This window comes from Pleurodeles waltl, chromosome 2_2 (genome assembly GCF_031143425.1).
Source record: "Pleurodeles waltl isolate 20211129_DDA chromosome 2_2, aPleWal1.hap1.20221129, whole genome shotgun sequence".
Taxonomy (NCBI): Eukaryota; Metazoa; Chordata; class Amphibia; order Caudata; family Salamandridae; genus Pleurodeles; species Pleurodeles waltl.
In genome coordinates this window covers 655,321,280-655,465,458 of record NC_090439.1, presented here as the reverse complement: position 1 = coordinate 655,465,458, position 144,179 = coordinate 655,321,280, and positions in this window count along the sequence as shown.

The following is a 144,179-nucleotide window of genomic DNA, read 5'->3' as shown; positions in this document are numbered from 1 at the left end:
AACACACACCCACATAACCCACAAACCCCTACGACCACAATTACAGAGAGAAGGCCAGAGAGAGACACCACCATCAACAAACTAGCATCTACAGGCACACAACACCATCACCCACACAACTTCCACGCACAAAACACCACACACCACTACACATCACCACACACACCACCCCACACATCACCTACACCACCTCATGGCACGGCAAAGATAGCCCAGGTTCTCGGAGGAGGAGCTCAGGGTCATGGTGGAGGAAATTGTCCGGGTAGAGCCACAGCTATTTGGATACCAGGTGCAGCACACCTCAATTGCAAGGAAGATGGAGCTATGGTGAAGAATAGTCGACAGGGTCAACGCAGTGGGACAACACCCAAGAAATCGGGAGGACATCAGGAAGAGGTGGAACGACCTGCGGGGGAAGGTGTGTTCCGTGGTCTCAAGACACCACCAGGCGGTTCAGCGGACTGGCGGCGGACCCCCACCTCCCCACCCACAACTAACAACATGGGAGGAGCAGGTCTTGGCGATCCTGCATCCTGAGGGCCTCGCAGGAGTCGGTGGAGGAATGGACTCTGGCAAGTCAAATCTTAACTATTGCATCCCCCACCCTACCTGCATGCTATCACATACCCCCACCCTCGCCCCCACCCCTATCACTCTAACTCCTCACAAATGTACCAATATCACAAACCACACATCCCAGCACCAAGCCCTGCATGCAACAACAATGCATGGACACCCATCACTAAAGCATGCCCACTGCACATACCCATACACCCCCCTAAACCATCATCACACCAGCTCACACACAGGAATGCCTGCACTGGGGTACACGGTCACCCACCCATTGCACACCATGACACACACAGATGCAATAATCATGCCTTTCCACCCCTGCAGGACCACTACCCAATGTCACCAGACAGGAGGGTCCAGACATGTCCACTCCACCCACAGAAGAGGCCCACAGTGATGACAGCACCTCTGTCCACCTAGATCTAGATGACCAGCCCGGACCATCGGGGGCCTCGGGACAGTCGGTTCCCCTCACACAGGCACAGGCCACCACAGACCTTCCCTCCTCAGGAAACACCAGCACAGCACCCACCCAGCGGGCCCATACCTCCGTCCCCAGGACACATCAATGAGCTGTGTGTCCCCCACTACAGGGAACCCAGGATAACCCACCACCCCAACAACAACAGGGACCTGGGGGCAGTGGCAGTGGGCACACGGTCCAGGGAACGGAGGCCCAGGAACACAGGGGAACTAGGAGGGCTGCTGTGCGACAGGGGGCGGACAGGCCAAGGGAACCCACTGTTCATGAGGCCCTCTTCTCCATCATGGGAGGCTACCACCACTCCCAGGAGACGATGGCAACGGTACTGGCCAAGTTTCAGGAGACCCAGCAGATGCAGGAGGAACAGTATTTGGGGTTCAGGGAGGAACTCAGAACCATCAACTCCGCCCTGGGCACCATCGTGGGGGTGCTGAAGGAAGTACTCAACACCAGGAGGGACACTGTGGCACTACAAGGGGCCCCTGACACTAGCATGGACGATGAACTGCCCACCACCTCCGCCGGCGCTAGTGGACAGGAGGCACCGCCACAGGACCACCACACCAGCACCCCACCCCCTGCAGACGGAGAACCACCCCGCAAACGGTCCCTGAGATCCAGGAACAAGACAGAGCACGATGCCAAAACCTCCACCAAGAAATGAGACCACCATGATTGTCACCCCTCTGTCCCACTTTGTCACCCTGTCCATATTTAAACTGCCCGAGCTCCACTTCCTGAGCCCATATGGGCAATGCACCTGTGAGACTAATAGACTGGACTCTGCTATGGACATTCCTCCGCCATCAACCCTCACCATTTAACTTCCCCCTCCAATATTTTATATTTAAATAAACACACCTAAAGCACCAAAAGATCTGGAGTCTGTCTGTGATTTTGAAATAGTGTATTTGCAATTACAGTGACAAAATGTTCTTGAAATAGTAATGTCAACATACCTATGTCACACAGCTCTAGTCAATGAGGAATCTAAGCAGATGAGACACGTTGGGACCCACACCTGTGAAACCGTAAGGGAAAGTGACAACTCAGTGACCATACACTGGGTGAAAACGACAGACAGGATAGAGGTAGAAGTGTAAAAGTACATGTAGTAGGCAGGAATGTATTCTCACCTGTATTTCAGTGGAAATATTGCTGGATTACTGAGTCCCTGTTCTGCATGTCTTCTTCCTCTGCTTCCTCCTCATCACTGTCCACAGGCTCCACAGCTGCCACAACACCGCATATCTGGACCATCCTCCTGCAGAAAAGGCACCTGGCGTCACAAAGACAAGTTGTGAAGCATACAGCAGGCCACGATGATCTACCACACCTTCTTTGGTGAGTAGAATAGGGATCCACCTGTCATATGCAGACACCTGAACCTGGCCTTCAGGAGGCCGAAGGTCCACTCAATCACCCTCCTAGTTCGCCCATGGGCCTCATTGTAGTGTTCCTTTGCCCTTGTCCTGGGATTCCTCACTGGGGTCAGTAGCCATGACAGGTTGGAGTAACCAGAGTCACCTAATAGCCACACAAGGTGCCTCTGGAGTTGACCCATCACATAAGGGATGCTGCTATTCCGCAGGATGTAGGCGTCATGCACTGAGCTAGGGAACATGGCATTCACATGGGAGATTAACTGGTCTGCCAAACACACCATCTGTACATTCATGGAATGATAACTCTTCCGGTTCCTGTACACCTGATCACTCCTGTGGTGGGGGGACCAAAGCCACATGGGTCCCATCAATGGCACCTATAATGTTGGGGATGTGTCCAAGGGCATAGAAGTCACCTTTCACTGTAGGCAAATCCTCCACCTGAGGGAAAATGATGTAGCTCTGCATGTGTTTCAGCAGGGCAGACAACACTCTGGCCACAGTTGTTTGAAAAGACCCGCTTGCAAGGAAATGGAGCACTGATAGCACCTGCACTTGAAGGGGGATTCCTGTGGGATGGCGGATTGCTGACATCAGGTCAGGCTCCAACTGTGTACACAGTTCCTGGATTGTGGCACAGTCAAACCTGTAGGTGATGATCAAATTTCTTTCCTCCATTATCGACAGGTCAACCAGCAGTTGGTAAACCGGAGGATTCCGCCATCTCCTCACATGTCCCAGCGGACAGTGCCTATGAAGGACAACAGTGAGCACAGAGTCAAACAACTCAGAGGTATGTACCCACAGTCTACACAGAACACCATTCATACACAAAATGTGGCCTGTATGTGTGTTGAGATTAGGTCTAGGTATGTGTGACGCAGTTGGTAATTAGGCCATGTGGGCCCCTGAAATGGTGGCTGCCTGACCTGTAAAGTGGGACAATGGGATGTAAGGTAACTGCGCTGGCGTTGTACACCGTCGTGGTAGGCGGTCGAAGACTGCGGCGCAATGCTGCATTGGTTAACATTGGACCCTATGGGTCCCAGGAGCCAATGACGATGTACGCCGGCGGTGATGGTACGCACCGCCGCGGACATGACCGCCGCGGACGTGACCGCCATTTTCTATCTGTTGAATCACTCGATACCTGATCTTCGACAGGAGAGGACCTACACTGCAATTGCAGCTGTGACCTCGGTCTGGAAGAGACAATGGCTCGTGCATCTGGGGAAGGGCCCCTGCCTTCATATCGGAGGAGTTGAAGAGGCTCCTCGATGGCGTCCTCCCCCAGTACACACAACTCTACGGTCCTCCACACCAACAGGTAAGTACAATGGGAGCATGTTGTATGGGCTATGCCTGTGTGGAGAGGGCTGGTTGTAAGAAGGAAGGGGGCAGAGTTCTGCGTGCATGAAAGACAGTGGGTGCATGTGCCACATGGCAAGGGTAGGGATGGGGGCCACTCACTTTGACGGCGCAGTTGGTAATGACTTCTCTTCTTCCCCTGTACATTTCATGTAGGTCAGCGCCCACCAGAAGAAGGATATTTGGCGTGCCATCGCTAAGGACGTCCGGACCCTGGGGGTCCACCACAGACGGGGGCACCTACTGCTGGAAAAGATGGGAGGTCATTCGCCGCTTGTAGGAGGCTGGACTGGCTTGTAGTGAGTACCAAGGGGTACTTACACCTTGCACCAGGCCCAGGTATCCCTTATTAGTGTATAGGGGTGTCTAGCAGCTTAGGCTGATAGAAAATGGTAGCTTAGCAGAGCAGCTTAGGCTGAACTAGGAGACGAGTGAAGCTCCTACAGTACCACTAGTGTCACTTGCACAATATCATAAGAAAACACAATACACCGATATACTAAAAATAAAGGTACTTTATTTTTATAACAATATGCCAAAGTATCTCAGTGAGTACCCTCAGTATGAGGATCGCAAATCTACACAAGATATATGTACACAATACCAAAATATGCAGTAATAGCAATAGACAACAGTGCAAACAATGTATAGTCACAATAGAATGCAATGGGGGCACATAGGGATAGGGGCAACACAAACCATATACTCTAGAAGTGGAATGCGAACCACGAGTGGACCCCAAACCTATGTGACCTTCTAGAGGGTCGCTGGGACTGTCAGAAAACAGTGAGGGTTAGAAAAATAGCCCACCCCAAGACCCTGAAAAGTGGGTGCAAATTGCACCTAAGTTCCCCTAAGAGCACAGAAGTCGTGATAGGGGAATTCTGCAGGAAAGACCAACACCAGCAATGCAACAACGATGGATTTCCAGATGAGAGTACCTGTGGAACAAGGGGACTAAGTCCAAAAGTCATGATCAAGTCGAGAGTGGGCAGATGCCCAGGAAATGCCAGCTGTGGGTGCAAAGAAGCTGCCACCGGATGGTAGAAACTGAGGATTCTGCAAGAACGACAAGGGCTAGAAACTTCCCCTTTGGAGGATGGATGTCCCACGTCGTGAAGAGTTGTGCAGAAGTGTTTTCCTGCAGAAAGACCTCAAACAAGCCTTGCTAGCTGCAAAGCTCACGGTTAGGGTTTTTTGATGCAGCTGTAGCCCAGGAGGGACCAGGATGTCACCAATTGCGTGAGGAGACATAGGGGGTGTCCAGCAAGACAAGGAGCCCAATCAGAAGCAAGCAGCACCCACAGAAGTGCCGGAACAGGCACTACGAAGAGGAGTGAAACAGTGCTCACCCGAAGTTACACAAGAGAGTCCCACGCCGCCGGAGGACAACTCAGGAGGTTGTGCAATGCAGGTTAGAGTGCCGTGGACCCAGGCTTGGCTGTGCACCAAGGAAAGCTTTGTGGAGTGCACAGGAGCCGGAGTAGCTGCAAAACACGCGGTTCCCAGCAATGCAGTCTAGCGTGGGGAGGCAAGGACTTACCTCCACCAAACTTGGACTGAAGAGTCACTGGACTGTGAGAGTCACTTGGACAGAGTTGCTGAGTTCAAGGGACCTCGCTCGTCGTGCTGAGAGGAGACCCAGAGGACCGGTGATGCAGTTCTTTGGTGCCTGCGGTTGCAGGGGGAAGATTCCATCGACCCACGGGAGATTTCTTCGGAGGTTCTAGTGCAGAGAGGAGGCAGACTACCCCCACAGCATGCACCACCAGGAAAACAGTCGAGAAGGCGGCAGGATCAGCGTTACAAGGTCGTAGTAGTCGTCTTTGCTACTTTGTTGCAGTTTTGCAGGCTTCCAGCGCGGTCAGCAGTCGATTCCTTGGCAGAAGGTGAAGAGAGAGATGCAGAGGAACTCTGATGAGCTCTTGCATTCGTTATTTAACGAATTCCCCAAAGCAGAGACCCTAAATAGCCAGAAAAGAGGGCTTGGCTACTTAGGAGAGAGGATAGGCTAGCAACACCTGAAGGAGCCTATTAGAAGGAGTCTCTGACGTCACCTGCTGGCACTGGCCACTCAGAGCAGTCCAGTGTGCCAGCAGCACCTCTGTTTTCAAGATGGCAGAGGTCTGGAGCACACTGGAGGAGCTCTGGGCACCTCCCAGGGGAGGTGCAGGTCAGGGGAGTGGTCACTCCCCTTTCCTTTGTCCAGTTTCACGCCAGAGCAGGGCTGGGGGATCCCTGAACCGTTGTAGACTGGCTTATGCAGAAATGGGCACCATCTGTGCCCATGAAAGCATTTCCAGAGGCTGGAGGAGGCTACTCCTCCCAAGCCCTAACACCTTTTTTTCCAAAGGGATAGGGTGTAACACCCTCTCTCTGAGGAAGTCCTTTGTTCTGCCTTCCTGGGCCAAGCCTGGCTGGACCCCAGGAGGGCAGAAACCTGTCTGAGGGATTGGCAGCAGCTGCAGTGAAACCCCGGGAAAGGCAGTTTGGCAGTACCTGGGTCTGTGCTAGAGACTCGGGGGATCATGGAATTGTCTCCCCAATGCCAAAATGGCATTGGGGTGACAATTCCATGATCTTAGACATGTTACATGGCCATGTTCGGAGTTACCATTGTGACGCTATACATATGTCGTGACATATGTATAGTGCACACGTGTAATGGTGTCCCCGCACTCACAAAGTCCGGGGAATTTGCCCTGAACAATGTGGGGGCACCTTGGCTAGTGCCAGGGTGCCCACACATTAAGTAACTTAGCACCCAACCTTTACCAGGTAAAGGTTAGACATATAGGTGACTTATAAGTTACTTAAGTGCAGTGGTAAATGGCTGTGAAATAACGTGGACGTTATTTCACTCAGGCTGCACTGGCAGGCCTGTGTAAGAATTGTCAGATCTCCCTATGTGTGGCACAAGAAATGCTGCAGCCCATAGGGATCTCCTGGAACCCCAATACCCTGTGTACCTCAGTACCATATACTAGGGAATTATAAGGGTGTTCCAGTATGCCAATTTGAATTGGTGAAATGGTCACTAGCCTGTTAGTGACAATTTGTAAAGAGAGAGCATAACCACTGAGGTTCTGGTTAGCAGAGCCTCAGTGAGACAGTTAAGCATCACACAGGGAACACATACATATAGGTTACAAACGTATGAGCACTGGGGTCCTGGCTAGCAGGGTCCCAGTGACACATGACAAACATACTGAAAACATAGGGTTTTCACTATGAGCACTGGGTCCTGGCTGGCAGGATCCCAGTGAGACAGTGAAAACACCCTGACACACACTCACAAACAGGCCAAAAGTGGGGGTATCAAGGCTAGAAAGAGGCTACTTTCTCACACCGCTGGAGCAAGGAGACGGCGGAGGCTCAGCTGGGGATGGCCTCCCAACATGGGAGGGGTGCCCGTTGAATCGTGAACCCCCTGATGTTCTGGATCCTGGCAGTGGCCTACCCGGAGTTGGATGGGCGCTTGAGGGCATCACAGCAGACACAAGGGGGTGAGTACACTCTCATTCAGTTGACTTTGCGCACAGTGGAGGTTTCTGGGTGGGGGAGGAGGGCTGTGGGTTTCCCTAGGCCAGGGCGAGTTCCGTAGGCTAGGCCCCTCTGTAAGGCATGGCCCTGTGGCCCCCCTCCCCACCTCTGTAGAGTGCCAAGTACAGCTATTCATGCACCTGTGTCATCTATGTGTGCAGATGTCATCCATAGCCATGTAGGCCATTTCCCAGAAATTGCACTGTAGAGCCTGTGTCTGTCTTGTCCGCCAACGGTAGCTGTAATCCATGCACTCAACATGTCTTTCTTCTGTTCCACCCTCCTTTTTTGTGGTCTCCCTGTTCTTGTGTGCATTAGCATCATCGGGCAGAGGAGCAGTGGCACCGGAGCACGAGGGAACTGCATCCCACATGGCTATGGAGGGCCACACTACGGACTCAGAATACACCAGTGGGACGGAGGGTGAGGGGAGCACCACGGCGGGGACAGGAGCTGAAACCAGCGACACGGACTCGTCCTCCGATGGGAGCTTCCTTGTGGTGGTGGCAACATCTGTGCCCCCAGGTACAGCCGCCACCCCCCCTACCAGTACCACCCTCCCAGCAGCCCCTCAGCCTTCGCCCCGTGCCCGCTCACCCAGGAGGGTGGGCATCACCTTCGCCCCAGACACCTCAGCCCCTGCCCCTGTCACCCCTGCTGCCCTCAGTGAGGAGGCCATTGACCTCCTCAGGTCCCTCACTGTTGGACAGTCTACCATTTTGAATGCCATCCATGGTGTAGAAAGGCAGTTGCAACAAACCAATGCATTCCTGGAGGGCATTCATTCTGGTCAGGAGGCCCTTCACCGAGCCTTTCAAACTCTGGCCTCAGCACTGATGGCAGCCATTGTCCCTGTGTCTAGCCTCCCCCCTCCAACTTCCTCCACCCAGACCCAATCCCCTCTACCTCTGCCTCTCCCAAGCAAACCATCAGACCAGCCTGCACACACCTCACCACACAAGGGAAGCTCAGGCAAACATAAGCACCACACATCCCACAGGCACTCACGCAAGCATAACACACATAAAGACACACCAACATCCACTGCCTCCACTGTGTCCCCCTCCTCATCGTCTCCCTCCTCCCTCCCAGTCTCGTCTACACTCACACCTGCGTGCAATACCTCTACAGCCACTACGTCCCGCACCAGCACACCCATCACCACACCCTGCTCACGTGCAGTCACCACCCCCACTACCAAACACACGTCCCCTGTGTCCTCTCCCAGTGTATCTGTGACGGCCCCTCCGAAGATACACAATCGCAGGCACACACCCACCCAACAGACATCCACCTCACGACAGCCTCCAACGCATGCACCTGCACCCAAAGCCACAAAACGTACACCTCCTACAACCACCACCTCTTCCTCCACTCCCAAACCCCCTCCAGCTACCAGTCCCAGCGTGTCCAAACAACTTTTCCTGTCCAGCCTTAACCTATTTCCCACCCCCCGTCCAACTCATAGGTCCCGAACTTGCACCTCAGCCCCAACATCTCCGAGACCAGTGGTCATATGTATGTGGAGTGCACCGGCCACCAGGACAGCCAGTGTGTCACGGAGCCACAGCACAGCCAGTCCCCTCCCTGTGAAGCACCAGAAGTTGGCCAGTGCCCGGCGGGAGAGGGGGAAGACTCCAGCCACCCAAGCCACTCCCAGGGGTCCCGGTGGGAGTGTTGACTCAGCTATGACTCCTCCCAAGGTGAGGAAGAGCCAGAAGAAACCCAGCAAGTCTGGGAGGAGCAGCACGGCGGAGAAGACCGCCATCATCCCCGCTGCCCAGCAGGGCCCCGCCAGCCCCATCCTCGCTACCCAAGAGGGCCCCGCCAGCCACAGCCCAGCTGCCCAGAAGGCCACCGCCAGCCCCATCCTCGCTGCACAGGAGGCCAGCACCAGCCCCATCCTCGCTGCCCAGGAGGGCCCCGCCAGCCACAGCCCAGCTGCCCCGAAGGGCCCCGCCAGCCACGGCCCAGCTGCCCAGGAGGGCCCTGCCAGTCACAGCCCAGCTGCCCAGGAGGGCCCCGCCAGCCACAGCCCAGCTGCCCAATGAAGGACCGCCAGCCCCAGCCCAGCTGGGCAAAGAAGGACCACCAACTCAGGCGCCACTGAACAGGGTACCGCCAACTCAAGCACCGCTGAACAGGGCACCACCAACTCAAGCACCGCTGAACAGGGCACCGCCCACTCAAGCACCGCTGAACAGGGTACCGCCAACTCAAGCACCGCTGAACAGGTCACCGCCAACTCATGCACCGCTAGCCCATGAGCGGCAGGGGCACCAACGCAACTGGGACCGTCACGGGGTGCGTGAAGCACTCTGGGCACCAGTCCCCATTAAGAACCAGTGGAGACATGCATCCACTACCTCTGTCTTTCACAGGATGAAGCACTCTGGGCACCAGTCCCTCTCCAGAACCAGTGGAGACAGGCATCCACTACCTCTGTCCTTCACAGGATGAAGCACCCTGGGCACCAGTCCCCCTCCAGAACCAGTGGAGACATGCATCCACTACCTCTGTCCTTCACAGGATGAAGATCTCTGGGCACCAGTCCCCCTCCAGAACCAGTGGAGACATGCATCCACTCTGTCTGTCCTTCACAGGATGAAGCACTCTGGGCACCAGTCCCCCTCCAGAACCAGTGGAAAATGTTATCCACTTGAGAGACTGTGGCTTTGCACTCCCCAGGATTGCACAGTGGGCAAACCACCCACTGTAGAGACTTGAGAGACTGTGGCTTTGCACTCCCCAGGATTGAACAGTCGGCAACCCACCCACTGTAGAGACTTGAGAGACTGTGGCTTTGCACTCCCCAGGATGGCACAGTGGGCAAACCACCCACTGTAGAGACTTGAGAGACTGTGGCTTTGTACTCCCCAGGATTGAACAGTGGGCAAATGACCCACTGTAGAGACTTGAGAGACTGTGGCTTTGCACTCCCCAGGATTGAACAGTGGGCAAACCACCCACTGTAGAGACTTGAGAGACTGTGGCTTTGCACTCCCCAGGATTGAACAGTGGGCAAACCACCCACTGTATGGACTTGAGAGACTGTGGCTTTGCACTCCCCAGGATACATCATTGGGCATGGAGCCCCCTCGTGGATCTGGCGTTGTGCACTCATCTGGCTGAGGTGCCCCCCCCCCTTCCCTTCCCCCTGAGGTGCCTGTTGTATTTCTATCTGATGCCCCTGCAGTGTTCTCTCTGTTTTGATCTGGTATCGTGTGTCGGCCTCGCCCATGCATTTTGGGCCCAGAGGTCCACGGACTATAAATGGTGCAATACCAGGACTACTATTCTTGGTGTATATTTTGTAAATAGTGTTTATATGTATGTTTTTGCGTACTGCATTTTAATATATTCCAATGGTTACACTCATTTCCTTTTGTCTTTGCATTCTTCCGGGGGGTTGGGGGATGTTACTATAATGTATAGATATGTATTAGTGTGTGTGTTGTAGTTGGTGAGGGTGGGGGTGTTGCGTGTGTGTGTCCCTGTTTTTTGCCTCCCCCCTCCCCTGTGTCGTAGGTGCAGTACTCACCGTGGTCTTCGCGGCCGGCCTTGGTGCTCCTGGTACAGGAGTAGGAAGAGTATTGCGGGTAGGATTTGCAATTCCGGGTCCATGGTGTCGTCGTTCCTCATGGAGTGTATAGAGGTGAGCGTTTTCCCTTCAAAATTCCTGTTTCCGACGTGTTTTTATCCGCGGTAAATCCGCCCCGGGAAAGGTGGCGGATTGGCCTGTTGTGATACTGTGGACGATACTTTGTCTTACGCCTGTCTGTTTGCGGTGACCGCCAAGCTATTTGTCTGTACCGCCGTGGCGGTCGGAGTGTTAAAGGGGCTGTCTTTGTTGGCGGTTTCCTCCACGGTCGTAATTCCAAATTTTTTACTGCCGGCCTGTTGGGGGTCTTACCGCCGCTTTAACACCGACCGCCAGGGTTGTAATTACCCACTTAGTCTTGTCTTCCAAAATGGATATGATGACTTATTTCCCACTAAAAACATGCACAACGTGCTGATTTTGCATTTCACATATATACATGTAATTTAGCATAATTTTTCTGAAATTTTGCATAACTACATCAAAGTAAATTAATGAGAATTCAGCACATACTTTTCAGGTGTGGCATAGCCAAGATCTTTTAGTATGAACAAAGAGCCTGGGAGAGGATTTTAAGATGGCTCTGCCCAACCAGTCTTCGATTGAAGTGTCCTTCAAGTTTTACCTCAGCCCAAGGCATTTTATGATATTTTTATTTTGCTGTATTGATTGAAAAAGTACTCCATTGTCTTGACATTTTTATCAGTGCAATGGCTTCAGTTTAGTTAATTGCAGAACATGTACCATAAGGAGGAGAGGAATCGCACTGCCCGCTACTGTACTTGTGTGGTGTCTACAGTGTGACACTATTCTTCTGCTGCTTTTGGTGAGACTTATGTAGCTGCAGGTTCCTCCAAAGCCAGATGGAGGTGGTGGGGTTTGCTGGCTGTTCCTTGTCACTCTCCAGCCCAACTGTATGTGTTGTCACTGAAGTCGAGCTCAGTGCTCGGGCTGCGGTAGGGCTGAGAATAGTAGTGATTTGATGAACCCGGAAAAGGAGGAGGAGCAGGGGTTTCCTATATTTAGCTGTAGTTTGGTATAAACACCCCGCTGTGTTCTACGTGAACCGCACTATTAAAAACTGGCCACCAGCGCTGAATAATTGTTCGCATCCTCTCATGCAATATTAGAATAAGATAATCTGAGGCTTTGTCTGCCTGCCCTCTTTTCATGGCTATGGATCGAAGTCTTTCAGATATTATAAATCTATCCTCACAATCACTGCAGCATACGTAATCTACTTCTGCTCATTAATTTTTCTCCAGAATATACAAAAAAGAAGGCTTTGTGTGAAAAATATCGTTTCAAGAAATTTGAGAAGATTACATTTTGATTGAAATGTCTATAATGTTCATTCCTTTTAACTGAATGATTAAATTGTGCACACAACTATGTAACAAAGGAATGAGGGAAAATACAGATAGATGATTACTGCCATAGAAATGGCTTTTCATGATTAGATTTAATAAAGGCTGTAGATAATGTGTATAGTTCACATTGGGTATGAACTTGATGGCATTTTGAGCATTGCCTGCCACATAGAATACCGTTATCCACGTGTTGATCCAAAACTTCACCAAATTAGTGGTTTTGCTTTGCAATATAATTGTCATTGTTAACATTAAGAACGTAAGAGCGAACAGCAAGTTATACATATACTAAAACTACCCGTTGGCGTTCTAACTCCAAAGTCCACCAGGGGATATCTGTGACGTATCACATAACGTGAGCATTTCAAGTTCTGATTTAAGATAAGGTTCTTCCACTTTTTATTGGCGAGCGCAAAGTGCTCTGTCTATTCTGTAATCTCTCTCTGGGCTTCAAACCACGCCCATGTCAAGTCAGTCCCTTACATTGGTTCGTGGGCTTGCCTTTTAAAATCTGCTTGCTTTCATGTGAAAGGCATGCATACGTTATGCCTTTTCTGGTGTTTAGCCCACCTACACACCACTGGTAAACTACTGAAAACATACGAGGTTCAATGTTTTCAGCCTGGGGTCTGGACTACTTTATGTGTTTATTTCCACGCAGCGCAAACGCGCTGTATTTTACATAGTGTGATCGCGCTGCTTTTTGTTTTTCTTTACAGCGCTAATAGCTCTAACTCGAGCAAATGCGAGACCCGTTGCATTGAAAATGCTTGATAGGGCTTTCTGGTGTATTCAAAATGGAACAGTTGTAGCAACAGTATGTTACTGCCATAGACAGTGATAACTGTTTGGTAAGTGCAACTGTAAAGGAATGTGCTGCTTTGAAGTGGAAATGTAGTAGCATTTGTAGACATGACAAAAGTAAACACCAGAACATATCACAACCACCCAAAACAACATAATAATACAACTGAACATTAGAGAGCAAACCAAAAATACAGAGCTCAAAAACAACCACAGTACAACACAAGAATAAAAATGCAATAACGTAGCACAAAGTCACAACAGCCCAAAACACAACTTAAAACTTCCTCAAAACGTCAAATTGCAACCTAAAAAAATTTCCCAATTCTCGTTACACATTGTCACCCCCAGAAATGTGCTTTCCTATTACAGTCGGAAGAGGGTATTTGGACAAAGCACTGCCTTACCACTATTGCCATCAATTGTCCCCAGTCAATATGTTTTGTGATCCTGACATGAAATCCACTAGTTTCTGTCGTTTTTCAGCTGGTTTCATCCTGCAGCTGAAGTCGCTGATCTACTGGATTGATTCACTTAGTACTGGACATACACACTGTTAATTTGATTGTGCAAATTATGTCGATTTAAAATGTTAAAATTGCTCAATCAGGAAGGTGAATAGTAAAAACTGTGAAGCACAAAGTGCTTGCATGTTGCGGAATATGACTGTAGAAAATGGCGCTCTATTGTTAAGATGTATTGGCCTAATGACTTACCTTTCTCAAAACACATTTCTTTGCACAACCTTTTCAAAACCATTCTAGGAAATGTTTTGCATATGTGATATGTGTTTCTAGCTCTTTGCTAGTTTTATACTAAGTTATAAGGTGTAAAGTGTAATGACACCATGACAATGGAAACGACAATAAATACATAAATAAATACATATAAATAAATAAAATAATGTTTTGTTTAGGTCACTTTCCATTGAAACAACATTTTTGCTTTGCTAATAACGTTGACACTGTTCGACAAATCTGAACCTTTACATGATTTATCTAACCTTCATTCGACATAGCAAGTTTTGTGAAGATACGTCTGGAGGGGGTGGAATAAAAGTAGGGTGAAAACAGTGTTTCACATTTTAAGTCAAAGAAGAATCTTTTCTGTCTGCCACAGAAAAAAAGCTGAACAGAATCACACCAAACTTCGCCTAAATCTAAAACTGTAGTCAAAGAAGTGTCTTTACTTGGTTTGGTGTAATTCTGTTCAGTAGGAATACAAAGTGTCTCAGGTGGACTTCCAAAGGGTTAAAAGTTATAGCTGCTTGGACCAGTAGTCCATGAGCCACCTGCAAATCCGAGCTTGAGGACAGTTGATGGACCCAAATTGAAAAAACTGATTCTTATGTTTGTGAACTGGAAGGCCCTTATTGTGTGAATTTTCCTCTTGCATTCAAAGTTATTGGATGCATGGGCTAATTTGGATGTCCTGACAAATGTCAAAATGCCATATAGAGAGGCACAATGGACACTCCCTGATCTCTAGGCCCCCTACAGAACGGTATAAATAAATGGACAATGGTTTGATAGGCGGCGTCTATGAATTCAATGTAGGGTTTGTAAGCCTCAGCAGACATAAAAAACAGTGCATTTGCATTCTGAAAATCACCAAACTGTTACAGAGTCCTCCGTTTATCAAATGTTTTCCTTGCAGAAATTCAAGCACTCTGGGCTAGAATTTGAACACTGTAATACTTGTGGACTCATGTTAGACCTCCCCCCGCCATAGTTTGCAAGCTCTGTGCTTTGTGACCTTGAACCTAGTAGGCTCATGTTGGGTCCCCTTCTAAACTATGCAGACTGCCTACTTCATTTGAGCACTATCCATGCCATTTTGTGTGTCTCAAGCCTACTTGATTTTAGGAAAATAACCTGAAGAAGGGGTATTTTAGGAGATAAATGTACAGCATGTGGTGTTCTCACAATATGTCAATTAGCCCTCTAGTGATAAAACTACATAAAAACAAAACTTTGAAAGCACTTAACAAAATCTTATATAATAAGGTCCACAAGTGGCCATATATTCTGAAGTACATCTGTTTTTTTAGACTTTACAGTTCCATAAAGAGCTGATTGATTGGTTGATTAATTGCATAATTTGTAAAGCGCATAGCTACCAACAAGATTTGCTAGCGAGTAGCTGATAAATAAAAAATACAACAAACACATGACAGACATAGCCAACATTAACTTGGAAGAAAATTATCACTTTCTCAAGTTCATAAGACAAATCACAAAGGGCAAAAATAAATAATTCAACTGGATGAAACATGTTATAAACATAATTATTTACACATATTGATACAATATCACATATGTGTACTGAACACTATACACTGGAATACATGTATTCAAATATGCATATTATTAATAGCACATGGGACGCGCATTTTGGAGGGAGGCGGCACCAGCTTCTCAAGGGCAGGAGCCCTTTAAACTGACAACAGCGCTCCCGCCTCGCGGGACGCGCATTTTGGAGGGCGGAGGGAGGCGGCACCAGCTTCTCAAGGGCAGGAGCCCTTTAAACTGACAACAGCGCTCCCGCCTCGCGGGACACGCATTTTGGAGGGCGGAAGGAGGCGGCACCAGCTTCTCAAGGGCAGGAGCCCTTTAAACTGACAACAGCGCTCCCGCCTCGCGGGACGCGCATTTTGGAGGGCGGAAGGAGGCGGCACCAGCTTCTCAAGGGCAGGAGCCCTTTAAACTGACAACAGCGTTCCCGCCTCGCGGGACGCGCGCGCCGGCGGTCCCCGGGCAAAGCCCGGGCCAAGGGCGGGCCCGTCCTGTGCCCGTCAGCGACCGGAGGAGGCCGGGCTGGGCCACACTATTTTCATACTGATATTGAGGCCGGTGACCAGCGGACGAATATACTCCAGTCATCCGGACACCACACCAACATAGGTGAGCAGTATTCTAGGCCCTTCTGTTGTTTCAGCCTCCTTAACAAGGCCCTAGCGGGGCAAATTTAGGGTGGGAACAGGGGAGGAAAAGCACCTATAGAAAAAGACTGACAAACTTTGGGCTGGATTAAAAGTGTTTTACTAAGTCAAGATGGGTAGACGGAAGGGGGGGGGTGCTTCTGGAAAAGGCTGGCAACAATAAGACTCTAGACGGTTTTCTCCAAAAAGCGGTTGGGGCATTAGAAAAGGAAATTTAATTGGTGGAGCGCTGTCTAACTACCCCCCATTGATGGAGGCTCCACCGAAAACCCCAGCACAATTCCTTCACCCACCCGCTTCTCAGCCTGCCCCGGCAATTCCACCTCCAACCACCCAAGTGTCTGCTGCAGAGACCCTGGAAAATGTTATACAGCCTCTAGAATCTCCACACCCTCTTCCAGATAGGTCTGTATCCACCTCAGAGCACAGCTGAAAGGGCAAAAGAAAACGGGGGAGGCAAACCTAAAGAATAAACGGGCCCGTCTTTTGAACTCCCCCAATCTTGCCGTGCCTACTCGGACCAAGGCTTACACACCAGCCCAAGCCCCTAACAGTGACAGTTCAGAAATAGCCTACATAATAGATTATATAAAAGACGAGCTCTCCTCACCAGATTTACAGTATCCCTGCCAAAATTTTCCCCCAAGCCCTCCAGGCAACAGTGCCAGTAGCCTTCCCTTATCACTGAGCACGGTCCATAACCCTCAAACGATCTGCCCTGATTCTTCATATCAAGCAGTGAAGGCTCCAACTGTTAGACTGGACAATGCCTCAAAAGCCAAGTGTTCCAAGACTGCTCCCATCTTCTCAAGGGGGAATGACAAAATTGCTTCTTCCAATAATAGGGGTACAAAACTTCACAAAGATACCCCTGATCAGATCCACCTTTCAGCAGATCGGATGCATAGGGATCAAGGAAGTAATATGAGAACTTTACACCTACCCCCGGAAGCTTACCCTTATGTGCTTGTTATCACGAGTGTTCCCAAACTTTAAACCAACATCTCCGAAACATTTACGGAACTGAAAAATAAGGTAATTCACTGGCTACATAGACACGCTAGATTTGCTTTTCATATGGTACCCTCAATATTAATGGTGAGGAGGGTGGGTTGGGTGGGTCCACTTAAGAATCCCGGCACGGGAGATTGTATTGTTATCAACTTTGATGCACCTTCCCTTGTTCAGCAGCTTTTTTTGAATGTGTGCCAATCTAACCCTCTAGGGGGAGAAATTTCTCTGTGTAGACTACAGGCTTTCTACCCCCACAAAGTTGTACCAGCTACCAAGGGGGCGATAATGTCACTCAGAGGTGCCACTAGTTTGCAGATGCAGCCTGACCCCTAGTTGAGATGTAGCTCCCTCTCGCTTTCTGAAATCGATTGACTAAAAACTAGCACTGTACACAGCTCACTCCAGCCTCAAGGTTTCAAAAACCGGGATAAGAAGTACCCTACAGTTGGAAATACCGATACATATGAAATAGGGTTAGGTAATCCTGAGGCCGACCAGACTCCTACTGCAGATACCAGAGATTCTATGCCAACCCCCGCACCTGCCCAGTTAGATCCTTCTAAGATGGAAAACAGTATCCCTCTTTCCTTCTGTAACCAGAGTTTGGAAACTTGTATTTGGGGAACAAGTAAGGAGGGTAAGGCAAATTAGATCAATTTAGCCCTGGATTTAATAGGCCCCAGTAACAACGGGTATTCACCACCATTTCAGGCACTCGAATTGACCACGCCATGCCCCGATTCAGACGGGGCAAGTAATACTTTGGGTGACACTGTAGTGGGAAACCCAAATGAGGCCGGTACAGTTATGATTGAAAAGGGTATAAAATCTCCTCACGGCACTCCATTTGCAAAAGGGAACTTTACGGTTGAAGTTTTCCAAGACAAAATAGATGGTCTAGACACTGTTCTTAGCTGGAACATTGCAGGGCTGGAGAATAAAATGAGTATTCCTGAATGGGGCAAATTTATAGATGAACATAAAATATGTATTTTCCAAGAAACATGGGCACTGGAGCCCAAATATAGAATTGGTTATAAAAGTTACTGGGTCCCAGCAAGAAAGGTAAACTCAGGGAGACCCTCAGGTGGGCTGCTTATATGGCTCAGTTGCTCCCTTAAATGCCGGATTGAAACAATTGACTTGGGTTGTCCCAATCTGATGGGTTTATCAATACCATCCCTTATTGAGAAACCGCTTCTAATAATTAACATTTATAACAGGAGCTTGGGTAGCAAATATGAGTCGGACACACTGACTATTTTGGATAGCCTCCTCTCTTGAAAATCATCTTCCCATTTTATTCTTATCGCAGGGGATTTTAATGTCACTTTTGAACCCTACTTGTTGGCTCAGGAACTATATAAAGATGAGGATGCCTATTGGGGTATTCCTCAACTGGTGTCAAGCAAAAGACTGAAAACGAATAGACTAACACATCAGGTTGTGGATATTACACTGGCTCATGGCCTCCGGGCCTGCAATGGTCGTTCCCGCTCGGACCCCGATCTTCACCCTACATTTAGGCGTGGAACACAGAAGAGCAAGATAGACTATATTTTGCTTGATATCCAGCTGTGAGGTCATATGGTTGACATGAATATTGTAGAACATGAGGAAAGTGATCACGAGCCATTGATTTTATCTCTCAGGAGTTTATTACCCCTACTTGAAATTCCTTGCCCCAAGATTCATGAGCAACAGCTCGCACTGACCAACAACAGACGAAACGTTAAATGGGAATCTATGAGTGCTGACACATCCATAATGACATCTGTGTACCGACAGCTGGCCGATCATATGGAATGCATACCCCAGCTTTTAGAAGATAGTGAAGGGCTCATAGTAGCCCACACACAACTATTTAATTCTCTAAAACATCTTTTTACTAAAGAGGCTGCCAAAAAAGTCAAAAAGAAGTGCAACGCAAGGTGGTTCAATGTTGCATGTAGGGAAGCACAGCACAAACTATTGAGAGCTTTAAGAGGGGGCCAGTCAGACCATATAAGGAAAGCTAGGAAAGACTACAAACAGGAACTAAGTAGAGCCCATAGGAGATGGGATGAATTTAGATGGGTCTCTCTCCTGGAGTCTGCTAAAATAAATGACATCTCGAAATTTTGGAAACTGGTGGCTGATGCTAGTGAAGAATTTAATCGTTCGCCTGGTGCTTCAATACTCCCCGTAGAGTGGACAGATCACTTTTCCCGATTATATTCTGGGACCTCAGGTGTTACTAGCAGGGAACTGAACCATATAATGATCTTTGAGACCCCCCCAATTGAATTTACCCTGGCAGAAACCAAGGCTGCGATTGTGTTGACTGAAATGGGGAAAGGCCCCTGGCCTTGATAAAATTCCAGGCGATTTGTACAAGACAAGCCCAGATATATGGGCCCCATACCTGAATCTGATTTCCAATTCAGTAGCTGCAGGAGCGCCTGTCCCGAGCTCCTGGATGGGAGCGGAGATAGTCCCCATCTTTAAGAAAGGCAGCCCCTCCGACCCTGCCAACTACCGTCCAATCTCCTTACTTGATAATTTTCAAAAACTTTTTGCTAAACAAATCTTGTCCCGCCTAGAAGAATGGATTCTGGAAACTAACGCTATTTCCGACCTGCAAGCAGGGTTTAGGCCAGCAGTCAGTACCATAGATCAAGTTTTAAGATTTTTAACAATCAAATGGAAGACTGTGGAAGTAGGAGGGGGTAACCTTTTTGTAGTTTTTATTGATCTTAGAGCCGCATTTGATCTGGTCCACAGAAACCAGTTATGGCTGACATTAGCCAACATGGGCATCCCATATGATCTTTTGAAACTCATCGTCCGATTACACGACAACACCTACGCACAAATCAGGAGCGGTAAGGATGGTGATTTAACAGATCCAGTGGCTATTGAGAGAGGAGTCAGACAGGGCTGTGTTCTGGCTCCTACCCTTTTCCTTTTATACATAAATAATTGTATTAATTATTTAGTAAATTGCACTAATGACTCCCCAAAGTTGGCCAGGATTAAAGTGCCATGTTTACTCTACGTGGATGACACTATCCTGTTGGCCAAAACATCCATGGGAATCCAAAACCTGGTTAACCAGTTCTGTGCATTATACAGAGATTACGGGTTAGATATCAATGTTAAGAAAACTAAACTCATGATATATAGCGCCCCGAACAAGAAGCTTAGTGCAAATATAAAGATGGATTCTGTCCGCTTGGAGAGGGTAATGGAATACGATTACCTGGGCATTAGATTATCTGAAATGGGTAGCTGGGATGCAGCTATAAGGAAAGGGGCACTTACCATCAGCCAAAGATGTGGAGCGCTAGAACGGAAGGCTAGTACTGCAGCAAGCCCCCCTTTAACTCTTATCTCTGAAATTTACAAAGTCCAAATCCGTGCCGCTGCCCTACATGGAGCGGAACTCTGGGGTTCACATAGACAACTGGACACCCTTCAAACCAAAGAAAATAATTTCCTTAGGCACATATCTAGACTAGGGAAGGGCACGCCAATGCACCCCTAAGACTAGACTTGGGTTTAAACAGCATCAAAGATACAGCATACCTAAGGCCACTTCTATACTGGGTTCGACTATGGAAAATGGAAGAACTCGAACCCTTTAGGACAGCAGTTAAAGATCTAATATCACCTTGCCATGGATGGGAAAAAGTTCACTGGTTAAGGGAGATGAAAGCAGCCTGGGTCAAATTGGGCTTATTCCATTATTGGGAGAATCCTGAGATGATTCCTGCTAACGCTAGACTGCTGATCAAAGATCGATATTGGGGGAAAATCTATGAGGAATTTCTCGGCTCAAATGGGTCAGGTCGGCTGACAGCAGAGTTCCTGCTGGTCAAGCACGAACCTTTGCCTGAAAGTTTCCTGGATCTCCCTATACCAGCCCGTGCCCGTACTTTACTACTTCAGTTCAGATACGGAACATTGGCGGTCAACAGCTTCACAGCTCGTTGGTCGTCCAATAGCCCTATGTCTGACAAATGTACAAACTGTCATCTATGCAAGGAAACTCCTGAGCATGTCCTATTTTTCTGTCCCTTGTATAAACGCCCTAGAGGAAAGTGGATTATTCCTCTGTGTAAAACACTGGTACTACAAAACCGAACCAGTGTTTACAGATTATGTAAATATGACACTTCCTTGTTGATAGTAAGCTCTGTTTCCAAATATTTGTCAGCAGCATGGACAATCTGTAGTAGGATTATTTCAGATCTCAATCCACTGGCTGAAGAACGGTCTAGTTGTTAGCGGATGTGGACTGTTACAATAGAAAGGGATTTTAAATATAACTGTTAGTGCTGATCTATTGAGGATATCAGATTGTGTCTCCGTGTATGCTTTCTAGTGGGTTACCCCAAACAAAGTGATTCACAGTTCCCTAGTATATATTATTTTGTAAAACGCCAACACCCAATTCATTTGACTAATTTACTTAAGAGAAGAGGCCAACCTAGGGTACCCTTTTTCACTGTTTGGCTCTTTAACTTTTGTAAATAGGAACTATCCCATGAAGTTTTATGATCAATTTTTATGCATAAATCTGTTTTAGAATAAATTTATATGTATTATTAGAAAAGATTTGGTATAATATTCTCTATTCTAAACTGATTTGTATCATCTTAACACATAGCACTTTGCAAATGGTAAGATTTAGGTACCATTTTAAATGTCTTGTTTTAATTATTTATGAAATCTTCTATGAAGCACTATGAACCATTTTTTAAGTATAATTTGCTCTAGAACAGTTTTCCTTAAACACACTTTGAAAGGATTTGGCATATCATTTGTTTCTCCTTGTAACCGTTCTGGTAAATGGCACTTTTTTTTATCTGGGAAGTATAAACCGTGGAATTCTCATTTTACCTCTGGCCTGCTTGGATAAATAGTGTGTTAATTGTTAATGTTCCTTTTTTATGTGATGGTTTACGATTTCTACTTTTTTGTATGTATGGTTATTTCTAATTTTTAAATGGCCTAAACTTAGGCCGAATAAACTATTGAATTGAATAGCACATGGGTCATTGTTATAAAATAGCATCGTAGGATCCCCAAGAACTGCCAAAGTATTCTTAGTTAATTTGACTTAATTATGCAAGGTAGGTTATCTTTTGTAGAGACATGTCACATTTTGTTTTCTCGCATAAAGGCACATACCTATAAAAACTGATAAGCTTTTCTTTACAATTTATTTTATATGTCAAAAATAATCTAACATTGACAAAGCTAGGCATTCTATACAAATAAAAATCATGATCAATTATTTCTTAAGGTTTCTTAATCGATAATAAAAACAATGATGTGTAATGGGGTAAGATACTCAAACTGGAATTATTATCTCACAAAAGATGTAGAACATAACATTCCCTTTCATATTCAGATACCCTAATGCCACAGAAGTTAACATTTTTCAACTCTTAAGGGGACGCCTTATTTGGAGAACCTTACTATGGGGCAGGACTCAAACCCCAGGGATGCCTGCGGCAAAACGGCAGCGTGCCCGGAGGCCCAGAAAAGTTCTTAGAGGGTCCTGCAGTGCAGGACGTGTGTGGGATGCACCCATACGTGTTCTCGGTGAAGACCGGGCCAAGAGCAGGGCGGTCTGCGCCCATCCGCATCTGGGCGTGGCTGGGCCTACCCTCTTTCATCTGTCCAAAAGGTACTGCTTATGTTTTCTTGTTTGGGCCTGCTTGGCTGAGTTTTTACTGATCGGAATGAAAAAGCACAAGACTGTAACCACCCCATCTGTTGCTGCTGTTGGCTCTACCCTTGATGGCTTTCTTTTACGGGCAGTAGGGGTAATTTTGAAGGAAATAGAATTGTCAGAGCTCAGTTTGTTTATCTCTACATCTCCGGGGATGTCCCCCAACTCTGCATCCACATCAGCTGAGTTTTTTCAACTGAACCCTGTGGTGTGACTGGCCTAGCAATGACTCACACTCCAGCACTAGTGGATGTCCCGCCTAAGGTGGTAGTATCAACTAGCGTGGAGAAGGGGGATTTGTTTTTTAAACAGCAGGGAGTTGCAACTAGGGCCTCAGTGGGTGAACTGAAAAAAACCCTTAGCAGCTCTAGATCTGAGAGATCTCGCACTGCTGTTCTACCCCTGAATAATTATCTGGCCCTCCAAGTGAAGAATTTATCCTGGGCAAGATTGCTCTGATATCTGAAGACCTTAAAGCCTCCTTTTCTAGTGCATTGGACTATTTTTATGTTCATTTGGAGGCCACTGAAGCTAAGTTGAATTGTCTCCTGCCCCCAAACAAGTGCTAATCACACTTACAGGGCCAGCCCTGTGGAGGAGGTGGTGGCTGTAGGGGCTGACAATGGCAAGGAGGTAGGGGTCGGGTTTGGTGTAGCTGATGGCATGACCGCCCAGACCTAGTTGATCCACTTGCTGGAGTCTCTCAATATTAATATCCTCATTGTCTTTGTGCTAAAGATGAAGCCCATGTTCAGTCCATCCCCTCGTCTGTACCTCAGCATTTGCAGAGGAGCCCATCCTCAGAGAACCTGAATTTCAGCTGCCCCCCCAATCTGTACTGAGTAAGGAGATCCCAGCCCTTCTGAACCTCTCTGGATGCGACTTACCACCAGTAGCTTGTCTCTATGTGGCCATCTTGGCGGATGTTCCAGTGCTATCATCAGGCACCAAAGAGTCTAGAACCGACCTAATGGACAAGATTGCACATTGGTTGCTTGGGAACATCAGGTGACGGAGCGATCTCTTCCAGGATATAACTATGGACAGGAGAGTGGGATGGGTGGGGAAGATGCAAAAGGAATTTGACGGGGACTGTGTTATTGTCTCCTTTAGTCAATCCACGATCACTGGGGAACTGATTTGGGCCTCCAGAGGAGGGCTGGGGTAAAAATGGAAGGATCAAACTGCTTACCGTGGGGTTTTTCTATCGGGACCTAGTCAGGAGTCTGGTTAGAAGGGTTAGGCCCCCTTGATTAAGAACAGCACAGCATCCCCTCCTAAATTTGCCTATGTACAATCGCTTTACCCCCATTGGGGATCTTTCGAATACTGATTGATTGGTATCTGGTGAGGAGATGGAGTCCTGAATGTCAGAAGTGGTTGGATGTAACAAGCCATTGTTAATCCACGTCTCTAATGAAGTGTGCTCTCCGTCAGTGAAAGAGGGCTTGTCTGAATCCAAACCCCTTGATACCTCTCAGCCCTCTCATTTGTATATTCCTGACTTGCCCGTGCCTCATGCTCAAGCTGTGAAGGCTCTCTTTTTGGAACATGGCAGGACTTGCCAGTAAAATGGATCAGGAGGAATGGATTAATTTTATCTGTGACCATGATTTGATTTTTTTTCAGGAAACATGGGCAATTGATGTCCTGTGCCTGGATGGGTCTTATTCGTATTATGTCCCTGCTATTCCCTCAATATCTGGTCAAGCTAGGGTTGGGCTATCAGCCTGGATAAGGACTACCCTGGACTATAGAGTTTGCATAATTCCTTTTAACTGTTCCTTATTTCAAGTCCTCCTTATTAGGTGGCCAGAGAATCTTAACACTGTTTGTGTTCATTTTCACAATGGCTTATCTGAGTCTGATTGTTTGGTGAATTTTAACTTGGCTTATGGTTTTATTGAAGGCCTGGAGCTCAAGTTAGCTTTTATTCTCAAAAGATATGAAGTCGCCTGAGGTGGGAATAATAATGCCAAATTGGGATTGACACAGGTGGAAGAAGATTCTTGACTAGGTGTCAACACTGGGCCTAAGCCTGTCCTTCTGCACAGAGTCAACAGGGGTAATGCTCTATTGATGTTAATTAATTATTTGTACCTGGTGAATGTTACTGAGGTTTGTGACCCAAATTATCCAGACAAAGCCACATTTGCGAGGGGCTGTCACTACTCAGTTATTGATTATGTTTTTGTAGCCAGGGCCCTGTTACCCAGGGTGAACGGGCTATTGTAGTATCTAGTATTCATAGAAATCACAACCCCATTTGTGTTTCTCTTCACCTAAGTAAGAGGGGGTGCTAGTGTTGGGTCGACTGCTATATCAGCCAAGTCCCAGGGTCTGTGTTTGGCTTTGAGGAATGAATATTTGAACTCTCTGTTCTCCAGTGTGTGTTCCCAGTACTTTTGGTTTTCAACTACCTTAGCCTTACTAATGCCTATAGTGAGTTAGTTGTTTCCTTTGTTCGTTTGAATGCAGAAATTAATAAGTTGCTTCTGAAGACCTGTAACCCCAGTCGGGCGGAACGCAGGTGGTTTGATTGGCCATGTAGGTAGGCCTCAAATTTACTTCATGAGGCTCTAAGGGAATCCCCAGAGGACGTTAGCAAAATTAAAAGCTGCAGATCACAATATAAATTAGCTCTAAGGAATAGAACTAAAAAACTGCCAATTTTTTTTGTGTAATATGATTAAGGCATGTAGGCTGAAGGACACCGGGGCATTTGGCGTGAGTCAAACAGAGCCAGGTCCTTAGTGGTCAAGCCTAGTTTCGGTAATCACATCTATTAGTAAGGAGGCCTGGGTTAACCACTTTAAGCAGGAAGGCTTAACTTCAGAGTGCTAGGTGTAAAGTATTTGTACCAACACACACAGTAACTCAATGAAAACACTACAGAATGACACAACACAGGTTTATCTAAACAAAACAAGACCAAAACGACAAAAATCCACAATACACAAGTCAAGTTATCAATACAAATGCAAAAAGAGAATTCATGTAATTTCAAACACAACGCTGACTCTGTTAGCGTGAAAATGTACCTTGGACACATCAAAATAACCCCAAACAGGTGAGTGTGCTTCAAAAAGGGCTTGCGATGCGTCTATATCACTCATGAGCGAGACCTTGCGTTGTTTCTCCTTCAGTCGGGTCAGCGTGCGTCATTTCTTCTCTCCGCAGGAGAGCGATGCACCGATCTGGTCAGCACTGTTGGGTCCAGGCAGGCCTTGCGTCGTTTTCACACCCCAGCAGTGTTTGCGTCAGAAATCCAGCCGCACAATGATCTGAAAACTATGCAACGCGGGTTGCGATCTCACCAGCCTCCGTCAGCGATGCTGTGTGTCGTTTCTCCAGCCACATGCGTCAATCTCTCAAAACAGGCGAGCGTCGACTTCAGCCACGAAGCCGGCGGCGTGTCCATTTTTCCGTCATGGTTCGGAGTTCCATCGATCTTTTCTGTGCACGGCGGTCTGTGTGTGGATTTCTTACTCTTGTCCTGACAGCTTCTCCTTTCAGGGCCCCAGGAACTGGATGGGCACCCCTTGGCAGAGTAGGAGTCTCAGCAGAGGCACCAGGTGCTGTCAAAGAGAAGTCTTTGCTGTCCCTGAGACTTCAAATAACAGGAGGCAAGCTCTAAATCAAGCTCTTGGAGAGTTCTTCACAAGAAGGAAGGCACATCAAAGTCCAGTCTTTGTCCTCTAGCACAGGCAGAAGCAGCAACTGCAGGAGGGCTCCACAAAGCACAGTCACAGACAGGGCAGATCTTCGTCCTCAGATCTTCTACAGGCAGAGGTTCTTCTTGGTTTCCAGAAGTGTTCTAAAGTCTGTGGTTTTGGGTGCCCTTCTAATACCCATTTTGCCCTTTAAAGTAGGCTTACTTCAAAGCAAAGTCTCTCTTGTTTGTGAAATCCTGTGTTGCCCATGCCAGGGCACCAGGGGGTTGGACACTGTATTGTGTGAGGGCAGGCACAGCACTTTCAGATGTGAGTGACCACTCCTCCCCTCCCTCCTAGCACAGATGGCTCATCAGGAAATGCAGACTACACCCCAGCTCCCTTTGTATCACTGTCTAGTGGGAGGTGCAACCAAACCCAACTGTCAAACTGACCCAGTCAGGGAATTCACAAACAGGCAGAGTCACAGAAATGGTTTAAGCAAGAAAATGCTCACTTTCCAAAAGTGGCATTTTCAAACACACAATTTGAAAAGCAACTTTACTAAAAGATGTATTTTTAAATTGTGAGCTCAGAGACCCCAAACTCCACATGTCTATCCGCTTCCAAAGGGAATCCACACTTTAATCATTTTTAAAGGTAGTCCCCATGTTAACCTATGAGAGGGACAGGCCTTGCAACAGTGAAAAACGAATTTAGCAGTGTTTTATTGTCAGGACATATAAAACACATTACTATGGCCCTCATTACATCCCTGGCGGTCAGTGATAAAGTGGCGGTAATACCGCCAACAGGCTGGCGGTAATTACCACCAAGTTATGACCATGGTGGAAACAGCTCAGTCAGACAGCCACTTTAAAACACCGACCGCCACTTTACTCAATCAACAGGTACCACGGCAGTAACAGCCTAAAGCCAGACAGAAGACAATGTTCCGCCCACCATATTATGAGAGGCCAATCCACCACCTTTTGCAGGGTGGTACCAACGACATCAAAAGCCTGGGGGAAACACTGCACCAAAGTCAAAGGACTCACCTGTGGAGACTCAGGGAACAACCACTCCGCCATGGAGCCCAAACTGCATGTGTTTCCAATGCTCTACTACGTGCTGCTCGACTACGAACACCAACGAGGGAAAAGACGACCAAGGTGAGTACAGCTGCTTAGCACAAAGGAGAGGGAGGGAGGAAAAAGGGAGTGACACACACACACACAACATGCAACACCCCCTCTCCCAGCACCATACACACAAGCAGATGCAGTAACATAACATATTGACCCCGTACCCCTTAGGAATATAATGCAAGGACAACTACAATAGAATAAAAAGAGTGTAATAAGATAAATTAGTAGCACGATGTGCATCCAAATCAAAAAGTACATACATATTTACAAATCAAGGTACACTGCCCAGTCCTCAATGTTCGTGGGCCACAGGGCCACATCACAACGTCCAAGGCCCCACCTCACTCCTGCAAGAACACGGAGGGAACACTGCAGGGGCATCAGGTCGAAAATAGCCAGGCACCTTAGGGGGACAGGGAACGGGGGGCACCTCAGCCAGAAGATTGTACAACACCACTGGTTGTGGAGGGGGCAACATGCCCATTACTCTGTCCTGGGTAGTGCAAGGCCACAGTCTCTCAAATGGGTGACTTGCCCACTGACTCTGGAGGGGGCATCATGCCCATTACTCTGTCCTGGGGAGTGCAAGGCCACAGTCTCTCAAGTGGGTGACTTTGCCACTACCTCTGGAGGGGGCAACATGCCCATTACTTTGTCCTGGGGAGTGCAAGGTCACAGTCTCTCAAGTGGATGGCTTCTCCACTGGTTCTGGAGGGGGCATCGTGCCCAGTGAGCTTCATCCTGGGGAGGATGGGGTGAGTGGATGGCTTCTCCATTGGTTCTGGAGGAGGCATCGTGCCCTGTGATGCAGGTCTTGGGGAGTGCAAGGTCACAGTCTCTCAGCTGGGTGTCATACCCACAGGATTTGCAGGGGCTAGGCCGCACAATAGCCCATGGACGCATGACTACACACTGTCCACCGGCGGTGACGGCTGTTCAGTGGTGGTGCTGCTGCTGGTAGTGGTGGGTGGAGGCTCAAGCCCATCCCCTACAGCCTTGGACGGCGGCCCACTGGTACTGGTGGTGGCGCTGGTGGCAGAGCTGGTAGTGGTGGGGGGGAGGCTCCAGCCCATCCCCTTCAGACTCGGACGGCTGCCCACTGGTGCTGCTGCTGCTGGTGGTGGTGCTGGTGGAGGAGCTGGTAGAGGTGTGGGGAGGCTCCAGCCCATCCACTGCAGCCTCAGACGGCTGCCCGCTGGTGCTGCTGCTGGTGGTGCTGGTGGTGGTGCTGGTGGCAGAGCTGGTATTGGTGGAAGGAGGCTCCAGACCATCCCCTGCAGACTCAGATGGCTGCACCACCATGGTTGGTGGTGGGGTCACTGACTGGGTCCCAGCATCAGGCCCCTTGACCTCACTGTCTGCTGATGCAGGCCCCTTGCCCTTGCTGCCAGCAGCTGGGGCTGGCTTCGTGCCCTTCCTGCCAGCAGCTGGGGCTGGGTCCTTGCCCTTCCTTCCTGCAGTACTTGGGGATGGCTCCTTGACCTTCTTTCCTGCAGCTCTTGGGGATGGCTCTTCTGCGTAGACTCTCATTATCCTAATGAGACTACTGGATTTTTGGGCGGCAAGATCGTTCACAGTGTGGGGAACTAAGTCTAACCCACGGCGAAGGACCCTTGTCACCCCACATCCGGGTTGAGATCCGGCTAACCAGCAGTGCCTTATCTCTCCCAAAGGGAAGAGACAAGTGGGCAGCCAAGCGCATGACATCTTAGTGCTTCCCAGGGAAGTCGGGGTCACTCAGATCCCAACCAGTTCTCTCATAGACAGTGTGGTATCATATATAAATGACAAAGGCAGTTTGAGTTTTAAAGATTGGTTTAATAAAACAACTGCATTTTACATAACAAGGCGTGAGCCGCAATAACCAGAACCATACAACACAGTAGGATTGAAATAGTAACGAGGAGAATGAAACATAAGAATAACACTATCATAGTGCAACTAGATTACGTTCTCTCTTCTAAGTTCTATTTTGAGCACAGCATGTTAAGCTCTAAGCCTGCCTTTCAGGTTCCCCCGGGAGGACATCGACCCTCATACCTGAGCAAAGGCCTGTGATCGGGATCAGCATCTGCTACAGGGCAGTCAGCGTCTAGTTGTAGGTTCCTGGTCAGAATCTCCCTCTTACGTGTACCAGGACTAGGAAGTGTTTTTATAACTAACACGCCGGTGGTCTAAAAAACGTCCCTACGTAAGAATGTGTACTTTCTATGAACCCTAAAGATTAAACTTCTACCATGTCTATCGGCAATGTACCAGACTGTATCCTTGACTGAAGCACAGAGCGAGCAAGAGTGTATTGTTTGAGAACTTCAGTGCTGAAGTAAGTTAAACAACGTGATAGAAGAAAACAAAACAAGACCGTGAAACTGGTTATTGTAAAATAACAGTGCCAGGCTAAATAAAATGCATCTAGGGCAAAGTGCTCAGAGGCCTAATACTTTAAGCAAACGCGCAGAAAGTTACATTAGAAATGGCTACACTACACCCTCCCCTTGTCGGTAGAAAGTGGTTTAAGCTGAAGCTAAAAAATGCCCTAAGTTAAAAGATAATTAAAATCCTACAGAATTTCAACAAGTCAAGAGGACACCAAAGCACATTGATCCTCAATTTATAAATAAGCATGCCATTAAGAGCCAAATTCATGTGACAGTATAAATTTAGACCAGATCCAATTCAAGCAGTGGTCATGGAAAGCAGGAGGTTCTCCACTTCGGCAGATGACAAGACCGGAAAATCCACGCCAAAGACTATCAAGGAGCAGGTGTGTTCCAAAGCCCCAGAGTCAACCAAGGCGGCATCCCGTACAGAGTCCGTGAACGAGTTAATATCAACTTCCTCCAGGTAGGGTATCTCGTAATCAGCCTCACGAAGCAAACGCAGCATTGTCTGGGAATGAACCCTAATCGGGAACATCAACTGATCAGCATCAACCACTGGGGGGCGTTGCTGTGAGAGACAGACGTCTAGTGCATATTTATAAGAGCACCAACGGCACCGAAACACGTGCTGCACACAATCCAAAACCGGTCTGAATGACAGAGACCAGTCACACCCCAAATGTTCCAGGAGTGTTGCTCCAAAGTGCTGCATCATGCGTTCACGACACAGCTGCGCTGATGGGAGCGCCCACATTCGTCCTTGTTGCAGCGGGACAGCCATTGCGGAAAAACAACAGCAACAGCAAAATGCCTGCTAATAAAGCCAAAGTTATCAGAAATCCCCGAAAATGCTTCCGAAAATTGAATGAATAGCCGAAAGTATTAAACCAAATATTGAAGAGAAGGTGTGAATGAAACCAACACCAACGACTTTGAAAACATTTGCTAATCCAGCCGTGCTAGATGCATTAAATATGCGTCCCACGAGTTCACCAAAGTGGCTTCGAAAATTTGTATTCAACCGGGACTGTATTTCTGCTGTTGACCTTGCCACCTGAAGTGTGTAGGTCTAGCATGCAGGTGTAAGGGCCACATGCTTCTGAAACAATAAAGCCTTTAGTCTACTTAACTTATCGAAATTCACCTTGGAAGTAGCAATGTGAGGCCAGATATCCGCTACCTCCCTTAATTTATTGGGGGGAAACAACACATTCCCGCAGCAAGTAACAACCTTGGTGACCGAAACAATGTAAACTATTCCGGCCCACATTCCACAACATTCTTCACTATTGAGGAGGACATAGCTGCCGTTTGAAAGCACCTGGAACGTGCATTTAATCAAGGGGACCGGAACTCCATTCAGATAGCAAGCCAAGTTCGCAACTGAGGCATTACATGCCCCATGCAAGGACAGCTGCTTACAAATCATCTAATGGCTGACTTAAGACTCGCATTCACTACCGTAATGAAAGACCTCTTTCATGCCATTGAGACACTTGTACAAGAAGGGAAGCTCCCACACCTCATGGATATAACTATCCACCAACTTCTCATATCTGCCTACCGGAACATGATTCAAACTGTCGCTTGGGCTCTCATTATCCTAAATGAGACTACTGGATTTCTAGGCAGCAGGATCGATAACGGTGTGGGAGACTGAGTCTGACCCACGTGTAAGGAACTCTGTCACCCTAAATCCGGTTGTTGCTCCGGCTAACTAGCAGTGCCTCATTTCTCCCACAGGGAAGAAATGATTGGGCAGCCGAGCGCATGACATCTTTGGAACTTCTCAGGGAAGTCGTGGTCACTCAGATCCAAACCAACTCTCTCATTCACAATATGGTCTCATATACAAATGACAAAGACAGTATAAGTTTTATATAATGTTTTAATAAAACAACTGTATTTTAGATATTAAGGCGTGAGCCGCAATAACCAGAACAATACAACATAGTAGGATTGATATAGTAACCAGGAGAGTAAAACATAAGAATAACGCTATCATAATTCCTAACCGTTTCTACTCTCCCTCTGCTTGTTCTATTTAGAGCACAGCATGTTAAGCTTCTAGCTTGCCTTTCTGTATCACTAGGGAGACGGACACACTCATACCTGAGCAAAGGCCTGTGATCTGGTTCAGCATCTGCAACGAGGCAGTCAGCGTCTAGTTGTGGTTCCCTGGTCGGAATCTCCCTCTTGCATGTATTGGGACAAGGAAGCGATTTTATAACTAACATGTCATTGTGATCACAAAATGTCCCTACGCAGGAATGGCAAGTCTAAACTCCTACCACGTCTATCGGCAATGTACCAGACTGTATCCTTGACTGAAGTACAGAGTGAATATGTTATGAAGAACTCCAGTGCTGAAGTAGGCAAAACAGTGTGATATGAATAAAAAACAACACCGTAGAACTGGCTATTCTGTAAAATAACAGTACGAAGCCTAATAGAAAGCATTTAGAGTAAAGTGCACAGAGGCTCTAAGCTGGTAGCAAATTAATAAAATATATTTAGGGCAAAGTGCACAGAGGCCTAAAGCCTGAAGCTAATGCGCAAAATATACGTAAAACTGACCACACTACACCCTCCCCTTGTCGGTAGCAAGTGGTTCTAATAACATAAAAAACATAACCTAAATTTAAACACAACATTTCGACAAGATGAGAAGACAATAAAGTCATAAATTTAGGAAACATGTGACGATAGAGCGAATTGCAATATAATGTCAATTTAGTCGGGAGAGAGAAAAAAAATCCAATTGTCAGACAGAAGCAATAGAACGTAGAAGCTCCTCCACTTCGAGATATGTCAATATCGGAAGATCCACGCCACAAAGTTCCATGGAGCAGGTGTGTTCCAAAGCCCCAAAACCATTTAGGGCGGCACCCCATGTAGTGCCAAGGAAAGAGACAAAACCATCTTCCTCCAGGAAGGGAATCTCATAATCCGCTTCACGAAGCAAACGCAACCGTAGTGCACAAGTCTGGGAATGAGCCCTAATCGGGAACATCAACAGATCAAGATCAACCACTGGAGAGCGCTGCAGTGAGAGACAGAAAGCCAGTGCATGTTCAAACGAGCACCAAAGGCATCGAAACACGGGTTGCACACAATCCAAAACCGGCCTGAATGACAAAGACCAGTCACACTCAAAATGAGCCAGGAGTGTAGCTCCAAAATGCTGCATCATGCGTTCACGACACAGCTGCGCTGACGGGAGCAGCAATATAGGACCTCGTCGCAGCGGGACAGCCATTGCGAAAAAATTGTAACAACAGCAAAACTCCAGCCAATAAAGCCAAAGTAATCGGGAAACCCCCAAAAATGCTTCCGAAAATAGAGTGTATAGCCGAGGGTATCAAACCGAATATGGAAGAGAAGGTGTGAACGAAACCAACACCAACGGCTTTGAAAAAATAAGCAATACCAGCAGTGCTGGATGCATTAAATATACGTCCCACAAGTTCACCGAAATGACTCGGAAAGTTAGTATTCAAAAGGGACTGTGGGGGTTATTCTAACTTTGGAGGAGGTGTTAATCCGTCCCAAAAGTGACGGAAAAGTGACGGATTTACCACCAACCGTATTACGAGTCCTTTATATCCTATGGAACTCGTAATACGGCTGGTGGTATATCCGTCACTTTACCGTCACTTTTGGGACGGATTAACACTCCTCCAAAGTTAGAATAACCCCCTGTATCTCCGCCGATGACCTTGCCACTTGAAGTGCGTAGGTCTCGCTAGCAGATGTAAGGGCCACATGCTTTTGAAACAATAAAGCTTTCAGCCGACTCAACTTGTCGAAATCAACCTTGGAAGTAGCAATATGAGGCCAGATGTCCGCTGCCTCCCTAAATTCAGTAGGGGGAAACAACACATTCCCGCAGCACGTAACGGCCTTGTTGACGACAACGACGTAAACTATTCCGGCACGCATGCCACAGCAGCGTTCGCTGTTAAGAACAATGTAACTGCCGTTAGAAAGCACCTGGAAAGTGTTTTTAATTACCGGGACTGGAACTCCCTTCAGATAACAAACTAAGTTAGCAATCGAAGCATTACACGCTCTGTGCAAGGACAGCTGTTTACAAACCATGGAATGGCTAACAGAAGCTTCGCATTCGCTACCGCCAAGAAAAACCTCCCTCAAACCATTAACACATCTGTACTGAAAAGGAAGTTCCCACACCTCGTGTATGTAACTGTCACCCAATAGTTCATATCTACCCACCGGAATGTGCTTCAAACAAGAAGTAAATTGCAGAGTGGAGATAGGCAAATTAATAACCCCATGAATCAACCACTCAGCTGACGGAATCTTAGCCACCGTAAAAGGCAGTTTCTCCAATTTTTCAATATTTAACATAACATACGTCGCTTCCTTTTTAGCCATCAATTGTTATTGACGAGTTAAATTAAAGGAGATAAAGATCTCTCTGGCATGAATGTGCTGCCATGGAACGCGACCCGCCTTCAAGGTCTGAAGAGTCCAACCCAGCTGCATGATAGATCGTGTCTGACTCTGCCCATGATATAAAGAAGACATGTCTGATTTTATAATGTCAATAGCAGAAGAGACAATGCTGTCAATCGTGTAAACACGGTCAGAAAGGGTATGCATGCCATTATCAACAACAGACAAAGAGGGTCATTCTGACCCTGGCGGCCGGTGGCCGCCAGGGCCACCGACCACGGGAGCACCACCAACAGGCTGGCGGTGCTCCAACGAGCATTCTGACCGCGGCAATTCAGCCGCGGTCAGAAGCGGAAAGTCAGCGGTCTCCCGCTGACTTTCCGCTGCTCGTGTGAATCCTCCATGGCTGCGGAGCGCGCTCCGCAGCCATGAGGATTCTGACCCCCCCTACCGCCATCCTGTTCATGGCGGGAAAGCCGCCATGAACAGGATTACGGTAGGGGGGGTTGCGGGGCCCCTGGGGGCCCCTGCCGTGCCCATGCCAATGGCACGGGCACTGCAGGGGCCCCCGTAAGAGGGCCCCGCAAAGTATTTCAGTGTCTGCCTTGCAGACACTGAAATACGCGACGGGTGCCACTGCACCCGTCGCACCTTCCCACTCCGCCGGCTCGATTACGAGCCGGCATCCTCGTGGGAAGGTCGTTTTCCCCTGGGCTGGCGGGCGGTTTTTCAGCAACCGCCCGCCAGCCCAGGGGAAAACTTGTAATACCCGCTGCGGTCTTTTGACCGCGGCGCGGTATTTTGGAGGGCGGCATCCTGGCGGGCGGCCTCCGCCGCCCGCCAAGGTCATAATGAGGCCCAAAGTCTGCAGCAGATTTTCTTGATCAATCTGTCTTAACCGGGCTGCAGCCTCCTGCTGGGAAAGTTTCCAAAACTCATTATACACTTCGTATAAGAACCTTTTTCTCCGGGGCACCTTGGGACCTGATAAGAAATCTTGTAAATCAGTACCATTAGACAGTAACTCGAGGTGTGACTTAACCGCACCCAGCGTGGAGTACTTCAACCATTGTTGACAAAGTTTCCCCACACTGTATGTAGTTATTATATCAGCATGTTCTGGTGAAATGTAACGAGGGTCTGCCCTACTAGTCCTGAACCCCCCAGAAGAGGTAACAAAACGTTGATGACACTGATTAGTGTCTACAGGCCACAATAACCACCCGCCCGGATGTAACGATGAAGCGTTAAGTGTACCATTCTGGACCCAATGCGTAAATTCACTAAAAGTAGCATTTACATAGTGCTGCCAGTTATTTAATTTAGAAGGGACAGGTATACTAGGCAAAGTCAATTCTCTAATCAACGCCAAGCCCAAACAACTAGTCTGTTGTACTGTGTCATTGAGGAAAATCATTTGCACAGGGATAATGCATGCTCGAAATAATGTATCCCTGCCTTGCATCTGCCAATTTTTCGTACCCCAAACACTTTTCAAGTCAACAGTCTTCAACCAGTATTCATATCCTTCGACCGAAAGTTTAGATACAAACGAATTTGAATATAGTAATTTAGTATCGGTCAACAAGATTTGCTTATTAGAATACGGTGCCACTTTAAAATAGTAAGACTTAGCATTTCGCTGATCATGCCCAGAAAAATATGCAAATTTATCATTATACGTTTTCGAACTCCCTTGTGGAGGAGTCGAGCAATGTTCCCAATGTACATAATTAAAGATGGACTTAGGGCTACTCGCTTTGTGAATAAAGTGGTGTCCATAATAGGTGCAGCAAAACATATCACCATGATTATCTCTAAATTGGTAAGCATCTTCATCGTCATAGACAGTATAATATTGCAAATCTTTTAGCATAGAATCTACTGTCTTCACATCCCAATAATCAGAAACAATGCCTGGAATAACAATATCATTCATTGACAACTTAAGGACATACGGTATTTGAATCAATTCAGTGGGACCATATATATCAAACATTACTTTATCCCACACAATCCCATCCGGAATCGGTATTGCAGAAATGTTCACATTGGACAAGTCTCTTCGAACCATATGAGACGAAAAATGTGGTCTCAACACAGTCTCCACGTGCTCAATGTCTGATCGACCAGGAAGAAAATGACCATGTATTACTAGAAAAAAAGTAACCACAAATCCCAACCATAAAAAAAGAGTCATTACAGCCATAAAAAGCCACAAATAGTTCCAAGGAATAACAAAATATGTACGTTGAAGCCAACTGAGTAGCTTACGTGGACCTCGGATTGAAGACAGCGAAGACGAAGAGCTGGATACAGCCGCATCCGCGTCGTTGAAGCAGCCAGAGGCAGTTCTTGCAAAAGGTGCAACAGTGAACAAGGAAGCTGATGGAGGTTCTCTCCTAGGTACGCTATAAATCACATGATCAGAAACATCAGTAGAACGTACAGCAACTTGAGCAAAAGAATCGATGTCAATCGTTGACTGTGGAACAATCGCAAGATCATCTTCCACCCTCCCCAAGCTCGGAGAGGAAACAGGGTCGGTGCAAATCACCTGCAGCGGGACTTCTTCCCCAGTAGTGAGAGGGATGCCGGAACTACTGGGTGTCCCTCTTGGTCTGCTGTGCAGAATCGGCCACATGTTGTAACTTGACATTATCAATGGAAACAAAACGATTTCCTTTGGCCCCTTGCAGCGGCGGCAAAATCACAGTTCTCGTGCCGCTCACCCCCAACACCGGGACAGGTGCTCGATAAGAAGGACCAAATTCTTTCTTTACTGCGACCTTTTCACGCACTAGATCCCCAATCCTGGGTATCCAACCAGTAGGTGTTACTGGCTCATCCTTAATTCCAGAGGAGGCAGCACTCGCAGAAGAGTTATCTTCACAAAATTGTTGTAAATCCTGCAAAACAGCGACACGATCATTTATGTCAAAGGGCGTATCTGCCGCCTCCACACCAGGACCATCTAGATCAGGAACATACATTCGTGTTCCGAACAGGCACTCATATGAAGTACGACCCCCCAGTGACCTTCTAGGCAAGTTATTAAGTGCTCTCTGTACTCCATACAGGTGGGCTAGCCAACTACGACCCGTACCTATAATCTTGGCTGTTAAGGATTGCTTTAAATCACGATTTAAACGCTCCACGACAGAATTTCCCTCGGGATGAAATGGAGACGAGAATTGGAGTTGGACCCCCAACGAAGCCATGGTGTCCCTGAATGCCTTAGAGGCAAAAGCAGGGCCCTGGTCCGAATGAAAAGCCGCAACTGCAAATGTATCGACAAAGATACGCAAATCCTTAATAACAGTCCGAGAGTCAGCCGAGCGCTGTGGCCAGACCCACACAAATCTGGAGCACGAATCTACAGCAACCAATATGTATTTGTATGCACTATCTGGTGTCAGCGGACCACAATGGTCCAAGTACACACACTGTAATGGTCTATTTGAAATCAGAAGAGGCGTCTGCTTCGGGCGTCTAGCCGACGATGCTTTAATTTGTTGACAGACGTCACAACAAAGGACATACTGCTTTGTCTCCTTATAGAGACCAGGCCACCAATAACGGGCCTGTAAAAGTGAAATCGTGGCAGCCACACCAGCATGCGCAGATGCCACCCCTTCATGTGCCGCAGAAATTAATCGAGGTCTTTCAATCTTATTCGGTAATTCACGTACACCAATGCCTGGAATATTAACAACAGCATTTAGTGCACCATTCAAGCAGTAACTATATTTAGAAGGAAAGCCTTTAGGAAATGGCGTGCCATCAGCCGTAGCTTTTATGGCAGCCGAGATCTCTATGTCTGGTTTTGAACTCGAACGAGTCACTGCGGCTACAGTGGCGATAGCCACTGCCGACTTTGCAGCCTCATCAGCCAAAGTATTCCCAGCAACGTGTATTCCAACGCGCTGGTGTCCAAGTGTATGTACAACATGGACTTTAGGAAGCGTTTCTTTCAGACCCGCAACCTTACCGCACAACAATTTATGTTTAATGGTGTTGCCTTTAGAATCTCTGAACCCATTCATTTTCCAATAGTGCAGATATTCATTGAAGGATTGCACACAGTAGTAGGAGTCACAGACCAGCAAGGTCAATATCGCCGGCTCTGCATGCTCCAACGCTAACAAAAGAGCTTTGAGCTCAGCCAGCTGCGCCGTGCAATCTCCCAAGGTTTTAGTATAAGTATGTCGGGGCAGAAGACTTCCCTCTCCATTGTGCCGCTCACCACCGCACATGCAGCAGAATACTGTTGTTTAGTCCCAACCGCTGGTTGCGCAGAGCCATCGGTATACATGACCACTTCATATTGGTCAATAGGCAATGTGCCAGCAGGAACTGGGTACTCTATTTCATATTGAAGAAATTCTTGAGTCTGCAGCTTAGGGTCAAATATGTAATCCACATCAGTGGCCGTCAAAGACGTAGCCCATTGTATCCACCGCGGGTGTAAAGCTTTCGAATTAGGAACACTCGCTTTCGTAACAGCCTCTAAGGCCGGAATCGGGGAAACAACAATAATGCGTTGACCCAGGGCTAGCGGTCTTTCTTTGATCACAGCCATCTGTACTGCAGTGAGAATTTTCTCAGTCTGTGCAAAACGTTGTTCTGCAGCAGAATACAAGTGGGACTTGTATGCTATCGGGACTGTCTCCCCTTCATTAAAGGTGACATACGTAAATCCAACAGCCCCAGGAATCACCCTGATGACCAAATGAGTTTTATTGTCCCGTGTGTGTAAATGTTTAACCGCTAAGAGATCATTCTGCAACTCTCGCAGTATGTGTGTTTGCTCAATCGTCCAAAATCTACTTGAAAAATTTGGGCGAATCAGTTCATATAAAGGTTTTATACGTGTAGCATAATCAGGAATGTAAGTTCTGCCAAAATTCAGAAACCCCAATAATGACTGGAGCTTCCGAACCGTATTAGGAGACTGCAATAAAGCACATTTCTCCAAAAAATGTGGCGCCAGGCTCTTGCCCTCACTCGGTAACTCATATCCCAGGAAAATAACACTGAGGAAGGCAATCTTCGATTTCTTAAAATTAAACTTATAGCCAATATCAGCAAAACCCACAACAATGCGCGATACGCGTCTGAGATGTTGGAGAATCTCATCGTCCGTCAAATAAATGTCATCAACATATGATAACGCCTCAGGGTCCAACTCGTGTAGAAGTTCAGTCACACGAGCCGAAAACAGTCCTGGGCTATTCTTATACCCCTGAGGTAAACGACAAAACTTTTTCTGAGAGCCAAACGCACTGAAACTGGTATAGTCCTGACTTTCGGGTGCTATATTCTGGCAGAAAAATCCATTCGAGATATCCAATGTTGTTTTGTATTTTTTACGCACTATATTATTCATAAGCGCAGCGCTATGTGAATTCTGTATGGCATATGTGCGTGTATGACTATTCAAATGTCTGTAATCCACCACTATCCTATAGGAATGGTCCGGTTTAGCAACCGGAAATAAGGGATTATTCATCGGCGAGACACAAGGCTCAATCACACCTTGGTACTCCAATTGTGTAAGAATTTCCCTAACCGATGCCCTTGCTTCAAATTTAATAGGATATTGCGGCTGTGGCTGAGGTTCGCCTTTAATTGGAATGACATGATAAGATGATTGTTTATCCCACCCTACATTATTCCTATATAGGGCGGGGGCTTGTGCTAGAGCCCATGATTTACAATAGGACTCCGCTAGTTCTCTCGGAACAAGCGGTGAAAAGGAAGGCACAATAACCTCCTCCCCAACCAGACAGTCGCGAACAAAGTCAGGTGGCCAATCTTGTTCAGCCAACAGGACATCATATGATTTCACCACATGGTCCCAAAAGATGGCGTGTACAAAGCAGTCAATGTCCCCTTCTAATCGTAGAGTCACAAGATATACTTGATCAGGATCAGAGACTCGCATATCCGCCGTCTCGACTTGTATGAAGTCATCAGTTGCTTTCGCCTCCAGATGCTCTAGAAGACTCCGGCGAACTATTGTGACCACTGCCGCGCTGTCTAACAGTGCTAACGCACATGTCTTGTTCGTCAAGAGAACTCTCTTCTTGAGCGGCATGTCTAACTGAGACTGCTGCCACTTTCTTCTTTTTAAATTGCTGTTTTTGTTGCAGCGGTTTCTCTTCTTGTTTAATAGAAACCTCCGCTGAGCGTTGTGAATCCTGTCTCGGTTTCACGTACTCCGTCCTCCGCTCTGACCGCCCACCTCTCTCACTTCTTTTCTCCGAGGAGTCCTGAAAGGAACGAGATTGGCGCGTATCAGTATATTGATATCTATCAGGCGTCTTCAAAGTATCCCTATTGCTGAGATTATACTTATTTTGTGGGGTCTCCGGTTGCGGAGACTGCCCACCATCTTTCTTAGGTGTTTGCTGTTTCTTATCCCAGCGCTTTTTCGCACCCTCAGGTTGCTGTTGCTTAGAATTATCCTTATTATTTTTACCCTGCAATTGTGGCTTCTGCGGTCGAGCCCCTAGGCTATCACGACCAATACTAGAATATGTTTCAGCTATTATTCTCGGAAGTTCCCGCTCCTGATTAATCTGCGGAACGTCCCGAAGACGCATTCGCACTGCTAGTGCTACAGCCTCCCCCTTGAGATTACTCAAAATAATAGAAGAAACCGCATCAAAATTACCCATCAATTGCATGCCTAAATCCAAGGCAGGGGCAGCCCCATATTCATCCTGAATTTGTTTAAGCACCTCCGGCAAATTAGCCAAAGTCGGTGTACCGTGTGCTGTAGTATAGAGTGTGGCAAACACCGTGCCTCAAGTATTACAAAGATCCACCGTAGGAACCATCCGATACGGCAAACACATCGTCAAAATTCTATGCTTATCCTGAGGTCCCGTATGGGGAAATACTGCTTCCAGCGTATTAATTTTTTGCGCCAGCCAAAACGGAGTCTCCTCACGTTTAGCCGGTACTTTGCCCATCACTGAGTGTACAGTGGCCGGATTGATCCCCAGTACCACTGCATGTGGGTGTGCTGGAGCAGCACGTGCTGCATTAGTATTTAATGTCTGCATCACAAACTGAACTAATCGTCTGTATGTCGCAGTTAATTCCATATATAAACGACGCACTTCAGCCACTGCCACATTTGCCACTCCAGGATACGGTGTATATGTAGCCAATAAAGGCCAGGTCGGACCATCATTACTCAACGGACCTAACCTTACTGGTGTTACTGAGTGTGGGAGGGCGCCATCAAGCCAATTATGGTGTTCTTGATAAGATAAAGGTATTTCTAAGTATGCATAAGCCCTGTATTGTCCAGGGACATTTGCAACAGTATATTCGTGAAAAGTATTTGTACCCCCATCAGCTGCTGGAAATACGACCCAAGAATAAAAAAGTTCAGTTCTATAGGCTGCATGGGCGTCCACCACAAAAGTGACCGGACCCCCCTGGACCCTCAGTCCATGTGCTATCAGATGACCCGTGAGCAGAAATCGCATATTAAGCGGTATATTTACTACAACTGGATTCGCCGTTAGAATAACAAAAAATAGCTCTAGGACAGAGAAGGCACACCAATATCGGGGTTTTTCCTTTCAAAGTTCAAGCTTGAACAACCAACCACTAAGTATTAGGATGTACCCAACCTGTGGTGGCGGAAACCCTCAGCCCCACGGACGTCTCCGTATACGGAACCGAGGAGTCAAAATATATACGAGACCGAGAGAGTCAGTCGGACCCAAACATTAGAGCCAGACCAAACGTTGGCGGCGCCATGTCGCGTGGGCTCTCATTATCCTAAATGAGACTACTGGATTTCTAGGCAGCAGGATCGATAACGGTGTGGGAGACTGAGTCTGACCCACGTGTAAGGAACTCTGTCACCCTAAATCCGGTTGTTGCTCCACTAGCAGTGCCTCATTTCTCCCACGGGGAAGAAATGATTGGGCAGCCGAGCGCATGACATCTTTGGAACTTCTCAGGGAAGTCGTGGTCACTCAGATCCAAACCAACTCTCTCATTCACAATATGGTCTCATATACAAATGACAAAGACAGTATAAGTTTTATATAATGTTTTAATAAAACGACTGTATTTTAGATATTAAGGCGTGAGCCGCAATAACCAGAACAATACAACATAGTAGGATTGATATAGTAACCAGGAGAGTAAAACATAAGAATAACGCTATCATAATTCCTAACCGTTTCTACTCTCCCTCTGCTTGTTCTATTTAGAGCACAGCATGTTAAGCTTCTAGCTTGCCTTTCTGTATCACTAGGGAGACGGACACACTCATACCTGAGCAAAGGCCTGTGATCTGGTTCAGCATCTGCAACGAGGCAGTCAGCGTCTAGTTGTGGTTCCCTGGTCGGAATCTCCCTCTTGCATGTATTGGGACAAGGAAGCGATTTTATAACTAACATGTCATCGTGATCACAAAATGTCCCTACGCAGGAATGGCAAGTCTAAACTCCTACCACGTCTATCGGCAATGTACCAGACTGTATCCTTGACTGAAGTACAGAGTGAATATGTTATGAAGAACTCCAGTGCTGAAGTAGGCAAAACAGTGTGATATGAATAAAAAACAACACCGTAGAACTGGCTATTCTGTAAAATAACAGTACGAAGCCTAATAGAAAGCATTTAGAGAAAAGTGCACAGAGGCTCTAAGCTGGTAGCAAATGAATAAAATATATTTAGGGCAAAGTGCACAGAGGCCTAAAGCCTGAAGCTAATGCGCAAAATATACGTAAAACTGACCACACTACAAAACAAGAAGTGAATTGTAACGTAGAGATAGGCAGCTTAATAACCCTGTATATCAACCACTCAGCAGACGGTATCTCGGCCACGGTAAAAGGCAATCTTTCTGATTTCTCAGTGTTGAGCATGACATAAGTCGCCTCCTTCTTAGCCATTAGTTGTTGTTGTTGCATCAAATTAAAGGAAAAAATTATCTCCCTGGCACTGATGTGCTGCCATGGAACACGACCCGCCTTCAATGTCTGAAGTGTCCAACCCAACTGCATAATGGACCGAGTCTGACTTTGTCCATGATATAAAGAAGACATATCAGATCGTATAATGTCTATAGCAGATGAAACAATGTTGTTAATCGTATATATTCGGTCGGACAAGGTGTGAATTCCATTATCCACAACAGCTAATGCCTTTTTCAAATTTTCGTAATCTATTTGCCTTAACCGGGCTGCAGCCTCCTGTTGGGAAAGTTTCTATATGTCTTTGTACCCTTTGTACAAGAAACGCTTCCTACGTGGTGTCTTCCGGCCTGACAAAAAATCTTGCAAGTCAGTGTTATTAGACAGGAGAGTGAGATGTGTCTTGACTGCATCTAGTGAGGATGATTTTAACCATTGTTGGCACAATTTTCCCACACTATATGTAGTAATTATTTCAGCATGTTCTGGTGATATATAGCGAGGGTCTGCCCTACTCGCCCTGAAACCCCCCGATGAGGTGACAAAACGTTGATGACACCCGTTGGTGTCTATAGGCCACAATACCCGCCCGCCCGGACGTGTCAATGAAGTGTTAAACGTACCATTCTGGACCCAGTCTGTAAGCTCACTAAAGGTGGCATTTATGTATTTCTGCCAGTTATTAATTTTTGCAGGGACAGGTATGCTAGGCATGTTCAAATCTCTAATCGTTGCTAAGCCCAAACAGCTAGTCTGTTGTACTGTTTCATTTAAAAAAATCATTTGGACTGGTATGAGACATGCTCTAAACAATGTTTCTCTACCCTTTGTCTGCCAATGTTTTGTTCCCCAAACACGTTTCAAATCAACATTATTTGACCAATATTCATAACCTTCAATTGACAGTCGGGAAACAAAGGAATCTGAGTATATGAATTTCGTATTAGTCAACAACATTTGCTTATCTTTAGACGGAGTTAACTCAAAATAATATGACTTAGCATTCATTTGATGATGCCCAGAAAAATACGTAAAATTTGTCAGAATAAGTTTTGGAATTCCCTTGCGGGGGAGTTGGGCAATGCTCCCATTGCGTATAGTCAAATATCGTTTTTGGACTACTTGCTTTATGTATAAAATGGTGGCCATAATAACTATAGCAAAACATGTCACCATAATTGTCTCTAAACTGGAAAACATCTTCATTTTCATAGACAGTATAATATTGAAATTCAGTCATCATGGAATCAACTGTCTTCACATTCTAATCATCAGATACAATGCCTGGTATTACGATATCATTCATAGATAACTTTAGGACATACGGTATTTGAATTATCTCAGTGGGACCGTATATATCAAACATTACTTTATCCACACAATCCAATCTGGAATCAGCACTGCAGAAATGATCACAAAGGACAAGTCTCTTCGAACCTTATTTGATGAAAAATGTGGCTTCAACACCTCCTCCACCTGTTCAACCGCTGATCTCTCAGGAAGAAAATGACCATGTATCAACAGAATAAAGGTAATGACAAACCCTATCCAGAGAAAAAATGCTGACATAGTCAATAAGAGCCACAGATAGTTCCAAGGAAAAACAAAATACCTATCTTTAAGCCAACACATCAGCTTACATGGACCTGGGTCAGTAGTTGAAGAGGCAAGTGAGTCTGATAGACCATCGTTGTTGTTGGTAAAGTACCCAGAGGCAGTTCGTGCAAAAGGTGTCTCCGTATTCATTGGAGGTGATGGTGTTTATCGCGGTGGTACACTGTAGATAGCACCATCCGCAACGTCAGTAGTCATGGTGACTCGATCAAATGTTTCCAAGTTATTTGTTGTCAGTGGAACTAAAGCGAGATCATCATCCACCCTCCCCAAGTTCGGAGAGGCAACAGTGTTAGTATAAATAACTTGGAGAGGAACATCTTCCCCAGTAGTGAGAGCGATTTGGGAACTACTGGATGTTCCTCTTGGTCTGCTGTGCAAAATCGGCCACATGTTGTAACTTGACATTGTCAATAGAAACAAAGCGATTTTCTTTGGCACCCGGCAACAATGGTAAAATAACAGTCCTCGTTCCGTGTATCCCCAACACAGGGACTGGTGCTCGATAGGAAGGGCCAAATTATTTTTTCACTGCGACCTTTTCACGCACAAGATCCCCAACTCTGGGAATCCAACCAGTAGGTGTTACTGGCACATCCTTAATTCCTGTGGAGGCAGCACCTTTAGAAGAGTTATCTTCACGGAACTGTTGTAATTCCTGCAAAACAGTGACACGATCATTTATGTCAAAAGGCGTTTCCGCTGCCTCCACACCAGTACCATCAAGATCCGGAACAAACATTTGTGTTCCGAACAGGCACTCATATGAAGTACAACCCCCCCAGGGACCTTCTAGGCAAGTTATTTAGTGCTCTCTGAACTCCATACAGGTGGGTTAGCCAACTACGACCCGTACCTAAGACTCTGGCTGTTAAGGATTGCTTTAAATCACGGTTTAATAGCTCCATGACAGAATTTCCCTCAGGATGAAATGGAGACGAGAACTAGAGCTGGACTCCCAACGAAGCCATGGTGTCCCTGAATGCCCTTGAGGCAAAAGCAGGGCCCTGGTCCGAATGGAATGCAGCAACTGCATATGTACCGACAAAGACACGCAAATCTTTAATAACAGTTCAAGCGTCAGCTGAGCGCTGTGGCCACACCCACACAAATCTGGAGCAAGAATCAACAGCGACTAGTATATAGTTGTATGCACTATCCGGTGTTAGCAGACCGCAATGATCCAAGTACACACATTGTAATGGTCTGTTGGATATTAAGAGGGGTGTCTGCGGCGGGCGCTTGGCAGTTGAAACTATAATTTGTTGACAGATGTCACAACAAAGGACATACTGCTTAGTCTCTTTATAGAGACCAGGCCACCAGTAACAGGCCTGTAATAGTGAAATTGTGGCGGCCACGCCAGCATGTGCAGATGCCACTCCCTCATGCGCTGCATTTATCAATTGTGGTCTTACAACTTTATTGGGGTTCACGCATATGCCTACACTAGGTATTTTAACCTCAGCGTTGAGCATACTTCCCATGAAGTATTGATATTTATTAGGAAATCCTTTAGGATAGGGCGTGCCATCAACCGTAGCTTTTATGGCAGCCAGAATCTCTGTGTCTGGTTTGGAACTCAAACAAGTCACTGCGGCCACAGTGGCAACTGCCACTGCCGACTTTGCGGCTTCATCAGCCAAAATATTCCCAGCAACGTGTATTCCAACTCGCTGGTGTCCAAGAGTATGTACAACATGGACTTTGGGTAGCGTCTCCTTCTGGTCTGCTACCTTCCCCCACAGCAGTCTGTGTTTTATGGTGTTACCTTTTGAATCTCTGAACCCATTCAAGCGCCAGTAATGTAGGTATTCATTAAAAAACTGGACACAATAATATGAGTCACAAACAATCTGTGTGAACTGTGTCGGATCTGTATGTTCTAATGCCATCAATAGAGGTTTCAGCTCAGCCAATTGTGCCGTACAATCCCCTAAGGTTTGTGTATAAGTATGTTGGGGGCAGAATTTCTCTCCCTCCATATGGCCGCTCACTACTGCACATGCAGCAGAATATTGGTGTTTTATTCCCACCGCCAGTTGCGCAGAGCCATCGGTGTACATGACTATTTGATATTGATCAATAAGCAACGTGTCAGAGGGAACAGGATATTCAACTTCATATTGCAGAAATTCCGGAGTTTGTAACTTTGGGTCTACATCAGTGGCTGTTAAAGACATAGCCCATTGTATCCATCGCGGGTGTAGTGCTTTTGCGTTACGAACGCTCGCTTTTGTAACAGCCTCCAGGGCCGGAATAGGGGAAACGACTATAATGCGTTTACCCTGGGCAAGATTTCATTCCTTAATAACAGCCATCTGTACAGCAGTGAGAATTTTCTCTGTTGGTGCGAATCGTTATTCAGCAGCCGAATACAAGTGGGACTTGTATCCAATCGGGACTGTCTCACCTTCATTAAATGTGACATACGTAAACACAATGGCCCCAGCTATCACCCTGATGACCAAATGCATCTTATTGTCCGTGTATGTAAATGTTTTGCAGCTAGGAGATCTGCTTGTAACTCCCAAAGAGTATGTGTATGTTCAATTGTCCAGAATTTGCTTGAAAAATCAGGACGGATTAATTTGTATAAAGGTTTTATGCGTGTAGCATAATCAGGAATGTATGTTCTGCCAAAATTTAGAAAGCCCAACAATGATTGGAGTTTCTTAATCGTATTAGGTGGTTGCAATTGTGCACATTTTTCTAAAAATTGTGGTGCTAGGATCTTACCTTCATTCAACAGCTCATATCCCAGGAATATGACACTGAGGAAGGCAATTTTAGATTTTTTGAAGTTAAATTTGTAGCCAATTTTGGCAAACCCTACAACAATGCGGGCTACCCATCTTAAATGTTGTAGTAACTCGTCATCCGTGAGATATATATCGTCTACATATGACAATGCTTCAGGGTCCAACTCGTGTAAAATTGTAGTCACACAAGCCGCAAACAGTCCCGGGCTATTCTTATACCCCTGAGGCAAATGACAGAATCTTTCTGGGAGCCTAACGAGCTAAAGCTTGTCAAATCCCTGCTTTCGGGTGCTATATTCTGGCAGAAGAATCCATTTGATATGTCTAAAGTCGTCTTATATTTTTTCTGCACAATGTTGTTCATCAGTGCGGCGCTATGTGAATTTTGTATAGCATGTGTACGTGTATGTCCGTTCAAATGTCTGTAGTCTAAGACAATTCTATATGAATGGTCCGGTTTAGCTACAGGGAATAAGGGATTATTCATTGGTGAGACACAGGGTTCAATTACCCCCTGTTATTCCAGTTGTGTAAGTATTTCCCTCACCTGTGCCCTTGCTTCATATTTTATTGGATACTGCGGTTGTGGCTGAGGTTCACCTTTAATCGGAATTACATGATATGGAGAATCCCTATCCCACCCTACGTGATTTCTATATAAGGCAGGTGCTTGTGCTAGAGCCCACTTGATGCAATGGACTCTGCGAGTTCCCCTGGAACAAGTGGTGAGAACAAAGGTTTAATAACCTCCTCCCCAACTGGGCAGGTGCAAACAAAGTCAGGCGGCCAATCCTGTTCAGCCAGCAAAATGTCATACATCTTGACTACACGATCCCAAAAGATTGTGTTTATAGTGCATTCAATGTCTCCTTCCAATTGTAAAGTCGCTGTATACACCCTATCGGGTTCGGAGACACACATATCTGCTGTTTCGAATTGTATGAAGTCATCAGTTGCTTTCACCTCCAGATGATCTAGAAGATTCCGGTGAACTATTGTGACCTCTGCCGCGCTGTCTAGCAGTGCTAGTGCCCGAGTCTTGTTCTTCAAGAGATCTCTCTTCCTGTGTGGCATGTCTAACTGAGACTGCCGCCACCTTTTTCTTTTTAAACTGTTGTTTGTGTTGTATCGGTTTCTCTTCTTCTTGACAGAAACCTCAGAAGAGCATTGTGATTCCTGTCCTGGTTTCGCGTACTCTGTTCTCCGCTCTGACTGCCCACCTCTCTCATTTCTCTTTTCCGGTGAGTCCTGAAAGGAACGAGATTGGCACGTATCACTGTATTGATATCTATCAGGCGTCTTCAAATTATTCCTATTTCTGAGATTATACCTATTCTGCAGGGTCTCCGTACGTGGAGATTCTCCCCTTTCTTTTTAAGGTGTCTGTTGTTTTTTCTCCCAGCGCTTCTTATTACCCTCAGGTTGCTGTTTAGCACTGTCTTTACTAATTTTTCCTTGAAACTGTGGTTTTTGCGGTCTAGCCCCTAGGCTATCTCGACTGATACTGGAATATGTTTCCGCTATTATTTTAGGTAGTTCCCGCACCTGATCTAGTTGCAGGACGTCACAAAGACGCATACGCACTACAAGTACAACTGCCTCCCCTTTAAGATTACTTAGTGTTATTGAAGAAACCGTGGCAAAGTTGCCCATCAGTTGCATTCCTAAATCTCAGGCTGGGGCAGCCCCGTATTCATCCTGAATCTGTTTAAGCACTTCCGGTAGGTTGGCCAAGGTCGTTGTTCCGTGTGCCGTTGTATAGAGCGCGGCAAACACTGTGCCCCATGTACTACCATGTTCTACTGTGGGAACCATGCCAAATGGTAAACACATAGTTAATATTCTCTGTTTGTCCTGAGGTCCCGTATGGGGAAATACCGCCTCCAGCGTATTCATTTTCTGTGCCAGCCAAAATGGAGTCTCCTCCCGTTTTGCTGGAACTTTATCCATGATAGAGTGTACAGTCACCGGGTTTATACCTGGGGCTACTGCATGTGGTTGTGCTGGAGCAGCACGCGCTGGGTTTGTATTTAGTGTCTGCATCACAAATTGTACTAAGCGTCTATATGTAGCTGTTAAGTCTGTATATAAACAACGAACTGCAGCCACTGGCATACTTGCAACCGCAGGATGTGGTGTATATGTGGCCAATAAAGGCCAGGTCGGACCATCATTACTCAGTGGACCTAACCTCACTGGCAATATTGTATGGGGTAGGGTGCCATCAAGCCAAATATTATCTACTTGGTAAGATAGAGGTATCTCTAGGTATGCGTACGCCCTGTACTGGTCAGGCGCGTTCGCAACTGTATATGTGTGAAATTTATTTGTATTCCCATCAACTGCTGGAAACGTGACCCAGGAGTAGAAAAGTTCTGTTCTATAGACTGCATGGGCCGCCACCACAAACGTGACTGGACCACCCTGGTTCGTAAGACCATGTGAAAACAAATGTGCTGTGAGCGGCTGTCTCATATTAAGAGCTATTTGTATTACCTGGGGATTCGCCATTAGAAAAACGCCATTGGTTCAGAGAAGGCACACCAAAACGGGGTCTTTCCTTTTAAGGTTCAAGCTTGAACAACCATCTGCTATATTTAGGGTTACCTATATCTCGGTGGTGGAAGTCCTCAGTGCCACGGACGTCTCTGTTAAAGGAACTGAGGGATCATTATAATATATGAGACCGAGAGAGACTGGTGGACCCGAAAATTAGAGCCAGACGAATCGTTGGCGGCGCCATGTTGCGTAGGCTCTCATTATCCTAATGAGACTTCTGGATTTTTGGGTGGCAAGATTGTTCACAGTGTGGGGGACTAAGTCTAACCCACGGCGAAGGACCCTTGTCACCCCAAATCCGGGTTGAGCTCTGGATAACTAGCAGTGCCTTATCTTTCCCAAAGGAAAGAGACAATTGGGCAGCCGAGCGCATGACATCTTAGTGCTTCCCAGGGAAGTCGTGGTCACTCAGATCCCAACCAGTTCTCTCATACACAGTGTGGTCTCATATATAAATGACAAAGTCAGTTTGAGTTTTAAAGATTGGTTTAATAAAATGACTGCATTTTAGATAACAAGGCGTGAGCCGCAATAACCAGAAACATACAACACAGTAGGATTGAAATAGTAACGAGGAGAGTGAAACATAAGAATAACGCTATCATAGTGCAACTAGATTACGTTCTCTCTTCTAAGTTCTATTTTGAGCACAGCATGTTAAGCTCTAAGCCTGCCTTTCAGGTTCCCCCGGATGACATCGACCCTCATACCTGAGCAAAGGCCTGTGATCGGGATCAGCATCTGCAACAGGGCAGTCAGCGGCCAGTTGTAGGTTCCTGGTCGGAATCTCCATCTTATGTGTACCAGGACTAGGAAGTGTTTTTATAACTAACACGCCGGTGTTCTAAGAAATGTCCCTACGTAAGAATGTGTACTTTCTACGAACCCTAAAGACTAAACTTCTACTACGTCTATCGGCAATGTACCAGACTGTATCCTTGACTGAAGCACAGAGCGAGCAAGAATGTATTGTTTGAGAACTTCAGTGCTGAACTAAGTTAAACAGTGTGATAGAAGAAAATAAAACAAGACCGTGAAACTGGTTATTGTAAAATAACAATGCGAGGCTAGGGCAAAGTGCACAGAGGCCTAATACTTTAAGCAAAAGTTAAGCTACATTAAAAATGGCTACACTACAGCTCCTTGCCCTTCTTTCTGCAGCACTTGGGGATGGCTCCTTGCCCTTCTTTCCTGCAGCACTTAGGGCTGACTCCTTGCCCTTCCTTCCTGCAGCACTTGGGCCATGCACCCTTTCCGGCTAGCTGGCTGGTGGCCGGGATCCTTTCCCACCTTGTTTTGCTGGGGACACTACTGTACCCGTGTACTGGGTGGCTGAGATGCTGGCCTGGGTTTTGACCACCCTGGCCTGATGTAAAGGATGGAGGGAGGGGTAGAGAAGAGGTCAACGGTGGAGAGGAAAAGCTTCTTAGGGACATTGGGGCGGGAAGAGGGAGATGGTTTGAGAGTGGAGGAAGAGGTAGTGGTTGTAGGAGGTGGCGTGTGTTTGGGTGCAGGTGCATGGGCTGGATGCTGTTGTGAGGTGGATGGTTTTTGGTTGTCTGAGTGCTTGTGTTTGTGTGCTTTGGGAGGAGAGAGCACTGACATTGTGGGAGAGGACACAGGGGACGTGTGCATGGATGTGGGGGTGGTGACTGCCAGTGAGGGGTGTGTACTGATAGGTGTGCTGGTGGTAGTGGATGAGGATGTAGTGCATGCAGATGTGAGTGGAGATGCAACTGGGAGGGAGGTGGGTGAGGAGGAGGAGGGGGACATAGTTGAGGCAGTGGATGTTGGTATGTCTACATCTGGATGGTATTTGTGTGAGTGCCTGTGGGATGAAGTGTGGTGCTTGTGTTTGCCATGTCCTCTCTTGTGTGTTGTCCTGGGTGCCTGCTTGTCTGCCTGTGTGCTTAGAATAGGTTGGGGTTGAGGGGAATGGGATTGAGTGGAGGAAGTTGGAGGGTGGAAACAGGGACAATGGCTGCCGTCAGAGAGGAGGCCAGAGCCTGGATTGATCTCTGTTGGGCCACCAAGCCATTGTGAATGCCCTCCAGAAATGCATTAGTCTGTTGCATTTGGGCTGTCAGTCCCTGGATGACATTCACAATGGTTGACAGAGATGGATCACAGGAGGTCAATAGATTCCTCACTCAGGGCAGCAGGCCTAACTGGGGCAGGGCCTGAGGTGCCTGGGGTGAAGGAGGGGCCCACCCTCCTGGGTGAGCGGGCATGGGAAACTCATTAAGGGGCTGCTGGGAGGGCCGTGCTGGTACGGGGTTGTCAGCTGTACCTGTAGCTGTGGTGGGCACAGAGGTGTCCGCCACCACCAGGGAGCTTCCATCGGAGGAGGTATCCGTGTCCGAACTGTCCCCTCCTGTCTCTGCCGTGGTGCTCCCCTCACCCTCCGTCTCACTGGTGCCCTCACCGTTGGTGGATTATGTCTCCTGGGTCCTGTAAGATGCAGCTCCCTCCGTCGCCGGTGCTTCTGCTCCTCTGCCAAATGATGCTAATGCACATAAGGACAGGGTGACAAAACAAAAAGGGGGGGAAGAGACAAAGGATATACTTGGTCAATGGCTGCATCAACACCACCGTTGGCGTACACAACACACTCACCCACAGGGAACAGCCCTACACACTAGGCAATGCACTACCAGTTACAGTGCTAGTCACCAGCCCATGGTTAGGGACACATACCGCCAATTGCAGCATACCTCAGACCCACAGACCCCTTCCCAGTAGTGGATGCCTATGTGCTTGGTTGGAGGACTTTCACATCAGACCCCTTCCCAACATGCGACCTACTCTGCAATGTCAGACCTGGCCTAGGGGCACCATCAAGGCCCACATCCCCCACCTGGATACCACCCCACCAGGCATACGTTGTAATGAAGGGCACTCTACTCACCCCCTTGTTGCTGCTGTGATACCCCCAAGCACCCATCTAGCTCCGGATAGGCCACCGCCAGTATGTGTCAACATCAGGACAGTGCGCGCTCTACGGGCGACAAAAATGCAAAAACCCAGTCTTTATGCAAGAGCATAATTCATGCATTGTGTTTATATGCAGTATGTTAACCTTTTGCATTGCAGAGTTTAACCTTGGAAAACATTATTAATGATGTTTGCAATAACTGTTCATTTGCAAGGTATTGCTGCAGGCTTACTGAGTGTGTTAGAGTGTGGTCCCTTTCTAGGACCCTCTAGAAGCCTTCCCTGCAGCATGACTGGGTGTGGTTTGTGGGCTGGCCTTGCCTCTATATAAGGGAGCCAGCCCAGCTCCACGTGCTCATTATTCAGAGGTCCCGGTGCAGAGCAGCAGCAACATCTTGAGCTCCTGTTCCAGAGGCCTACTTTGATATTCCAGGCCTGCCCTCATTATTTTGGTGATCCTTGAGCAGGGCGGTAAGGCGGAGGTCAGGCTGGGCCCCCGACCCCCGTTCTCAAAGACATTCGAGTTTTGGGCCTAGTTGTGAAACTCTCTGTGTGCATGAGTGTGATTTCATGGCATTTGCATATTCTTCTTCGAATCAGCAGAGTGCACAATTAATTTCTAACATGTGACCTTTGGCATTCAAATTGGCGACAGTGTGCGCGATCATTTCATGGCATTGGCATATTCTTGTTCGAATCGTCAGGGTGCGCGATTCATTCCTAACATGTGACCCTTGGCATTCAGATCGGCAACAGTGTGGGTGATCATTTCATGGCATTTGCATATTCTTGTCCGAATCAGCAGAGTGCGCGATTAATTTCTAACATTTAACCCTTGGCATTCAGATCGGCAACAGTGTGCGCAATCATTTCATGGCATTTGCATATTCTAGTCCGAATCGGCAGAGTGTGCAATTCATTTCTAACCTATGACCCTTGGCATTCAGATCGGCAACAGTGTGCGCGATCATTTCATGGCATTTGCATATTCTTGTCCAAATCGTCAGAGTGCGCGATTCATTTCTAACATGTAACCCTTGCCATTCAGATCGGCAACAGTGTGCTTAATCATTTCATGGCATTTGCATATTCTTGTTCGAATCAGCAAAAGTGTGCACGATTCAACCCTGGCATAAAACTCTTGGCTTTTGGATCGGCATTGTACGCAATCATTTCCTGACATTTGCATTGTGTATTTCGAATCGGCAGCAGTGTGCGCGATTCAATCCTTGGTATAAAACTCTTGGCTTTTGGATCGGCAGTGCGTGATCATTTCCTGACATTTGCATTGTGTATTTCGAATCGGCAACAGTGTGCACGATTCAAACATGGCATAAAACGCTTGGCTTTTAGATCGGCAGTGTGCACAATCATTTCATGACATTGAAATCTTTGGTGTGCCGTGTTTATTGAGGTGCACACATTTATCCTGAGCTTTTGGATTTCTTTGAAACGCTTAATTCATAGTGCGACATTCTTTGTGCATATTAAGTTCCTAGTACAGCTCCTGTTGGTTCCAGGGAATGTTCAGATAGCCTTTGTACTCATGTAAAAATGCAATGTTTATTCTGAAACATTATTGAAGAAGGTTCTTGTATTCTAGATAGTATTTGATATTTCCTGAAAAGCTCATATGAAACATTGTATTAACCCATTCTGGTTTTTTCCAGGTACCCAGATTTCTTGAGGTCTAGTTATAGTAATTTCTTAGGTTATCCATGATTACAGTATAAGAACTCTTAGATCCATAGTCTATTGAAAGTCAATGTGATGATTATCTTGACATTGTGCTGTTTAACCTCTTGCTTCCTTCAGGTCTCCTTCCCAGCTCTTCCCTACCTAATCCCCTTTTCCCCCACTTGGACTCTCTCAGGCTCTGTGGTATTTCTATTGGAGCTTTGGAGCTGTCTAGTGGTGGACATGTTGGGAGCAAGCGCAGGCCCAAGGATCTGGTCTCCCTGAGAGTATGCGGGCCATCGGGGGGTCAGGTTTCGACGGGCACCCCTTCCTCGCTGGGAGGCCATCCCCAGCTGAGTCTCGGCCGTCTTCCATGCCCAGCGTCTCAGGTCCTCTCACCGTTTCTGACAGTGGGTGCTCCACCAGCCTTAGACCCCCAAGGTTCGCACGTCTTTGGCGATGGCATGCCATATACCCTTCTTTTGCAGGGCGCTGACCTTTAGAGAAATACAGACAGGGAAAGGTATTAGTCTGACCGTCCTGCCTGTTACACATATGGCGCACCGGGCCCCTTCCTATCCCCATTAGCACAGACATGGCCCAGCGTACATGCTGAACGCTGCCAGGGCCCATCCACCAACCCCCCCCACATGAGGCCTTCACACACAGCACCCCATGCATTCATGCTCCATGCATCGTACTCATAGTGTTCTCACCTGTTGGTCTGAAGGCCCATACAGCAGTCGGTACTGGGGTAGGACCTATCCACCAGTCACTCCATCTCCGCTGTGGTGAATGCAGGGGCCCTTTCCCCAGTCACATGAGCCATGGTCGGTTCCGGACACAGATCACAGCAGCACATGCAGTATAGGTCCTCTCCTGTTGAAGGTCAGGTAGTAAGTGAGTGAACAGAAAGAAAATGGTGGTCACGTCCGCAGCAGTGCATAACCTACATCACCATAGGCCCCTGTACCCAATAGGGCCCAATGATAACCAATTAGGAGTTGCACGGGGGTTCTCGACCGCCTAATGCAATGGCACACAACGTCAGCGGAATGACCTCATTTCCATCTGTCCCTCCATACTGGACAGGCGGATGCCATTTCAGAGGGGGGTGGGACAGGCCATGGATCCTAACTGTGTCACAGTACACAAATTCCCATTTTGGACCTATGCCACCAAACTATTGTAAAAATCACAATATGCATCGAACTGTAGTGGTTATAATGTACAGCTAATGACCAGCTGCTCACTCTTTTGCCACATAGATTGCAACCAGTGCAGATGAATAGGAGATGGAGACATTCCCCTGTGTACAGACCCCTGGTGAACTTGGCAACAATGGAGGACAGGCACATTATCCTCATCTATAGACTGGACAGGGCCACAATCACAGAGCTGTGTGCCCAATTGGTGCGTGCCCTAATATCTGCTATCCGTCACCCCACCAGGATCCCACCTCTTGTGCAAGTCCTATCTGTGCTCCATTTCGTGGCAACTGGTTCTTTTCAAGTGACAGTGGGCTTGGCAGCAGGAATGTCTCAGCCAATGTTCTCAATAGTGCTGACCAGAGTGTGCAGTTACATTGTTTTCCCCCAGGTGGAGGATTTGGCCACAGTGAAAGCTGACTTATATGCAATGGGACATATCCCCAACATCATAGGTGCGATTGATGGGACACATATTGCATTTGTGTCCCCCGGCAGAATGAACAGGTCTTCAGAAACCGTAAAAGTTATCACTCGATGAATGTGCAGATGGTGTGTTTGGCGGACCAGTACATCTCACATGTCAATGCTAATTATCCTATGTCGGTGCATGATGCTTTTATCCTGAGGAATAGCAGCATCCCAAATGTGATGTCCCAACTCCAGAGGCACCAGGTGTGGCTAATAGGTGAGCCCTGGTTCCCACCCAGTGGATGTAGGTGAATGGGTATGTTGTGGGCCATAAGGGTTAGTGTGTGGCTAACAGTTGTCCCTCAATATTTGCAGGTGACTCTGGTTACCCCAAACTCTCATGTGAGGAATACCATGACAAGGGCACAGGAACGCTACAGTGAGGCACATGGGCGAACAAGAAACATAATAGAAAGGACATTCGGCCTCCTGAAGGTCAGGTTTTGTTGCCTCAGTCTAACTGGTGGATCCATGTGCTACTCACCCAAGAAGGTCTGCCAGATCATTGTGGCATGCTGTATGATGCATAACAATGCTTTGCACCACCATGTGCCTACTCTGCAGGAGGAGGAGGCTGGAGATGGCCATGTGGCAGAAGTGGACCCTGTGGACAGTGAAGATGAGGAGGCAGAGGATGAGGATGAGGACAATAGAAGTGCAGTCATTTATCAATACTTCCAATGACACACGGGTAAGACAGTGTTATTTCACATTTCATTTACAGTTTTATGTTTGACATTGTCACTGGCAGGCTGTGAATTCCTACTTCTATGCCCACTCACTGTACCCTTTGGCATCTCTTTTTGCAGATGTTGGTGCCCCACTATTGCTCCTGGTGTGTTCAGTGCTGCCAACTACAGGTCTTTCCTATGTAAACATTACTGTGCAGTTGAATTACAATGTTTGAACCTTGTTAAACGAGTAAATTTTTAAATCATTTGACATATACCATACTTGTACTTTTTCAAAGTGTGTTGAATGAGGTGCTAAGAAATAAACGGGGAAGTGCAATGAGCTGGGGTGATGATGGAGGAAAGTCCAGGGTATTGTTTAAGTCTATTTGTAGCACAGGTACAGTGTCCAAGGGGACATAGTAAGGGGAGCAATGGCAGTTCAAGCTGGACAGGGTGACAGAGTGGGACACAAGGGTGACATTCAGGAGAGTCTTATTTCCTGGTGGGGGTCTTGGCAATAGTCTCTGGATTCTGCCTGGATTGCAGTGAATGTTTGTGGGTGGTTCTCCTTCTGCAGGGGGAGGGATGCTGGTAGCCTGTTGGTCCTGTGGCGGGGCCTCCTGTCCACTAATGGCAGCGGAGGTGAAGGGCAGTTCAGCAGTCTGGCTAGTGGCAGGGGCCCGCTGTTGTGCCACTGCCTTCCTCATACTGATGGCCATGTCTGCCAGCACCCATGCAATGGAGACCCGGGTGGTGTTAATGGACTTCAAGTCCTCCCTGATCCCCAGGTACTGTCCCTCCTGCAGCCATGTGTTCTCCTGTATCTTGTCCAGAATCTGGCCCAGTGTATCCTGGGAATGTTGGTATGCTCACAGGAGTGCGGTGAGTGCCTCCTGGAGGGCCGGTTCCCTGGGCCTGTCCTCCCCCTTTCGCACAGCAGTCCTCCCGGCTTCCCTGGTGTCCTGTGCCTCTGTCCCCTGAGCCGTGTGCTCACTGCCTCTGACCCAAGGTCCCTGATTGTCCTGGGTTTGTGGGGTGTCGTGGCGTCCCTGTAGTGGTGGACACACTGCGGATTGACGTATCTTAGGGACAGAGGTATGGGCCCGCCTAATGAGTGTTGTGGTGGTATTTCCTGAGGGGGGAAGCTCCGTGGTGGTGTGAGAGTGTGCCTGGGTAACCGACTGTCCGGAGGTCCCTGATGGGCGAGGTTGGTCATCCAGATCTAGGCGACCAGAGCTGCTGTTATCACAGTGGGCCTCTTCTGTGGGGGGACCAGATGTTGCTGGAACCTCTTCTCTGGTGACATTGGTTGGGGTACCGGTGGAGATGTAAATGCAGTGTTATTGTTTCTGTGTCTGACATATTGTGCATGGGTGGGTTGACCTCTATGGTTGTAATTGCCCTGGCAGCTTTGCCTTGTGTGTGTTGTTATTTGGTGAGCTAGATGATTCTCTCTGGTGTGCATGTTGTGGTGATAGGTGTCCAGGCAACTCTGTGAGTGGTGTCCATGCATTGGTGGTGCATGCAGGGCTTGGCATTGGGATGGGTTGGTTATGATGGTGAGGTGCTGGTGGAGTGATGGGAGTGAGGGTGAGGGTGGGGGTATGTGATTGCATGCAGGTGGGGGTGTGATAGTATTGAGAGTTGACTTACCAGAGTCCAGTAGACCTGCTACTCCTGTCAGACCCTCAGGATGCATGATTGCCAAGACTTGCTCCTTCCATGTTGTTAGTTGTGGGGGAGGAGGTGGGGGTTCACCACCAGTCTTCTGTACTGCGAGCTGGTGTCTTGCTGCAATGGACCGCACCTTCCCCCGTGGGTTGTTCCACCTCTTCCTGATGTCATCCCTTGTTCTGGGGTACTGTCCCACAACGTTGACCCTGTCCACGATCCTCAGTAATAGCTCCATCTTCCTAGAATGGATATCTGCTGCACCTGTGCTCTAAATAGCTGTGGCTCTACCCGGCTGATTTTTCTCCACCATGACCCTTAGCTCCTCCTCAGAGACGCTGGGGTGGCGTTGTGGTGCCATGGGTGTAGTGTGAGTGGTGTGGGTGAGGGTGTGTAGGGTGATCTGTTGGGGTGTGATGTAAGGTGATTCGTGGATCATAATATTGTGGGCATTGTTCTGTTGGTGTAACAGTGTGGGTTTTGCTACTGCCATTTTATCACTGACCTATGGGCTGGTGGATTTGTGTGTGTCTGAATAGAGACAGATTGGTGTGTGTGTGTCATAATATGGTTAGTGGATATCCATGGTGGCAGCGGTACGCTGGCGGCAGTCAGCATGGAGGTAAGTGGAATTTACCGCCATGGTCATAATGAGGGCCTATATGTCCGACCTTTCGCATACTCTGCACCCTGCCCTTGGGGCTACCTCGGGCCTACCTTAGGGGTGTCTTACATGTATGAAAAGGGAAGGTGTAGGCCTGGCAAGTGGGTACACTTACCAAGTTGAATTTACAGTTAAAAACTGCACACACAGACACTGCAGTGGCAGGTCTGAGACATGATTACAGAGCTACGTATGTGGGTGTCACAACAAGTGCTGCAGGCCCACTAGTAGCATTTGATGTACAGGCCCTGGGCACCTCTAGTGCACTTTACTAGGGACTTCCTAGTAAATCAAATATGTCAATCATGGCTAAACCAATTACATACATATTTTGTATAGGAGCACTTGCACTTTAGCACTGGTTAGCAGTGGTAGAGTGCCCAGAGTAACAAAAACAGAAAAAAAAGAGTCCAGCATACATCAACAACCTGGGGAACAGAGGCAAAGAGTTAGGGGAAACCACACCAAGGATGAAAAGTCTAACATTTATCTTCTGTTGAACAAATACACTATTGCTAGACAGGGCTTTGTCTGCCTGGCTTCATGGACCATTCATGCACTTTCAACAGCATTGTCAGGTCTAAGCTGTCGAAGATTTTTTTAGATTAGGGGTGAAGACAGGGTTGGTGCAGTTTTTAAGATCTCTGCACTTTGATTTGTCAGCATCTGTGGGATACGGCCCGCTGAGGGAGAGAATTGACGGCTTTAAGCTTGGATGTGGAGCGAGGCAGGTCTGTGTATTGGCACCTATATAGGAGCTGAAGTATGAGAAATAATGGTGTGGGCCCTAGTGTTTGACAAAGGAAGAGCTGGGGGGGGGGCAGATGGGACTCCTACAGGAGAGGAATTTACACACAGTGGCTAGTAAAAAACTGTTGAACCTGCTTCCCTTTTTGGGGAGTTTTGAGGCCCGGATGCTCCACAACAGTAGTGTTACATCCAATGTCAGTTGAGGCATCATCCATGTGTCAATCATCTATGTGATGGAGGGTGGCGTTCAAAATTTGTGTATGGGCGAAATGTTTTGAAACATATAAACACATCAACAATGCAGCAACCAAATATATGTAAACATCCCCAGACCCCCCCTAGCCACACCTGTCGAAAACATTGCACGTGATGTTGAAACCATTAGAAGAAGGAATTATCCCAAGATATCAAATAACTTTGTGTCAACCATTGAGGGGTAACAACACAGCTGTGGATAGACCCCATTCCTTCAATATGCAAAAAGGTAACATAAAAAGTTCTTGAGACGCTCCAGAGGGGTACAGTCTATTGAAGTGTCAGGGCATGTGCCCAGGGAAAGGCGGACCGGCATTGTAGTCCGAGTCCCTGATTTCAGCTCAGAGTGACATGTGGAGACCTAGGCTTGGTTGCGGCCTGCGTGCCGCATCAGTCTGATGTGTAGAGTTCCTGGCTGGTAGCCCCTGAGAGGTGTGTGGGAAAAGTACTCGGAGATGTGCCATCTGGGCATGGCAGTATCTTAGAGAGTTACTTGCAGAAGTCTAACACGTCTGTCAGTTTGTCAAAGATGCGCTGTTTCCCATCCGGGATATCAACAAATAACCTGGCTGGGGAAAGCATGCCATATCAGAGGCCATGTTTCTAAGGGCGATCTTGGCTTCCTGGAATTTCTGTCTGGCCTCCTGTACTGCTGCGGTGTTGTCAGGATAGACGAAGACTTTGACGCCTTGGTATTGTAGAGGAGTTTTCTCATGGGCAAGGCGCTGGGAAGTGTCACAGTCTCTAAATTTGAGTAGATAGGTGATGATCAGATGCAGGGAAGGGACACTAGGTGTACCATGAGAGCACTGTGGGTGGCTCTACCACAAATGTAGACTTAAAGCTAAAAACAGTAAAAAAAGTCAGTAAGCAATCGTTCAACAAAATGGTCCATCCAACCCGTGTTTGTAGTCTTCTTGCCTCTAAATCCTCATTTTTTATTGTTACAGTGTGGAGGCGGGCCTCAAGCACCTTTAGTTTTCTAGTGACTTTGGCAGTGGCATCTGCTGTCTTAGATATTCAGTCCTCTGCCTAGTCAAGGCATGTGTCCTGTTGATCAAGACACTTGCTTATATGATCTAAGCAGCCCGCTATTGTGTCAAATCTGACATGGATTGCTTTGAAGCCTGCGCTGAGTTCCGCCAGTATTACAGTGACATTACCTGTCAGTTCAGCATTGTGTTCCATGTGTGCCCCCTGTTCCAGCATTGTGGATCTGCTTGTTGTTGCAAGTGTTTTTGCCTGTCAAAGGAGAGTCTGCATTGCCTGGTGTCTACTTTCCCCTTGGTTGTATAGGCTATTTACCACAGATGAGCACTTGCAGCAGTTCTATTTGACCAATTACAGCTGTTGGGTATCACTGTGTGTCCTTTGCAGTGCTAGATGTTTAAGGTAAAGGTCTCCCATCACTGCATGGCAAAAAGAGCACATGCGAAGCGCACCTCCCAGATGCCCATTCCCTTGCGTCGCAGCAGAGTGGTTGTGATGTGTGAATGCAGATCATGGGACAATCACCTCTCTGTGTTGGGGCCAGCCAGGTGGGGGGTGCATGGCACACACATGGGACCGGCCACGCCCTAGCAGCAAACCCAGCAAGTTAGGGGACCCTACTGTGAAGTCATGGCAGGCCATGGCGCTAGCAGCCCAGGAACAACGTGGGCTTCCAAGGTACAGAATCCTCACATAGGCTGCAATCCATCAGCAGCTTCCCGGGTCCCCGATGGCTCCCAAGTCATGCCTCCACAAGCCATCTGGGTGTGCCCATGAGGTGTGGTTTGGGGCCCAATTCACAGGGCTCTGCTGTTATTGGAGTCCTAACCTCATGGAGCTTTAACGCTGCGTGGCCATCTTGGTTGCCAGCATAGACATGTCCCCATGAATGTGTATCCTTTATGGGATACTTAGGCTTGGCTATTAATCAAGCAAAAATGTTTACAATGGTTTGTAACCTGAAGAGTGATAGGATGTGGGGTATTGTGCTGAATGGTCAGCCTGTTGTGCAGGTTTCTGAGTTTTGGTATCTTGGCGTGGTTATGGATGCCAGGTCTAGTTGGGTTCCATGTATTACTATGTTGAGGAGTAAATTTGTCAGTGCGGTAGGCTGTGTTTTTAATTTTGCCAAGCATATTGGTAAGAGAACCTGTGGTCCATCTTCTGGAAGTGTACAAAAGGAAATATCTTCCTTAAATATGGGGCTGAGATTTGGGGATATGCAAAAACTAGTGCTCTTCAGGTGGGTGGAGAACAATAGGGTCTTGAGGAGACGCCTGATGGTTCCTCTTTCGTGCTCGATGTTCACTGCCCATCAGGAGCTTACGGTGGAGTACAGGAAGGACAGTGTCAAGCTTGCTTCTCTACTTCTTTGGTGATTTATCTGGTTACTGCTCAGGGTACATTAAATATGGAGATTATCTCTGATTGTCTGGGGTGGGAACAGGGCCTGAGAATCCCATGGCTAGGTTACATCTAGATTGAATTGGGCAAGTTGTGTAGACTGTCCCTTTTTACTGATCCTTTTTCCATTCAAAATGCTGATAAATGCGGGTCTAAACTGCATTCTTGAACAGGTCTAGGCTTTTGAGGGAGTGCCTTGAGTTTGAGAAACATTCCGTAAGAGATTATGCTGAGGTCCATCTTTCCCCCTCCATGGAGCCTTATCTTGTGTGGATGGACAACTCGTCGGATAGGTGCCTGCTCACTAAATTTAGGCTGGGCTTTAGGAGGTGGATCCTGGGATTTCCTTTACATCACTTTGACCCTACCAAGGTGCTTATTTGCCCTTGCGACGAAGCCTCTCCACAAAGTCTGTTGCATTTTATTTTTTTTGTTAATATTTCAAAGACCTTTCTATGTAATTTTCAGTCCCGATTGTTAATAAAAAAGGGGATCAAACCTGCAATAGCAGCTTTGGTTTTCTTACAACAATTAGACTCACTATGAATTGTTTGAACATTTGTTCCATTTTAAAATATGCACTCAGAAGGAGAAAATCCTTACTGTTTTAATTGGGTTATTCTTTCTGCTGATGGTCTTTTTATGACTCAGAGTATGTATTTTTATATACATCTCCATATGTGTTTTTGATATGTTTTAAAAATGTTGCACTATGATGTTTTATTGTGTACAGTTTTATGGTTGCTTCTTCTGGCCGACATAACGTTTTTGAATTGATTGAATTTAACTCGTTTTATTTATGAATCTCCCATTATCAATACATTGAATTATTTTTGCACTTGTTAACATTAGCATATTATTCACCAAAAAATCTAAAAATATCTAAAACAGATCAAAATAATGACATCTTTTGAGCTGGATGTGAAATCCAATTATAACATGCCTAACCAATATTATAAAATTTAAATCAGCACAAAAGCCCAGATCTTATTTCTGAATATGGCTAATTATATTTATGTATTGACACCCAGTGGTTTTGAAATAAACGTTCTGTTGATGAGAAATGTGCCTTAAAAAACTAAAAACAACAATGATCAAATAATACAATGGTCAGTATTGGTGGAGGTTTCATGTTGATCAAGAAATGTGCCTATATGCAATCGAAAAAAGACTTTTGCAAGACAAAAAAGCACTATACTATACTTAGGAAAAATCTCCCCATAGATCTGAGAAAGTTGATACTGAAGTAGAAGAAAGGGGACTACATAACAAATGCATTTCGGAAAAAAACTAATTTCTCTTACTGAATTATTTGTCTTCTTAAATTCCACAGGTATATAGTTTACCAAAAATCATAAACAGCAATTCAGTGCTACTTATTTTCGGATATCATTAATAATCACAACATGTTAGAGTCTCTGACACACTATGTTATTTTCTTTCTAATGCCACTAGGTATGGAGACTTACTCTTATTTATAATAATACACAAGGGCTATGATTACTTTGGTGGAATGTGTTTGATTTGACCCAGAAACAGAAGTGGTAGTGACTATGGATACAAAATCTGTATTTACAATAAGCTGCAGATGACCATTTCCCAAGTTGCTAAACAGAGTGAAAAACCAGCTCAGCCCTAGTGACTTTATTCTCTCTCTAATTGGATTGGCTTGGAACACGATTTTACCAATTCCAAGACATTTGTTATCTACAGAAATATCGAACTAACATGGCAGCCCCTTTCACACCAAGTAAGCTGTCCCAAATGTTGATGATATTGAAAGAAAGTGTGTTCTCAATAAAGCAATGTCACATTTCTCTCAGGTGAGAATGTCCATTGCTACCTTGATGGTATTTTTTTATTTGACAGGAGGATGACCAACAGCTCATGGACTATGTAGGACTATGCACACTGGTTGAACACCTGTAAAAAGAATTTGACATGAAGCAGATTGTGTCATTTCTTGATAGTATGTTAGAAAAGCATCTCAAGCTATATACTAATCTGTTTTCCAAGCCTTTTCAACACTGCTGCATTTTGACAGTGCCCATCCAGAAATTTTGAAAGACACTCTGCCCTTTTGACAATTTTCACGCCTCAAACAAATGTAGTCATTTTTGAGTGATTGTGACACACTTGTGGCTAATCTACAGTCTAAACTGTTCTTTGGATTTCTCCTTCTAGACCTATAGTTAGTTCTTATAGATGACTTCCTATAATAAACTAAACACAAACCCTTTTGTATTGTTCCTTTCTACACCTTTGACACTTTTGGATGCTTAATGTTATTTCTTCTGTCATGATTTTCTTTTCCCTCTATATTTCCTAATATAGGCCCTCATTTTGTCAATGGCAGTAAAACCCACCTACAGCAGCAGTGACGGGCACCAAAATACCGTCACCGCAGCTACCATCCGTCTGCCATATCATGATCACTTCTGGACTGCAGCCACAAGAAGGGCGGAAATCCGTCAGTGATCATACTGGCTGATGGTGGTAAGCTGGCACTGCTACCACTGGCACCGCCACACCAGTTGAACGCTGCCAGCCGTATCATGACCGGTGATTTGGCCTGGTGGTATTCTGCTAGCAGGCGCTGCTGACGGTAGCAGCGCTCCTTCCTGTTCCATGCCAGAGGACCTCCTAGAACAAGGTAAGTTGGACTTCCGACAGGGGAGGGGGTTAGGGATGTTGTGTGTGTGTGTGTGTGTGTCTGTGTGCATGAATGTGTGAGTGTCTGTGTGAATGCGTCTGTGTGTGTTGTGTTGTTTGCGTGGGTGTATGCATGTGAGTGAATGCGTGCAAGAATGGTGAAGTGAATGCGTGTCTGCATGTCAGTCTGACTGTGTGTAAGAATGTGTGCGAGCATGTCTGGAATTATGCATGTATGAATGCTTGTATGCCAGTGTGAGTGATTGGGTGTATGCGTGGTGCATGTCTGTGGGTGTGAACGTGTATGGGGGTGAGGGGAGTGAGAGGATCGGAGGGGGTGGGGGAGAGTTTGGATGGAGGGGTGTTTCAGGTGTGTGTTGGAGGGACGGGGCAGCCGCCTACCAGTGACAGGGAAGGAATTTCCTGTTACCGGTAGGGCTTACCGCCCGAAAATCATGGTGGTAGGCAGGCTCAAAATGCTCCGGCGGTACTATTCCGGCTGCTGGGCTGGAGAGTGACATCTCCAGGCCGCGGCTGATACCGCGGTGGCGGTATGAGTGGAGAAGTAGTGGGTTGGTTGCAGCCAACCCACCATTCTCATAATGTGGCATTAATGCTCACCGCTGGGGTCATTATTAACCCCATAATCTTATCTTGTGCCCAGTTTGTGTAATTCCACACAACTTTGTTTGCACTTGGTTCCTCGATTCATGTATAGTTGTCTCTAGCATTTTACTTGTGATCAAACCATCCAGCTTCTTTACTAATGTTTAACATGAAAATTGAATCTTTCTCTGATGTGTTTCAGACGTCATAGGCACTGTGTATTTTCCCAACTCACATATATGAAAAAATGTATGGCTGGCAGGTATAGCTCTGTGCTCTGGCTAGGCTGCAGTTTAAAGGCACCAAAGTACTACATGCCATGGAAAAGCGACCATTTTCAAGAAACTATTTTTACATGTAAATAAATCACCCCTAAAGTGTGTCTTGTGAGAACACAAGGTAGGATGCCTAATATAAAGAACATGGCACACTACATATTTGAAATAGGTGACCAGTTGCTTTCACTGTGTAGCTTTGGCTAGATTTAATTAAAATGCATAGTTGTGATTAGGATGCTGGATAAATAGTTCAGTGTGATTCTCTAATTAGTTTTCAAAATCTAATTTTATGATTAAATAATATTTTGCAAAAATGACTTTATTAAAATGAGTTTTGCGCTGCTTGAGCCAAACGTGGCTATGAAAGTATATGACCACCCATCTACCTCAATAGGCTGAATATACAATCATGGCACAATCGTGGCTGGAATCAACATACTTGCTCCCAGGAATCAAAGATTGGCTATCTGGGAGTGGACAGCAGCATTTGACAGAAAAAAAGACAACCATAAAACTACCCTTTTTGACCCTGAAATGCCAAATGTAGCTACTTCTATTCATTCACAGAGGCCCCTTAGACCCATTGGATCTGAGCCCAGTGAGAGGGGAAACCAGTTCTTACCATAAAAAGGTGGAGTGCAAATCAAAATAGAGGAGTGGCTAGTGGCCTGCCTGGAGTTTTTCCAGACTGAAGAAGGATTTAGCCATCTTGCACTTTAAGGCTTCTGGGATTTTTTAACAGTAAAGCAAGGAGCAGATAGGATTGGATTGGGAAAATTCTCAACTCAGAGTTGGGTGTTACCGAGGTCATTGACACTGCACTTAGCACTCAAAATATTGAAGGACTTCAGATGCTCTGGGGGTCTTCGGGCCAGCGGCGTCAGAGCTGCAGGGGTAGTCTCAGTCGCTGCACTTCAGCGGGGACCACAGCAGGCAGCAGTGCAGAGTCAGGCATTGGCACTGGTTTTGAAGTTGTCCAGAGACGAGGTGCTTAGTTCTTCTTGTTTTTAGGCCAGATTTCACTCTCAAGGGCCCAGGAACTAGAGTAGGCACGTCCTGGCAAGTCAGGGTCCTCAGCAAGAGAACCCAGGGGATGGAAGGTTAAGTATTTGATGCCCTGAGACTTCTTAACAGGATGCAAGCTGAGCCCAATACCTTGGAGAAACTTTACTAAAGGATACACAGCAAATCCAGTCTTTGTCCTCTCCAATGCAGAAGCAGCAACACACAGGGGTAGTACTCCTCTTCACAGCTCTTCAGCTCTTCTCCTTGGCAGAGTCTCCTCTTGATCCAGAAGTGTTCTAAAGTTGTCGGGTCAGCAGTCCAATACTTCTACTCATTTCTGCCTTTGAAGCAGGCGAACTTCAAAGGAAAGTCTTTGCAATGCAAAAGACCCTTTCTCTTCCTTGCCCTGCCCCAGACCCATTCTAGGGGGTTAGAGACTGTATGGTGTGAGGGCAAGCACAGCCCTTTTGATGGCAGGTGTCAGCTCCTCCCTCCCACTCTAGCCCAGGAAGACTCATCTGGATATGCAGGACACACACCCGTTCCCTTTGTGTCACTGTTTAGAGTGAATTCACAAATAGCTCAGCTGTCAGTATGACCCAGACATGGATTAAGCAGCCAAGCAGAGGCACAGAATGGTTAAGCAAGAAAATACACACTTTCTAAAAGTTGCTTTTTCAAAGAGACAATCTAAAGACCAACTTTCCCAAAAGATGTATTTTTAAATTGTAAGTTCAAAGACTCCAAACTCCAAATCTCTATCTGCTCCCAATGGGAAACTGCACTTGAAAGATATTTAAAGGCAGTCCCCATGTTAACCCAGGGAAGAGATCATCCTTGCAATAATTAAAAACAAATTTGGCAGTATTTTACTATCTGGACTTGTAAAACACACCAGTACATGCCCTTCATTTTAAATACACTGCACTGTGCCCATGGCGCTACCTAGGGTGTGCCCTAGGGGTGACTTACATGTAGTAAACTGGGATGTTTGGGCCTGGCATGTGGGTACATTTGCCAGGTTGAATTTGGAGTGCAAGGATGCCCACAGACACTACAATGGCAGGTCTGATGCAAATTTACAGGGCTACTCTTGTGTGTGGCACAATAAGTGCTGCAGGCCAACTAGTAGCATTTGATTTACAGGCTTTGGGCACCTCTGGTGCACTTTACTGTGGACTTACTGGTAAATCAAATATGCTAATCTTAGATAAACCAATCATCAATAACATTTGGACAGAGAACATTTTTACTTCAGCACTAGTTAGCAGTAATAAACTGCCCAGAGTCCAAAAGCCAACAAAAACTGGTCAGAAAAAATAGGAGGGAGGAGGCAAAAAGTTTGGGGGTAACCCTGCAAAAAGTGCCAGGTCCAACAGAGACCATATGCACTTTAGCACTGCTTAGCCGTGGTAAAGTGCACAGAGTCCTAAAACCTAACAAAAAAAGCTAAAAAAGATAGGAAGGAGGCAAGTTTGGGGATGATCCTGCAAAAAGGGCCAGGTCCAACAATTCCTCACAGAAACAATTCATTAAGATTCAATAACAGACAAATACATAGATGTAGAGGCATGTACAGCAATTAAGGTTGATACATGATATGGAGACAGAATTGCATGTATTTTGTGGAATAATAATATCACACCTTTTGTTATATTTACAGCATGTAGGAATATGATGGAATGTGGGAAGTTTAGAACAATAAATAAATACATTTAGATTAGTCCAACCAATAGTGCATTTCTGGCTCCAGATTGAGATTATTCCTCACTATGTCTAATCAGCAGATCCATTGAATTTGCTCATGTCTCAAAATCAGTTCTCAGGTGCTTCCTCTTAATTCTTTTGAGAATTGATAAATACCCAAACAACTGAATGTGGAAAAATGTTCATGAAATTTGGTAGTGTTTGAAAAAGAGGTTTCCTGAGATCTATTTTGTGGATATTTGTAATGCATTCCCGGATCTGAATTTCATTAGTCTGTTTGTGCTTCTAACATATGCCAGCCTACAGGGACAAATAATGAGGTACATGACATGATCACTTGAACAGTTCATCCAATAGATGATTTTGAATGAAGTATTATCTTGGTATAGAAACTGTTTTCCTCTATTTCAAGTTTGCAGACTCAGTAGTTGCAGCAGGTGTATAAGCCCAAGGGTTTATATAGTACAACTTTCTATTTTTGTCTTAGATCCTTAAATTCACAGAAGCAAAAAATAAGCTTTCATGTTCCCACAATATCTACATTCCATTTTATGGTGCTGGGGAAATGAGGTCCCAAAAAGTTGGACAGTCCTTTGGTAGATTGCAGTGTTTTTCTAAATGGTATCCTTTAGGAAGACGTGAGAGAATCTCATTGGTTCTTTTTCAGATAATTTTATGTTAGTCCTTAGGAGAGATTAATTTGATCCCTTAAATCATTTAATTCATTTGTACCTGAACATAGCCATAGTGACAGGAGCCCCAGAGGTTTATCAGTTTTGTTCTCAAATACATAGGACCTGATTTAGATCTTGATGGTATTACCACCAAGTCGCGCTTGTGGCAGACCCAAGAACACCATCAAGTCGACAGTTTTTCTGTCCACCCTATTTAGACATTACAGCTCTTCAAACAGTGAACTGGTGACGGTAGTGGCACACACACACTGTAACTTAGCCATATGTGTCCCTCTGCACTTCACAACACACCACATACACACCATCATCCATTACAAGTCCAACACAACACAACCCATACATGCCAAAAACACACATTGACATGTATTCATGACACAGCAGGTGTCGCCCAGTCAAAGACAGTGGTGCAATTGGGGAAAAGGTGAGTTTTTATTTCTTTCCCCCCCAATCCGCCAACTCAGAAGTGGAAGTCAGACCGCCACTTTTTACTTGGCGGGAAGGCACATTCAAAAGTGCATGGCAGGAAGGGTGGCTGGGGTCCAGCTGGTAGCCACTTTTCTCTATCCCACGTCAATATGGGCAGTGTTTCTTGGCGGAGACAACATTTTGAATGCGGGCTCTTGCCTAAGGGACCACCAACATCTAAATACAGCAGGCGTACTATTATGGTGGCGGATAGGTTTTCAGTTGAAAACTTGATGGCGGACCATTGCTGCCTACATCTAAATCAGGCCCATAACCTTCACTGCATTTTCTTGTGCCTCCCCAAAAAATCATATTTTGAGATATTTCAGATTATTGTGTGTGGATGGCAAATTTTGACTCATAAAATTTAACTTGTCCTTTGGTTTTCTATGGATTCTGTTTCAAAGCCCATTATTGCTGGTATACTTGGTCAAGTCCAGGAAATTAACATGGGACTTTGAAATATTTGACGTGCGTTTCTTGTTGAAGTAGCTTAGATTTAGATGTTTTATGTAGTTTTCTACATGGGTTAGTGTTCTTTGCCAAATTGCTAGTGTATTGCTACTGTAGCAATACCCTAGTAAGTGATATGTTGTATATTTTTTTAATGAATTCACCACTCCAGAGCCAAATTAATTCTACACATCTTATGCAAGGCATGCATATGGAGGAGCAAATCTTGCACTTATATTAGTCCCTGGAGTACTTCTATTTTTCAAACAAGTTTTAATGATAGGCAATGCAGACAGAATAATTAGCTGAACCTCTTTCATATGAAACAGAAGTCGCACGCATTTGGCACAAAGAGCATGGTATTCTGTTACTGTCTAGACAATAATGGCAGGAAGAGTAGGATTTGAAGGTATGTTTAAATATTCGGGCTCGGACTGGGACCGAAAAAGACATAGGCACCAAAATAAAAGTAGTCCTCATTTATGGATGAGAAAGCTAGAAAAGTGGCCCATGTTTCCAAACTTGGACAGTTTTTAACTCGTATAAGTGTTTTGTAAGGTTTCGAAAACTGCATGAATTTGAGCTTACTGAAGGCAATGTTTATTTTATTATTAGAAAACTCAACAGTAGAAACTGGCCAAGAAAACCATAAAACTGACCCATAAACAGCCATAAAAGTCCCACACATTGACCTGTCAGATTGTCCCATCAGGCACTGCAGGACAGTCCGACCCTGTAAATAATGAATGCAGCACTAAGGAGTAGGAGATGTGACCTAACATACAGAGCTGGCAACATGGGAACTTGGGAATCTCTACATCATGTTCTTCGGGACAAATAACTTATCCTCCCTGTGCTTAAAATATGTGTACTGTAATCTGATGCTCGTGCCAAGCACTGTAGTGCCCTTGAGTCAAGTTTGCACTATATAAAACTGCCAAAGGCACAAAACATTGCGAATATCATAGAAACATAATTTGTAATGTATGTGTGGTAATTTAGATGCAATCGTTCTTTTAGAAGAAATAGTGCTGAGCATGCTAGTTAGGCTGTCAGAATAATATGCATGATTATTACGCAAAAAAGCAAAGTGCCCGCAGGGAAAAATTACTAGTATTTTTCTCAAGTAGCAGAATGCACTGATCAAAGGCAGAGGAAACATGAACAGCAGTGGTACTTGGAATTTGTTTTAAGTACACCAAATATGGTTTTGATGAACAGAGAATGTACTTTCATAAAAAATATGAAGGAATATTGTGAGCTGATGCCATTTTTGCAGGATCTGCCCCCAATATGTTGCCCGACTGTTGCTGAATTCCATGCTGCTGTACTGACTCTGTAATGCCTTGGGCTCGGCTCAGTAGGCACTAAGGGGCATATTTATACTCTGTTTGCGCAGGAATTGCGTTTTTTTTTTTTTTACGCAAATCCGACGCAAAGCTAACTCCATATTTATACTTTGGCGTTAGACCCGTCTAGGGCCAAAGATCTTGGAGTTTGGTTCATTTTTTAGCGTGGACACCAGCCTTGCGTTAATGATATGCAAGGTAGGCGTTCCCTTCTAAAAAATGACTCTAAGGCATGTGCGCCTTATTTAAACTCCCGTGCAAAAATGACGCACGGGAGTGGGCGGGTAAAAAAAAAAATGACGTCCAGCCGCTTTTGCGTCATTTTTAACGCCTGGTCAGGGCAGGCGTTAAGGGACCTGTGGGCTCGGAAGGAGCCCAGAGGTGCCCTCCCATGCCCCCAGGGACACCCCCTGCCACCCTTGCCCATCCCAGGAGGGCACCCAAGGATGGAGGGACCCATCCCAGGGAACTTAAGGTAAGTTCAGGTAAGTAATTTAAAAAAAAAATATTTGTGGCATAGGGGGGCCTGATTTGTGCCCCCCTACATGCCACTATGCCCAATGACCATGCCCAGGGGACATAAGTCCCCTGGGCATGGCCATTGGGCAAGGGGGCATGACTCCTGTCTGTGCTAAGACAGGAGTCATTTCAATGGGGGTTGGGAGTCAAAAAAAATGGCGCAAATCGTGTTGAGGCAGATTTTTTGCCTCAGACTGACTCGCCCCATTTTTTGACGCCCATGCTCCATTTTCCCCCTACGCCGGCGCTGCCTGGTGTGGGTCATTTTTTTTGACGCACACCAGTCTGCAGCGCCGGCTAACGTCATTCCATAAATAAGGCGCCCGCATGGCGCTTTGGAATGGCGTTAAATGTTTTGACGCACAACTGCGTTGGTGCAGTTGTGCGTCAAAAAGTATAAATATGGCCCTAAGTGCATGTTCCCTAACCCATAAAAGGTGCATGCTCAATTGGATTATCCCCAGTTGGTGTACGATAACTTACTTATAACTCCCTAGTATAAAGTACTGATGTACCTAGGGCCTGTACGTTAAGTGTCTCATACTGACTGCAGCACTAGCTATGCCACCACGTCTGTGACAAAGTAAAACATGATACCCAGACTGCCATTGCAGGCTGATAGAGCAGTATTTTAACTGCTAACTCAATTTTAGTATTTAAACTTATGACAAAGACCAAACCTCCCTTTTGAGGTCGAGGATAGGGAGTGGGCATGAGCTGTCTCTCGATGTGCTGTAATCTACTTCTGTGGGCTTTCACCACACCCTTGACATGGCCATCGCTTTCATTCATTCCTTGGAGACTGACCCTGTTACTAGGATTATTGCACTATCAACCATATACCTTAGTGTCAGCGAACCACTTTTTTCTTTTGTCTCTCAGCTTCATGCTCATGGCGTTATGTTGTTTCTTCCTCTGGCATCTCGATGTTTCTTTGCGTTGTCTGCACCAGTCAAAGGCTGCAAGCTGGAGGGGGATTGTTTTTATTTATTTATATAGCATGAACTCAACCAGAAGATTGGAGGCATTACATGAGCACCTAAATTGGTAGTCCAATTCCTAAGTTTTTCCTAAGTTTAGCAGTTGAAAAATAGACAAACTGGCGCCTTTTAATTAGAAAAGACACAAGGGAAACCCTCAACCCGGCTCTCCCTGGCACAACGGGAGAGCCAATACTACAATATTCACTTCACTGGGAAACTTGCCCCATTATGCTTTGTGTGGCATTTCTTTTACAACACATTTTTACTCTGAACTCAGCCTGTGGTGGCCCTAGGACAATCGGACCACCACCAAAACGTTAAGCATAACGTGCTCCTTCTGCCCAGAACTAGGATTGCGGGACCCCAAAATCATAACCTGTCCCACCATCCAATGTGTTTTTATGCTCTATCATGGCTGAAGCTTTTGTTTTGCAGCTGAGAGTAGTTTGTGTTCTAAGGGACTTGTTTATAACAATAATTTAGGAGGCCTGCTAGGCCTGAAAATGTGTAATGCTCTATGCCTTCAAGGGACTTAATATATGGTTACACTGCAATGCCCCTTGCCCTTTCTCCTATCATGTGATTATGCCCTCTAGTGGCTGACTATATGGTTACATGACCATGTTTCTTCCAAATGCTAATTCTATTGTTGTGCCCTCTGCGGGATGGTCTTACCATTACAGTCTGATGCCAAGTGTATGAAGGAATGCAAGATCACAGTTTATTTCTGATAAAGGTTTAATGTGCTGCAATGCTAAATCCTTATAAGGTCCCAAAGGTGAGACCTATTGGCTATACCCATGCTTATTAACATATATGTTACCCCTAAAGCAGGTTGAACAAGCCCTGAGGCAGAGTGGTGTATATTAAAAGAAGAACATGTATTTTGACATGTCCTGGCAGTAAAAATCATGCATGGTAATTTTTATAGTAAAAAGGCTAGTAGCCCCATGGGTGAGTATAGAGTTACACACTGAAAACGCAGCAGTGCTAATTTCTTAATGGGACTACTAAAGTTTGTACTTCAAGGGATTTCAAGAATCAGTGCATTAAACCCCTATTTGTTGCTCAAGTCAAATTTAATGTCACTAGTTTCAAAAGTGCAACATTAGAAAGTTGCTACTTCATTGCCAAAAGATTCCAGTAGCAGTTTACCATTGCACACACCATGCTGTCCTTGAGACAGCCTTCTACCCTCTCAGGGACAGGTGGGAACAACCCTCAGGAAGAACAAAGGATCTGCCAACAGTAGATGTGTGACGTCCTCCTGGTAGGATTGCCACTTGGGTGTGAACCCAAAAGGTGCGCTTCAAAATGGAAGCTGACTTTGAAGGGTAAATATTGATCACACATGCAAATAGATGCCCTTTTATTTTAAAACACAGGCTGGCATCTCGGGCAGAGAGAGAGAAGCTGTTGTGAAACTATTTTTCAAGGGCATGCAGTCCCTAGGTAGCCACACCTTTGGGTTTGGCAAGGGTACATAGTACTGCTATGCTGAGAATGGGAAGAATAGTGTAACCAGGGATAGCTAGATGCAACAATTCACAGGAAGTCATCTTCAGGTGGAAGGGACCTAATAGCCTGATTGGCTAGACAGTCATCATATCCTCCTTAGCTCTTAATGGGCATAAAACTGGCACCCAGACCTCAGTTCACCCCTGACATGGAAGAAGGACTACAGAATGGCTGTCCTGCTGCTCCTTGTACCAAGCAAAAAGTGGATGCACCACAGACTGGATTGCAGCTGCTGCACCTTCGGCTAGCAAAGAGAGGACTGTGCCTGTAGTGTCTCACTTACGGAGTGACTCCAAGAGTCAGTTGGCTGATTCCCTGTTACAGCAAGTGGGTCCATTAAAGCTGAGGCGTCTGCCTTTGGAGAATTCAGTAGCAAAATTAATCTGCCTGCTGTTGGATGCCAAGATGCAGCCTGGGAGGCCGAGTCCTGACCCTCAAATGTTGCACTCAAGCCTGTCTGGACTGGAAGAATCATTAGAGTGCAGTCACCAGGCACAGGAGTTATCACGAGCTAAAGGAACTGCTGGTTTGGCTGTAACTAGAGACGAGTGGACCAGTGACTGCTGGGTTTGTGCTGGACTGAACCCAGACTTAATGGGATATAGACCCCCTGAGGCCAGTGTAACTTCTCAGTGTTCGGGAACCAAACGGTGGCCACATGAAGACCCCTAATATCGTCTCAACATCCTCAGCATCCTTGAGCATTTTAAGATCTTTCATGCCTTGCATCAGGATCACTTCAGTGACTGTTATGACGGTTCACTCATAGACCCTAGAACTGAACTGGAAACTGCTTAAACTTCAAGGTAACTGTTCATTTGGTCCTTACTGGATCCTGTGACAGGCTCTCTATCTGAGTTGGACCCCCAGAAGATTGCTCTTACAGCTGTTGTCAGGTGATTTGTGTTGCTAACCATGAACGGGAAGTCACTACAACGATTTTGTTGAAAAGCTGTGATTTATTCTTGTTTTGAAAATTCAGGTGTCCGAAAGTCTCTGAGTAATTTTTATTGTTGAGGTACCTATTTAAGGTAATAAAGGTACAACCTATTTTCATAAATTGGTGTTGGATTTTTACTGTGTTGTGCTTTCTTTTTATTCAACTGTTTTAGTACTTATTATTGCTTTACTCTTGTTCCTTTGATAAAAGCTGACTGCTCTGAGACACAGTGATAAACAAATGAGTTAACATTTTGCAAACAAACCTGATGATAAGGAATAGTGTCTTTATCAAACAGCAAGGTCACACAACCACACCATATATTAAACCACTTTACTCACAGATTGCAAGAATAAAGTTCACTTCACTGAGAGAAGGAAATCAGCACTGCAAACCACGTTTCCTTGTAGTATTTAACCGAGGCTATAGACTACTAAAATGTGATGAAACTGTACACAACCTACCCTCCAGTACCACCAATGCAAAAAACAATTTAACTACCATTACAGAAAACTGCATTCATTTTTATATTCCTCAAAGCAACTTCTATGCTTTTTTTTCCAGTGACAATATATTTGAAATGTATAGCGTTAAAGCACTGTTAATGCCAAACATGAGTGGACGATTTTCCTAAAAAAATGCAACTGAGGTTTCCTCACCAGATAATCTCAATTCAATGGCCCTACTTGCCAAGTAAATTGCATGTGGAGAGGCAGAGGTGGAGATCTCTGGCTGGAGGTTTGTAAAATGCATGTTAGAGAATCTATAGTAGTACTACCTTTCAAACTGCAAAATATCTTTTGTGATTAGGCCCCTCAATATGAATGCTGTCTTTTGCTGATTTCATAGCAATTATGTTACTGGAATGTTTTTTTACCTTCTTGGTCGGTGCCATGAAGTAGGTGCTGTCTGGAACTGTTGAACATTTTAAGTAAAACTAAATTAAAATGCAACTTTTATTGAATATGAGATATTTAAAATTCCGATTTTGAGACATTAAGAGAAGCTCATTGATATTTTTCCAGTTAGGCTATTTGATGCTAATGTTGCTACAGGATATCAATGTATTTTAATTACCAAACTCATAACAGCCTGGTAATCTGTACACCACTAAGGCTAAGGGCCTGATTTACAGTTTGTTCGAGGGGTTACTCCATCACAACAGTGACGGATATCTCCTCTGTCGAAATAGAAATCCCGTAGGATACAATGGGATTTATATTTCGGCGGATGGGATATCTGTCTGCGTTGTGACAGAGAAACCCCCCTGCAAAACTCTAAATTAGGCCCTTAATATATTCCATCCCATTTAGAAACAATAGTCGAAAAAACATATTAGTAACTAAGAAAATTGTGTGAATAAGGTGTGTGGGAGAGAGGTAAGGGTTCATCAAAAAACGTAGAACTTGAAAATAGTACAAAAAGACACAACTGAAGCAAGAACAATATGTAAAACGATATAAGATTTAGACGGAATATTAGTTGTATGCCAGATTTAAGTATGTGAATAAAGTTTAATAGAATGACCAGCCACTCAATAACAGTTTTAGTTACACAAAGAAGTAAACACTTTAGGAAGAACAAACAAAACCATATTGTGCTCCTTTTTAGATCGAGTTAGGAAGCACGGAGCGCTAACTGCAAGACGCGTTGTATTCAATATGGGCTTCTAACAACGTTCACTGTTGTCACTTGTTCTTTGTTGTGCTGGTCTTAAATGCTAAATGCTTTATTTTTATTGGTGCATTTGTGAAATGTCACTCCATTGGATGCTAAGTTCACGCTCAGGGAGCTTTCAGTAACAGAACATTTTTGTTGGCCATCCCACTATGTGACGCTTGCTCCTGTTATGGTTTGTGATGGCACCTCCTCCCTCTTCCTGTCTGGTATTGGTTTTGCCTTTAATCCGAGCTGCGTTCCTTTTTCCCCATGGCTCAGCGCCATGGTTCATATTCCAAGGTATGTTTTTTTAACAGTTGAGTTTTGTTTTAAATAGCCAAGCACACCACTGGGACCGTAGTTCTATAGCAAAACGTAATACTTTAACGCCATCTCCTGAAGCTGGTCTCCAGCAAATTAGTGTCAATCAGTGCTCGCACAAAAGACCGGCATTTGGAAACAAAGGCCTGATTACGACCTTGACGGATAGGATACTCTGTCACAAACGTAACAGATATCCTGTCCACCATATTACAAGTTCCATTATAGTCTATGGAACTTGTAAAACAGCGGGATATCCGTCACGGAGCATTGCATCCACCAACGTCATAATCAGGCCCAAAGAGTCAGAGTTCAAATTCATTTACACCAGACAGACTCCATATGTTCCTATAACCTCTATTTCTATAACCTCTAAAGTGATTTCTAGAAGCAACACTTTTGTACTACATTTTCACAGAAAATGAATAATAAATAAACGTCTCGCTCAGAACCAGAGACTACAACACACAGGGTCCAACAATGAACTGTTTTGCTTTAACCTAGACTAAACTCAGGAAGCCAAAGTAAACATCGTAGAGCTAAAGTGCAAAAATACAAGGCCAGAAAAGGTTGGGAAGTAAAATGTCCACTCTCCCAAATACCACTACAGGAACATAAAAACAATCAGATTAAGAAAAACACTTTCCTCTACAAACCACCTAATAAAGAAATGACAGATATGCCAGGACAATCACTACGCCTTCATGTGCTAAAAGCTGGGGAGATGTTCATGTTATCTGCATTGACTGGAAGGTCGAGCATTGATAGTAGTTACCCTACAGACATGGAAAGCAACACAAGCCATACAAACATTGGCTTGACAGCCTTTTTAGGGCTGAGCGCTTGTAAGTGCTCTGGACCATGTTGTAATCTCTCTGTGGGCTTCAAACCATGCCCATGTCACAACTGTCACTTTTATTAGTTCATGGGCTTGCATTTTAAAAATTGATTGATTCCATTTGTGAAAGGCATGCATACATCATGCCTTTTCTGATGTTTAGCCCTCCTTGAGTGCACCGGTAAACTACTAAAAACAGGCGGGGCTCTGTGTTTTCAGCTGGTTTCTGGACTCCTTTATTTTTACATTTCCTGTGCAGCGCAATCTCGCAGGGCAGAAGTTGAGCGCTTTGCATGACATTGACCCTGTTGCATGGATAATTGCACTTTTGCCCGTAACATGGATAATTGCACTTTTTTCGATAAGTTTCAGTGCGAGCGAACTTCTGTTTCTTTTTCTGTCTCTTTCACGTTCATTGTGACCATCGGCTTGCATATGTGGCAAGAAAAGTCCGGTTAGGAGTTTACAGTGCTAATAGTTCTAACGCGGGCCCTCTTGCATTGCATTTGTGAATTGTGCTGACCACTGCCACAGGCAAGATGTTGTAGCAGGTGCAAGTAAATGTCAGTGACAAACAGACCTTTGGATGAAGTGGAATGGCTGAAAGTCCTTAAAACCATGTATACTGTATATATAATTTTACTAACAAATCAAAAGGACTTGACTTACGACACAGATAAAAAGCGCTTGTGTGTGTCAGCATTGAAACACTTCTATTGGAGCTATTTCGAATGTCAGTCTCTTACGAAAGTAACTGTCATTTTTTTCATTAAAAGGCAAAAAACATACTTCATAAGCAGGCCACTTTTCTGCCCTACTGTACAGTGACGAATGTAGCAACAGCTACCATGCACCAGTGGTGTGCTCTCCACGGATGTTACGCAGTCTCAGGCATACTACCTCAGGAGGGCTCTGCAGCACGATTTTAACCCCACTATGGTATACAATCATAGCCCAAACTCATTTTACTGAGTTTTTTTTCATGGTTCTAAAAATCAGGTTCTTAGGTACCTGATCAGAAGTATGAAACACTATATAAATACAACAGCTAAAAATACACCAAGAAAGGGGACTGATAAAAGACTTCCTGAGTTGGTGAAAGGAAATATGTGACTCATCCTCTTTGTTAACTAAAATATGTGAGGAACCTATTATACCCATTTCATTAAGAGATAATTATCATGGCTCTCCATTCACCACATCTATTATGTGATCATCAGGAAAGGCAACACAGCAAAGAAATACATAATCATTGCCCTGAGGATGAGGCACAAACAGCACAACACATTGACAAAGCATCAAATCCACTGGGGAAGAATACAACTGAAGATTGTTGGCGCATGTTGGTGGCTTCTCCAAATCCGTTATTTTGTATAAGGCATATTAAAACCATGTGTGTATTCGAGTCAATAGCGAGGGCATCAACTGCACATCAAATACACCACTGAATTTCATATTTAATGAAAATCAAAAGCCTGTTCCTGTTTTGCACATGGAAAGTTAGTTAAATATTCATTTATATATATATATATATATATATATATATATATATATATATATATATATATATATATAAAACTATTTGAATATATATATTTTATTATACATATGAAATATACCTATTTGGAGAGGTAGTCTTGGCTAGAAAACGAGGGTTTGAATATATATATAGATGTATATACATGCTTTTACACAAATACAGATCAAATGTGCATATGAACAAGATCAGACAGGGCTGGGAGTCACAGACAGGTAGAAAAGATCATATAATTTTCGTATTTTTCCAGATGCTTTATGCACACGGAGATACAACCCATTAGCTCCTTTCACGATGAGAGAGCGTAGTTTAAATATTACATATTATAGACGTGAAATGCTTATATTTAACAATGCTGTATTAATAGTATTATTCATTGAAATGTACTCATAAACGTGGAGAATTTGTTCACCTGTGTAAACTAATGTCAACTAGGAGAAATAACCATTTATAACTGAGCACTTTAACACGATTAAAAAAACCGCATTCATTAGAACTCGTATATCTTAAGTTAGCGTGAGTCAAGAACTAGCTGTGTAACTTTCATATTAAAGCGTATTTTTCTGTTTCTCCAGTGTGCTGACTTGCAAAAGACCATGACCCAGCGATTGTTCTTTTTCTTTACTTATTCGCAACATTTCAAGATTCTCCCATTCGCATGCTAGTAGCTTTAGTATAAATTATGAGGCTTCGAAACAAACATGGACACTTTCAAGGACAATAAAGCGAGGAGAAGAGAACTCTTGACCTGAGGTGTGTGCCAAGGAAATGAAGTAACCCCGGATATGCCACCTACGAAAAACGTCAATTATGGATACCAATTAGGATTTAGAAAATATCATGAAATGACAAATGCATTACTTAATGTATAATTTGATTGGTTACCGATAGTGGGGTGTAGTGACTAACAAATAGAATTTTGGGGGAATGTATTTTGGAAAAAGGGATAAAAACCCATGACACAAAAGATAGAGGACATTAGGTAGGGAATGATATCGATTGCATCCAGAAACTCTGTCACTCTATTTGGTGACTTGAGACTTAGACTACCATCCTTGCCCATAGACTGCCCCGTTACCTTTCCCCTTAAGGGGAGAGTGTCCCTTACCTTTAACTTAGATAGACTGACGGTGATTCAACTGATGCCCTGAAGACGAAGACTGATCCTGTATGCTGACCTATCTCGACAAGGGTAATTATAATACTAATGAAATCTATTTTGCCTTTTCTTTCTAGGTACCAACTGCTGTATGTTTTGATTAGAGACCTTAGTTAAGATGTTTTCCAAATTGATGTTCTAAATTGTTTTGCATGAAGCCCCTCATGCTAATGCTAATTTGAGGCTAGATGAGGTATTCTTTAAACAGACGGACTGACGTGACTGACGTGGTGCTATGCTGAACTAAGACCTTTAAGAGGTATTATGTATTGCGACCTATTCTTATTCGCATAATTATCTTATGTTTCTGATCTTTGCTTTATTGAAAACTCATCGTAGTTGTCACCTTGTGATTATGTTCATATGCTTCTTGGTTTTGAGATTAATGCATTTGATATTAGATTATAATCAATAGGGAATTCACTAAAATCTCCATTAAGGTGTGGTTATTCGTGACTGAAAGGTCATGATTGCGCCGAAGGTTTATTAATGACTAAAGTGGAATATATTTTGGTGTTAACTGTTGACAATGTTGACAATGTTATTGACATATTGATTGACTTATTGATTAGTTATCTCGTTTTACGTGTCTCACCACTGGGCCCAAAGATTCATCGGCCTAAACATAGACGGACGCGTTAACAGTTCTGGTAGCAGAGCGACGGTTTGGCCCTTGGGGGCCCTAGGACGGAGTTTTCATTGTTTAATTTTTTTTTTGTTTTGTTTGTGATCATGCAATTTGGAGAGATGATGAGTGGCTAGGTTCGCCATGGCTTTCCTGGGATCTCGGAGCCTGCCTAAATGAGTTGGGAATGTTCTCGACACCATAGTATGCGTGGTTAGGGTCTTTGCGCTTATTAAATCTTATGCATCATGCAGGCGGTTGTGAAAATTTGTGCATGTTTAGGACAAATTAAGTGTTAATTAGAAGGAGTGGGCGTACTCCACAGTATGAGAGTAGGGAAGTCGGCGTACTTCATGTGAATGCAGCGCTTATTGCTCAAAATTATCCACGTGGTTGGTTGTTGTATACGGACCTATTGAGGTCTAAGACTCCGGAGTATGATGGTAAATATGGTTTATGTTGTAATCTGTGCGGTTTAATAGGTCAATCGGGCGTGGTTGACAAGCCAAGTTTCGTGTTATGATGCATGTGTAAAACCTTCGATGGAGATTTGACAAGTTCTAAAGTGCACTAGAAGCAGTCATTGACAAGTCGAGAGTAGGATTTGCAGGTCGAATTCTGCTTGCGTATGTGGGAACTGAGAAGGAGAGAGTAGCGGCCGAGGCTTCAAGTGAAATCTCTGTAAAGTTCTGAAGCAAATGTGTTACCCTCCTGTAGTAAACCGGCAGATTTGTGTTGTCATTTTAAGATGCTTGCAATAATTCGCATTAGTTTGTATGAATTGTAAGGAGTTAGTGAGGTGTGGACAAGCCGCAAGACTTTGTCAGCTGCAGTGTGTGTGAGTGTGACGTCAGTGGTGCCGCGCTGAGATAGGTCAAATGCCGAGAGGGGTCGTGCACGGATTGGCTGCCGTCCGTGAGAGGCAATAGGTTGAGAAAAGGGTAGGTGAAGAGTGTCCTGGGAACTAAGCCGTTTTCTGATCAAATACTAAATAAAATTATTTCAAAAATGAATTTTGTTAAGGCATTCAAAAGCGCTTTGAAAGGAGATGTGTACATTGTTGCAACCGATGGGGAACCTACACCACCTGAGGGTACTCCAGCTTATACAGTTATGGAAGAAAAGGGTGTTGCACCTTGTTTATGGATGAAACAATGGCGCAAATTAACAGAGAAAGAGGGGTGTCTAGTGTTTCCAGAACATGGGACATTCAATCCAAAGGTATTAGAAAATTTGAGGTGGATGTTAAGTACGCAGAAACCACCTCCGAGACCGGCACAATACGAGGCTTTGGCGATTTGGGACCTGATGGCTCTTAAACATAGGCAAGAAAGGTTTCACAGAAGATTGACAAGGGCAGAAAAATCCTATGCAGAAGCTAGATGGGACAATGAGAATAAAATGTGGAGACGGGGAATAGTAGATGGGTTAAAGCTGTTTCCAGCAATAACACAGGGAGAAGAGACGCAGGGAAAGAAAGCTTCTTGTAAAACCAACAAAGGTTCAGGCAAAATTAAAGAGAACAAAAGGTCCTGGGAAGAAGAGGATGATTCAGATGATGAGGAGTTTATGGATAGATTGCTACATGATCGTCCACCACCATATGCGGTGAGCGACGGTGTTCCGAGTACTAGCTTGGATCATGGGAACCAGACGCAGGAGAAGGGAGTTACTGATACGGTACAGATTAGCGATATAGCCTCGACACAGAGTGGTGACAGTGTACCCACTGCACCAGACTTACCGATACAGTTGCAGCCTCTACCGCAGATAAAAATAATTTATCCTGATGTTCCAGTGCTTGAGACTACTACAAACTTGGTGGTGCCGCCAGATCCGATATATACGAAGCCAAGGCTGATTCAGATTGAATCAACTCCAAAGCTAGTGTCGCAACCACCACAACTGATACCTGGGTATAACCCTGTAGCAGGACCTCCGTTAGTACCTGTACCGGGTACATTAGAACAGACCTATGGTGTTGCAGCTCCAAGAAGCTTGGGACGAGGTCAGACACCTGCCGCTATATCACTACCTATTACTGTTGGTCCTCTGGTGCCGTTATATGCCCAAGAGAAAACAAGGACATGTGAACAGGGAGTTATGACTCATGATGCGATAAGAAGAGGGTCTATTAGAACTCCACAAATAATGGCCCAAGAAGGACAGGTATGTGAACAACAGAGACCCTTAATGGACCTTAGTCCAATAGGGGCACCTCTTGAAGCAATGCGGCAAGCAGGGTTGGGAGTCTTGACTCCCCAAACTATGAGTACAAATACTTCCCACACTCCAATGATACATGCAGGGAACATTTCACTGCAAGGCTTTACAGTACAACAGTTAAATGAGTGGTTAGAGAAAACTTGTGCTTCACGAAAAACTACAGTGACCGAAATTGATCCTGAAAAGGAAAAACAAGATGAATATCTGAATCTTGTACGACTAGGAGCAGAAGCTGCTGAGTTGGTGGAAGGAACAATGGGAGTGAATAGGTTGGAATCATACACTGAGGCAGAATTGAGGTACTTATGCCCTAAGATTACCAAAGAGGTAGGAAAAGTGCATCAGAGATTAACGAATTTGGCAGACAAATACAATATTGATATTGGTAACACGAAACATTTGAAAAGGAGCTATAGATTAGATTTTGACACTAAAGATTTTGAACACATGAGATCTGCAGGCATGAAGACACATCTGAAAGAGCTGTTGCAAAGTGCACAAATTTGGGGAGCCCTAGAGAAATGGGAAGGCCGGTGGGCAAAGAAAAGAGATAAGGGAAAAAGAGATAGCCCAGGGTCTAATGAAGTAACAACCACACCCAATCTAGACACGGTAAAAATCTTACCTATGAGAGAAACAGCTGGTGGTGTCTTAGTGCATGTGCCTTGGTCTAGGGTAGACATTTTGTCCTTTATGAATGATTATCCTAGGTTAAGAGAAAAACCGATCGAGTGGTATCAGCAGACAGATAGATTCGTGAAGCTTGAGAAGTGTCTTTGGGAAGACTTGAATACTTTATTTGAGATCATTGTTCCGCCAGACCTGTGGCTCGACTGCAAGAGAGGGGTAGATTGGCCCACGAAGGAGCCGGCAAGGGATAAGGTGACTGGAGCACCCTCTGAAGAGGTGATGAAATATTATCATAAAGTAATTGAGTTTTTGAAACAAAAGGTGTCGCCGAAGGTGACTGATTGGCAGAAAATCGACCGGACTTCGCAAGAGGATAAAGAATCAATACATGCGTATTATGAGAGATTGTTGAAAGCATTCAAACATTACAGTGGTACTGAGACTATCGAACCAAAGGACATGAATCATCTTGTGTTTAGGTTCGTCGAAGGGCTGAGACCGGAGGTCAGCCAGATGATTAAAAATCATTTGATTTGCTGGCAAGCTAAACCGATTGATGAAGTGTTGCAGTATGGGAAATACTGTAGTGATGAAATTGAGTTGAAGCAGAAAAAGTTGAACGAGAAAGTGATGGTGATGCAGATAAGAGCTGCACAGGCTGGAATACAGGGAAATGGTGTTCAGCAAATGATACAGCAACAACCGCAAATGAATGGTGTGTTTCAGGCACAGCCGAGAGGTAGAGGTCGAGGTTTTGTGAGCCGTAATTTTGATATGAATAATATTGTTATTCAAAATGACGGTCAGGTAATGAAGAAGATGTCGCCATGTCATGCGTGCGGGGGCATGGGGCATTGGAAACGGGATTGTCCGAATGTGGTGCAGGATGGTACAGTTCAGCAGATCATTAATGCCGGTACACTACAAAATCCACGAGGTCCAAGAATGAGACTCCAGAACCCGAATTTTCAGAATCATTTGGTGCAAATGCCAGGTGTACAACCCATGCAGCAAATGCAAGTGCCGCGTTTCCAAACAGTGCCAGTACAATCAATACAACAGCAGATCCCTATGGTGCCTAGACAGCAAATGCAGTTACCCCTAGCTCCGATGGGACGGCAACAGGTGACGCTTCCTCAGCAGGTCACAGGCCAGGTAACAAACCAAAACAACACTGTACAGCAATTCCCATTACGAGGTGAAAGTGACATGAATGAAGAATGGTCAGACGAAGGCTCAGACAGTGAAGAGTACAGGCTTGCAGCATCGTTAGAGGTAGATCAGAGAGGCCCATATGTAGAGGGAAAAGTAATGGGCTATAAGGTTTCATTCTTAGTTGACACAGGAGCTACACGCTCTCCAGTTCGCAGTGTAGAGGTACCAAGATTACCTCTCTCAGGGCGCACCATACGAGTGGTCGGAGTGGCTAATCAGTACCTGACAAATCCAATTACTGACCCAGTGCAGGTTGAAATTGGAAATTTCCAAGGCCTGCATAGATTTGTTGTATGCGATTCAAGTCCAGTGTCCTTATTAGGAAGGGACTTACTATGTAAGACCAAATGTTCGATTACCTGTTCCAACAATGGAATAGAAGTTCAGACAAACAGTGATGATGAAGGAGACGAGGGTCAATTCATAGAAGAAAGAGGAGAGACGAACGAAGATTACCCTCTAATTACTCTATTTCCAGTGTTTACCCTAATCGATCTACCTGCTGATCTTCAAGGGTCTGTAACAAAGAAAGTGTGGGATTTGACTGGAAAAGAGGTCGGATTAATCAAGGGGGTAGGACCAGTCAAGGTGCAAATAAAGCCAAATGCAGTGTTCCCACAAGTGCCACAATACCACATGACTCAGGATGTCCTTATTGAAGTGACCCAGATAATTGCAGATTTTCTCAGACAGGGAGTTCTGAAAGAAGTTCTGAGCAGTCCGTGTAACTCACCTATTATGGGTTTACAGAAGCCCTGTGGAAAGGTTTGAATCGTGCAGGATTTGAGAAAAATAAACGAAATTGTAATAAAATGTTGCCCTGTGGTACCTAACCCGGCGGTAATAATGTTCCAAGTTCCTTGTGATGCTGAATGGTTTACTGTAGTAGACCTATCACAAGCATTTTTCTCAATACCTCTACATGAAGATAGCAAATTTTTGTTCAGCTTCAAATTCCTGCATAAGGTGTACAGCTGGTGCAGAATTCCTCAGGGGTTTTCTGAGTCACCATCCATCTTCAATCAGATATTGAAGAAGGATTTGGAACCTCTTGTGCTGCCTTTTAATTCGACTCTTGTGCAGTACATCGACGATTTGTTGATTGCATCTAAAACGAGAGACAGCTGCAAATACGATACCATTGCATTGTTGAATCATTTGGGAAAGAATGGACATAAGGTGTCACCTCAGAAGTTGCAATACTGTCAAAAAGAAGTGAAATATTTGGGGCATCTGATTGAGAAAGGGTCCCAAAGAATATAAAAAGAAAGAATAACAGCTGTTTTACAAATGAATCCACCAACAACAAAAAGAGATGTCAGGATGTTTTTGGGAATGGTGGGTTACTGCCGCTAGTGGATACCCAATTTCTCGATCATTTCAAAACCCTTAATAAAACTGACAGGAAAAGAGGTCAAGGATGAACCATATACAATCACTTTGACAAAAGAAGAGTCATTTTTAGAGCTGAAGGAGTGCATGTGCAGGGCTCCAGCATTAGGAATGCCTGATTATGAGAAACCTTTTCTGTTGTTCTGTCATGAACGTGATGCTTGTTCTTTGTCTGTTTTAACACAGGTCCATGGAGATGCGAATCGCGCTGTAGCATATTTTTCAGCTACTTTGGACCCTGTCGCAGCAGCCTTACCGGGTTGCTTGCGAGCAGTCGCAGCAGTTGGTCAAAGCCTTTCACAATGTGAGGGCATAGTCATGGGATACCCTTTGACAGTATTGGTTCCACATTCTGTCGAAATTCTGTTGACACGAACTAAGATGCAACACATGACAAATGCACGACTTACCAAATATGAGACGATTATTCTGGGGTCACCAAATGTTACACTAAAAAGATGCACTGTGCTGAACCCGGCAACTCTACTTCCCAATGAGAATCAAAGATGGGGAAGAATTTGAGCATGATTGTCTTGAGGTGACTGAGCTCTGTACCAAGCCTCGCCCAGACATACAGGATACCCAGTTAAAAGAAAATGATTGCATTATGTTCGTTGATGGGTCCTGTTTAAGAGATTCAACAGGAACATTGAGAGCTGGTTACGCAGTATGTACCATATCTGGCATAGTCGAGGCCTCCTGGCTCGAGAAAGTGTTTTCTGCACAGGTGGCAGAATTAATAGCTCTTACAAAAGCCTGCCACGCTGCTGTGAATTTGAAAGTTACAATCTATACTGACAGCAGATATGGATTTGGAATTGTGCATGATTTTGGCCAACTTTGGTCACAGAGGGGTTTCATGACATCCTCTGGTTCACCAGTGAAAAATGGAGAACAAATAAGAGATTTGTTACATGCGATTCAGTTGCCTCTTGAAATTGCCGTGGTGAAGTGCAGTGCTCACACCAGATCACAAGACTTTGGGGGTTATTCTAACTTTGGAGGAGGTGTTAATCCGTCCCAAAAGTGACGGAAAAGTGACGGATTTACCACCAGACGTATTACGAGTTCATTATATCCTATGGAACTCGTAATACGGCTGGTGGTATATCCGTCACTTTACCGTCACTTTTGGGACGGATTAACACTCCTCCAAAGTTAGAATAACCCCCTTTGTGTCAATGGGGAATGGTTACGCAGACCAAGTTGCAAGATTTTGTGCATTAAACTGTATATCATTTAAGGAGCAGTGGGAATTGTTACCACAACCTGAGAATGACACAACCTTAAGCCTAGCATTACGAGTGGTTGATACCTTAGACGAGTTAAAGACATTGCAAAATCGTGCTAGTAAAGAAGAAAAACTTTCCTGGCAGAAAATGCAGTGTGTACAAAGAACAGTTGATATGTGGGTTTCAGAGGAAGGAAAATTGGTTCTGCCAAATAGTCTTCTGTCACAATTTGCCCGATTGTATCATGGGCAGGCACATTTAGGAAGAGGTGCCATGATCAGATCTTTTAAAATTGATTGGTTCAATCCAAAATTCAGACATGCCGCAGAAATTACTTGTCACAGGTGCGTCATCTGTCAACAGATGAACGCTGGAAAGGGAACAGTGGTAACTTTGAGCCACATTGGAAGAGCTGGAGGTCCATTTAACAAAATGCAAATGGATTTCATTGAAATGCCTGTTTGTGGAGGATTGAAGTACATGTTGGGGATTGTATGTGTTTTCAGTCATTGGATTGAGGCATATCCCACACGTAGGAATGACAGTCTTACAGTTGCAAAACTGTTACTCAGAGAGTTAATACCAAGGTTCGGGTTTCCGGTTTCTATAGAATCAGATAGGGGAAGACACTTCGACAATGAGGTGATCAAACTTCTGTGTGCCGCACTCAACATTGAGCAGAAGTTGCACTGTAGCTATCGCCCTGAAGCATCAGGACTAGTTGAACAGATGAATGGTACCTTAAAATCAAGAATAGCAAAAATGTGTGCAGCAACAAACATGAAATGGCTAGATGCATTGCCTCTAGTACTGATGTCTATGAGAAACAAGCCAGATAAGAAAACGGGACTGTCCCCCCATGAAATCCTCATGGGTAGAGCAATGAGGTTACCAGCGGTACCTGCAAATGCACTAGTGAATATTACAAATGATATGGTGTTGGATTATTGTTAGGGCTTGGCTAACGTGATTCGCTCTTTCTCTCACCAGGTGGAAGCTAACGCATTGCCACCAATCGGCGAACCAGGACATTCTTTGCAAGCTGGAGATTGGGTGGTTGTCAAGAAGAACGTGAGGAAATCGTGTCTTGAGCCACATTGGAAGGGGCCAAATCAAGTAATATTGACAACCACTACTGCTTTAAAGTGTGCCGGGGTTCCCAACTGGATACATGCCAGTCACACAAAGAGGGTAACGTGTCCTGTTGAAGAGGAACTTGAAGATTCCGGTACAGCAACTTCAGGAGGAGAAGTCTCAGAGTCAGAGACTAGTCAAGAAAGATCTGAGACTACAGGAGAGCCCACTGAGAACAGCCTTGTCCCTCAAGCTGACAGTGAGTTCGAGAGAGGTGACAGAGTGCCTAACTCAGTTGAGGCAGCAGGAGAACTAAGACAAGGAGAGGTTCTCCCAGAAGTAGACGACTACAATTCAGAGCCTGAATACAGTGTAGAACCGGAAGACGACAGAGAAGGAGAAGCTATAAATTCAAGTCGAAACAGATCAGAGTCTTCTGAACCGGTTGCAAGTCCATCAAGAGAAAACACCATATCACAAGAGGAGGGTGCTGTCCAATGTCCTGAAAGAAAACACTGAAACAAAACACACAGAGGTGATAATTGGCCAGACAAGTCACATCTTAGAATAAGAGAAATAGCAAACGAGACAATAATAGAAGAAAGCGATACTTCACAGGCAGATGATCTGAGTGAAGGAGAACAACAAGGTGAACGAAAACTAAAAAGAAAGAGAATAGCAAACCGAAGATATACAGGTCCGGAATGGGCATATGCTACAACCTCTGAATGGCAACACGAATTCTTAGCATTCTGCTTTGATCGAGAAGTGCCAGGTCAATACTACGGTACCTGAAGGTATTTTACAAGGAAAACCTGGATAAGATTGAAATAGTAAAAGCTGACATGAGAAAGAGACTTTAGAAACTACCGGAAAGAGACATTAAACCTAAATTTGACATCAAGAAAACCTGATTACGACAAGCTGTTAAAAGGGTCCTGGAGTGAGTGAAGAAGCTGTAAAATACGCAAAAAGTGTTTACCTTCTTGAGTTGATTGTTGATCTGCTATTCTGATTCTATACAAACATGGCTTATAGTAGCAAAGGAAGTAAGGTGTGTGGTTGGTTAGGACTTATGATAGGTGTTGTATGTGCAATAATGATTGTGGGAGTGATTGTAGGAATGCCATGGAGAGAGAGTGAAACTATTAATGCAGCTTCAAAACCTGAGACTACTACTGCTAATAAACTATCGCCGTGGGAGAAATTTGAGCAAGATGCTAGACATCTGCATGAGGGAACTAATGCAAAAGGGGAACCTTCTACTAATGTTTTCTACCGCTTACTAAACGAGTATGTGGAAACTATGGATGCGAAAAATTGTTATGTGTGTACTAAAATTCCTTCATCTGTGCAGGAGGGAGTTACTTATCATAGCCTCCCTCTTACTTATGGGATTAGTTGCAGCTTGCTATTAACAAGATTTTATGATCAAGAGCATGTGCAATACTTCTATTCAAATTTGGATGTTGTGTTTTCCTTTGTGCCTGTGATTGAATTTCTAAATAAGTTAGCTAAAGAGCATGATATTAAAATAGTTAGAGGATTCTTTGAGCCAACGCTTACATTTGGAACTGCTTATGCACATCGCAATAATTTGACTTGCTTACTGTCTCCTGTAGAGAAAAGCTTTTTAGATCACACAGATGATAGACGTAAGGCATTAAAGGAAAGGTTAGAAAAAGGCTTAGAAAAACGTACCTATGCAAATGATTATGCTTACACAGCAATTAAAACACAAGGAAAGTTAGCTATAGATGCATTACACGTAGGTAGACTGTGTATATATAGGCCAAAATCTGATCAAGACAATCTATTTGTGGGTACGAGTGAATGTAGACATATGTTTCTGTTTCAGAGTAAGTGGACCTTTATGTTAAATGGACAAGACCCAGCGATTCCTGGAATCTATTACATCTGTGGGTTAAATGCATATTACCGTCTCCCTAAGGGATGGTATGGGACATGTTATTTGGGAATAGTATTCCCAAAGATATACCAGATTGATGACTTAAAACAAATACCTAAAACGTCTGAATTACAACATACTAGACAAAAACGAGAATCAGTGGCAGCTGTCATTGGTGACATATTTGGAGCTATAATCCCATCAGTAGGGGTTATCTTGAATTCTATGAAAATTCAAAAGTTGTCTACTATTGTGGATAACATGCTGACAAACTTTACAGGAGCTGTACTTCTGATGGATACTGAACTTGCTGCAGAAAGAGCTATGACTCTTCAAAATCGCCTTGCTTTAGACATTCTTTTAGCAAAGAGTGGAGGTGTGTGCAAAATGCTTAATGAACGTCATTGTTGTTCATTCATACCCGATAACAGTAAGAAAATTAGAAGCATGCTTACTAACCTTACTAGAGATAGTACAGATTTGAAGGATCTAAAAGAACCTGGTGTTTGGGAAAAATTTGGGAAAGGAATTGCCCGAGTGGGAAGCTGGTTTACCAACATTTGGAATGGGGTACTTGCAAAAATTATGATAGGTCTATTAATTGTTTTGATTTGCCTATTAGGATTATGGGGGGCATGCAAAATTAATTACAAAATAAAAATAAATTGGTCTAAAAGAGCCCAACAAAATGAAGAAAGTGAAAGAGAGAAAATGTTCAATGAAATATGGGAAAGCTCACATAAAGGGAAAGATGTTGAAATGCGAATCATGCGCAAGGTGAAAAATTAAGATCAAAAGATTATGTGATGACGAGCGTCATCGGAGGAGGGACTGAGAGAGCGTAGTTTAAATATTACATATTATAGACGTGAAATGCTTATACTTAACAATGCTGTATTAATAGTATTATTCATTGAAATGTACTCATAAACGTGGAGAATTTGTTCACCTGTGCAAACTAATGTCAACTAGGAGAAATAACCATTTATAACTGAGCACTTTAACACGTATAAAAACCGCATTCATTAGAACTCGTATATCTTAAGTTAGCGTGAGTCAAGAACTAGCTGTGTAACTCTCATATTAAAGCGTATTTTTCTGTTTCTCCAGTGTGCTGACTTGCAAAAGACCATGAGGGTCATTCTGACCCTGGCGGCCGGTGGCCGCCAGGGCCACCGACCACGGGAGCACCGCCGACAGGCTGGCGGTGCTCCAATGAGCATTCTGACCGCGGCGGTTCAGCCGCGGTCAGAAGCGGAAAGTCAGCGTTCTCCCGCTGACTTTCCGCTGCTCATTGGAATCCTCCATGGCTGCGGAGCGCGCTCCGCAGCCATGAGGATTCTGACCCCCCCTACCGCCATCCAGTTCATGGCGGGAAAGCCGCCATGAACAGGATGGCGGTAGGGGGGGTCGCGGGGCCCCTGGGGGCCCCTGCCGTGCCCATGCCAATGGCAAGGGCACGGCAGGGGCCCCCGTAAGAGGGCCCCAAAATGTATTTCACTGTCTGCCTTGCAGACAGTGAAATACGCGACGGGTGCAGTAGCACCCGTCGCACCTTCCCACTCCGCCGGCTCGATTACGAGCCGGCATCCTCGTGGGAAGGTCGTTTTCCCCTGGGCTGGCGGGCGGTTTAACTGGAACCGCCCGCCAGCCCAGGGGAAAACTCGTAATACCCGCCGCGGTCTTTTGACCGCGGCGCGGTAATTTGGAGGGCGGGATCCTGGCGGGCGGCCTCCGCCGCCCGCCAGGGTCATAATGAGGCCCCATGTTTCTTTACTTATTCGCAACATTTCAAGATTCTCCCATTCGCATGCTAGTAGCTTTAGTATAAATTATGAGGCTTCGAAACAAACATGGACACTTTCAAGGACAATAAAGCGAGGAGAAGAGAACTCTTGCCCGAGGTGTGTGCCAAGGAAATGAAGTAACCCCGGATATGCCACCTACAAAAAACGTCAATTATGGAGACCAATTAGGATTTAGAAAATATCATGAAATGACAAATGCATTACTTAATGTATAATTTGATTGGTTACCGATAGTGGGGTGTAGTGACTAACCAATAGAATTTTGGGGGAATTAATTTTGGAAAAAGGGATAAAATCCCATGACACAAGAGATAGAGGACATTAGGTAGGGAATGATATCGATTGCATCCAGAAACTCTGTCACTCTATTTGGTGACTTGACACTTAGACTACCATCCTTGCCCATAGACTGCCCCGTTACCTTTCCCCTTAAGGGGAGAGTGTCCCTTGCCTTTAACTTAGATAGACTGACGGTGATTCAACTGATGCTCTGAAGACGAAGACTGATCCTGTATGCTGACCTATCTCAACAAGGGTAATTATAATACTAATGAAATCTATTTTGCCTTTTCTTTCTAGGTACCAACTGCTGTATGTTTTGATTAGAGACCTTAGTTAAGATGTTTTCCAAATTGATGTTCTAAATTGTTTTGCATGAAGCCCCTCATGCTAATGCTAATTTGAGGCTATATTAGGTATTCTTTAAACAGACGGACTGACGTGACTGACGTGGTGCTATGCTGAACTAAGACCTTTAAGAGGTATTATGTATTGCGACCTATTCTTATTCGCATAATTATCTTATGTTTCTGATCTTTGCTTTATTGAAAACTCATCGTAGTTGTCACCTTGTGATTATGTTTATATGCTTCTTGGTTTTGAGATTAATGCATTTGATATTAGATTATAATCAATAGGGAATAAAATTCACTAAAATCTCCATTAAGGTGTGGTTATTCGTGACTGAAAGGTCATGATTGCGCCGAAGGTTTATTAATGACTAAAGTGGAATATATTTTGGTGTTAACTGTTGACAATGTTATTGACATATTGATTGACTTATTGATTAGTTATCTCGTCTTACGGTGTCTCACCACTGGGCCCAAAGATTCATCGGCCTAAAACGAGTCCTGATGTGTATAAATTAACATATACGGATGCGTTAACAACGACAAAATAATTTGGGAAGCAACATTAACTAAAGAGAGGAAAAGAACAACATGTCAGAGTCTGAGGATCCGCCAATGAATTAACCATGTACAAAAAGGTGATCCGAGACTTACAGTTGGCTGGCGAAAAGTGACACTCATGGCTGGGTTTCAAGTACATTTTATTTGTAATGGATCTTCAAATTATTTCTTTAGCATTTATCTCCCCCCCTATGTAATATAATTAGCTTTATGTCACTGTTGGTATTAGTCTGTGCTGTGGGTATGTTTTGATGATAAAAACTACACCATCTTTGTTACTCTGATAGTTGGGTGGAGAAAGTGGTATTCTATTGGAATTAGCATGTCATATTTAAATTAGGATGCTAAATAGTGACATTTTCATTTTTTGCTGCAGATAAAGGAAGAAGGTAAATGGAAGTGCTTTAGTTATACACATGGCCACTGGCATTATGTGGCAGGGAAAGATCAAATTATGAGGCAGGGTTGACCAATTTATGTGGCAAGAAAAGTCCACTTATCAAGTTGCAACGCCAATAGCTCTAATTCAAGTAAATGCAAGACCTATAGCATTGCAAATGCTTTTTAATATTATTGTTTCAAGCTTTCTTCCACTCTGTAACCCCTCTTCCCATTATGCTTTAATAGAGCAGGTGCAAAACTACATCCTGTAAATCGGACGGGATTCAGTTATTTATCCTTATGGATTCCTTCAAACCTTTAACTACCTCTCCAGATGCAGGTCTGGTGCAGGGCAGGTGAAATGGATGAACAACTAAACCCAAGCAGCTCTTAATAATGCTAGTGTAGTTCCTGTAAAAATTCCACCATGCAAAGCTCACTACTGTAATCTGTCAGCAACAGGGGATAGTCATATATGTAATAATGAGGCAATGCCCTGTTTTATGCAGGTTTAAAAATGGATCTTCTTTAAACTAGCTCTGAAAAAAAAAGTTTACGTCCATAGCATGGATTTATTTTAAAGGGTCTCCTGGCTGCAAAGGAAGTTTAGTTGTAGGAAAATCACTCTCACTGTCGAAGTGCAGCCCTGGCAGTGTTACGCAGCCAGCATAAGAAGCAAGATATAAAACATAGTTTCCTGGGAATTACGGATTGGTTGCAAAAAGTCTCTAGAAATAACCTCAAACAAGTGAACATTTTGCTCCAAGATACTACCGCTTACAGTGTATTATCTTTGTGAGTTGTGGGCATGCGCTACCGGTGATAATCGATTTTAACATTGCCAAACCATGGGCCTCATTTACAAGAAACTGCGCCTCCCTAATGACAGTATGGTAGTGCTGTAAATACCATACAGCTCACCATGGCACTCGTTAGCACAGCTGCATCAGAATTTCTGACGCAGTTGTGGCGCTTTGCTGGACTAGCGTAAAAAATGTTGATGATAGTCCAGCAAAGTGCGGGGAGGCACATAGAACAAAGCACAGCGTCACTTTAGCGCCTGTCCTGAGTAGGCGTTAAAAACATTATGCTAGAATGACACAGTGAAATTTTGTAGATTTCACTTCGCCATTCCTAAGGGCTTCCTTGCGGGTGAACGCCTTCCTTGCATAAATTATACCTGGTCAGCTACAATGTGGCATGAGGGTTTACATACTGGCTCAATGGTCTCATTGCACCAGTTTGTAAATACAGCACGCAGTGGGGTACAGTTCTGCGCCACCTTAGCGTCAGAAAAAATGTAGCTACGGTAGTGCAAGGGGCTTGTAAATGAGCCCCTTAATATCTAACATGTCTAATTCTACTAGATGGTGGATTTCATGCTATCTGAAGCACACTTCTGTGATTGTCTCTGCTCAGCACATAAAGCATGAATACAAATTTCCTGTTGGAGACCCCTCTGCACAAATTCTACCATGATGCATTTGTGATGGACTTTTGCAAGCTCTGCCAGTCACTGTGTCCTGCACTCTCTATACCAAACGATTCAACAGGTACCTCACTGCAGAGGTGCAAGAAGTCAAAAAAATTTCTGTGGTTGCTTATGTCCTTCTTTTGGGTGGTCCTGGCATGGCAATTAGAACAAGACTGAATCTATTTTAGTAGGACGAGGTCCGATTTTCATATTGCTTGTGCTTCTCTGGACTTCATAGTCGGCAAAAAAACAATGAGCTGGAATGTGCCCCTCATAATTACCAGTGGCAAATATTGCTTCAAAAATTCCACCCCCTAATTTAATGTTTTTGTAAGGGAGATCTTTGAAGTACAATCTATACTCCTATCTGTAGGTGCATGCTAAATGTTCCCTAGAGCTGAAGGTGCACCTAACTGATAAGGCCTAACCAGCCCAAATCAGGTCTTAGTTTGCTTGCATTTCAGTCTAGAAGAGACCTGGCCTCGCTGTTCAACCTGGCCTGCTTCGTTTGGATCTAGATGAAGTCTTCTTATTGCTGGTTCTTGTATGGTGTGGCAAATGGGTTGAGAAAATGATGGCCTGGAATATGTGCCTACCACCCATCATGTATATCTATATTGTGAATAGCACAAAATTATATGTTGCAGCTGAATAACTGTTTTCTATATCTGCATGAAGGGTGTACTGTACATGCACCATGACAACTTAGTTGTCTGGTTCCATGTCAAACAATCATGAAAATACTATTTTTCACAGAATTTGCATATGTTGAGAAATGTTTAGCAGGCCTCAAGCCACAGCTCAGGTCAAAGAGTTCTCCCAAAAATTAAAAACCTTAAAAAATGCACAAGAGATGGCCGTGTGCAGACTTTGACCCATGTTTGTTATGCCGACGGATATTACGCTGCCTGCAGTGCAGAGCTTAATTAACCAGCACTTCAGTTGGTAGGTAGGAAAATGCTTATGGGCACAGTGGAGAGGGGAACACGGCTGCCGGTGGCACAGGAGCACCCCTCCTCCCTTAAACTTAAAAAAAGACTATCACCATGGAGTCCGGCATTCGGAATGTGTCAGTGTTTGTCCCTCCCCACGGTGAAATGTCTGCAAATCAAAAATGGCATCTAAAACATGAGCTTCACGGATTTGTTAAAGGTAATCTTCCCACTTTGGTTTTGTCCCTCTTTTTTCTCATACTAAGTGCTTACAATGGAAATCTAGGGGTGCAGGCACTCACTCTTTAGAGTACCTGTATGCTCCAGAAAAGTGCTGGTACTCTTCTATTATATATATTGTAGCAGTGCTGAGAAGTCCGTTTAAAGCACTGCTCATACTTTAAAAACAATTAAGGGTGCTTAATTTACTGATGACTTCATGTATAGTTCAAATTTCATTGACTTAGATGCATCCTCTTTTGCCATTTCCCTAGCAGTCTTGGCTCATTTTAATAACATATTTTAAGCTTTAAGCAGAATTCTTAAGATGTCTGATACCCTCTATCTTGGTATGAGATTATCATTTTCAATTTTCTTCTTCTATTGCCTTCACACTCTTTCTAAAATAAAGATCTGTATAAAACATGTTCTTCTACCACAATGCTTGGATCCCACATTTTTCCTTGATTATACTATTCTCTGAACGTTTAGGTATAGTCTGCTCCCTTACATTTACCAAAATTGAAACTTTATTGATAGTCTCCCTATGGACCTATTGTTTCCTAGATCTTTCCTTTTTAATCTATCTTAAAAAGTAATGGTTTCTGTGAGCAGAAACAGATCTACCTTAAAAAAGTAATGTTTTTCTGTGAGAAGAGACATTTTTTCCTGCTGTCTTTGTAGGCTGCCTACAAATTGTGCATTAATATTTTTAATGTCATGTAATTTCTTGTTGTGCTGACTTAGGTATGTGATTGTTGTGATGAATGGAAACATTCTTAACATACAATGCAAAGGCATCACTCTAATCATTAATCACCAATTGAGATTTTTATGAGCTAAGTCTAGTGTCTGCCCTACGCCTTATATACATTGAATTATTTTTTCATGTGTTTGTGTAGCCTATGGATTGTTTCAATAAGTAAAATTTATGGATGGGGAATGTGTGACTAATGTTATTGATAGAAATATAACCATACTCTACATTTTAGCATTTTTTATGCTATTACTATTCTTCTTATTATTATTATTATTATTAATATTATTACTACCCTTTGTAAGAAATCCAGGTTGGCGAGTCCCAGTGCAGTTAGTACTATTGTTCAATTGTATGAACTTAGTTCTCACTCTATTGTTTTTCAGGAGCTCACATACTACAGACCTCTAAACTGGGAACCAAGTACTCGTTTTTAGCACTTAACTTTCAGAGTAGTGAGGACCAGTTGTCCACAACTTACTTTAAGTAGGTTTTGTGGGCTAGAGACTCAGAACAAAGCAACCCAACAAACATAATTTAATTAATCGATCTACAGTTAGTACTTACTCTAATAAAAAGGAAATGTTCATTATAACACACACTACTAAATACTATTCTTTATTATACACACTACTAAATACAATGCATAAATTAACATATATTAACAAAACAACATGCTCAGATGTCTATAATGGTAACCTCTTAAGTGTATTGCAGCCTGCAAGAGTGCAAGAGGTGACCCGAACACTAAAGAAAGTTCACACAAATCTAGTAACACTCTAAATGTACACTGAAACACCCTTGCGGGGGCAGCTCTAATGTTCTGCACTATGTATACTATGAATATATATATATATATATATATATATATATATATATATATATATATGTATATATATATATATGTCACAGACTCGATCATTGAAGTGCTTTACATGAGCATTAGTTACATTACACAAGGTCACATTCTTTCATTTTATTTTTTTGGGCATGGGGAAATTAAGTGATTTGCCCAGAATCACAGGATTTTGAGCTGGTACCGACACTAAAACTGGGTTCCTAAGTTCCATAGTCAGCAGCTTTGGCAATCATGCCGTATCCTGACATCCATGTTCAAACATAAACAGCACTAAGCCTCTTGACCCATTTTAACAGCAGTGACTCTTATTTTTTAAGGCAGGTACTGGCAGTTAATACACAAAATCATTTTACAGAAGCTTACAGAGGGTGATTAGTGAGACTCACACAAAGTGGAGGTCTAAAAACAGGATGACCAAAATCAAATATCTAGGGGACAGTTAACTGAGTCAGAACCCACATCTCCAACCTGTTGTTTTAATTTAAATGAGGTCAAATCTGTTGCACTACATGCTGCAATGAGGGAGTTTAAAAAATGGGATCATTAAACCTCTGATCATGGTGTAAATCTAAGAAAAAATGTGATAGTACTAAACCTCTTCTACTGCACAGCACCACCCAAGCAGCAGTATGGACTGTGGTGCCACACCTCCAAGTATCCTATTCCAGCAATGCCATGACAAGCATCTGAAATCTTGCACCACATTGGCTTGTTTGTAGAAAGTTAAAGACAGAGGAGCCAATTTACAAAGAGCTTCTGCACTTGTGGTGCAAGCCCCGCAGTTGTGATGGGTGTCCCGCACTCATGGCGGGACCTCCATACTACATTTACCTGTTATTGAGGTCCTACGACGAGTGTGGGCCCCTTGTCGCAACTGTGCCCCCTGCCATGACTGAAGGGCTTTTGCCATGAGTGCGGAGGCCCTTTGTGAATCGGCCCCAGAGTGAATAGTTTATCACACAGGCCTGTAAGAAACTGCACACACAGTCAATAGAACAAAAATCAATTATAAATTCCATAAGAAGAAGGGCAATATGCATTATCCATGTCTGAATATCTTTGCCAACGGGGGGCATTACGTCCATTACTTTTGATGAGGAAAGCTTCACATTGCACTGAGAGTTGTCAGCATAAGAGAGATATCAGAAGTTTTATATATTTAGAACGGAGGTAAGAAGTTTATTATACAGTTGGAAGAGAGTAAGGGAGAGTATTGAGCCTAGGAGAGCCTCTGTTTAAAGCACAGTATGGTTGAAGAGAGAGTTTGCTATTCTAATTCATTCACCACTGTTTTCCAACTATTAATATGAGTTACTGGGGACGTTGCATTTGAATATCCTAGCTTTATTTTATGATTAACCATTTGTAGTTTCTCCATCAATCTTCAATGCTCATGCACTTAGTGCCATTCCCTAGTACTCTTGAGCTTAGGTAAGAAACATTTTTGGAACAACTTTTATTTCGAGTGTCCAGCGGAACCTTCTTCATCTTTATATTGTGTGATGGTTTTGTTTCAAGGAAGAATGTACCTGCATTAGCATTTACTTGTAGTCACGACCATTCAAGTTTCTGAGCGTGCTACAAGGGCTAATATATTGCATTTTCTTCTTCCTTTGGGAAAAATTGCTTTCCCAGTGGAGAAAATCCTTTCCCTATGTTAACGCATCCGTCTATGTCAATTTATACACATTAGGACTCGTTTAAGGTCGATGATCCTTTTGACCCAGTGGTGAGTCTCCGTAAGACGAGATTACCGTGCATCAAATATATTTCACAATGACCATTAATGAACCTTCGGCGCACTTAGACTCAAATAACCACACCTTGAAGGAAGATTTGTGAATTTATTCCCTATTGATTACAATCTAATAGTAAACGTATGAATCTCAAACCAAGAAGCATAAAAGCATAGTCACAACGTGGCAATCATAATGAATGTAATGATCAGTATCATAGAATAGACACGTTAGAAGAGAATAGACCATAGTGCATGATAAACAACAGAATATCAGTTCAGCATAGCTACATGTCAGTCACGTCAGTTCCGTCCGTCAAATGAATACCTCATCTAACCTCTGATTAGCATTAGCATGTTGGGCTTCATGCAAAAACAATTTAGAACATCAATTTGGAAAACATCTAACTAAGATACCTAATTAAATATACAGCAGTTGGTACCTAGAAAGAAAGGCATATAGATTCTGTTAGCATTTATAATTACCCTCCTCGAATTAAGTCAGCATACAGATCAGTCTTCGTCTTCAGGACATCAGATGGTTCACCGTCAATCTATCTAAAATGGAATCAAGGGACACTCTCCTCATATGGAGGAAAGTGTAATAGGGCGGGTTATAGGCTATGGTAATTTTGTCTAAGTCTCAAATCACCAAATAGAGTGACAGAGTTTCTGGATGCAATTGATGTCATCCCTCCCTAACTGCACTCCGTCTCTTGTGTCATGAGTTTTTATCCCTTTTTCATAATCCATTCCCCTAAAATTCTATTGGTTATTAACTACACCCCATCATTGGTAACCAATCAAATTATTCATTAAGTAATGCATTTGTTATTTCTTGATATTGAATTGTCTTTCAATTGGTCTTCTTAATCAGCATTTTCGTAGGTGGTACGTCCGGGGTTACTTCACCATCTTGGCACACGTCTCGGGTCAGGAGTTCTTTTCCCCTCGTCTCATCGTCCTTGAGAGTGTCCATTACTGTTTCGAAGCACATATCTCTTATACTAAAACTGCTAGCATGCGGATGGGAAGATTCCTCCATGTTTCGAGTTAATACAGAAAGAACAATAGCTGGGTCATAGTCATTTGCGAGTCCCCACACAGAAAAACAGGAAAAATAAGCTTTAAATGAGAGTTACACGGCGAGTTCGCAACTCATGCTAACTTAAGACATACACGTTTTAATGAATACAGTTTCGATTGTAATAATGCATATACCTTATTATTATTATTATTATTAGTCAACATTAGTGTTCATAAATGAGTAAATCTTCACGTTTATTAATGCATTTTAATTATTATTTATTAATATTGCTTTGCCAGGTGTAAGTGTTTCACGTCTATAATATATGATATTTATACTACGCTCTCTCACCTACATATCAACAAAATCTATAGATGATCACTTCCATTTCCTACCCTGATAGCAGAGCAACTCCAGAACTTGGCTGGAAGGAATTTGTAACCATGACAGGCTGTGAAAAGGGTCAGATCCGAGCTTGTGAATTACTACAAAAATACATTGTTTTAGACATTATAATAATTTACGACCTCTGTAAATCGGGCCTACTGTTTTCAAATGAACATTTGATTGAGAAATTGTAGAGAAAATGCTGCTTCACCAATTTATGCGAAATTTCCATTGCGCCAAGGGATTATTCTGAGGAAGTTAATTTTCTGAAAGTGTGCTCATTGTTTCAGTTCTTTAAAAACATGGCTATCAATTGCCACTCGGGGAACATGTGTGGGTTGTCTAAAAGGCATTTCTTTTTTCATTGTTAGAAGAACATCATTAATGGAATAATGATTATAAGTCTAAAAAAATATGCCTCCATTTTTTTTAACATTTGTTTCTCACACGAAGATTCACAAATCTATGACGCCCATGATATTGATAAGTGAGACTTGCATTCAAGCTTGAAACATGGTTATTGATTATGGTTCTCATAAACAAAGTCTTATCCCAATTTGCTGTCTTTCTTGATGCATATGTCCGATAACAGACAAATCAGCTTCTTTGGAAAAACATGTACATTACATTTTACTTAATTCATAAAACGAATGTTATTATTTGACAAGTTTATACCTTCTCCCAAGTTTTATTTGAGATTCAAACTTTCTGCCCAGGGTGGATATTGAGTGAGAGCTGAGGAGGTAATGAGGCAGGAGAAAGATCACTTACTGAAATTGGTTTGGAAGTGTTTTCATTTACTTTGTGCCCCAGTGGTAAACTGTACTTATGATGCAACATTCACTTCACACTATACACTGAAGGGCTTTTTGTCTGCTGTTCAGAGGTATTTGCATAAGGATGCCAGTGAAAAAGTAGTGAGTGGAATGAGGTGGTGCGAAATTCAATGAGGTTGTTCCTTAGTCAGATGGATGCTCGAGGATCCACCCGCGTTTAGCACCAGAAAATACATTCCACAAAAGGGACTATTTACTGCAAAAGGAGATATTTTTTAATCAAATGGTTACTTGTGATTAGGTTTTTAGACTTTAGTCCTCTTGGAAGTAGATGCAAGTAGCACACACATTACATACGAACTATGCAACAAGATCAGCAGACACCTAATTCAAAAACTCTTTTCAGTATCCCACCACACCGATGTATAAATGATACGGTGGGCCAATCGAAGAACTGGCTTGTCAGATTCCAGCTCTTTTGCTTCCTATGCATGCTAGCTTTCATTTCTTCTCAGTTTCACACAGATTCTATATCTCTAATGCGGGCTTCTCCATCAGGTAGATTGCTAGGTGTCAGTCGCTCGAAGGCTCTCTCTAAGTAGCTTGCTGCCTGTCACTTAGTTTCAAGAAACTGCAGATCCCCTGCCTCCCAAAGCTGCTCTTTAAAGCACGGTTTGCTTGGTTCTGTAAGGCCAGAAATATGACAGTGAAGGAGTAGCAGGCGAAGCACCCATTTGCGAAACCTTCGTGCTTTAGACTGGCAAGAAGTCTAAAACAAATAGTAAATGCATCAGCTTAGAGCACGCTGTTTTCAAACTTTCAACAAGAAAAATATTGCGTACATGAAGTGAATAACCTGTTTTCTAATAGAATATTTTGTCAGATGGCCTACATTTAGATGTCCCCCCTCATTTTTCTTCTACTCGTTCATGTAATTCTCCCTCTCTCCTTTCATTTTCTTAGTTTCTTTAGTCTTTTTTCGTTTTTCTCTCCTTTTATTATTTCTCTCTTCTCTCTTTAAATGTTCCTGTTCTTTATTGCAGCTCCTTTTCTTTTGCACCTTTCTTTATATCATCTTCTTTTTCTTTCTCATTTATTGGATTTCCTTTTCTCATTTCTTTCCTTTCTTTCCTTCTTTCTCACTTTATATTTTTTTGTTTTTTCCTTCTTTCTTACTTTTTAATTTTCTATTTCCTCCTTCTCACTAGCTACATTTTTGTTTTCCTTCTTTTACACTTTCTATGTTTCTATACCTTTTCTTTCTTTCTTTCTTTCTTTCTTTCTTTCTTTCTTTCTTTCTTTCTTTCTTTTCCTTTTCTCTCGTTCTTGCTTTCTCTCCTTTAGTTTCTCCCCTTCTTTGCTGTAAGAGTATTTAGCGTCCTAAGACAATCTTCTCCATAAATATTTTTGACACTTATATTCATGGCATGGTGTACCTGTAGAGACATTGGCCCTCATTCTGACCTTGGCGGGCGGCGGAGGCCGCCCGCCAAAGTCCCGCCGTCAGGTTACCGTTCCGCGGTCGAAAGACCGCGGCGGTAATTCTGACTTTCCCGCTGGGCTGGCGGGCGGTCTCCTTCAGACCGCCAGCCAGCCCAGCGGGAAAGAGGCTTCCACGATGAAGCCGGCTCGGAATCGAGCCGGCGGAGTGGAAGCTGTGCGACGGGTGCAGTTGCACCCGTCGCGTATTTCACTGTCTGCGCAGCAGACAGTGAAATACATGTAGGGGCCCTCTTACGGGGGCCCCTGCAATGCCCATGCCAGTGGCATGGGCACTGCAGGGGCCCCCAGGGGCCCCGCGACCCCCCCTACCGCCATCCGGATCTCGGCGGTCCGACCGCCGGGATCTGGATGGCGGTAGGGGGGGTCGGAATCCCCGCGGCGGTGCAGCAAGCTGCGCCGCCGCGGAGGATTCAATGGGGCCGCGGTACACTGGCGGGACCCCGCCAGTGGTGCCGGTCCGACCGCGGCTTTACCGCCGCGGTCGGAATCCCCATTGGAGCACCGCCGGCTTGTCGGCGGTGCTCCCGCGGTCCTCCGCCCTGGCGGTCAAAGACCGCCAGGGTCAGAATGAGGGCCATATTTCTTGGAGTGATCTATAATGTCTACAACCACTTTGCAAAATGTATTATTTTTGATGGTCCTAGTTAGGAGTGGAATGAATATGTCAAAAAATACCATTCTGGTTTTGTTGCATAAGTGCATGAACACTGGGAAGGGTGTGTGGGTATTTTAGCCTAGGAAAGCAAACATTCTAGGGCAGCCCTTGCATAAGTCTCGAAACCATTTCTGACACCACTTTAGGAAACCTTATGGCCACCACTTACACCCTTAAGTCAAGTAATTAAAGTCTTCTGGGTGCTAGTGTTCAAAATGAGCACAATTGTATCCCTTGTATTGTTTGAGAAAGAAACAACAAGCCCCTATGATACACTCATCTATACAACTTGATTCAGAAACAGAAACAAAAACGTAATGAATAATAGAGGTCCTTGGAGACCCCACTAGTAGTGTAAGGGGATACCTTCCATCAAGCTTTTGACAGGGACCACACCCCATGGTGACTTAGGCAATGACGTAGGCAATGGCGTGCGTGCCCCGCCCTGTGCTGACGTGGGTGTGGGTGTGTCACGTGGGTTGTAACATCATGGGGGCACGTGTTAGTCATGTGCCAGGGTCCTAGCCACTGTGTCTAGGTCTATGGGCTGTGTAAAATGAGGGTCTTGCTGGTGTGCATCTGTTTTAGAGTCTAAGAGGACAAGTCTGGACATGTCAGACATTCAGGACCTAGTGGCTGCTTGGGGGCCTCCTCACAGGACTGGGCACTGGGAGTGTAAGCCATACCTCCACCCTGCTGTCTAATCCAAAAAGAGGGGCTGGGCAAATACTGATAGTTTTAGAGCCAGCCAATCAATTTAGAAATGCAAGCCTAAAACAGATGTAGCCCTATGAGTTTCCAGACATGGGTTTAAAGGTGTGTAGCATATGTCAAAGTATAAGGTGACCAGGCAATTTAAAAACGTTTTGAAATAAACAGAAGACAAGCAATGCAAATCTAAAACAGATGTAGCCCTAGGTGTTCCCAGACATGGGTTAAAATGCGCTTAGCATATGTCAAAGTATAAAATGATCAGGCAATTAAAAAAACGTTTTGAAATAAACAGAAGACAAGCACTGCAAGCCTAAAACAGATGTAGCCCTAAGAGTTTCCAGACATGGGTTCAAAGGTGCTCAGCATATCAAAGTATAAAGTGGCCAGGCAATTTAAAAATGTTTTGAAATAAACAGAAGACAAGCAATGCAAGCCTAAAACAGATGTAGCTCTAAGAGTTCCCAGACATGGGTTCAAAGGATCTCAGCATATGTCAAAGTATAAAGTGACCAGTCAATTAAAAAAAGTTTTGAAATAGACAGAAGACAAGCAATGCCCCACCTAAAAAAAATGTGTCTATTTCTAAGCCCAGCCCTCCACAAAACCTATGCATAATTAGCACAATGAGGGCCATATAAAAACACCACCACATTCACAGGGCTCTTTTTCTGAACTATATATTTGAAGTTTGCGGTGATCCTGGGCTTCCAGAACCCCTCAAGGAGGAAAATATGAAGGGCAAAGCGCAGGCTGGTGGTGTTACCCCTCTGCTACTTAAGGTCTGTAACTATGTGGTGTCTGTATATGTTTTATTGTCATTTAACACAGATGTTATCCCATGGCTTTTTAGCTATACCTATCAGAGCAAAATGCATGTGTTCTTGTACAGGTTATTTTGAGACATATATTTATATAGTGTTGAAACCGGTGTTTAACTTATAGAGGGGTACAGTATTTTTAAAGGTGCAAAAACATGGGGTTGTGGTAGAAATAGAAGTGTCTAAATTTATAGACCAGTATACATGATGATAAATATTGTAATCCATGGCTATATAGTTCAGGCCCATACATTTTTATTATGCTGATGTTTTTTAAAAAGGTTTATCAAACACTGCATGTTTTAAAAAGTTTATTAGCAGTGTCTACTTTAGGGTTGGTGGTGATGTGGACAGGGTGGCTCAGGTCTCAGGGTTCGCTACGTTTAGCAAAAACTTATGAACCTAGCAATTTAAAAACACCTACTGAAAATTGTCTTTAGAAAACATTTATAATGTCAAGATACTGCTTGTAATAATGTTCATGCCTGAGTTTTGTCTAGTGGTTGTTTGGATTACCTATAAAGTAGCGCAGAGAGTAAATATGCTGGCTGCAAAAAGCAGAACAATATTTGTGTGGGGACAAATGTGTGGGTTAGAGGACCGCCCGGTCCTAACAACCATATGTGTAATGGCGGTCGGGGAACCGGGCCGCACGAGGCTCGGGTCCCCGACCACCTTTATACACATTATTATTAGGACCGCATGGTCCTACCACCGATGCCTATATCGGAGGTTGGTGACCCATGCTGCGCTAGGCTCGGGTCCCGACCGTCATTATATACACTGGTTATTAGGACTATTCTGTCCTAACAACCAATGCCTATATCGGAGGATGGGGACCCAAGCCCCGTGTGGCCCTGGTCCCCAACCGTCATTATAACCATTATTGTCAGGCCCGTGCGATCCTAATAATAATGTTTATAATGGAGGCCGGGGACCCGAGCCACGCGCGGCTCGGATCCCCGGCCACAGTTATAGACAGTATGGTTAGGCCCATCCACTCCTAACACCAATGTTTATAACAGAGGCTGGGGACCCGCGCCGAGCATGGCTCGGATCCCCGGCCTCCATTATAGATATTATTGTTAGGACCACATGGTTCTAACCGCCATGTATATAATGACGGTCGGGGACCCAAGCCACCATGATAGACATTATTGTTAGGACCACGCAATTCTAACAATGATGTCTATATTAGTGACCAAGGATCCGCGCTGCGCTCAGGTCAGGACCCCCAGTCCGTTTCTTAAAAAAAAAAAAAAAGCTGATATGGTCAACTTCACAGGGGCACCCTAGGCCAAACATGAACCGGGGGCCCCAGAAACACCCACAGGCACCACTGAAACCATGCAGCCCTTAGGAGGGGCTAGAACAGTGTCTGAAGTGATGTTTTGTTTGTTATACAGCCCCCTTCATAAGTGGGTTTTTAAAAAAAAAGTAAAATAAACACACAAAAAAATACTTAAAAGGAAAAAACCTGTAACCCTAGTTGGGGGCCCCATCAAAGGGGATACCCCTTTACTTACCTGTGGTACAAGGGGTGCAAATGCAGGGCCTCCAAACGTGGGGGGCCTGAGCGTTCTCCATGGGGCTGAGGGAGGCCTGTATTAACTCCATGTGCATGGGAGATAGAATAGCTGTGCAGCAGCTGGCTCCACCCTTCTTCCTAGCAAGGCAGCCCCAACCCAATGCACATGGTTGAGAGCTTGGAGAGTGAGGGTAAAAACCTGGACCGGATTCCAGGATCAGGCATCCAATGTATTGCATATATATGTATTTATTTATAATAATTAGATGTATTTTGATTTTCAAAATGTTGTGTGGTCTGTGATATATATATATATATATATATATATATATATGTTTTATAATAACTGTAATGATGTGGTATTACATGGCCTATAAATGATGCAGTAATATGTGTAAATAATATTTTGAGAGGTCTGGAGGTACATAAATAATGGCCTATTGATAGAATACTAGATCTTATGGTGTGCACAAGCGCCATCGTGTGGTCTTTTTGATAAACATCTCAGGGCAATTGAGAAATGTAAACAGTAGTTTTTTTCTGGCTTGTACTTTTGAGAACCTATATATGGATTGCAAACATACTTAACAGCTAACATCATGAGCGAGAATGTTTAAAATTAATTTGATTTTTAAATGTATATGTAAAAAAAATCTTGAATGTGACATATGTACTAGTATATACCTCTAAAAGTGTGTGTATACCATGATAATTAATAAGACTTACAGTCGTGAGGATAGGTAACGCTTCAACTAATATTTATCGGCATGGCTACATTGCAATTATGAATGCAGCTTAAAAAAGCATTAGGGGCTAAAAGTCCTCTTTGTCTCTTCTGTACGTAGGGACCCCAAGAGCCAGCGATGTCCCCAGAGGAAATGGAGGCAATGCAACAAGGTATATGTATCTAGTGATTTATTTACATGGGATCCGTGTCATCGCCCGTCCTAAACAAAGATGTCTTGATTGTTATTTTTTTTAACTTTACCATTAATGGCTTCTTATGTGTTTGTGTGCTTTTACAGGTTATGATGCAGAACTGCAGCTGGTGGTTGGTGCTCTGCAACAAATCCTCCAGGCTCAAGAAAATCCAAACACAATGTCTCAGGATGCAGCCTTTGCAGGTAAATAAAAGGAGTCCTTGTGTAAACGTTGTGAAAACCTAAAAAGCCCCCATAAATACAGCATTGAAGTAACCCTCAGGGATCTTGTATAGTCTGTGTATTATATTGTAAATGTAACATTTTTTTTTGTTTTTTTATCCACAGGCTCTTCGGCGGTACAAGCTACTCCCATGGTAACGACCCAGAATGAGGTCAGGGACATTAAAAAGACGGTCCGCAAAAGGAAATCCCCAGTATCTAAGGAAGGTCCGCCTATGAAGAAAGGTCCCTCACATCGGAACACCTCAGGTGAGTTTTTAAAAAGTGTAGAGCCAGGTGAATTCAATCCTCTTTCACCCCCAAGATATAGCATCTATAGCAACTCCTAACACGTATTTTGTTATCTTTACTTCCTAGAGTCAGCACAAAAGAGTTCTGGCCGTCAGACTACGCTGACTGCACCATCTTTAAAGACAGCAACGTGACCCTTCAAAACTTCATGGCAACATCCGCGTCCGTGAACACCACAGGACACCAGGACAAACTGTGCATCGTCTCTACAGACAGTGGTCATGGCCCAAGTACAGCTCCTAACTACACAGCATCAACAGTAATAAAGGCTTTGCCCAGTACTGCGAACATTTCTACAGTAACTACTTGTGTGCAAGGGTTTGGACAACGTGACAGTGTAACGCTTATAGCCATAGACACACACCAGCCTGCACCATGTAGAACCTAAGGCTGGGACCCTAAACTAGTGCAATAAACCTAAAATAAATTGGTTATCCTTAAAGAACTGCAAGAAGAAACTGCAGACCCCTGAGCTACAAGCCGTGCCTCTAGACCTGTCTTTTAAAAATGTTTTTAAGGCTCAGCCTGTTTCCCCTAGCCCACCGCGTTCTAAATGTTCAACGCTTGAGGAGTCTAATATAGTCGTGTCTGTTAACACTCTAGTACTGTCAGCCTGTATAACTAGCCCTCCCCGCTCACACGACACACACATGGAAACAGATAGCCCCACAGAAGATCCATATTCTGGGTGTATAGGACTTCTAAATGCACTAGCAGGTCTGGTAGAGAGTTCTGAAGCCACAGCAAAGCCCTGTGACCCTTCTAATGCACCGCCCACCATGTTGCAATCACCAGGGTCTCAATCACCCGCACCCAGCCACAGTGCTTCATATGCAACAGAGGCCTTGAGTTACTATGATCAACATTTAACTTCCCCATGTCTGATGTCACCAATTACATCCCCTGGGACATACGACCCTGACCAGCCCGGCATCAAGTGCCAGCTTGCAATGTTCTTCACCAGCCTCCTCAATATACCCTGATAGCAGTACAGTACGTAGCAGTTCACAAAATCAGAGTTTTGGAACGTCATCTAGCGATAATCAGGCTTCCCAAGCACCGGGGTGTTCACATTTGGGCCCTGTTCTTTTGACCCGTCCCAGCCCACTGGTTCAAAAAGGGCTTATTGCAGTTAACAGTGATCAGACCCCTGGGTTGGTTGTGGGTAGTATACAGCACACAGCTAATGACACACGTAGGTGAACAAAATATGGTGCCCTGACCCCCAACAGGGTTTTGGATACATACCTGAAAGAAATACATCAGGCCGTTACAAAACTAAAATCACGCCTGAAGCTCAAGACCTCAAAACTGGGGGAAGTCGGGGGTCGATACTGGGCCCTCCAGACCAGCACAGTGAACGTTGATCCTGTGGTTAGCAAGGTGTAGAAGGGAGGTGGTGGTAGCTTGTGAATCAGCCACAGCAGACTTAGACAAAATATTGGCGTGACTAGGCAACCGTGTACTCCTAAGGATTGCACTATCTGCTTTTTGTAAAAAGGGTGTCCATAGGTCTAAATATAAAAAGAAGACCCAGGATGTACTCAGTAAAGCTCCAAGGGCCAGATGTAGCAAAAATCCAATTTGCGAGTTGCAAATTGCGAGTCCTTCCGACTCGCAATTTGCAACTCGCAAATTGGTATGCAGAACGGTGTCTCAGACACCGTCTGCAAGTCGCTATGGGGTCGCAAAGACCCACCTCATTAATATTAATGAGGTGGGTCGCAATTTGCGGCTCCATAGCGACTATGGGCACTCGCAAACATGGAGGCCTGCTGTAGTCAGCAGACCTCCATGTTCGTGACTGCTTTTAAATAAAGCAGTTTTTTTTTTTTAAGTGTAGCCCGTTTTCCTTAAAGGAAAACGAGCTGCACTTAAAAAAAATCCGAAACCTTTAGTTTCTATATTTTTTCAGGGCAGGTAGTGGTCCCTTGGACCACTACCTGCCCTGAAAAAATAATTTGTGGTCCATTCACAAAGGGGAAGGGGTCCCATGGGGTCCCCTTCCCATTTGCGAGTGGATTACCATCCACTTCAAGTGGATGGTAACTGCGACACCATTTGCAACCGCATATGCGGTCGCTAATGGTATTGCATACCACTGCGAATCGCAAATAGGAAGGGAACACCCCTTCCTATTTGCGATTCGGAAATGCATTTTGCGAGTCGGTCCCGACTCGCAAAATGTATTTCTGCATAGGAAACACGCATTTGCGAGTCGCAAACGGCAAATTTTGCCGTTTGCGAGTCGCAAAGTGTTTCCTGCATCTGGCCCCAAGTGTTTTACGAGCGTTCAAAACCAAAAAGCTGCTAAAGCCAACCCCCAACTGTTTAAAACTCCTAAAAGCAGCATCCTCAACACCTAAAACACTCCCCATAAGGCCTCAAAATATAAAGTTAGGAGAGAATATAGGGATTTTCAGGGGCCCAAGGGATAAAGTTCAGAGCCGGTTCAACCCCAAACATCTTGAAGTACTCCCACCCGTATTAGGTGAAATGGCAAGGAAACCTCCTGTAAATCCACCAACTATTGTTCAAATAGGCCGTGGTGGGTTGCCTAAAAACACGTAGGCTTGTAAGAAACAGGAGTGGGCTAGTACCGCTAGAAAACATAAGCTTTTAATAACAAAAGTTAAAGAAAGCCAGACTACGCGTTACAAGGTGGCATAAAAATACCCTAGCAACGATCCGGAGTCAACTACTGCCGATTGATCCCACCGGGAACCCTCCATCCTACGGCGATCCTCAAGTTGAGGATTCAGAACCGGTGTTTTTTCAGAAAGTGTCAGAAGGTATAATCGTACTGTCGAGAGGTTTAACGCTACAGAGTACTATGAGGAGTTTAGGTTTGTTATCCTGGACCGTCTAAACTCCTCTGATCAGGGTGTTATAGCTATACACCAGGCCGTACAAACGCTCATAGAATGCTTGTCACGCGATGTGGGGCCTAACGATTTCTTCCAGCTATGTTTTCATCGGCAGGGTCTCAACAGTCCTCTGTTCACCAGATGGTCGTCTTGAGATGTGTTTGATGCTGTTACGTTTCTAGAAACCCTGTCTAAGCTTTTACAGAGCAAGGCTGAATTACTGGCTTACGGGACCTTTGGAATCATCGCCCTCGTTTTTAGGGGTCGTGAGGGCGGTGCTTCCAGAACCTTAAAGAGCATCATGTACAGTGAAATCATTGGCAAGAAATATTGATGGTTGCTTGACTTTAACAATGGAGCTACCCATATGTGTCTGGCGACGAACGTTGCGGAGTTGTTAGTGGACCGAGCTACCCCAGACAGTGTCATTATGTCTATGGCAGCAGCAGCCTACAAGGCACTTCAACTACCGCCCAACAGACTGGTTGGTTTTGGGGACCTAGGCCTTTTTGAGAACCATTTTGCAGTTACGGTAAAGGTTCTGTACCATATCGGTTCTTGGAAGTACTTCACAACCGATGAGCATGTGAAAAACACGACCGTTTATGTGCTACACCACAAAAAACACTTTTACGGTATTTTCAACCTGAAGGGTTTTCTAGGAGCCAAATACGTGTGTATACATTGCAACCACATATACAACAACCGGACCAGGCACCCCTGTGAAATGCACTGTAAAATGTGTCAGAGGGATGGGTGCGTCGAGGACAACACTCAGAAGGTGAACTGCTCGATGTGTAAGATATTTTGTCAGTCGTAAGACTGCTTGAATGTCCACATCCACCTCGCACAGTGCATCCGTAAATCAGACTGTCAAGCTTGCGGCCACTACAAGGCTGCCAATCACTATTGTCAAGGTAGTCAATGTCCCAAGTGTAAAGCGTATTTTATAGCCGGAACAGCACACGAGTGTTACATGCTCAAAAGCAACTCCCAGAAAAAAACAGAAGACTACATTGTATTCGATATAGAGTGTATGCAGGAGACAGGTGTGCACCAGCCCAACTACATTTATGAGCACCATCTAACAGCCGATGAAAACTGGGTGCATGTACGATTTCTTCAACACCTTCATGCAGCCGAAATTCTACGAGTATACAATGCTGGCTCACAACTCGAAAATGTACGACTCATTCTTTATTCTCAGGGACCTGATTCATGAAAAGCTGAACGTGGAGCTCATCACCCCGGGTTCCAAACTGATGTTCTTAAAGGTTGTGCCTTTTGAAATTAGAGTCAGAGACACCTTGAATTTCTGACCACGAAGTTGAGCAAGTTGCCAAAAGCCTTTGGTTTTGAAGGATGTAAAGGTTATTTCCCTCACTTTTTTAACACATGGGCTAATCAGACAGCAGTCCTATGCCTCTGCCCGACAGTTACTGCGCCGAGTACATGATGCCGACTGAAAAAGAGAGCTTTCTACAATGGTACGATGAAAAGCGTGAAAATCAGGTTCATTTTCAAAAAGAGTTTAAAGCTTACTGTCAGGCGGATGTAATGTTCTTGCGAAAAGCATGCAACCTTTTCAGAGACGTTGTGGTGGATATGATGAAACGGGTCAGGATTATCAAAACCAAATCCCGTAAGAGGAAAGAAATCGTGGAATACCTAGACCCGTTTAAGAACATTACTCTGGGTTCCATGTGCATGTCTATTTATCAACACTTGTTTTTAAAACCTGAAACCATAGCTCTAGGAGCGCCTGACCTCTATAACAGTAAACAGAAGAATTAATCCACCCTTTCTATTCAGTGGCTCATGTATGTCTCAGAGAAAGAGAACATCGTCATTCAATATGCGCTGCAGGGTGGCAAATACCGCTTGGCCGCTACTACCTAGATGGTTATGCGTTAATTAACAGGGTACCAACAGCCTTTGAGTTCAACGGTTGCTTTTACCATGGGTGTTCGTGTTGTTACAAACCACACAAGTGTGATAGGCTGCAGGGCATCACGTTTGAACATCTTCATCGTCCTACTCTAGCAAAGTCACAGTATATTGAAAACAGCGGCTTTGTTCTGAGAACCCTCTGGGAACCCGACGAGCTAACAAAAGATGCAGAACTCTGCGCTTTCATTAAGAGCTGGCAGTTACCAGCACTGTTGGAACCCCGCATCGCCTTATTCGGCGGTCGTACAAATGCCATACAGCTGGTGAGGGTGAGAAAGTACATTACTACGACTTCAGAAGTCTGTATCCGTTTGTGAACAAGGTGAAGTTGTACTCAGTGGGGCATCCTAGGATCATATATAGGAACTTTAAGTCCCTAGATGAGTACTTTGGTCTCGTTAAGTGTCAAATCCAGCCACCATGGAAGCTTTACTTCCCAGTGCTTCCGTACAGAGTCGACGCCATGTTGATGTTCCTCCCATGTCGCACATGCACTGAAAGTAAACAGACAAGCAAATTTAGACTTAGTGATGAGCAAGGGCTGCTCGAGGGGACATTGTGTACCATCCAGGTGCAGACAGCCTCGGTGAAATACTGGAAATTTGGCACTTTCCACACACCACAACCTGACTCTTCTCTGAGTACATCAACTTGTGTCTCAGACACAAACAGGAGGCATTGGGGTGGCCCGACTGGTGCGTCGATGAGCTCACAAAGCAAAATGACATAGCTGATTACCAATTACTTGTGGGGAAAATTTGCGCAGCGTGCCAATTAGTCAAACACATCCATCGTCACAGATCCAGACAATCTTTTTAAGTATCTATTTGCCCTGTGTTATGACGTGTCCAGTTGTGAATGTATTGACAATGAGATGGCTGTTCCATGCTGGATATACGCCAAAGAGTATCCCACAACGCGTAACAATATAAACATCTTTTAAGCGTGCTTCACAATCGCTCATGCTCGTCTAGAGCTTTACAGGTTGTTGGATACGCTTCAGGATCGTTGTTTGTACCACAACACCGATTCTGTTATTTTTGTGAGTAAAGAGGGTGATGAAGGTCCTCGCTAGGTGATTATCTAGGGGATTTGAACAGCAAGCTCGAAAAGAATGAGTACATACTCGAATACACCTCCTCCAGACTCAAGACCTACAGTTACAAAACCTCTATCAACAAGGTTTGCATGAAAGTCAAAGTATCACTTTAAACATCAGCAATACAGTTAAAATAACTTTTGATAGTCTGAAGGGTCTGGTGCATGAGTACTATGCATCGAGCGATCGCGAAAATAACAAAGCACTAGTCTTAAATCACCCTAGCATAATCATGTTCAAAAAAAGGTGGGAAATTACAACACAACCATTGTATAAAACCCTGCGCGTGGTGTTTGATAAATGGGTCCTGACCAAGGACTACAAAACACTACCATACGGTTATTAAAAGACATTATAGTTATGAACCCCAACCACTGTTGACACCAGGCTGCAACACCTATTCTCCTGCATTTTAGCAAGTCCCTAAAAAAGCTGTAAAAGTTATTTTATAAGGAAACTGTTAGAAAATTCTTCAGTTGTTTTATCTCGGACCCCTAATAACATTGTATGGCTTTATTCCTGCTGGCAAAATCTTTACACAGAACTATCCCTAAAGTTCCCACATATCCGATTTATAGAAGGCATCCCCGGTAATCTCAATGACGACGACTTGTTACCTAAACACCTTGTAAACATGGTCGTTGTGTATGATCTCAAGCGTGAAGGCGGGGACCACCCCGAGATCGAGAGGGCTTTTACTCAATATTCACATCATTGTAATCTTAGCATATGCTACATTGTGCACAACTTGTTTTACAAGGGTAAGAACAGTCGTTCTATCACTCTCAACACCTCATAGTCCTATATAAAACCCCCACAACAAGCTTCAGATATCAGTTATAGCTAAACAGATGTACCCCGGAAACACGTCGTTTTTCATGGAAACGTTTAACGATGCTACCACAAAACCCCACGGCTACTTACTGGTAGATTTAAAACCTAATACTCTAGAAGACTACAGACTACACTCTGGTATTTTCCCACATGACTTCCCTGTCGCTTACACGCCTAAACCAATCCCCAAAGCCTATAAAAAGACCCATTAAAAGGACTTTTATAACATTTAAACTTTAAACCTTGTAATATACAGTCACTACTATGTTGGCGCGGCTACAATGTAATTTAGAACTCCTAAAAATGCTGGTCACAGCCAGCCCCCTGAAAAGAAAGGCTGTCCTGTGCGCTGCTTTGGACGATTTAGTGACTGCCATTTCAGAAATAGCACTAAACACCCTAAAAGGTAATGTCCCAATATCAACTAGCCAGTTCTGCATGCTGTAGAAGAATTGCCACATTATTAGGAAGCTCAGCAATAAAAGGGCATCGCTCCTTTCTAAAAAGAAACTGGTCAAACAGTCTGGAGGTTTTATAGGGGCGCTTCTGGGTATAGCCATACCCCTAATTACAGGTCCCCTGTCGAGGTCTCCCAAAAAATGCACCTTTTGCGTCCCCAGCAGCTGGAACAGTTGCACCCCTCTACCACCAATGTCTGGGACATACGCAGAAATGGGACACAGCGTCTTGACACTGAGATCAAAGCTATTTTGAACCGAACCGATTTAAAACCACACAACAAAGCGAGGCTTTACTCAGGACCCCTTCAAAACTTTTTACAGTATTACAAACAATTAACCGCTGAAAAAAATGACTCTGTATACCCCCCACATTGAACAGCCGCCCGCAGACCTGGTAGCGCCGCAAAATCCAGAACCCCCAGCCCCCATGGACACCTTTGTCGAAGCCCTTTAAAAAATATAAGTCAGAGGTGCAAATGCTGCTTGGTAAAATGACTGCTACCAAAGATCTGACCTCTTGGAACGACTGCGGTGAATTCATTTACAAGGGACAACTAGTTGCTGCATCACATATGTACGATCTGGTCAGAGGTCTCACGTACAGTAAATGCTCCTAGAGGATGGGAGCAGTTCCTAAGCGCCATTGCGGAATTCAACATGATAATTCACAATACCATGAGTCCCACCGTGCCGACATTGCCTTTCTTTCCTAAGCTACCACCATCTAGGAGCCGCAACACTCTACATATGGAGCCTAAAAAGAGACTGTTCAAAATGAACACAAAGTTATCGCTCTAATGTAATCATGACAGTTGAACCTATGTACAGTTTTGTTAAGAGTTTCGCATCTCGAAAGATTTATGCTTCATATATTTCTTTACCCGTGTACATGTTTGTGCTGAAAACTGTTTGTAATAAACACTTTTAACTTTTCAACAGTCACCAGTCTTCTTTTTTTAAATGTGTGGTGGGTGAATAAAAATGCATAGTCTGAATTCATGTTTAAAATGTTTTTATTGTGGACAACCATCAGTACAAATAGAGGTGTTGCAAGGCCTTACACTTTTGACAAACACTGTATTTTGTTTTAACTACGCTCAACATTGTCCTTGTCTTTTCATTCACATATTTCATAACAATACCATCGTTGTTTAATAGATCGGCGGAATACAGATTGAAAATTTTTCTAAATGTCATACCCTTGGACATTTTACTAATAAAATATATACCATGTTCCCCGCATGTGATGGCTAGAGAATCCTGTACACGCAGCTTGTTATACTCAACCATGGGCAATGCTTTTTTTACATATTTGAATATCAGTTTTGTATAAATGTTATGCTAGGGGAACTCTAAACTAAACTGTCAAGCACTATAACCTTGTCTACATCCAGAAAGAGGGCCGCCCAATGTGTACCACCCTTGTAATGCAAGTCAGTGTTAAAGACTAGGGTGCAGGGTCTTTCTGGGCCTATCTCCCCCATTAGCCCATCGCTAGGAAATACACCTAAAACGTATTTCTTAGCGTATTTATGTCTGCTTAAGAAGTCACGTATCTTCACAGTGTCCATTTTACAATCTTTTAATAATAGTCAAACATGATCTGTCAGGCGTGATTGACTTGAATGATGATGTTGGATATAGAGAATACAACCATGTTCATGGTGGTAACCAGTGCCTGTATAAAACATATTTTAGCTTTTAGATTTTGGTCTTTGTCCAAGTTGTAGTGGTCACCATCTTCCATGTCAGGATTCAGGTCGAACGGAAACAGCGTGTAGCCGGCCCCATAACCCTCTCTTGAAACAACGACTCCTGAGTCCGGCAGATATTTCCCCATTGTCAAGACCAGACTGAGATGTTCCCTGACAAAATTAGAAGTTCCAAAACTTGAAGTGAACGGTTTTGCGGGTATAACAGCTCCCTCCTGGACCAAAGCGGCATAGTTGATGTCAGAGTGTTTGAAGTTGAAAGGGTTAGAGGTATAGAACCTGCTAAAAGCTTTATTGACCACAAACCCTATGATGATGAGTTTCGGGAGTTGACCCAGAAATAGATTTTGCTGCTGCATTAATCTAGTACCGGCAGGTATGCTGAATATCTTCAGTGCCACTCTTTCAATGGTGTACTTGGCGTTCAATAGTTGTAAAGCTTCAGCATGGGCCAGTCTGATACTCTGTGACACTTTCACTCTCTTTACAAACAGGCTCGCGGACAATATAACCAGTTTATACTGCTCTGCATTGCCGCTCATGAGACAGAATGCGTACTTGTTGCGGTTGAGTTTGATCTTAAGATTTATACCATTGACGAGAAGCTTATCTTGGAAGAAAAGGTCCAAATGTATGCGTCCCAGGAGGTCAAACTGTCTACTGCCGGCGACGAAGCTGGCTCTTTTTAAAAAAACATTGTTGCCCCCATCCAAGGGCATGTCCTCAAAATGCTCTTGAGTATCTTTGTAGAAGAGCCCCGCTGAAAGTTGTGTGCCCATGGCATCGGGACTGTAATTTAGAATACTCTCTATGTATGCCCTGTAGGCTTACATGTTATCACTTTGCGTGACGAGTCAATCGCCCAGGTTAATGTCCACTTGGTTAAACATGGTTGCGATGGGGTAGGTGATTGGCTCCACTTTAGCATCAGCCTCGATGTTGGTGCTGTTCGCTTTGGTTATTTTGCAGACGAGGTGTAGCACAGTGTTTTTGAGATCCAAATACATATCCGTGGACCCCGACACATAAAACTCTATTGGCACCAGAGGCGTCAGAGCGGCTATAGGTGATACTTCCATTAAAAAAAACTGTTCTCGATGCTGGTCTGTGTGGGTTTAAGAGGAAACAAATCTAGCTCAGATTTGGTGCATTCACCTGAAACACAGTGTACGAAGGCCATGATATCTGAGTTAAAAAATATTCGCACTAAAGTGAGTTCTCCTTCTTCTTGGAAGATCTCTTCCGCCTTACTACTCTTCTTTTGTGTGGGCCTTTTGAAGAAGTCTTCTGTTTTTTATGGGGCATTGGCAGGCCCCTGCGTCTCGAAGCCCTTCGCTTCCTTTTAACACCTGCATGCGCCTTGTACAACAACCCAGCTCCTTCCTGGGGCTGTTTGTTCATACACTCTGCGACAGCCGACGTTACAGAGCCCACGACGTCATGGGCTATGTTCGTAGCCGCCGCTTTAATGTGAGGTTTTGCAATTTTGGACCCTCTTCTCAAAAAAGGCATGGCTCTTCTAAACAAACTCCAAAAGAAGCCCCCCAATCCGGCCCCATACATAACAGGGGCCCCTTGAAAGTAAGGTGGCGGTCCTCCATAGCCGGCCTGAACTCTATAATAGTCCCTGTACATAGAGGGATCCCCCTATGATTTCATGATGCCCATTGAAATGGCCTAATAGTCACCGGCACAGCCTTAAATGAAGATTAACAACAACTTTCCTGTAATTAAAAGGCCACCAGCTCTGACTGGTCATCATCGACCATGATGGTTGTAGAATTTGTGTTGCTGCATATTAACCATCATGTTATTTTCTCCCTTCACCGGGGCCCATCTCAACAACGGCAAATAACTATCCCCTTTCCTCTGAGGTATTGCGATGTGGCTATACACATAGAGTGTATAAAATCCACCGTTAATATCGGGACACGTAGGGTCTGGATCCACCTGTCTTTTCACATGTTGCACGGTCCCTAAAACCCTTTGTAATTTACTGGTAGAGGTAAACCTGGTAACCAACTTCTGGGGCTTTAAGAAACACTTTTCTTCTAACGTCATCCAACACCAGATGTATATTCGCATACTCTTTAATGCCGGATGTGGCTCTGTGGATGGCGTCGACCACCGCTGCAACGGTGGTGTAATATCCGTATGGGAAACTCGCGGGGAAGCTCAAGAAGTCCTGAGAGAGCTTTATGATAAATGTAGCCTTGTTCTTTTTAAATGTATTATACGTTCTAGGGTACTGTATCTCTGTTAGGGCCACCTCCCAGGATCCCCTCAGGTCCACCAGTTTAGCCAGTTTCACTGTATAATTAGAGATCTGATTGTCGGGGAACATGTCCTTCGAGGCGTTGAACGGTAGCGTAATCTAAAAAGGTGAGGTCTCCATCTCGGCTCTTGCAGCACGACCTCAACCCCATGCAACGAGCTGTCCAAAACCCAACTGTTAAATTTCTTGGGCCAGCCCAGCCATTTGACCAGCACCTGTCTCTTGGCTCTGCAGCCTTTCCTTTTCAGAACCTTTTCAACCCTATGAACCCTGTTCGGATCGTAGGGCACCTTTTCTAACTATTCGTTGTAAAGGCACCCATTTCTTTTCCTCATCGTAGTCCTTCAACTTGTACATATATACCCCTTCTTTAAACTTCGCACTTTCCACTATAAATATCTCATTGCTAAATGTCTGTGGTTGCCTTTGGTGAAGACACCCTTCAACTTTGAAACCCTGACATGATCTCCTTCTTTTAAAACAGGTTTGTTGACATTTGCCGTGAGACGACTCCCGTGCACAGTTCTCCACACCATTAACAAATGATCTGCTGTTACCTCCCTGGGAGACATTTTGATGGTCCTATGGTAACTGGTGTTATAATCATCTATAAAAGCCTGTAGAACATCCACGTATCTGTAGGTATTGTTGGCTGTGAAATATCGCTACATCTTTGATTTTAAAGTTCTGTTAAAACACTATACAACCGCCGCTTTTACCTCAGTTTGCATTACAAAATGCTGAACAGCGTGCTGCTTTAATAATTTCTGAAAAGGTTTGTTTAAAAATTATTTTCCAGCATCTGTTTGTAGTTTTTGAAGTACTCAACCTATCGCGAAGATTACTTTAAAGGCGGCGGTGACGCTGGTACCACTTTTATCGTTTAATGCATCTGCATATGCATACTTGGACAATACGTCTATGACTGTTAATATATACATTGCGCTATTGTTATGCTTTGCTAGATCTTGAAGACTGATTATGTCAGCCTGCCACTGATAATCTAGCTGTGCGCTAATGACTCTGGTCCTCCTCTTAAAACGTCTCCTGGCTGGTTTGTGGAGTGAATACTTCGCCTGATCGGTTTGAAGATTAATTTTCAACTTGAGCCCTTCTAAACAGATCTTTGGCTCCTCCAAAGCTTCCAACCCCTGGTGAATCATAATAAAGCTTCCTTAAACCAGCCCCATCATGCTGTCACACATCGCAACCATGAAATGAAAGACGTTTGTTTTGTGTAAGGTCGTTTTATTAAACATGAAAAATAAAAGTGTGTCAGCACAACCTAAACACAGTGTACTTAACATTTCACGGTACACAGCTTATCGCTGTCAACTATGCTGGACACTGTGAGGCCTTTTGACAACATAGCTATAGTACGACACCTCTTACACATATTACTCAGAGCCGTTCCTTTTACTAGGTCTCAGCGTCGCAAGTTTTGATATATTTATAGCTATACACTCAATAGCTCTAGACATGACTTCCCGCTCCCCCCGCCTATAACTCTGGACGCTCAGGATACTGACAGCATTCAACAGTTCATACCCTTCTAGGTCGGACAACACAGAACCTTTATTTGTGAAATAATCTTCAGTCATAAGTTACAAAGCACGCTGTAGCCCGGTCAGTGGTGAAAGTCTTAACTCACGCACACAGTCTTTGTATGTGCTGCAGTATCTATCCTTTGCCGGTAGCCATGTGTTGATACACCAGTTGGCGATACACACTGGGCTGTCGCACTGCAACATAGCCGGTGGTTTTGAAAGGTTCAGATAACGCAGAGTCAAAGGGTGTATTTCAGCAATTCTTCCTTTAACCAGCACATATGTCAATCTCCTGATACAGATGTAGCCTGAGTGTAACTCATAGACATCTTGCACTGCGACACTCTGATTCTCATCCTAAATTTGAGTAAGTATGTAACGTTAAATAACACCGTTATGGTCTGCTATCCACGGCCACTGTATTTTATTTTTTTAAACAACTTTTGTGGTGCTGAAGACCTCATTCTTCTATTTTTATTATAAATACCACGCATTTGTCTTTCTATGATCCTTTCTATCAAGCTTTTGTCAAAATAGGTGCACAGCCCCTGCATACATTTGAGTTTTGTGGAGGGCTCAACAGCGTATTGGATCTCATTGGCTGCAAAGGCCCTAATCATATCAGCGTGGACACCTTTCTTCACAGCTGACAACCCGTACACCACCCTTAACAAATTATATACTCTGTGTGGGTCTAACGGGCTAGATATGTGTTGAATTGTTCCTACAGTGTACAATTTGTATAGACAGTCGTGAGCCTCCTGCTGTGGCTCTTTAATTTTATGCCCGTAACACAGGTTATAATAGTCACGTTTAACACCTGTGTTCACAACGGTTGTCGCAAAATCTTAAACAGGCCATATGGCATCATAAGGTACGCCTGGAGTTTCCATTTAAAAATCGCTGCTATTGTAGGTGTAAACACATTTCTTACGCAGCTCTTTGTTCTGGCTTGTAATAGTTTCAGAATGTCTGGAACAGCATAAGAAGTTAATAATTATGTTGTTAACCTTTGGTGTAGACCCCTCTATAGCATCTCTTCTTGCAGTTGTTTTCTATGGTTCAAACAGAAAGCAAAAGACACACTATTAGTTAAAAGACTGATGTCAACGTATACACAATAATTATCTCTAGTTTTTTACTAACCTCAGCATTTTACCTACACTCAGCGGCTGCTCTGAAATCTTGCGACTCGCATAGGTCCATTGGTGTATCAGCAGTTTCGGAGTCTACACTTGCCAGTTGTACGATGACTGCCTCTGGATCAGGGCCCTCCTGAAATCCCATGTCTTCATAGACTGGCAAATTAGGTGGTGCTATACCTTCTTCATCATCTTCAGTGTCGCTGAAGTTGATTGCATCATTTAATTAATCTTTCGAGGTTTCACTGCCGCTGCTGTCAACCTTAATCGGGATATCAGTTGTGGCAAGTCCTTGAGGCTGAGCTTTTCAAGCCGCTCGCAAAGTTCCTCTCAAAAACCCGTAACATCGGAACCCCCATCTTTAGGGGCAACCTGCTGTGCATTCTCATCCAACACCAGCGGTGTTAGGGTCTGATAATATCTATTGATAGTGTTCTGGGCCCCTGAGGAGGCGGCTTTTCTGGTGAGTGGAATGTATCTCTTCATATTGCCTTGACAACCTATTTCAGCAATGGTTCACGGTTTGGCATGCTGCTCTAGCTGGCTCCTTATATGTATTCAGTGGTTCAAAAAAGGGCGTACCCCTCTACAACACATATCGGTCATATACTCGTCTTGATGGCTCTGATACGTTGAGGGGTTACACGTAACGCTGACCATATGTCACGACCTCTGCAGCATTTGCCAAGCCCCTCTTTTTGAATTAGCCAGCAGTGTGGTGGTTTGGCCTTACACTCCCAATGCTCCGCCCTGTGAGGAAGCCTCCAAGGAGCCACTTGGTCCTGAATGTATGACATGTCCAGACTTGTCCTTTTAGGCTCTGAAACAGGTTGCACATCAGCAAGACCCTCTTTTTACACAGCCCATAGACCTAGACACAGGGGCTAGGACCCTGGCACATGACTAACACGTGCCCCCATGATGTCACAACCCACGTGACACACCTACATCTATGTAAGGGCCTACGTCAGCACGGGGTGGGGCACCGATGTCATTGCCTATCTCATTGTCTACGTCACCACAGGGTGTGGTACCCGTCCAAAGCTTGATGGAAGGTATCCTCTCATGCTACTCCCACTTGAAAATATTTCCCATTCTAGACCTTGTGCTGTTAATGCTATTTGCATATTGTAGCTGGAACTGGGAACTCCACAGGCAAAACGTAAACTGCTTGATCTATAATTTCTGCACAGGCGATAGCCCTGGATGAATCTCTGTCATCAGAAGTAGCTCTTACAATAGAAATGATTGAAGAACTCTGATCTTATGTGCTAATCACGAGTTCTTCAAGAGTAAATATACCATGACATTTGTAAGAACCTCAAATAGAGTCCCTTTTTATCCACAAGTCCCATGCTCACTTCGCCAGCAGTGGGATGTTGGGAGAACAAAGTGTGAGGGAAAATCTCCCAGATTCAAGTGAAGACTGCTGAATTATTTGAATGTGACATATATAGATGTTTTACAGAAACTCTATAGCAGCATGGAAATCAAGGAAGCAAGTACAAACGTTACAGTATTCAAAATTATTCAATCAAATCACGTGTTCTATGAAAGCAGATGTGGCCCCAGAGGCATGATGAAGCCAAGAACATGAACAGTGGTCACAGTGAAAATGGGAACGGTAAAGAAGTACTGGTTCTAACTGGTCTAGAGGTATAATATTTACTTGAAGAAATTTCTTGTGGATGAGCCTTAAACAGCATCCTTTACCTGGGTGCTTATGAAGTATGATGTCATGACTCAGGATCAGGATGACTGAACTGCAGCATCAGTGGCCTCTGATAATTCAGATCCTGCATTCATCTTCGAGTTGGTAAGTGATAATAAAGGACCATAAACAGCAGGGTTAGGAGCACTGTCACTCAAAGCTACATTTTAATAGGCCCTACGCTTGCTGACGAGGCAACGTATTGAAAAGGTAGAGTCGGATCTCTGTAAACTAGTCCATGCAGAGATCGACGTCATGTCTGGTCCCCTTGCTAGTGGGGGCAGAGACATGTACTGCCCTGACTTGGACACCTACCTGGAAAAACTGGAACCTAATCAGACACACCCCTCCCTGAGCAGCAGACACATTGTAGTGGGAGATCAGACATGGAAATGCGCAGGTCAGGATGGTGGATGCCCAGAAGGGGTTCGTACTCTGAGGAAGGATGATATTATGCAGTAGCCCATTGCATGATGCCAGGCTTCATACTTAAGTTTCAATGTTAGTCTTAGTACTTCAATTACACCTACACCACAGTGCACTCGAAGGGTCATTGTTAGTGTTACAGTGATGCACTCCTGTGGTTATTATGCAGGCATATATAACACAAGCCCTAATTTTGTTACTTATATATTTATGGTGTAGTCTTCAGCTGGGAACCAGAACGTGCTGGAATTGCATGCACTAGTTTCTGAGTGATCCGACTTCATTGCTTGTTGATGTTTCACAAAATTCAATATAGAGATATGGCAAAGAAATTTCCTTTTTCATAATGTACTACTTAGAAAGTATAAATATCAAATGTTTGTGTCAATGGTTTCAACATCCAAAATGTGAATGTTTATATGCATATCAACCCGCACCACAATGTATTTTCTACAAGTCTGGCTCAGATGTGAGCAGATGTATTTGCCACAGGTTTTCTTCATGGTGCCAATGTGTGCCACAGTCCAACAGATTGCAATTAGGTGTAATATAATAGTTGTTTGATAACATTCCCACCTCGCAAAGAGGGGAACTGAATAAATGTAAAATGTCTCAAACAAATCAAATTACAAATAAACAGAAAAAAACTCCTAGAGTAATTTTCCACTGTTGTAAGGCTATCCATTCCATAGATTACTACTGGGTTTCCTTATTTCACTTCATGACTGCTAACATCAGATTGGAAGTAGATAGAGATATGCTGTTTACACTTAAACGAATTGTAGTTTAGAATTCTCTCTAATGGTGAAGTTGGATTTTTATTGTCCCTTTAAGAAACATCAAAACAGCTATGCCCTTTTGCTAGTGTCTTGGGTCACAAGGTTGTGAATGACTCCACTTTTGGAGTTTGTGTATTGCTGCCAGATCTAGGAATAAAAGAGGCCTAGGTGTGAGGGGAGAGGGTTTCCTGGCAGGATGGGTGAGGAGGAGCTGTACCCCACCCTGATTATGATCCAAAAGGCTCTGCCTGTAGCACATACAGAGGAACTTTACCCCAGGCCTGTCCTTGCCTTTGTCACCCTAGACAGTTTAGAGCCAGGACTAGGGGAAGGGGAAAAACTGATCAGAACCTGTTTTGAGGGTAGATGAAGGAATGACCCCCACACAAAGACTCCCACCAGATATAAAAATGGTATAATCAGAACCTCTCATCAGAACACTCATTGACTTTTGAAAGATTCAGAAGAAGCTCTCAGCTGCTGCTAGATAGACTGCTCTGCTGCTGGAAGGGCTGCCTTTCTGCCTGCAGAAGTAAAAGTGGACCTGCTTGCCTTTATCACAGGCTACCCAGAGTGACTCAAGTGGTCAGCTGTCTAACCTCCTTTGAGAGCTACAGGGACACAACAAGCCTGCAGAGGCCTCTATACAATTATCCAGATGGCTAGCAGCAAATGGACCTGCCTGACCCTGCCTAGCCCTTGCTGTTGCCTCTGCTTGAGTGAGTATTGATCCCCAAAGTGGTGCCCACCAGGTCTTAGACCCTTTGTGCCCTACAAATTAGATCTTACACTACTGAAGTGAGAAACTAGTAAATCAAAGTTTAACTCTTACCTTATACAATTTATAGCCTAGATATACCATCATTTACATTTTACTTATTTAGTTAAAAACATACTGAAATTATTTTAAAGATATTTAGAAACAGAAAGTAAAGTTGCCTTTGTAAACATGTAATAGTATGCAAAATCACAGTTTGCAATCAAGTAGCATTCCTTATTTTGTCGTACAATAAATGTCTTGCTATACATTTAAATACCAGCTGCAATACCTGTCACTCTCACTCTCATGCTGTATACCTTTCTGTATCTTACAGATAGTTTTCCCATCCTATTTATGCACACATCTGTGATTATCCATATGTTGTAACATATGTACTGTTACATACCTCTTGAATAGTTGTCGCTTATAGTTAAAATAGTTTTGCAATGTCTTTTGTAGTCTTTTCTTTCTGTGAGCTTGAAACCTCAGCATAAGATTGTAATTCCATTCTTACACCAAGAGAACCTTAATGGCAACCTTTTCAACTTTGTTCTGAGTGCTATTGTGGTGGTTAAAAAATCAAAAAATGTCCTTCATATTTATTTTCTACTGCCCAACATCTGAATGGTTGCTGCCTTTTATCACCTTGTTTACCTTCTGTGAAGAATGGCAATTTGCTAGTGCATACTACTGGAGTAGCGACTCTGTTGCAGCTCTCAGTGTGGGCCCCTGTGTAACTTTGCGAGGGAGTCATGACTCCAACCGGGGGTTTATAGATGAACTAATGATTGTTTTTCAATGAATTTGCATGCACATAAAGTATACACTTATTATACTGTCTTGGAAAAAAATGATGGTTTCCAACTCATACTCTACCAAAAACAGTTTTTTTCCACAATTTCACTGTCCTTCAATGCAACCTCCCTTCCCCCCAATAGTCTTACACTTCAGCTGCCATTGCAACCTTTTTAAGAACACTCCAATGCAACAATACTTCAAAACTTCACAGCACTGTCTGCAAGCAGCAAACTAGCTTTCAATTTCTTCTGTAGCAGGTGTGGCTGACTGTTACTGATTCTAAGCTTATCCAAAATGCCATACCTTCTTTGTGAAATAATGTCACCCAGTCAGAGATCTACTACATCAATACTCTACCTAACTACCTAGTTTTACCTACCAATGAATTTTAAATGTCCAACCAATTTTTTGTTTTATTTTAAGACTGGTGCGTCCCTCCATTTTAAACACCTCACATTTTGAAAACTGCTTCATTCACCTGCAGCTGTCTCCTGAGTGTTACTGCTCTTACTTTTCAAATTGTTCAGAGTGTGGATTGTGGGACATAGCTATGTCTTTTGGACTAGTGAGTGAGCTAGAAACAGTGGCATTAGCAAGGATCTGGGTTTGCCTAATTTGAACACTATGCGGTTTGACTAGAGTGGGTTAAAATGGCAGCAATTGCTTCCATTGGCTGAAAGCATTAGAGATAGTCAGCCCTTTCACCCCATGATTGTGCACTACGGTGGTAATGACCTAGGCAAATTCACTGGCGTACGAATGGAAATCATAAAGAAGAATACCTTTGCACGACTGATGTCATTTTTCCCTCACACTTTGTTGGTGTATTCTAAGATATGCCAATGACAGAAATAGAAGCTGTCAAATCAGTTATGTGCACAAATTTACAAAGTCAGGAAACATGTTATTAAAACTGCTTCAGCATACTTCAGATACCAGAACATGGGCTGTATTCATAATATTAAGTTACGCTTTGCCATACCAGAAATATATAGAAGAGATGGTGTTCACATTACAAATGAAGACAAAAGGGTGCTTCTGAGTAACTTCAAACTCTGCATCCATTCTTATGTTTGTCAATCATATACACACAATTAACACAAAGGTTCTTCTTAGAGCCACCCTACTTCCTATACACTACTTAATTGTGGTTAAAAACCTAGTTTATATATTTTTTTAAAATTTCAAACTCGTGACTTCATCTCAACCTTATGCAAGTGGGTCGTGCTGAGTGCTGCGACTGAGTCGCGACTCGGCGATTGTGCCTATAACAAAGGGCTTTAATCTTTTTAAAGCTAACAAAGGGTCTCTCACACACCCTACAATAGTCTCCATGAGGTCAGAGTACCTCTACTCTGACCCCCTTCAATAGTTCTTACCCCTGTTGTACAGCTATTTTAGCTATATTTTAGACACATGATTTTAGCAAACTAGGCCTGCCGTTGTGCACTTGAGCCCAGTTACGTTTTTCTTCAGCATCGCTTTTTTTTTCTAGCAACAGCCACATTTGCGGTGTTGTTTTATTTTCTCTATCTATTTGTTCCTTCACCTAAGAAAGCATAATGTTCTTAGCATTGCACTCTGTGCTTTCCTCAAGGCTGCAGTCAGATAGGGTTGCAGGCAAAAGTGGTACGCTGTGTCTCCAATATTCACAGAAACGTACATATTCTAATTGTCTCTCTAAACTGCAGGCTTCCTTGCTCAGGTATGTGGGATGATGTCTTCCCAGGGGGGAAACCTGAAGGGTGGATTAGGGTTTATTATGCTGTGCTCTAACATAGCTTATGTAGGAAAACTATATAACATTCCTAGTGACAGTATGGTGGGACTGTTTCTGGATTTCACTCTCCTTGTCACAATCTTGCTTATATTGTGTTATATCATCCTAGTTATTGCAATACATGCCATTTTATCTAAGATGCAGTTACTTCAATAAACCCTTATTTAACTAAATTTTGCCTCTGTACGTCTTTCCCCGTATGAGACTAATGTAACTGAGAGAAAAGGATGAGATCTGATCGCCCACGATTCCCCTGAGGAGTCTTTATTGTCATGCATCTGGTTGCTACAATCAGTGTTCTGAGGGGCTGCTTGTTGGTTGGAAAATATGGATCAGCCCGACAGGCGTCACATGGTGTTGAACTGTACTTAGTACCCCACAATCTATGTGATCCTGCCACCCAAATCCAGTAGCCTCATTAGGATAATGAGAACCTACGTGACATCCCTATTTCCATCCCCCAGGACAGTTCCCTGGTTCATAAAATGGTGTCTGCAACAGATTATTGCCAACCAATTGCAGTGTGTATATGTATGCCTGGCTGTGTGTGACTAGGTCTGATAGTGTGTGAGAGGGTGTCTCTGGGTGTGAGAGTGTCTGCCTGTATTTGATAGTGGGTGTGTGAGGGTCTAAGTGGTTCTGTGAGGGGATGTATGATGGTCCCACTGGGCCTGTGAGTGGGTGCATGAGTGTCTAAGTGGATCGGTGACTGACTGTGCCAGTCTCTTAATGGTCTATGAATGAGTATATAACTTACAGTGGATTTGAGAATGGGTGCATGAGTGTATGAGTGGGAGCAGGAGTAAGTCTGTGAGTGGGTGCATGTGTCTCAAAGTGGACCTGTGAGAGAGTGTGTCAGTGTCTGAGTGGGTCTGTGAGCAAGTGCATAAGTCTCTCAAATGGGTGTGTGAGTGGCTGCATGAGTGTATGCGTGGGTCTGTGAGTGAGAGCAGGAGTGTGTCTGTGAGTGGGTGCAGGAGTGTCTAAGTGGGTCTGTGCCTGAATGTGTCAGTCTCTCAGTTGGTCTATCAATGAGTGCATACCTCTAAGTGGGTGTGTGAGTGGGTGCATGAGTGGGTCTGTGAGTGTGAACAGGAGTGGGTTGGTGAGTGGGTGTGTGAGTGTCAAAATGGAAATGTGAGTGGGTGTATTAGTCTCTGACTGTGTGTATGAGTGAGTGCAGAAGTCTTTCAGTGGTTGTGTGAGTGGGTGCATGAGTGTGTGAGTGGGTTTGTGAGTGTGAGCAGGAGTGTGTCTGTGAGTGGGTGCCTGACTGTGTCTGTGAGTGGGTGCCTGACTGTCTAAGTGGGTCTGTGACTGCATGTGTCAGTCTGTCAGTGGGTCTATCAATAAGTGCATAGCTCTCTGTGGGTGTGCGAGTGGGTGAATGAGTATATGAGTGGGCCTGTGAGTGGGAGCGGGTGTGGGTATTTGAATGGGTGTGTTAGTGTCAAACTGGATCTGTGAGTGAGTGTGTCAGTCTCTCAGTGGGTCTATGAGTGAGCGCATAAGTCTCTCAGTGGGTGTGGGAGTGGGTGCATGAGTGTATGAGTGGATCTGTAAGTGGGAGCAGGAGAGGGTCTGTGAGTGGGTGCATGCGTGTCTACGTGGGTCTGCGATTGAGTTCATCAGTGTGTAAGTGGGTGTGTAAGTGCATGCCCCACTATATGAGTGCATATGTGGATGTGTTGGAGAGTGTGTTTGGTCTGGATCTCTGTGTGGGTTCATCAGTGTATGACTGTGCATGTGAGTGACTGTATGACTGTATTTATAGCTCTGTGACTGACAGACTGAAAGTGTCTGTGAGTGGTGTACATTACTGTGTGAGAGAGTATGTGTAAATATATCTATATTTTTTTTTTCACTCCGTCAGCTGGAGTCGCAATTCCATTGCAACTTCTCACGGGGGGCGGGGTGGGATAAGCTGAGCACTGCAACAGAGTTGCAAATCCACAATCATGGCCAAAAAAAGGGTTTGAATTTTTTAAACGTACCAAGTGGTTGTTCACAAACCCTTTATTAGCCCCCATGGAGTCACAGTATATATCACCACTCTTTGTCCCTTTAAAAGAAATGCCTCAGTCACGAGATACCTCCATCAAAATTAGTTTCTTAGGCAAGATAAACACTCACTGACTGCCTAATAAACTAATTTTGATGGAGACATCGCGTGACGGAGGCGTTTCTTTTAAAGGGACGAAGAGTGGTGTAAAATACAGGGAGTTTGCGATCCCACTTCAGTCTGCCGTGCAGGGCGTGGACCAACGTGTACATTGGAAGGATATATATATCTATAGATAGATAGATAGAAATATACACACACAGTGGCAGGGCGGTACCTCCTAAAGGGCAAAGTACCATTGCCCCATCAGCAGGTAAATGTAAATTAATAAAATTACCAGTTTAATATATGTGCCTCCGGCCCCTGCAGTTAGCGCAAGTGTGGGGGTGGGGTTGATTGGTGGCAGCAGCATGATACTTGCGTTTGCGAAGTGTGCCAGTGCGGAGTGGGTTATATGTCGGAACCGCAGGTGCCTAAACTACCTGTGGCTCAACAACGAGGTCGGAACAACTACTTCATTCTAAACACTAATGCCTTTACCATGAATGCGTTTACAACAATTTTACCGTTGTAAACGCATTCCTGGTAAAGGCATTACCAATCACCATGCAGAACCCAGCATGCTTCCACCCCAGGCCCCCACCCCACCCCTTAAACCTAAACCTTGACCCCGCACTAAACCCTAATCACCCTAGTCCCCCACCCCACCCCAAAAACTAAAAATATCCCAAGTCCCCACCCCACCCCGCCCCTAAAACCTAAACTCTGCCCCCCAAACCCTAATCACCCCCCAAACCCTAATCACCCCCCAAAACAGCCCCAGTCCCAGCCCAACTTACCTCCTCCTTCACAGCGTCCACTCTGACTCCCTTCTGTATCCTAACCATGCATGTACGTTGTTCAGACATGCGTGGTTAAGGTACCAAAACCAGGGAGTTGTTTCGCTTTCGGTTTTCACAACCTTGTGGTTCCGGACTCATTCTTCCGGGTGTTTCCCATGTGGAGTGCACATGTCTGATTGGCCAGCTGTCTTACGACAGCTAGCCCAACATGTGCACCTCAGACTGCACCAATTCCAGTGGTGTTATACTGTGGGGGGATTGTATGCACAGGCCAATGGCGTTAATGGGAGTGCTCGGTTAGCCTGCTCAAACCAATTCTGTCACTTCTTTCATACTAAAAACAGCATGAGAGCAGCTCCAGGATTGGTGTGGTCAACCACCAAGGGAGATGTTACTGTTTGAACGAAACTCAGGTTTAAGAGAGCTGCAAAACCAGAGTGCGACCTGCAAAGCATAAATGTGCTTCCAATACTCATGGATCAAATGCATTTATGAGGCCTCTGACAGTAGCAATGACAGAGTGTTTGAGATGCAGATGCCACTGGTTTGGGGCTATGGAAAATGTTGGGAAGAAGCAGAGCAATGTAAATGGGTCACAGTGGCATTTTGCAGTCACACTTTGTATATGTTACAATAATGTTTGTTGCAAAGCTGAACAGTAAAACACATCACCTCAAATCAGAATGCTAGCAAAGGAGGACTGATCCAGAAGACGTAATGGCTATACATAATTCACCAAAGCACTGTCTGTTTGCATTGCTCAATTACTGCTGTTTTGTGAAAAGAAAATATATTGTTTTCAACAATCCCCTCTATTTTCAATGCCAGGTCATTAAGAAATAGTTGTATGCCAGAGAAATGTGGCTTTCGAGGGGAGGTTTATTTATTATTTCTGCAGTGACTGGATGTTCAGATAGCAGTTTTGATGCTTGTTTATCCTTGGGAAACAGTGTGGTGTGCCAGTAGCATTTGTATAGCCTGCGGTAAACATGGTGGAAAACGCTAACAAGGTTCACTCAATCCCTTTATCATTCAGGAAAAAACACAAGAAGTGATTCAATAAACAATAATAATCATGAATTTCTGTAATACAATTTGAACTCGAAGCATGGATACACAGCACTGCATACCCCGTAAATCATAACATTCTAAAGGCCTGATTAGGAGTTGGGCAGTTGAAATACCACAACTCCAATACTCAGGTGATGAGGCGGCCATCAAGGCAGCCCCCTCACTTCCATCGTATTGCAAGGCTTCCACTGGGCTGACCAGTGGAAACATTGTATCACACCATTCCTGCAGGTCAGCCCGGTGGAAAGAGTGCAGTAGTATTGGCTGAGGGAGCCGAGCCCAACGCCTTCGCACACAGTACCCTTGGAATGTGAAACTGCGCATTCCAAGGGTGCTCACAAGGGGCCCCATTACTGCCTTTCCACCAGCCTTTTCATGACGGGGACCCCGCCATGAAAAGGCTGGTGGAAAGGAAAGTTGTGCTCAGCATGGCGGTGCCCAACTCTGCTCCACTGTGGCTGACCACGGCTTTGACCTCCACCAACCTATCAGGAGAAGTGATCCCGGCTGAGGCGGTCTGACTGCCAGGATCATAATCTGGTGGTTGGACAGCCATGATTGGGGTGGTTTGACCACCACCGCGGGTTTGGTAGTCTCAGGACCACCAAACTGGTAACAAGGGTCTGAGTTTTCAGAGTTCTTTTGGAAAAAACACCGTCCATTTTGAGATAAGCACTATCATCTGCATTTTATTCTGTAAATACAGGTGGCTTTCCCCGTCTCCCTCTGGCAGTAAACTCTCTACATAGCTGTACTACATGGCCCGAGCTGCTTCAAGTAGGCTGCTGTCGAATAAAAAAGTTCAGCATTGTAGATGCACCATAATTGTTTTATTTCCACCAGTTAGCGTAATGGCTAGCTATGCAGGTGTAAGACACTAATTTCACCTAGGGTGGAAGTCAGAAAGAGAAAGCAATCTCGATTGGTGTTTTCCTCTTTCCATGTGTGCTGAGAAAAAAACAGGAGAAATAAAAATATTTCTCCTCAGTAGGCCTGTTGTGGGGAGGCGTAGGGTTTGGCGATTCCCCAAGTTTACGTAATTAGGTAACTCTGGGGCTGCGTCAAAATCCATGGCTGTTGCATGAGAAAGCCATCTGCAATTTCCATTGAACGAGTCCCTGGCACAGAGTAATGCAACACAGTGACTTGCACTGCTTTGTCTTACTCCATATCTATGAGGCCATACATAGCCACGCAAGATAGGGTTGAGAAGCATGCACTGCCAGAGTGTCAAAAAAATGTGACGCTGAGGCGGGCCAAGCCTCTCAAAAATATGCTTCTTAGTTTTTTATTCGTTTGATTAAAATTGGAAACCACTGTACAATGAGACACAGAAATGGTCTTAAAACAAATGTAAAATAGATGTACCTGTAAAGAAAGAATGTGTTTAATCTTGCATATTATGTATTTGTCTTACTGATGCTAAATACTTTGGTCATGAAGGAATTAACACATGCCACCTGAATTTTTGCTTTGAAGGTGCACAAAACATTATTTTTCTGTCTCAAGTATAGATATGTCTATCTAGCTCAAATAAAGACAAAAACTGGCAGACTTGGAGTTCATCCATCTAGAAATTCTTGGAAGTGATTTCATTTGTAAGTCAGCCTTCTTTCATGCTGATGAAGAAAACCAGCTGCATCTCATCTGACTTTAGAAAGTATATAAAAGACGGGGGTTCTGAGGCGTTAGAACAGAGGATAGGGTTACCTATGATGCTAATCAGAAGAGCTGTAAACTGAAATCAGTACTGAGATTCTGAGCACGGTCCGCTCCAGCCAATGTACTTCTTTTGCGTACATTAGAATTAAATTACATTTTGCACCTAGAATTGCCGGATTGTCGGACACATACGCAGCAGGGGAGGCTCCTCCATTATGGCGAAGGAGCGCCGCCCACCCTGCCCGCCAGCAGTGGCAGCTGCAAACCTTTTACTAAAAAACGATAATGAACTATGTTTATTATCGTTTTTTTGTAAAAGGGGTTGGGTGACAGGGGTGACAAGCATTGTGTTTGGCTGGCCTTCTTGGGCTAGCCAAACACACATGCGCACAGGGCTCTCTCTCCAGCCCAGCAACACAGCGCTCCCAGACAATCCTGACACTGCTCTGAGCAGCGTCAGGATTGGCCTCAGAGCAGGCTGGGAGCCTGTGGCTGCCTTTTATTTCCCTATCACCCCCCTGCATGGCCCCCCGCTCCTTCTGTGCACCGTGAGCTGCCACTAGTATGCAGCCATGTACCCTGGGGTGTCTGGGCTAGACAACTTGATGGATGTCAATTAGGGGTCACCAGGGGTCGCAGCTGTGACCCCTGACTTGCCCTTTGCTCCCCCTGGCACTGCCTTCGCGACACCTGACTGCAGAGGATGGAAATTCAGTGCTAGGAACAATGGCAGCTCATTTTTCTGTCAAAGTTTTATTACACTAAGAATGAATAATAATGTTATTCCCTGTTAGTGTAACAAAAATGGAGTACATTTAGCTGGAATAAGCCCTTTCATGGCAGCTGAGGGAAGTAACAAATGCTTTTAAATGTCTGTTGTGTACGTGCTTGCGGGTGAGACTGTGATTATGTGAGAGTGTATGTAAGTGTGAATTTGTGTGTATCTGCATGAGTGAAAGTGGAGGTCAAAAGGGCATGTGATGTCACTTCTGCTACCCCTGGCATTTCAGTGAATTGCCATCCATGGGCGACTGAGTGCAGGGTTGGTCAGTGCGTCATATGAAAACATAAACTGCAAATACACATTTCACAAAAACATAGAATACAAAATATAAACTGACAAAACTTCAACATTACCTAAGTAAGGGCCAGATGTAGCAAAGTATTTGCACGTCGCAAACGGCGAAAATCGCCGTTTGCGAGGTGCAAATGCCTCTTTGCTATGCAGAAATGCATATTGCGAGTCGGTACCGACTCGCAATATGCATTTCAGAATCGCAAATAGGAAGGGGTATTCCCTTCCTATTTGCGATTCGGAATGGAATGCAATACCATTTGCGACCGCATATGCGGTCGCAAAGGGTATCGCAGTTACCATCCACTTCAAGTGGATGGTAACCCACTCGCAAATTGGAAGGGGTCCCTATGGGACCCCTTCCAGTTTGTGAATGGACCCAAAACATTTTTTTCAGGGCAGGTAGTGGTCCAAGGGACCACTGCCTGCCCTGAAAAAAAAACGAAACTAAAGGTTTCTTTTTTTTTTTTAAGTGCAGCTCGTTTTCCTTTAAGGAAAACGGGCTACACTTAAAAAAAAAAAAAACTGCTTTATTGAAAGCAGTCACGAACATGGAGGTCTGCTGACTACAGCAGGCCTCCATGTTTGCGAGTGCCTAGACTCGCTATGGGGCCGCAATTAGCGACCCACCTCATTAATATTAATGAGGTGGGTCATTGCGACCCCATAGCGAGTTGCAGACGGTGTCTGAGACACCGTTCTGCATACCAATTTGCGAGTTGCAAATTGCGAGTCGGAATGACTCGCAATTTGCAACTCGCAAATTGGATTTTTCCTACATCTGGCCCTTAATCTATACAGAAATGTTGACCTGAACACACTAGCAAGCACTGAACACAAAGTTGCCAAGAACTGAGTTAGAATCATAAAATAACCCTGTCATAAAATATGCGGGGGCAATTTATGTTTTAGCTACAGGTAGAATATTTATATGGCTATATTTTGTTGCATCCAGATTTTGGAAGTATACACTGTGCAGTCAGTATTTTGCAAACTATATTTTTGCATTTTAGGCTTTTACATGGAACCAAACAATGTATCTCTCATCGTAGCCAGAGCCCCGCTGCCCTTACACCACCTAGCTTACATCCCTCTAGCTCGCTTGTTAAGATGGCTTTTTCCTCCAGCCTGGAAACGGAAGCAGCCGAAAATCAATGCAGCGGCGCATGCGCCCACACATGCATGAGCGAAGTTGTGTCTGTGGGTGATCAGAGAAGAAGCAGGGGAGTGAACACTGAAGTATCACGATGAGAGACGGGTGCCCCGCTTCTGCATCTCTCTGTAACACAAGGCTTACCAGCTAGCACTTGGCCTGTTTTTATGGTGGAAATCTCAAGCTGTGCAGCCAGTCCGCCATCTCCTGGTGCCCATACAGGAACAGACCCATTCCCCTCCAGAGTACCATAGTGGAGGTATCCTGGGGTAAAAGAACATTGAACTGTATAGCATATTGGCATTGATACCTGCATTTAAATGGCCTCGACATTTGGGCTAATTTTGCTTCTGCCGGGACAATAGTGCTCTTTGTTGCTAGACAGTATACCGTCTGGCACACAGGGTTGTTTTACACACCATTGTGGTGTCCGGCAATGTAAAATCGGACATAGAATTTTGTTCATTTTCATACAGAGGCAATGTGGAGATTAGAATAATGGCAGAATCCGCAACCTAATGGATTATTCGAATGTCTAAAGCTCGGTCATAATAATTCAGTAAAGTGCACCAGTCTGAGTACTTGGATAGAAGTATCAATAATCTCCTCTCACAGGCAAGACTTTTAAAAATGGGTCAGCTATATTTTAGCAGCATCTACATACGTAGATTGGCAGCACCACATGTTTGTTAAACTGAGGCACAGGGATTGTGATGATCCGTTTGTTCTGATGCGCACGGAAATCATTGTGGTATTTGGCTCAACCTAAGATTTTGCATAGTTCTCTATTCAGTAGCAAGTGCAATGAAAGGTAGTGTTATTGCATTTTCTCATCCTTCACAGGAATCAAGATGCTTCACCAAGGACGACAGACCTTTTGACCCAGTAAAGAGTGTGGTTACCCATACACAAACATTTTAATCCCACTGTAACAAATTTAGACACTATGACCAATGTGGCCCCAGAAGGAAAACTCCAATCAGTAAACGTTTCAAGGCTTTATTTTACATCCACAAAGCTAAAGTCCCATAAACTGTGCGCAGAATCAAATTGTAAAGATAAATCAATTCCTTTGGTTGCCCAAAACGGCAAAAGAATTTTCATCTATTTAGCACAAACACCATTAAGCATTCACAAAGAATAATACATATCATTAGAATTATAATCTGAGCAATAGAAACATATTGCAAATCAGACTGTGTTGACTTTGACAAATCAAATTAAGCAGGAATTAAGAATTAGGGCTGGACATGAATTGTTCCTAGACTAACCAAAATTAGGACACGCATGTGTGGGAACAGACTAACACATGTGGACAAAAGACAAAAAGGAGAAAAAATTAATTTGGAAAATAATCCATCTCGTGCTAAGTGGAACTAACTAGGAAAATAAAATAGATAGGTGTCAGCATGCTAGTTTCTATTGGAAAAAGAGCATGTCAAGGAAAATAGCATTAACATGGACGATATACCTCTCTTAGGGTCAGCATTCAAGGGATTTCTTTGTCAGCAAAGCATGTAGATCATCAGCAAAATCCATTAGAAGCACCATCAGGGAAAGTGCAGAACACAAGCTGCTCAGAGAACAGTTCTAGGGGACAACCAGAAGACAACCAACTGAAACCTATGAAGTCCTTCCTTATAATAAAGTACACAAATGTTTCCAATTTGACACCTCAGTGGTCCCACATCACGCAAAAGGAGTAATATCCAATCAGAGTCTAAACACAAATCAGAGTGAAATTGCAAAGTTTTTTCAGATTTCAGTATTTTTCTGCAGTCATCTCCTTCTTCCGTGTAAATCAAACAGTCAATTACAATTTTCTATCAGCTTGCAACAAGATGAATTGTTCCCAGGGTATACAATGGACTCATCTTCTTTCCGTGTGAAAGTACATGTCGATAGAAACAATTCACTTCACATTTAGTCAGCAGGCCTAAATGTTCTGGAACCAAGGTCATTTAGAAACAAAGGAACCCTGTACTATTCATAGGAACAACCTAACGAAACATTTCATGCTAGAAAAAAACATAATGATTCATCACTTTTATGTGACTGCGAATAGGAGTTCTGCAGGCCTAGTTATGATAGCACCAAAAATATAGATGCATTAATATTGTAGTTAATAAAACACACATAGGCCCTCATTCTGACCTTGGCGGGCGGCGGAGGCCGCCCGCCAAAGTCCCGCCGTCAGGTTACCTTTCCGCGGTCGAAAGACCGCGGCGGTAATTCTGACTTTCCCGCTGGGCTGGCGGGCGGTCGCCTTCAGACCGCCCGCCAGCCCAGCGGGAAAGAGGCTTCCACGATGAAGCCGGCTCGGAATCGAGCCGGCGGAGTGGAAGCTGTGCGACGGGTGCAGTTGCACCCGTCGCGTATTTCACTGTCTGCGCAGCAGACAGTGAAATACATGTAGGGGCCCTCTTACGGGGGCCCCTGCAATGCCCATGCCAGTGGCATGGGCACTGCAGGGGCCCCCAGGGGCCCCGCGACCCCCCCTACCGCCATCCGGATCCCGGCGGTCGGACCGCCGGGATCTGGATGGCGGTAGGGGGGGTCAGAATCCCCGCGGCGGTGCAGCAAGCTGCGCCGCCGTGGAGGATTCAATGGGGCGGCGGTACACTGGCGGGAGCCCGCCAGTGGTGCCGGTCCGACCGCGGCTTTACCGCCGCGGTCGGAATCCCCATTGGAGCACCGCCGGCCTGTCGGCGGTGCTCCCGCGGTCCTCCGCCCTGGCGGTCTTTGACCGCCAGGGTCAGAATGACCACCATAATATGCAAACTTATAAATTCATCATTAATAATATAGCATCACAATAAGTAAAACATGTCATTATGAATTGCATACTTGTTAAGACCACATTGAATATGACAGAGAAGCGCATTTATTTTTATGCGCTCATCTACTCAAACTCATAAATCGCACATTAAACATTATAAAATCAAATTTATTTGACTACTAGCAGTTACTCTAATGTTTAAAATATATTTCAACATTATTTAAATCTTGTTAGCACCTTGTTCAGCCTGATACACACAATGCTGTCCACCAAAAAATGAAAGCATGAACACATTTGAAATACGTGCCAGTACATCTTCTGCTGACGTGTGTGTCACTAAAAGCATTACTAAATTATGTGCTTCAACAGTAGACACTGCATTTCCTCTAATACAAATATGTGCATACTGTGCATCCATTGTTTTGATATGTAACTCCTCATTTCTTTATTAACACTTTATTTTTTACTTAAGAACAATATTGCTCCAGGGTGCCCTAACAGACATTAGCATATTTCATTAGCTCCCCTTCAGAAATTACTCTAAATGCTATGGCTTTTTAGCTTACATACTTGGCAATTGTACTGTAAATGCATTTCTTTAAATTATCTTCTCCATAATGTCTAGTGAGGGAAACTAGAGCATCTTTGGATTTCTATGGAGTGGGTGGGAACAGTTGTTATAACTTATACAGTTTAACCCTTGGGCTGATTTGAACTTGTTTGCCCCAAAGATTTTGAATACCAGTGCAGTACTGCATCTATTGATCTAAAAATGCCAAGCCTAGATTTAACATGTGAAACACCCAAACATGGCATAAGCAGTAGACACCAAGACATTTATCTTCAAAGTAGAATACCAAAAATACAGTTAGTACGGTAACAAAACAATGTCAAATTCAACAGAAAGAGTATTTGTATTTTGTATTTTAGTACTTCTAAAGCGTTTTCCGACCAAAAGGTATCGAAGCGCTAAGCAGGAAGAAAACAACAGATGCAATTTAAATGGACACTACTATGAGAACAGCCACATCTTAAGTTGCTTAGGAAACATTCAAAGAGGAATAATACCTCTAATCTTGGCTGTTATGGAATTCTAAAGTTTGGCAGCAGCCACTGAAAAAACCTGATCACCCCATTTTAACTTTTTGCACTGCGGAACCACTGCCAACCTAAGGTCCATGGACCTTAACAGGAGAGGAGGAGAGTACCATTCAAGAACATGTAGCATTTACCATGAGCTCTGAGAGTGGAGGGCTTTACGGGTCAGGCACAAGGCTTTGAAGGAGATACGCTTTCTTACCAGCAGCCAATGCAGCTCCCTCAGACCCTCTGTGGCTGATGCAAACTTAGGCAGTCCAAGCACCTGATGGGCAGCTGCATTCTGAATGAGGTGCAATTTGTTTAGGGAAGATTGATTTATGTTTAAGTATAAAGCATTACAATAATCTAATCTAGATGTAGTAAGTGCCACTACGGTCATTACTCTCAGTTCTAGCAGTATAAAAGGCAGGACCTTTTTTATGATGTTGACCATCCAGAAACGTGCACTTGTAACCCTGTTTACCTGCCTGTCGAAGGTCAAAGCAGAGTCGCAAATGACCCCTGGATTCTTAGCTGCAGAAATGGGAGTGGGTACGTTCTTGCAGGACTCGGGCCACCATCAGCAGGGAATTCAGAATGAATCTTGAGAATTTTGTCTCTAAAGAACCCTGCAAACTTGTTGCCGAACATCTGCAAGTTCTCAATCTCCTGAGATAAGGGGGGGGGGAGGCTGCTATAGCACGTACTACTCACTTATTGATCATATGGTAAAATTCCAATCACATTAAACATGTGATACATTTTAATCAGTCTACATTTGATTCAATAAAACCGTCCCACTTGTTTTTTAATATTAATTTATGCTTTGATTCAATATCTTTATAGCACTAGAAAGGCTTTGAAAACCTATCCAAGTATTTTGTGTGTGTTTGTTTGGGACATGCAGTTTGTTATGATGAAGGTTTGAGTCTCTGTTGAGTAGTGTTAGACATGAGATGTCAGGTGTTTGTTATATTTAATTAACGGTTTTCATATAACTATGTATATCTGTTATGTTTACATTTCAGCAGTTTGAGTTAAGTACAAATTTCCTTAGATTTATTTTTTCGGTGTAGGTTTTTAAAATGGCAGTGTTAGTCTCTGTCTCCAATACAACGTGCTGCCTTTGCAGTACCTGTGAGTGGGCATGTGTGGTGTGTGACCTATTCTGAGGCCTTGCTGGAGTAGATTTGAGCCTTTAAGGAGTGGAATAACTGTAGTAAATGTGTGTATAACATTTGGTAATTACTACCAGCTTACTCTTTTGTAGGTGCATTTTTGTATTTGCTTGTCCCATGCTGTGCTCTTGCTTGGTTTTCAGTTTCCTCCTTCTACTTTTTCCCTTTCCTCCTCCCACTTTGAAATATTCTCCATTTTCCAGCCACTCTTCCTTGCCACTTCTACATTTACACCTAAATTGTAGGACTAAATGTGTGAAATTCTATGCACTTTCATTGTCGAACCATGCACTTACAATATAGGAGCTGTGTAAGTGTAGATACATGCCCCGTCCTATGTGAATGACATTTCTGGTTATGTGAAGTAGTACAACAGTAGCCCTTTTGGACATATTCATAAATGCGTTTCTGAGTTGAGCCCAAGTTTAGAACATCCTCCTTCTTATATGCACATTAGTTACCACATCTACATTGCCTAAACCTGAAATGCATACACTTCTCTTCTTCCATGTGGTAGTATATGATTGTGGGATAGTTCTGTATTAATTGTAATGTTGCATCCTTTTAATCCTCAAGTTAGCCAAGTGATTCTGAAAGGAAAAGAAAATGTGTCTACTACTTTTGTCACTCTCTTAAACAACAGTTGAACCACATGTTGAGCATTCTACTTTTTTCCTAGTTTTAAAGCAGTGTTATTCACCTGTTCTACAGGGCTTCCTTTAAATGAATAGATTGCACCATCACTTTCCTCAGCAAAGTTGTTTGCTAGGCATGGATTCTATGTACCAGCGCTATTTTCAGTGGAAATCGGACCATGACAATTCAGCTCTTATAGACTTTTTTTGTTTGTTTTCTATATCTTGATGATAAAGAGCATACAAATGCTAAAGAAGGTGTCCAACACCTTGGCCATTTCCAGTATTAATCACTGGCCCTGCATCA